General features: G+C 37.4%; 11 protein-coding genes across 26 annotated transcripts; 7 read left to right on the top strand and 4 right to left on the bottom strand.

Annotated features, from left to right (window-relative positions):
• Window positions 1-26,501: 26,501 nt before the first annotated feature.
• Window positions 26,502-37,682, top strand: smarcad1a (SWI/SNF-related, matrix-associated actin-dependent regulator of chromatin, subfamily a, containing DEAD/H box 1 a). Of its 2 annotated transcripts, none has more exons than XM_044111469.1 (24): window positions 26,502-26,981; window positions 27,355-27,493; window positions 27,579-27,705; window positions 28,066-28,135; window positions 28,344-28,438; window positions 28,527-28,625; window positions 28,961-29,039; window positions 29,149-29,268; window positions 29,371-30,020; window positions 30,539-30,735; window positions 31,129-31,219; window positions 31,941-32,040; window positions 32,198-32,257; window positions 32,425-32,500; window positions 32,607-32,742; window positions 32,839-32,970; window positions 33,255-33,350; window positions 34,101-34,218; window positions 34,307-34,422; window positions 34,628-34,816; window positions 34,910-35,028; window positions 36,411-36,593; window positions 36,701-36,810; window positions 37,053-37,682. In XM_044111469.1, the coding sequence occupies exons 1-24, from the start codon at window positions 26,876-26,878 to the stop codon at window positions 37,112-37,114; spliced, it is 3,270 nt and encodes a 1,089-aa protein (XP_043967404.1). In that variant the 5' UTR covers window positions 26,502-26,875; the 3' UTR covers window positions 37,115-37,682. The 2 variants fall into 2 exon arrangements, with proteins under 2 accessions (XP_043967404.1, XP_043967403.1); XM_044111468.1 differs by having other exon boundaries at window positions 27,576-27,705.
• Window positions 37,683-38,864: 1,182 nt separating this feature from the next.
• prf1.5 (perforin 1.5) lies at window positions 38,865-43,520 on the bottom strand. The gene is made up of 5 exons (XM_044111471.1): window positions 43,092-43,520; window positions 42,621-42,896; window positions 42,215-42,486; window positions 40,153-40,294; window positions 38,865-40,027 (listed from the first exon to the last, which is right to left on the bottom strand). The coding sequence occupies exons 2-5, from the start codon at window positions 42,888-42,890 to the stop codon at window positions 39,140-39,142; spliced, it is 1,572 nt and encodes a 523-aa protein (XP_043967406.1). The 5' UTR covers window positions 42,891-42,896; window positions 43,092-43,520; the 3' UTR covers window positions 38,865-39,139.
• A 989-nt stretch (window positions 43,521-44,509) lies between these two features.
• Window positions 44,510-47,853, bottom strand: mpeg1.1 (macrophage expressed 1, tandem duplicate 1). Its single transcript, XM_044111470.1, has 2 exons — window positions 47,375-47,853; window positions 44,510-46,638 (listed from the first exon to the last, which is right to left on the bottom strand). The coding sequence occupies exons 1-2, from the start codon at window positions 47,825-47,827 to the stop codon at window positions 44,980-44,982; spliced, it is 2,112 nt and encodes a 703-aa protein (XP_043967405.1). The 5' UTR covers window positions 47,828-47,853; the 3' UTR covers window positions 44,510-44,979.
• A 2,589-nt stretch (window positions 47,854-50,442) lies between these two features.
• On the bottom strand, window positions 50,443-51,245 carry LOC122828161 (histone H1-like). The gene has a single exon (XM_044111467.1). The coding sequence runs from the start codon at window positions 51,158-51,160 to the stop codon at window positions 50,642-50,644; it is 519 nt and encodes a 172-aa protein (XP_043967402.1). The 5' UTR covers window positions 51,161-51,245; the 3' UTR covers window positions 50,443-50,641.
• A 5,012-nt stretch (window positions 51,246-56,257) lies between these two features.
• tspan36 (tetraspanin 36) lies at window positions 56,258-69,090 on the top strand. Its single transcript, XM_044112695.1, has 7 exons — window positions 56,258-56,572; window positions 65,296-65,487; window positions 65,651-65,725; window positions 65,839-65,943; window positions 66,408-66,542; window positions 67,382-67,465; window positions 68,331-69,090. The coding sequence occupies exons 1-7, from the start codon at window positions 56,513-56,515 to the stop codon at window positions 68,409-68,411; spliced, it is 732 nt and encodes a 243-aa protein (XP_043968630.1). The 5' UTR covers window positions 56,258-56,512; the 3' UTR covers window positions 68,412-69,090.
• Window positions 69,091-71,796: 2,706 nt separating this feature from the next.
• Window positions 71,797-74,478, top strand: LOC122828179 (macrophage-expressed gene 1 protein-like). The gene is made up of 2 exons (XM_044111508.1): window positions 71,797-72,249; window positions 72,798-74,478. Exons 1-2 carry the CDS (start codon window positions 71,797-71,799, stop codon window positions 74,457-74,459), a joined length of 2,115 nt encoding a protein of 704 aa, XP_043967443.1. The 3' UTR covers window positions 74,460-74,478.
• Window positions 74,479-81,729: 7,251 nt separating this feature from the next.
• Window positions 81,730-84,432, top strand: LOC122828149 (macrophage-expressed gene 1 protein-like). Its single transcript, XM_044111455.1, has 2 exons — window positions 81,730-82,182; window positions 82,736-84,432. The coding sequence occupies exons 1-2, from the start codon at window positions 81,730-81,732 to the stop codon at window positions 84,353-84,355; spliced, it is 2,073 nt and encodes a 690-aa protein (XP_043967390.1). The 3' UTR covers window positions 84,356-84,432.
• Window positions 84,433-86,477: 2,045 nt separating this feature from the next.
• On the top strand, window positions 86,478-109,990 carry mapk4 (mitogen-activated protein kinase 4). 11 transcript variants are annotated; one of them, XM_044109961.1, is made up of 12 exons: window positions 86,478-86,793; window positions 86,960-87,070; window positions 90,577-90,704; window positions 92,913-93,032; window positions 93,837-95,206; window positions 96,893-97,068; window positions 102,204-102,348; window positions 103,256-103,338; window positions 104,089-104,167; window positions 104,485-104,701; window positions 105,315-105,480; window positions 105,923-109,990. In XM_044109961.1, exons 5-12 carry the CDS (start codon window positions 94,840-94,842, stop codon window positions 106,865-106,867), a joined length of 2,178 nt encoding a protein of 725 aa, XP_043965896.1. In that variant the 5' UTR covers window positions 86,478-86,793; window positions 86,960-87,070; window positions 90,577-90,704; window positions 92,913-93,032; window positions 93,837-94,839; the 3' UTR covers window positions 106,868-109,990. The 11 variants fall into 11 exon arrangements, with proteins under 11 accessions (XP_043965896.1, XP_043965850.1, XP_043965867.1 ...); XM_044109932.1 differs by lacking the exon at window positions 92,913-93,032 and adding an exon at window positions 88,311-88,382 and having other exon boundaries at window positions 86,532-86,793; XM_044109915.1 differs by lacking the exon at window positions 92,913-93,032 and having other exon boundaries at window positions 86,523-86,793; window positions 86,952-87,070.
• A 648-nt stretch (window positions 109,991-110,638) lies between these two features.
• On the top strand, window positions 110,639-121,929 carry me2 (malic enzyme 2, NAD(+)-dependent, mitochondrial). Of its 2 annotated transcripts, none has more exons than XM_044110003.1 (15): window positions 110,639-110,798; window positions 113,326-113,482; window positions 116,282-116,415; window positions 116,505-116,654; window positions 116,852-116,927; window positions 117,170-117,331; window positions 117,445-117,658; window positions 117,855-117,952; window positions 118,123-118,236; window positions 118,320-118,431; window positions 118,597-118,739; window positions 118,877-118,979; window positions 119,139-119,209; window positions 119,718-119,816; window positions 120,237-121,929. In XM_044110003.1, exons 2-15 carry the CDS (start codon window positions 113,369-113,371, stop codon window positions 120,393-120,395), a joined length of 1,749 nt encoding a protein of 582 aa, XP_043965938.1. In that variant the 5' UTR covers window positions 110,639-110,798; window positions 113,326-113,368; the 3' UTR covers window positions 120,396-121,929. The 2 variants fall into 2 exon arrangements, with proteins under 2 accessions (XP_043965938.1, XP_043965947.1); XM_044110012.1 differs by lacking the exon at window positions 120,237-121,929 and adding an exon at window positions 119,376-119,427 and having other exon boundaries at window positions 110,644-110,798; window positions 119,718-119,798.
• Window positions 121,930-122,355: 426 nt separating this feature from the next.
• elac1 (elaC ribonuclease Z 1) lies at window positions 122,356-128,449 on the top strand. Its single transcript, XM_044109892.1, has 5 exons — window positions 122,356-122,651; window positions 122,794-123,000; window positions 123,088-123,146; window positions 123,454-123,664; window positions 124,363-128,449. The coding sequence occupies exons 1-5, from the start codon at window positions 122,495-122,497 to the stop codon at window positions 124,842-124,844; spliced, it is 1,116 nt and encodes a 371-aa protein (XP_043965827.1). The 5' UTR covers window positions 122,356-122,494; the 3' UTR covers window positions 124,845-128,449.
• mier3b (mesoderm induction early response 1, family member 3 b) lies at window positions 125,768-138,687 on the bottom strand. Of its 4 annotated transcripts, none has more exons than XM_044109870.1 (13): window positions 138,564-138,687; window positions 132,333-132,357; window positions 131,971-132,116; window positions 131,604-131,726; window positions 131,375-131,498; window positions 130,841-130,914; window positions 130,660-130,732; window positions 130,404-130,552; window positions 130,204-130,285; window positions 129,850-129,944; window positions 129,619-129,746; window positions 129,347-129,501; window positions 125,768-129,233 (listed from the first exon to the last, which is right to left on the bottom strand). In XM_044109870.1, exons 3-13 carry the CDS (start codon window positions 132,067-132,069, stop codon window positions 128,761-128,763), a joined length of 1,575 nt encoding a protein of 524 aa, XP_043965805.1. In that variant the 5' UTR covers window positions 132,070-132,116; window positions 132,333-132,357; window positions 138,564-138,687; the 3' UTR covers window positions 125,768-128,760. The 4 variants fall into 4 exon arrangements, with proteins under 4 accessions (XP_043965805.1, XP_043965786.1, XP_043965794.1 ...); XM_044109851.1 differs by lacking the exon at window positions 138,564-138,687 and adding an exon at window positions 133,981-134,090; XM_044109859.1 differs by lacking the exon at window positions 138,564-138,687 and adding an exon at window positions 133,352-133,822.
• Between the last annotated feature and the right edge of the window lie 1,984 nt (window positions 138,688-140,671).

Here is a 140,671-nt window from a genome sequence, read left to right as displayed (position 1 = left end):
TAAGTTAAATATATTATCCCCACATAGTGAAACATGATGGTGGCAACATCATGCCTTTAGAATGCTTTGCTTCAAGAGTAACATTTTGATTAACGTTAAGGAGAACATGCAAACTCTATCAAGGCATTGTTGAAAAATAAATTAAGAACTGTCTAAAAACTATACAAAGGCAATTCAACATGTAGACAATTATCCTTTAATTAATACTGAAAATAACCATTCCTTTGTAATCATTCAAATACAGAGAAAAATATTGCACAGGCACAATCCTTATTCTTTTATTTCTGAAAGACTTCAATAGCCAAGAGCTTTACATCATCGTAAAAGATGTGTTAAACTATTTTGGCAAAACACATCCTGCGATCAAAATGACACCCTTTGCATCTCCACCTACACGTAAACACACCGACAGAGTTGTACAAAGAATATACACTGTAACAAGGAAGAAGATCATTTATCTGCGGAGTCCGCTTCCTGAAAGACATCTATGGGTGAAGCAGGGTCTCCCAGGGCTTTGTTCTGGGCAGGGTTCAGCTCTTTGTGTCCACCACCTTCAAAGCAAATGTACATGAACACGAACATGAGGCTTCTTGGGTAACCATCCTATTGAAGGGCAGCACAATAGTGCTACCAATTATCCACAGTGCTCATTGCTTCTGTGGAATCAGTTACATGGCTTTTTGTGAGTTTCTGTTTGAGTGTGTGTGCGTGAAAAAGAAGTGTGTATAGCAGATTTGCATGTTTTACAATGTAAAGCTTTGATGCGTGTGCAGGTACCTTTTCGCATGTGTGATTCCGCTTTAATTGGTTGTGTTTAATGCATGCGTGTGCATTTATGTGTTTAAAATAATGTATAATAGATATGTTTTAAAACATTTCCTGAGTTATTTTGTAACATTTGACGTACTACTGTCTCACTAACTGTTTTAAACATTTTGTAATTTTATCTTCTCTATTTTCAAATGCTCAACTCGTAGATTGATTTGCCATTTCATGGGTTTATCTTTTTCTTTTAGTTTCATCACATTTACTTACATTGCCCAGAATAGGAAAACACTTCAGAGGTTTGTATTAGGGCAGGAAACAATTCATCTGCAAGGATTTGACACCCTTTAACGTATTATGACTTCCCTTGGGCTCAGATTGCAGAGAACTTGCAGACTAGTCAGTCATTCAGAGCAAAGATATTCATTCAGACAAGCCGTGCACACATAAAAAGAAACCTCTGGAAGCATTGGAAGTGATTTTGCTCTGGGCGATTTGCTATTTTTTTCCATATATATATATATATATATATATATATATATATATATATATATATATATATATATATATATATATATATATATATATATATATATATATAATCTGTACAGGTTAAAGTGTGAGACATTTTGGAGCAGATGAGAGGGGGAAGCTGTAGTATATTTTTTCAGTGGATTTCTGAGCATGCATGTTCTCAGACACGTTTGTTTGTTTGTTTGTTTGTTGCTCTCCACTACTCAAAAATCAACACGTTCATTTGATACCGGTCATTGTCTGCACTTGTAACCTAGACTGCTTCCAGAATCATGTGTACAGTAACAGCAAGTGGTTGTCGGAGAATACGAAGCCATGCATCACTAACTGTTGAGTACACAGTGTCAAGTTACTTCCCCCAACCTGTAAACAAACTGGTTTGAGTAAAATAAGTAAATTACTGGAATAATGAATATTTACTAATAACAAAATATTTTTTGGTTAGCTATTTGTAATGGTGTGGAAAACAAGACACATTCTGGGATAACTCAGTGCATTAATTTAATGTAGCACAGTAAGTACAAATTAACCGAACGAGCACAATGCCTTGTACTTTCAACATTATCATCTCTTACTCTTCCTGCCGTTTCTTGTGTTTTTCTTGTCAGCGGCTCCACCCAATGGCGTGGAGTGGTATAACACAACACAACACTTAATTGGTCACTAAGACACTCCGGTTCTAAAGGTAAAATGAATCAAGATTATGACTATTTTGTCAATAGACATTTAAGTGTTAGATTTTACTTGAAGTAAGTTGATGAGATTTCATGAGTAATAATGCCAAACTATATATTAGCTGCCTATCAACAAATGAAAATTAAAAACAAAAACCTTGTTTAAGATTATTTAATTTATTTATTTGATTATTTAAGATTACTTATTTCTGATTTTAATTCAGATAAGCTAATAAAAAGGACATCTCTGAAAATATAGTATTGTTTACATCTTATTTAAAATGTGGCTTTTAAAAATGATTCATACCTTTCCAAAGAACATTGTAGAAAATTAATTATTTGCTTTGCATCAATCTAACCCCTGTAATAGCAGCTGTTTGCATGCTTCTACCAGTATTTTCATAATTTATCTTTGGGAGATAAGCAATTTAATTTAATCCAATTTAGCTTTTGCAATTAAACTGGGTTATTTGATTATTTGACTCTAACTCTTTGAAGTTGGGAAGCTTCCTGTCCATCACCCTAATCTTTAGCTTGCTCCTCAGATTCTCTCTCAGACCACACCAAAACTTGAAAATTGAGAATAAGACTAACTGTGCAGAGCTAAATGTGACAGAAAATCTGTGGGATCCCCTAAAGCAGGAGTGCCCAAACGTTTTGAGACTGTGACAGCTGATGTCCTTATATGGCTGTCAAACTTCCTCAGCGGGTCGTTCCATTTGTTTGCCAGGGAAAGGGGAAATTTGGTCTCTAGTTTAATTTTACCATTTCTTTGATGTTTCTTCTTTTTGGAAGTTAGTTCAATTCTAATATTTATTTAATTTAAAGAATTAGTAATGTTCTGACTAGTAATTGTTTAAGTACTTGTGTGTTTAATTACCCCTTGTGTGTGTTAGCAGTGGTCTGATCAACCACTATTTAAGTTCCCCTCAGTTGTAAAGTCAGTTTTGTGCTTGAGTTCTTTGTATTACTGCCTGGGTTGTAGTTATGTTGACCTCAGTTTTGGTCCCAATTGATCATTTTTGAATTATTTTTGGACTTTTTTGTAATAAATTAAGAATATAATTAGAAATTTCTTCAACGTCTCTCTGATTGATCTATGTAAAATCTTCACAGAGACCAAGATCTTCTTTTTCTCTTACGAGCCGGCTGAGATCTACCTCATGGCACAAAGACATAAAAAAATGTAAATTAAATTCTATTGACATTTTACACGCGAATATACATCAGTTATAGGAAAATAATAAAGTGATAGAAAACCTAATGCAGTTTCTTCCTCAGTCAGATTCTGAGTGAGGAGGTTACTGATTTCTCAGTCAGAAGCTGGTTGCAAACCTGAGACCAGCAGGTGTCAGTTACGGTAGATCTGAACTTTGGTTTGATCACCTCAATATGAGAAACTACAGACTGATAGGAGAAACCAAAGAGCACTGTAAAGGTAAAGGCAAATCTTCTGAAATTGGGATTTAATTAATTTAATTTCATGTAATTATTGCGGTAGAACCCATTTGTTTGTTAATGCTTAATTAAATATATCGATGTTTGCTGTGAATGACTATCCTCACAAACGAAGGAAGTAGTTAGTCCAAGTTTGTCGTTTATTGAACATTCAGAAATTACAGCGGCTTTAATGCGCCACAGCAAAGGTAAACAAAGGTAAAATAACCTGAACAGGCGATCAACTCAAAACCAACTCCTACCTTTTTACTGTCTTTCTCTTTGTCGTTTAAGCACACCCGTTGCCGTGGCAACTGCCTGCGCCCCGCAAGCCGAGCAGAGATTATGTTAAAAACATAACTTTCAGTCCGTTACAATATCAGATTTCCAGGGTTGATATTTATTTCTCGATTATTAATAAGCCTCTCATGAACACAGTGGTGGTTGAGTAGCTAATTTAAACTCCTGCTCTGCTAGTCAGTCGGTCTTTGAGTCGCCTTTTTTTGTTAATGGAATCAAACCTTGTTGAACAATAATTACTGAGCTTATTAATTTTAACATGTTTTGTTGATTTAATATATATATATATATATATATATATATATATATATATATATATATATATACATATATATATATATATATATATATATATATATATTCCTGAGCAAAATCCGGTAACCATCACTGTGGCAGATGTCCAAGAAAGAGTCTCAGGTATGAAGAACTGGACAGCACCAGGGCCAGACAAGATCCATGCCTACTGGCTAAAGAAACTGACTGCCCTACATGAGCGACTGGCAGACCAAATGAACCAGCTGCTACAGAATGGGAACCACCCTGAATGGTTAACTGAAGGGCGCACAATCCTGATCCAGAAGGATCCAACAAAGGGCCCGGTCCCATCTAACTACCGACCAATAACCTGTCTCTCCACAACCTGGAAGCTCATGTCAGGCATCATAGCGGCTAAGATAAGCAAACACATGGATCAATACATGAGCACGACACAGAAGGGCATCGGGGTAAATAGCAGAGGAGCCAAACACCAACTCCTTGTAGACCACACAGTTGCCAGAGACTGCAAAACCCGACACACCAACCTGTGCACGGGTTGGATTGATTACAGAAAGCCTATGACTCAATGCCACACACTTGGATCATCGAATGCTTAGAGATGTACAACATCAACAGGACCTTGAGAGCCTTCATTGCAAACTCAATGCGGATGTGGAAGACCACCCTTGAAGCCAACTGCAAGCCACTTGCACAAGTATCCATCAAATGTGGCATATACCAAGGAGATGCGCTGTCCCGCTACTGTTCTGCATAGGCCTGAACCCCTCAGCCAAATCATCAACAAGACTGGCTACGGATCCCGCCTCACAAAGGGAGCCAACATCAGCCACCTCCTCTACATGGATGACATCAAGCTGTACGCCAAGAGCGAGCGAGACATCGACTCACTGATCCACACCACCAGGATATACAGCACGGACATTGGGATGTCATTCGGACTAGAGAAGTGTGGTCGGATGGTTACAAAGAGAGGGAAGGTCATCCGCACAGAAGGGATCTCACTCCCAGAAGGAACAATAGCAGACATAGAGGAAGGTTACAAATACCTGGGAATATCACAAGCAAATGGCAACCTTGATGAGATCACAAGAAAAAGAGCCACAACCAAATACCTTCAACGAATAAGACAAGTCCTGAGAAGCCAGCTCAATGGCAAGAACAAGATCCGTGCAATAAACAGCTATGCCCTACCAGTAATCCGATACCCTGCAGGAATAATTAGCTGGCCAAAGGAGGAGATACAGGCCACAGATGTTAAGACCCGGAAACTACTAACAATGCATGGAGGGTTCCACCCCAAATCCAGCACCCTGAGACTCTACACGAACCGCAAAGAAGGAGGCAGAGGACTAGTGAGTGTGAGAACCACTATCCAAGACGAGACATCCAAGATCCATAGATACATCAGGGACAAAGCCTCAACAGACAATGTGCTCAGTGAATGTCTCAAACAATGGGGAACAGAAGTTGAGGTGCCGGAGGAACCATCATGGGAGGACAAGCCCTGCATGGGATGTACCACCGGCAAATAACCAAAGTGGCTGACATCAGAAAATCCTACCAATGGCTGGAAAAAGCTGGACTGAAGGACAGCACAGAGGCCCTCATCATGGCCGCCCAGGAACAGGCCCTAAACACCAGAGCAATTGAGGCCCAGATCTACCACACCAGACAAGACCCAAGGTGTAGGTTGTGCAAGGAGGCCCCTGAGACAGTCCAACACATAACAGCAGGGTGCAAGATACTGGCAGGGAAAGAATACATGGAACGACACAACCAAGTGGCAGGCATAGTGTACAGAAACATCTGTGCAGAATATGGACTGGAACCCCAAGATCAAAGTGGGAAACACCCCAAGGTAGTGGAGAATGACCGAGCTAAGATCCTGTGGGACTTCCAGATCCAGACAGACAAAATGGTGAGGGCGAACCAACCAGACATAGTCGTGGTGGATAAACAACAGAGGAAAGCCGTTGTGGTGGATGTGGCAATACCAAGTGACTGCAACATCAGGAAAAAGGAGCATGAGAAACTAGAGAAATACCAGGGCCTAAGGGAGGAACTGGAGAGGGCCTGGAAGGTGAAGACCACAGTGGTGCCTGTGGTCATCGGGACCCTCGGGGCAGTCACCCCCAAACTGGAACAGTGGCTACAACAGATCCCAGGAACAACATCAGACATCTCAGTCCAGAAATGTGCAGTCCTAGGCACAGCCAAGATACTGCGCAGAACCCTCAAGCTCCCAGGCCTCTGGTAGAGGACCCGAGCTAAGAGGAAGAAGAATCACCACCCGCGGTGGGTGAGAAGGGAATTTTTATATATATATATATATATATAAGAATATATTATTCTTTAATGAAGTTACAAATGTTTTGGATCTTAGTAAATATTTTGATAAGTCTGTCAGAAGAGGAAGTGCTGGTCTCAGCCGCTTGGCGTTTGTCACCTTAATGTCGAGATCGTCTCAAAACCTTCCCGCGATAGACCAGTCGATCTTGATTGGCGTATTGAGCACCCTGACCTAAAGTAACCTGTGATCAACAGGCATCCCCACAATCTGATGTATTCGGAGAACTTTTGCAATTAAACTAAGTTATTTGGCAACATGACGTCAATTTTGGCCATTTTTCTACCAAAGAAAACGGAAAGCCTAACATAAATCCAAAGAAGTTCAAACAATGTTTTTAGGTTTAATTTAACCTGACCTGAGCAATTCCGCTCAATTCCTCCCTACCTGCTCCATCTGGGTCTTATCCCATTGAGTTTGATTTCTAAGGATACATTTCTTTCATTCATTCAGTTAGTGAACAGAAAGACGAATTATGAACAATGATATCGAGTTTTTGTGCTGTTTTAGAATTGCAGTCTACCTATGGTTATAGTTTAGCGATGGCAGCTGAGGACGTGAACAAAGGTGTGTTAGCCACATATATTGAACAATTAAAGTCAGAGCAATAGGAATGTTTAAGACATTTTATTGTTGGAAAAGATGTGGCACTACTCCCCATGGGGATGGTTGCTTACAGTGCATGCAAATCTATTAAGATTTCTGGTAGTCTTAATAGTGTAGCATCATTCATGATCATGATCGTCTTGCAGCACATACAGAGAAATTGACACTTTTCAAAATGGCTCCCAGCCAATTTAAGGAAGTCCATCTACAACACCAAGTTACAAAACTAACCTCAGTTTCACAGAAGTTGTATGAAAGATTAAAAAAAAGAGAGAGAAATGATTACCAGCAACTAATAGATGCAGTCGCTATTATAAATGTGCAGTTAACATGAAGAGGTGGTTATGGTTAACTGCATCTCTGCTTTCCTCTCTGATCCCCTCTCTTGTCCTTCCTGGGCCCATTGTACAGTTGCCCTCACAGCTCTCCTTTCATCTAGTTGCCCTACTCAGGTGAAGGATACAGTATATTGAGGGAGATTTTGCTTGTATTTGATTCCGCTTCTTTTCAGAAAGGCTGAAAGCCTGGCCTTCGTATTGCGCTTCGCCCCCCTCCCTCTACCGCTCCTGTCCAGTTCCCAGGGGACCCCCACTCTCTCCTGGGCTGGCCTGGGTGGAGCGGCCTCCGAGTGGGGCAAGTAGGGAACAGACAAGGGTATCGCTTACAGCTTCCCTCCTGCACTCACTCAGAACAGAGAGCACAGACACCAGTGGGGCACCAACCCATCTCACCTGTCTGGATCTCTTAAGTGACACATACTTCTGGTCATGCTCATGTACACGCCCACATCTGTTTCCTGAGCTTCCTTATCAGACGTTGTCTTTTTATGATCCTCGTCATCCATTTCTTCACTGGTCTGTTCATTTAGCTACAGACCACCTGACAAAAAGGCAAATCACAATGGAGCTGTGGAAAGCCTTTCTGGGCACTGAAAAGCAGGCAATTGAGAGATGGTGACTAAGATTGACACATGAGTTTATAGAAAAAAAGACATAAATGGGAACAAAAACTTGATTTAGTGACGCATGATAGCTGAATAAAATCACATACACCCACCTACCCACACACATACACACAAGTTTGTATTTCTACCCATATTGGGACTTTGTATTAACTTCCATTCATTTTAGTAACTGTATTTCTATCCAAAATAGAGCACTTATTCTTATAGGGCCCATAGCCTGTTCCCCATAAGCTGTACCCACACTGTAAAAAAAGTCTGTAGAATTTAGAGTAACTTGCTGGCAGCAGGGTTGCCAGTTACTGTAATTTGTACGGTAAAGAAATTACAGTAACTTTACAGTAACCTTTCTGTATTTTACTTATTTTTACAGTAGCCTTACTGTAATTCAGTTACAGTTTTACTGTAATTTCTTTATATATATATAGATATATATATTTATATATATATATATATATATATATATATATATATATATATATATATATATATTGATAATCAAGCATATCTAATTTTGTTTCACAGTCTTTTATGTAAGTATTGTATAAATAGAGCCTTGTATTCCCAATTCCCACATGAAAGTGTGGATAAAGATTAATTGCATCCATAACATAATGATGTTTCCTTTAATGTGTTGTTTTCTTCATGGCTCCTTTTTTTTTTCTTCCACATCCTCTTTCTGGGGTAAGAGGTGGGCTCTCCTGTGGAGCTCAGTGACGCCTCACTGGCCACATCAATCAATCATTCTCTCTTGGACTACTCTCCCACTTCCCTTTGTCTCTCTCTGTATGTATCAGTCTCCGTATCTCTGTGTCTCGCCTCCACAACTTTAATATCTGTCCCATTGGTCTTTCCCACACTGACACGAGAGCCACTTATCATAAAAACAAATAGTTGTTTTGTTGTTGTTGAACAACAATTCATCAATGAGGCCCGTCTCGGAAGAGTTCTATAGCCAAAGAGTTGAGACACAAACAATGTCTTCCGAAAGAGCTTATGGCCGTTGAACTTTTTGTGACATTACAGTGGCAAACTTCTCTGTTTATTGAGATTTAATGTGAAAGTATAATACATTTCAGTGCAAAAAAACAACCAAAAAAAACAATTAGGTATTCATGTGGGTGATTATGGCAGAACGTTGTGGACTCAATCCAGCGTTCTTCTGTCAGATGTCATTGTACTCCTGGGCCAGGCACTTAAATCCAAGGTTCCTGTCTGCATATTAGTGTAGAAATGCTCTTGTGTAAAGTGCATTAAGAAGTCAGTATGACAATAAAAATCATTGTATGTTTTCAGTACATTCATCATATGTAATCAGTGGAAGGGTATGTATCTTCCAGCCCTGCGAATTGATAAACTTAAATTTTATCAATTAGCCTTTGCAAAATAGCTGAAGTTAAGTCAGGAAAAACAATCATCTGAAAACAGCTGTTTTAAGAATTTCACAACTAAATTCAGTTTAATGTAGGTCTGGATTTGGACTGGGCTTTTCTAACACATGACCGTGCTAGAAAATCTGTTGTATTTCTGTCTGTATGTTTAGGATTGCTGTCCGGTTGGATGAAGAATCGCCATCACAGTCTCTTGTTGCCTCCCAACAGTTTTTCCTCCAGTATTGCTCTGTGTTTAATGCCATCCATCTTCCGATCAGCTCTGATCAGCTTCTCTGTGCCAGATGAAGAAAGGTGCCTCCGAGCCATCAATGTGTTTTAAAGTGGGCATAGTGTAGTCAGGATAATGTACAATGTTAGTTTTTCATCACATTTTGTTTGGCATTTTGTTGTTCTTTTCTTGTCTTATCTGACCACAGCATCTTCTTCCATGTTTTCTATGCCCCTTACACGGCTTATGGCAAACTGTCAACAGGATTACTTACAGCCACAAAGGTCTTTGCAGAACAGCTGCATTTATACTGAGATTACATTGCATGTAATTTGGGTCTATTCAATAATGAGGGTGACTCCTGAAAGAAATTGGTTGCACTAGAAATTGTTTAGGGGTAATAAAGTAAAGGAGGTTGAATCTAAATGCATGCCAAATTTTTCAGATTTTATTTGTAAAAAAAATAAAATAAAATAAAATAAGTTAAGTCCTTATATTCTTTTCTTTACACTTCATTACTCTTTACTTGGTTTTGGAAAATCACTAAAAAACCCCCCAAAAAACATACAAGTCTTTGGGAAAAATAATACTTTCCTGAGTTAATTTAAACATTGCCTCCCAAGGTTTCTTGGGGGTGTTTCTGAAATATATGCATCTGCATCTAATTTCTTAAATTTTAGTTCAAATTTGTATATATTTTTACATAAAATACTAAACAAATTTCTACAACATGTACCACATATTACCCAAATGTACTGATACTAGTTGCATTAACCTGATCTTCACAATAATGTCAACTTCTATAGAAGTAAGGTGACAAACCAGTTTGGTCGAACTTGGACTCCTTCTACTTCATAGGGTTTTTGTCTGCACATTGCCCTCATGGGAGGTCACACAGTGAGCACAAAGTGCAAGCCACATGTGACACATGGGTTACGGTAAGGATATGTGGCTTTCAGTGCCTGTGCATAATCCAAAGATCACTGAGGATATTCATATTGTCAAATTTCAATTTTTGTTTCAGAGGTTACTGAAGTTGCATTGGGTTTTTTCAATTTTGGGTTTTCTAAATGTATTTTAAAAAAATCTTGGATAAGCCTGATGACTTCTTAAACTGTCCGTTCATTAGCTAAGAGAACTCTAATAATATTTGATTATTTTTTCTTCTTTAGCTAATTCCTAATGAAAGGTGTTTTTGCTCTCAAACTCCAGTCTACAAATGTATCCAAGAAGATACATATAAATGAATGTTTATCACTTAAAAAGAACAATGCGAATTTTTGTTATTGTTTTTGGCTGCATTTGGGTATGAAATATATTCTGTCGTTGAGATTAAAGAAATTTTTTTTTGTCATGCACACAGTTCTACACATTACTTTCATCTCTTCTGCATTTATTTATTTATTTTTTTCTGCAGTCGTCTTATCACTCCTGTCTGTCTACATACCAACCTGTCTGCTTCCGAGTTTGCCTTTCTGTTTGCGTGTCTGCCAACTGAGAAAGGTCAGTTCTAAATGGGCTTAGGTGTAAACAATGCTTTTGGTACCAAAGACAGGAACAGTCAGTACTCCTCCAGCGTCTGTACTTTTTACCTTCACTTTTGTCCTCATTTGCATCTTTGGGCTTTGTTTTTTGCATCCTTTCTCTGCTACTCTCCTTCAGTTCTTTCTGGCCTCTTACCACCTTTTTCGCTGTCTCCCAACTTCCATCGTCATGTCTGTTCTTCCTTTGCCTTGTTTTCCTCTGCGCCCCATCAGTCTCCATCAGGAGGAACCTAATAGGAAATCAAAGATTCTGGTGGAAGAATGGAGCGGGGCTCAGCATTACTGTCCCCTGGGTCCTCTGCTGAAAGAGGAGGGCAGAAAAGACTCTATGCTGGCACTGTGGAGGGGAAGGTTAATGCAGCAGATAGTCTTTCCTTGCTCTTTTTTCATCTCTTTACTCTTTTCCCCTCAGACACGCTCTTTCTCTTTTCTGACTCTTTTCTTGCTGTCGTTCATTTGCTTAAAAACACGACTCCTTCACTAGTTTTTTAGTTGGTAAAAGAGGCAATTGCAAAGCGGGGAGTGAGGCTTCATTTGCAACTCACTGCTGCACCGTCTGTCCTTTGGGATGCGGTGAATGGCTGTGGAGTGGATGGTGCGCGTGTGTGAGCCACCCTCAGCCCAGCACAGAACGCACCCTTGCCCTTGAAAGCACACAGCCTATGGGAAGCAATTGACTGCATTGCCCTGTGAACTACGACTGCCTTTTCAAGCATGTCAAGAATTTGTTAGTAAGGTTGAATCAACGTCTCTCTGAACTTGGCATAATATTTTATAATTACTTATATTTTTACATAATAAAACCTTTTTTCTTTTACTAAAAGCCATTGATGACTCACAATTTTGTCATCATAACAAAACAAATCAGAATATTAACTTTTTTTTTTGTCTGTGAGTTGAGTTTTGTCTATTCCAGTCTCCTTGTGAAACATCACAGCTTCTAAATATTTGTGTGTGCTCACTGTTGTAGTCCTACGTAAAATGCATCCAATGCAAATATTAGTTACTTTAAACATTTTTATTTTCACACCAGGAATTTACTGAGAAATTGCCACATTCTCACCAATTACAATGCATTTTGGGAAATTTCTGAGCTTATGTTTTTGAAACTATACCAGAGTGGAATAAAAGAGAGAAAACAAGAGCAATGTTCTTGTCTTAAATCAAATGATTTTTGGACTTACTGCGATTCCTAATTTTTACATAAACTAAAAGGACATTGTTTTCTGCACGTACTGCTTGAAAATTTCCATTGTAGGAGTTTAAACAGTAAATCTATAAATGACTGTTTCTTGATTTTGCTGCAAAATTATTTTACATTTGGTCGCTGTAGATTACTTGTACCACCCCGACTAAAACTTTTTATTTGGGTTTCAAAATTTCAAAATTTTAAAGTTATGGGATAATTGTTTCTATAGTTGTGAGTTGGTTGCCCTGCGACAGACTGGCGACCTGTCTACCCCGCCTCTCGCCCGGAACGCAGCTGGAGATAGGCACCAGCAACCCTCCCGACCCCATTAGGGAAGAAGGGTGTAAGAAAATGAATGGATGGATGGATGGATAGTTGTGAGGTGCTATTGTTTAAACAAACCAAGAGTTGCACAACTACTGCAGAACAATTTACTGTGGGACTGAAAAGACCCTTTGATCACAACCAAGTTGGAAAAAGAAATTATTAACTGTATAAAATAGGCGTTAAGCTGGAGAAAGGCACATTGGAGCAATGTTTAAATACAAAACTGAATATCCCTGCTCTGATGGCGTTTTGTAGAACTTACAGTGGACCCACCTTTACTCGTGATTCAGTGTTTGCTGATATTTATTTGGAACTTAGTTTCAAATGATTCTAGGAAAACTTGCATATTCATATATATTTATAAGAAAATGCATATTGGTAAGCTAACATAACTAGGCGCGATGCTACTATTGGCTGATGTTTTCACATCAGCCAGTTGAGGAGTAGATCTATTTTTATTAGCACTGATTAGCTGAACCCCCAAGAGCAGAAAGCAGAGATCTGTATTTATTAGTTTCGGAGGTATCAGAGATACTGCTAAGATGATTTGCATTGTGCACATAAATGCATATCAAGGTATGTTTGGTGTTTGAACGTCTAAAATAGGCAATTCTATACATTTCGAGATTGCAGTAGAAGATTGCTGATTTTAGCTGCGTTCCCTAACCTGTGCAAATATTGGGGTCCATTTTAATATAATTTCAGCAAAATACATGTCACAAAGCATATCTGCACTAAAGCAAAGTTTAGTTAAAAAAAAAACACCAATCATTTGACTAAAACTGTGGGGATTTTTTAATAATATGTTTGGATGACTTTTCACTGTGTGGATATTTGTGCATCAGTAATAAGTTATGCCAACAGAATGGCAGAAAAGGCCATATAAAAGTCATAGCAATGTCCATATGTAATCCTATGTTAAGTTTTCAGTGCAAGTCTGCTCAAATGTAAATGATTCATATCCTGATATTGGTTGTAAAAGCTTAAGCAGGTAGCTATGATGAAAAAACTAAAGCAGTCTAAATTTCTTTCTGCACAAGGATGTTCAAGGAAGGGAGATCGATATGTGGAACAAGGTTGCTCACACATGCTGGAAAGACGAGAACAAAAAGGGTCAACAGCAAAGACTGACTTGAGAGGCCAGATATGAAAGAAAATTCATTTACATGTCTAACAATTTCCTTTGCTATATATCTCGTTTTCAACTTGCGACTGTGCACCACCCACCTGCCCTCTGTACTCCCCCACAGTCGAGTTCAGATTCTTGGAAGGTGTTGGATGTCTACAGTGTCACAACTAAACAAAACCATTTGAAAACAAAGTGGGCTCATGAATGTGCCGGCGCAATCCGACCCCTCTCCCTTTGTGGCTGTAGAGAAAAACGGCCTCTCAGAATCAAGGGGATGGAGGGCGAGCGAGGGGAGGCACACCATTTCAATCCACAGGTTACCCCCTATCCACCCACTCAGACCCACTTTTACCACGTCCTCCCCACCCCACATACACCCACACTTTTAAGTGCACCCTTCAAAGGTGAACATGCTTTCTGAAACAGAGCAGCCAGTGTTACAGTACCTCCAAGAACAGGATATTTCTTCCTTTTCCTCTCTTATTCTTTTCTACTTTTTAATCTTACCTTTTTTCCTCCTGCATAAGATTATAAGCTGTTTAAAATTTCTTGTAACTATCTAAATGCAAATTAACAAGGATATAGTTACAATTGGAAAACATACTGTTTAGGCTTAAAAGTCATAACTGCGTATCATTGTTGAAATTAGTTTTGAACTGGAGCGGTTGAGAATGCTGAGCAAATACTTCAACTGAAGTTTAGATACTTAAGAATGTTTTTTCTCTAATTCATTTTGAACAGACATTGTATAAACTGGAACCAGGTGATGCAGCTATTTATCACAACACAAAACAAAGAGATGCTTCCATTTTTAGAGATATGTTTTCTATCTAACTGACAGCAAAAGTTGTCTGACAGTATAAGTTATGCTGCTCTTCAAGCTTAACATTTGTGCGCAAAATGACTTGCAGTGTAGTGATATTATAATTTCAAAATCTTATACAAAAGCATTAGTGTGTGTCAGCTTCATATATGTATTTGACTTTAAGCATTCATTTGACTTTTAATATCTGGATATTAAAAGGCAAGTCTAATCTAAAATAATAAACTACAAATCTTAAAAACAATTGGAACATATTAAAATTGTTAGAAATGCATCCTTGAAATAGATTATTGGATACGACCTTGCATCATTAAGTTTTTAGCTGAACTGTCTACTCTGTCTGACATTTTATTTCTCATTAGCAAAACTTTATCTCATGCTATTTCCTTATTTTCATTTTTGCACAATGCCCAAGTATGCAAGTATGCTTGTCACTTCTGCTGATTATGGGAAAGTAAAACCCTCCGTTTGGGTGCGCATATGTCAGCGTGATGAACTGTCTGTCAATCGCAGTCTGAGTTAATTATTTTGTCGCCCCGCTGGGTGTTAGTGTGTGTCAAGAACTCTGACCTAGAGAGAGCTGGAGATGGGAAACACACACTGAAGCACACATCCACACATTCTTTCCCCAGAGAGTGAAGCGGTCCAATCAGGAGCGTCTATTGGCCACCTGACTTCAACAACTCCTTTAAGCAGTATGGAGCAGTGTCATGTGTTCATTTGTGTTCACGGTCTTTCATTAATAATTAAACAAGATTATAAGGTTACTACAAAATGTTTTGAAGAATTTATTGATGTGGTTTTTTTTATTATTATTATTTACTTTATAACTTGACATGTTCTTACTGAATATGTGCCATCAATTCTACATCATATCAAACGAGTCATAGTTATTTGGCTTTGAGAGAAGCTGATTTATTATTGCCACTAGAAAGCTTGTGTTTGAGTTGAGCGTTTTTGTGGAACAGTATGTAGCAAGATAAGACGTTGGAGATGATTGGTTGAGATAAAAAGAAGGATTAACAAGTGATGGAGTAACAACCCAATGCACAGCTTTTGCTATGGTCCTCTCTATCAGACCAGTGACTACACAAAGTATAAAATAGCATTTTTAAACTCATTGCCACACCTGAAAAACTTGTTAACTCCACTGAAAAGCTTAAATATGTTTAAATATTTGAATCATAATCCTAATTTAAAAGTAGTTTTTGTAATGCCAGAGTTGTTGTTTTTTTTAATTATCTAAAACTTCTTAATTGTAAGCTGACCAGAGAAGCTGAATCCATTTTTAAAGTCATACAGTCAGTACCGCATCAGTGGGCTTCAACAAATCTTCCCACTCTGATCAATACATACTGCAGCTCTGAATATACAATAACAAAAAAAAACCTACAAATTTTTGTTTTCTTTTCATATAATACCAAACCCTAAATCCCATGCTTCATTCTCCTATGGGACTGAAATGAAAGGCTTGTACAATAACCAGCACCTACATGTGTCTGGCCCCATAAGCTCCTCCACACTCAACTGTGAGCTGAATTGATGGAGAGTAACCAAAGAATGAAAATTAAAACACTGTCACCTTGTTTTTGAAGATGAAACACAGAGTAAAAAGAAAAGCAAGGGAGGCCTGATTGGATTAGCAGCCGACACAATCGCATTGTGTGAAGATTTGCCTCTGTGCTGTAAATCTGATTGCGGGCAATAACATGTCGATTAGGGAGCCACGGCTGGACTATTGGAGGCTTTATGTGAGGCTGCAGAGGAGGTGATTAGATTAGCTAGTGCTGGTGTGGGAAGCCCTTTGAGAGAAAGAGAGAATACTGATGAGAAGGTCCAGAAGTAGCCAGTTGAATACTAACACCTCCTTTCCCTTCATGTAGTACGTTAGAGTTTAAAGAAAACAAAGAGAAATGAGTACAACTTTAAATTTTTCAGAAATCTACTTGTTTGGAAGTATGCACTTCTTGTCCTGGATTGGTTTTAAAACCCAAAGAAAGCAAACATTTACAGCTGAATCTGATCCTCCTGAACCACACTTCAGAGGAAGAATTTACTGTCTATGTAATTCTTCTCTCATCCACCTCTTACTCTCCTATTTGGGATGGTAGCGTTTCATCTCAAGCTCTAGTTCTGGGATCTTTAATGTCCTTTAATGTCCTTCACAGTGTTCCTACGAATTGAGATTTACAATGTTTCTCCAGCCAGGTGTTTGTTGGAGCCGCACGAAATTCCTCTGCTGACCCCAGTTTGTGATAATAAAAAAAACAGCAAAAAAACAGGTTTAGAGTGAAAATGTTGTTCTTGTGTATTCCTGTTTCTTTTGTGGAAAAAGTTGTTTGCCCAATCGCTAACCTGACCTATAACCCCAAACACATCATATATAAAAATAACATTGGTAGATTACATGTTCACGATTGTGCAGCAGAGGTTCAACAAAGTTCGCTTTGTAGCTCACCTTTCTTGTTTATTTGTTCTGTTGAGTTTACGTGTTGTGAAAAATTTCAACATATTAGATTGCATCACAAACTTTAAAATTCCTGAAGACTTTAAATCAATTTAGAGGCACAAACCGGAGACCTGAAAATGGCCCATCACTGCATGTTTTGATAATAATTGAAAATTCAAGGTAACTTTGACCAAAAAATGTTTCTCTGTATGATCCAACATTCTGGTGAAAAGTTAGAGGAAGAATAGCTCCTGTTTCATTCTAATCTCAGCCCAGAGTGAAGTTTAAAATGACCTTTCCTCATATGTGTTTATTTTGTAGTTTAGGCTTATCTTAATGTTATTAAGTAACAGGTAGACAGTGATTGAGGGGTTAATCCTTATAATCTTTAATAAAGTGTTTTAATACCGTAGGATTAAATATATACATAAAAAATTACCTTTCAATTATAAGAGTTGTTAAAAACACAGTGGACATTTTTATGTTTATTTTACTGATTAAAATGCCATTGACGATTTTGGTGTGTTTTGCTCATCATACTTCTTCCTGTGTCCTCTCCTGAAGAAAAAAAAAGTCTTCTCGTATTTCAACTTTACAAATTGCCTTATCGGTCATTGAAATGATTGGGGCCAAATGAAAACATGACCTCTAGATGAAGAGAACCCCCAGAAACACAGATCTAACTTGATAACAGCTCAAGGAAGAGGATATGCCACATACTTAAGTCCATGCACACTAATCAGCAGTGATAGTCATATGAGGATAAGTGAGACCAGTGGAGTGGAAAACAAGTTCCCTTAGAGTTATTCTTCTCATAACTGGAGAAGGAGGGAAAGCAGGTGTTGTTAGTATCACCCTGACTTTGTGATTGGTGGTTAGAAAACAGGATGAATGGCTGACTAATGTACTGGGGGAGAATAAATGGGTTTATTTTATATATATATATATATATATATATATATATATATATATATATATATATATATATATATATATATATATATATATATATATATATATATATATATATATATATATATATATATATATATATTTCTTTTTTAAAAAGCATTTATAAAAAAGAATTATATTGCACCAGAACATCAACAACTTAAAGTCCCATAGGAATTGCTTTCCCGTTAAATGTATTTATATATAATAACGTTTATGTCTTTCAATGTGAAGCATTGTCAGAGACAAAAACTTCAAAATAGTGTAGATTTTTGTAAAATGTTATCTTCCTAATATAATAGCCTAAGTATTTTTTGGCAGAAGTGATTTGGCAAGAAAAAACATAAGAAGAATATGAAATGTCAGTTTTAGAATCACCGTTGTGATTTTAATGTTCAGTAAGATTTTGGGATATTTTCTCTAAATTTATGTTACATGTCTTTATAATTTACGATCACAGTCTGATGAACACAAAAAGGTGACATAATGTTTAGCATGTACAAAAACAGCATTCGCCTTCTCTTACTTTTTTACTCCAGGATGGAGGAAGAATAAGAGAGAAAGAGAAGAGATGGGAGAAGAATAGAGGGTCGCACTAGACAGTGGAGGCTTTGTTGGTACTTATCAGGCTGATGGCAAAGCTTTGGACCCAAAGAGGAGAGACAATGAATAGAAAAGGCATGTAGGCGTGTGTGTTCCAGTGTGTGTGTGTTGGACTATGTAGTTGGAAGACAAAGGAGAATATAAGATAAGAGAAAGGATTCAAGCAGAGATCCATGAAATTTATGAAGTGGTAGAATGGAAATTGGACAAGTAGGAGGCATTGCACCTTGCTGCTTACTTTACCAACCAAAGTATATCTTCAGAAGAGATTGCAGAGGATGAAACAAAAAGTTATGTGTTATAAAAGACATGTGATATGGAGCAGGTGGACACCTAAAGCAGAAAAAAGGAAGAACAAATATGGATTGAGTGACAAATCTTGAAAGGTCCACAGTGATGTTCATGTAGATGTTGTAATGAAAACCAGGAAAGAAAGGCAGGATTAGTGAAAGAAAAGTTTTCTTTTGTTGTGTGTTTGTTGCTCACTTTCTAATCGAAACTATAGCCAACTTAAAGAGAATAAGACACAAACACACACAGTCAGCCTACAGCTTACAGCTCCCAGCTCCCCGCGGCGTGCATGCTGAGAAAGGTCATGTCAGACATCAGCTCCCGTCGCGTCAGTTTTTTTTCTCCCACAATTCAACACAGCTAACGATGTCATACCAATAAACTCCCTCCCCCCTAGAAAAGGGAAACGGTCAATGGTCCCTAACTTTCACACAGACATAAACATGGTTACGACGCATAGTGAAAACGCACACACACTCCTTCCCGAGTCTCGTCGAACACACGTATTTAGATGCATCGGGGTCTCTGAGGAGTCCGACCCCCAGCTGGTGCCGACCAGCAGGGGAGCTGATCTTGTGCTGACATTCCCATCGAATCCTTCTAAACTTCCTAACCAATTTAGAAAATGAACTGAATGGTATACACACACATGCCAACTCACACCTTCATAACTGTCATAACTAGTCTAATATTGGAAAGGTTTTTTAGTTTGTTTTTTTTTACCCCCAAACTTACTTCCCTCTGGATGACCTTGTATGCATAAAAATGTTTCTTTGGAATGTTGCCTTCAGAAAGGCTTAAATTCTTTGGGAAAAAGATTAATATAGGTGCCAAAAAACTAAAATTTGTGAAATTGGCTGAAACGTCACACAGTTTCAGCCAATTTGCTGCTAATCTCCAGGTGTCACATCATAGGTGCCCTGTTGAACTGAGATCTGGTGACTCTGGAGGCCATTGGCGTTCACTGCAGGGGATTATTTACGTTTTGTGATTAGGTGCATTATTCTACTGGAGTCATTAGAAAATCTGGTTCTCTGTGGTCATAAAGAGAAAGACATTGTCAGCAAATACACTTCGGTAAGCTGTAGTTTTTAAATCATGCAGAATTAGAACTTAGAGGCCCAAAGTGTACCAAGGAAAGGTCAACCCACCATTACACCGCCATCACCATATCAATAATACTCCACAAAATGTGAGTGTAATGTGTGGTTATTTGAGCATTTGATGCCTTTTTGATACCTATTCCAGTGGTCCTAATCATGTCTGATACTAACAAGGCTTTTTTGTTCACACAATTACTGCTCACTGGATTTATTTTTTTTTTTCTTTTTCAGACTAATCCACATAACCCAGAGAGATGTTTGGGAATGAAAATCTCAACACACCACCTTTTTGGGCACACTCAGACCACCATGTCTGACACCAACAACCACGGCATGTTCAAAGTTATCCAGTCATCAGAATCCAGTTACTTTCTTATTCTAACACTCAAGGGCTTTTGCACTACAGGGCCCAGACTGGCCCCCTTTAGCCAGGCCCTATTGTACTCCAGCCCTGGTTGTTTTCCATTGAATGGAGTACCTCTTCAAAAGTGGGTGGGGACAGTCATGTCAATCAAATTTCAGCTAAAACTGCCATAGCGATCTCCCCAGACAGAGTAACAATTTCTTTCTTGGATGTCCCATATGTATCCTCATGGAAATGGATGCTAATTAGTGCTAGTGAGGAAGCTAAGGAAAATAATTACCTCAAATTTACCTTTAATTTAAAAAAAAGCAATTCTCATTTGCATATTTTCTCTGAACTGGACTTGTGTTTGTCGCTGCACTTGTGGGATTTCTCCTATTGTAGGGAAGTGAGATACAGAAATGCCCTCATTCACAGACCTTTCGACTTCTGATCGCTTCAATTGGAGAAATGTTATTTACATTTACCATTAAAACCTTTGGCTGAAATGGCACTTGTAATCCCAGCCCATCGCAGATTCATCTACCAGTACAACTTCAAAACCTTGAGACATTTTATTAAGTACAACTGATCCAGACCAGAAAATTGTAATTTTTGATCTTACAATCAAAAATTGTAAGATTGTAAGAATTGTAAGATTATATATACATTAATGCTACAGCAGATGAATAGCTCATAATTTAAGGCAATCATTTAATTTTCTTGTATACATGCAGTTACTGAGAACAGTCAGTGTGTGTTTTTTAATTAGACATGCTGGTTGAAAAAGTGCTTGGTCAATAACTGTATGCAAACTAAACTCCAACACTGGTGTTAGAAATTAGCCTGCAAGAGCATTAAAATACTCTTATTCAAAGCAAATGCAACATTTCAGAGATATAAAGGGTTTCCTATCATCTAATCACATCAGGTGAAAAGTAATTATACTACTGGAATTTATTTAAAGGTGAACATGAATAAAATCAAAGTTGACTGATTTAAAATTCAAACATGGAATCTTACACAAGAAAATGCTCAACCTGAAAATATCAAGCATAGTTTAAGTATGATCCGGCCAAACAAACCCTCACCAGTTTACAAAGTAGAATAATAAATCACACAACATATTACATGCCTGACAGATATGTAATTAGCATAATTTCTGGAGAAAGGTGCAAAGACACACACAGTCAACCTTGTTCTTTTTGAATAATGTCTTTTTAGGCAGCTTGGGGATCAGTCATTGTCCTCCTGTCTGTTTGAGTGTCTCTTTCAGCCTAATTACAACACTGAGATTGTGTGAAAAACGCCAAATAATGGCAATAATTTCTACATTCATTGAAAACATTATGAATGATTAAACTATTCAGAAATTCCACTGAGGAAAAAAAAAGCAACTTTTTTTGATTGTGATGCCCCTTAATTAATATGTTCCCATTACAATAAATAGGGAGTCGGGAGGAGGAGCATTTTACTTCATGAACCAAACATGAGGGGGTTCTGAGATATAAAAGTAATTAACTTTTTTTGATTAAGGAGTGAAAACAGGAGGACAGCATAGAGGAATGCAGTGCTAACAAAGCTCAGTTTGACTGATGTTCTGTAAGGCAGCCAGTAGGATCAGTCTTTGTCTCTCTCAGGATTGGTGGGTTGTCTCGGCTGCTCTGTGCCATCACCTCCAGCAACACGGGAATTCTCCCCTGCTGCTCTTGCTCTTTGCATGCAGACAGAAAGAGTAGATACATGAGTGATGACTAAACAAAAGCTTCACAAAAGAAGTCAAATGAGTGGTTGATACGTTTTCCGACAGCAGCTTTCCAAGAGGTGTGTGACTTAATGCAATCATCCAGTAGGTTATAAAGGTAAGGCATTAGGGTGAGAGTATATTGGATACAGTGCCTTCCACACTTCTTAGCAGTGCAGATAGAAATGTGTGAGACATTTTACAATAAATGAGTCTATAGTGTAATCCCATTCTGAACATTTTTCAAGTATTTGAGTGTATTGATTTACAGTAAAAGAAATCTCACATTGACACGCGAACAGTTCCTACAAAACTATCAGATCATTTTTTAAAATTCATACTTGCACTTCTTTTCTTAACTTTGATCACAGTGTCTGGGAACCTTTAATTAGTAATCTATAATAACTGATGTAGAATTTTTTTTTTGAGACAAAGACCCTTGTCTCTTAGCCATTCTTCAAAATGCGAAAGACTGCAGACTATAAGACTTTCAAGATAATGGTTGTGTGTTTAAAGGTTATCTTACCAATCAAGTCAAAACTGATTTTTTTCCTGTATGCTGCCAAATTACCTCAATGTGAAAAGATGTGTAATATTATTTCATTTTGAAGAAGGACTTATTAAATGCATAGACAGCCAATTTGTTAACAGACAGTTTTATCAATACAAGCTGTCAGAAGCAGCCCTTTGAGGATATTTGTGATCTTGATATGACCCAAAATAAAAATGAGTTTGACACCCTCGCTGTAGAACATGCCTCTTAAGTAAAGCAGCTATGTCATAAAATGAAGTACTGGGATTTTTACTTTTTGATTGCTGTGCCATTTTGGTGGGATTTTTCAGTCTAGTATTTTCTTTTTTGTTCTTTTTGCCTATATGTCCTGTATGCACATTTGTATTCTTCAGTGGTTATCTTGTTCAGTGACTTCCCTCTGTGATTCTTTGTAGTGTTTATGTAAACTCTGTCATTTCCAGCCCTTCTACCTCTTTGCCCCAGTTTAAGCTCCCCCTCAGCTGTTCCAAATTCAGATCTGAAACCTTTTCACTGATTCACTAAACTCCTCATTTACTTGCAGTCTCTGTCAGGTTGACGTGTTTCTATACCCATGCCTCACTGATTTGCTCTTTGTCGTTTCTCTTTATCTTCTTCTTTGCGATCTTCTTGATCGTGCCTGCCTCCTGCCTGTACTTGGGGCCTAAATATCTGCAAAGGCAGAGCATCAAAGAGCAACTTTCAATAGTGAACCCTATAACTGTAATTCATCAAAAAGCAGTCAGAAAAATATTAATTGCTTTAATGATAAAAAAAAATAGTTAAACCCCTCTGAACTTATATTTCAATTTGTACAGGTATGAAGATGAAATTAAGCATTGCCCCCCCCTGTAAACTGGTGCTATACATCTTTCCTTTGAAAAGATCAATGAAATGTTGTACAGTGTACTGTATAAGAAAGATCTGAAGGTCTACATTTTCCAAAAAGTAATTGAGACAGGTTAAACAGGGGAAACGTGGTACTAGTTAAAAGAGAAATAAACTTCTTAGTTACCGGTGTGAATGGAAACAAATTTAACTATTCATCATTTTGAGAACATAATTGCTGAAGTGAACCATTGGAATGTGGTCGTGTCTTTGGTATAATTTTGCCTGCTGAGAATCTGAGGTTCAGAGCTGAAGAATGAATTGATTGTGTTTAGCACAAATTCCCAAGGAAAACTAATATAATTCTGACTAAATAATATGGAACACTACCAGACATTATTTCATATCTGAGGTCCCAGAAGGACCAAGAGTAATGGAAGACCTGATTTGACCTCAACATAAAATTCCTTGTTTGTTTTTGGCCACTCAAGAGTTAGTCGTTAGTTTTAACATCAAATACTACTTATCCTTAGGGAAACATTTTCTGAGTTTTTAATGTGTGCATTTCTTAGGATGGGAGGGGCGTTGCATCCCAGACACGTTACCACGGCGACAAGGTGCTCCCTGCCGCCGTCGGGTCTCGGCCAAGTTGGGCGCCATGGTGGCTGAATGGTGACAGACACTGTGACGACACCACTAGGACACCATAGATGGGTCACATTTATAAATTCACACATAAACAGACATCCCTATTGTTATATGTAAAACCAAGTCTAACATGTAATATTACAAACATAATTACATTAAAAAATGTAGGTTTGCACTTGCAAGCTTTTTACATGTTGCGTGGATAAAACCACCCCATGTAGACATAAAGTATAAGAAATAAGCATACATGCTGCATCTACTATTGTCCCCAAATTAGTGCATTTGGGGACAATGCACATATTTGGGTAGATGCAGGATATATACTTATGTCTTGTAAAAGTAGTTTTATGCATTTGTATAGGCACCCAAAGTGCTAAGACTCCATTTTCTAAAGCAGCAAGAAACTTCATGTAAATACCTTGTTGCTTTTATTTTCTTATATGACCTGCAAGAACATCCATGAACATGGTCACTGTACTATTTTATGTGCTTTTAAATAACTGTGGGTTGTCTGTGCATGATAATGACCAGTGACAGCTTTAGGACAACCTTGTGATTTATCTATCTGAGGTTCTGCACACACGATTGCATATCTGTGTGTTTGTCTAAACACACAGGCATACAGTTTAAAACAAACTTGATCTAGCAAAGTTTAAAAAGTTAGCATGAAAAGAAAACAAACAAACAAACAAAAACCGTTATCATAAATTAGAGGTAAGACACAAATACATACACCCACACAGAACTTGATTGGAAGACAGAGGAGAAGCAAGGAGCCACAGTTTGAGCTTCCCGCTGCGAGGGGTCATGACCCCTATCAGACTCTGTGTCAGTCCGCCTATTGTGTCCGGGCCTGAGCTCTAACACACATACATGCTCACATATACACACACACGCTATGCTATAACTTACATGGTCTCCATGACAATGGTTAGGGCGACAGTAAGGCGGCAGGAAGGGGCTGTAGTGGCTGCTGCGACATTCGAATGAAAAGGCCCAACCTAATCATCATCGTTCAGCCACTGTACTGGTGTGGTCACTTCTATGTGAAAAAATGTTGCTATTGCACTTATTGTCAGATAATTTATTGCAATGGATGGTTTAAGCAAGATTCCAAAATTGAGACACCAAAATAGAGACAAGCATTTAATCAAAAGCACCTAGAAATACGAATGACAATTTATAATAAAATTTATGTCAAGTTTTGACGTAATCAATCAGTATGTGATTATGCATTCGCATGCACATTTTTGTTCAATTTTTGAGGGGGTTGGGTTTTGACCTTGACCTCCTGTAACGGTAACTTTGGAAAGTCATATCAGGGAAATTAAATCTATAACTGACATTCAACACAAATGTGTTAAGCCCATATTGACTTAAAGTATTTCTTATGCGACATATTAAATAGGTATATATCACGAATAGCTGCTGCAACCCATCAATAAACATAAAATTGTTTTAGTCCTCATCTCTGCACATCATACCACTTTGTGTTTGTTACGTTTCAATTTAGCTTTAGATATTTTTGCCACTGCAGTGCAGTTTGAACAGTTTAAAATATGTTCTTTATGAGTTGGCAAAGACTCAGTTTCTAGGAATGGGCAGAACAGGAGAAAGTTATTAGGACCTACCACATATACACTGCATAAGTCAATGTGTTTAAAATAATACCTTAAAACTTTATAATTTTCTTTAATAACTGTCATGAGATAGTGCAGCCTAACATGATTTTAAAAAGTTGTGTACATTTTTGGAAATAAACTCTATTATATCCTGTTGAATCTGCTGCCCTCTTTTGTTTGAACAGAGAATAGATAACAGACTATTTTGGTAGTTTACCGCCATCTGGTGGACACATTTCATTCATCAGACTTGTTGCAGCAACAAGTGTTCGCGTGTTCATAAATAAATGAAAAGTCTTCCTGAGTTGTAGAATTTATGTTAAGTGTTTTGTTCTTCCCTGTTTGACTTTGGGTTATAAGCACTAACCTAATGCTATTGAGTTATTGCTTATATTGTGGGGAGTAAGCTACTCACATTGACTTAGTTGCTTTTATTTGAGAAAATTTTGGGAAAGAATTTACTTTAAGCTCTAGTAGTTTCCTTAACTAGAGCAAATCCTACTTCCTTAAAAAATTCTGGACACTATGTATATTGTAAGTGACGTCACTAAATTAAGAAGAAATATTTTTTAACTGAAAATGTATAAAGCACAGACACACCTAGCTTATGGGAAACGAGACATCTTGTTGGAACACAGGCTTGGTGATTCGGGTTTTTTTTAATCTACTTTTGTGCCCGTTTAGAATTCCAGTGAATGTACAGTAAACAATGCCTTTTGTCAATGAAAATACTTTACCAATATTTATTGATTTGGAAAAATGTTCCATATCCATCCACCCATCATCCAACTCGCTTATCCATGCAGGGACGCAAAACGGAAGTACCTTGTAGAGTACTATCTTGACCCGATGGTGTAATTCCCGCCCACTTGTGTTCCTGACCAATCGTCAGTTCCTGCTAGCTGCCTGACTAAGCGGGAAACCGGCTTTTCGCCGTGTGGAGCACAGATTATTCACGTATTGATTTTGTTTTGTCGTGTTTTTTTTATGAAGTGCGCCACTTATAATTTGGTTTTAAAGCGGTGCGGTGAAAAACAGAGCAGTGACAAAGCTCAAAACTCGCCGCCTGCGCTCAATTTTCTTTTGGCCCGTACGCTAACACCTGGCGCTAGTTAGTTGGATCGTGGCGTTTGCTAACGGGGACGTAGATGATGATGAGCTAGACGCAACAGAGAATATACTGGCAGAGTAAAAGTAGACAAAGGGCTACCGCGATCCCATACAGACATATAAGACTACTTAAGATGAGTATGTTCAATCTAGACCGCTTTAGATTCGAGAAGAAGGGACCAAACAAAGATCCAGGTTGCGTATCCAAAAGTCCGGATTCTGAAAAGGAGAACGAGCCAGGTAACTAGCAGCAAACTAGCATGCATTGTTGTTAGCCAACATTGGAAATGCTTGACTTTGTGACGATTAATCTTAGTGACACAGGTGAAAAGATATATTGCAATATTTTCAATGCGAGTATAAGTCCACATGGTTCTCACGTTGCAAAGCAGAGATATGAGCAAAATGCATCTAAGCACATGTTGGATTGTCTGTGCAAAATCATGTTTGTTTTTTTTCCCCAACAAGTATAAAGAGTTACAGTTAAGATTAATATCAGCACTGATGCTACATGAGAGGTTATTTTAAATGTAAACTCCGCCTGTGAGTGCCAATACATTTTAAATAAAAACGTTTCTCATGTACTGACTAGATACCAACGTTTGTTTTTCAGCTCAGATGAAATCATTTAAAGCCACGCCAAAGTCCCACGCAAGAGGTGTGGTTTTTGAAGAAGTAATTTCCACAGATTTGGAGGAAGATGATGTCATGGCCGAGCCAAACACCAAAATACAAATACCCACAAAGAACAAGTATGTGATTCCCTGTAAACTCAGATGAATTTATCATGTTGCATTTTATTACTCTGACACAACTCACTGTTTCTGACTCTAGAAGATCAGTTCAGAAGCTACCAAAAGATGTAACACCACTAAATACAGATGATGAGGATGAAGAGATGGATGAGAAGATAAACAAACTATTGGAATTGTTTCCTCAATTATCAAGAACTGAAGTGATAGAGGTGAGTCTGGGTCCAGCTGTTTCTTTAGTGAAAATGCTTGAGGTTCATTTTTGTTTTAGGTTCAGTCAAAGTCAATAATAAAAACAAAAAAAAAGCATCCGTCATGATGCTCACTCTCTCTCTTTTACACTTATTATTTAAACCGGTGATTGCACATATAACTTATCTGAGTCATTTTATGAAATTACAATAAAAAATAACGTTTTCTTTTGGAAATGGATTTTTATTTCTTTCCAGAGCAACATGAAGACACAGCTATTATAATCAAAAATTGTAATTTAATGCTGCTGTAATTTAGTTTTGCGTAAGAAAATGATTGATTTAGATTTGTTCAGCTCACTGTTTTTCTGATGCTTTCAGATCTCTGGGAGTACCAGCACGTTGGAGGGCGCTGTAGCTGTTTGCCTTTTAAAATTTGGGGACAAAGGAGGTAAATACTTTTCGCTTTTTCTTTAAAATCTAAATTTTAAATAGAAATCACAAATTTTGGAGTGAAAAAATGTTGATGGAGATTCATTAAAAAGCTGTACATCAAGTATTTTAAATGCAGAAAAGATCAAAGTAGAAACCTCTGCCTAAAGGCTTCTGATGTCAGTCCTTTGACCTTTTTTGAGATTTCTTCCCGTTTATCCTCTCAGCTCCAAATGATGGCAAGAAGAGAAAGCAGGATGGATCCAGCTGTTCTCAGGACAGAGGTGATATTCAACCGAGTAAAAAACGGAAACCGTCTTTTGTAAGAACGCGACAACTTTTTGATCACCTTTAACAACCTAATGTAGATTATAAGATTTTGGACTTTTAGGAGTAATTTTATTGTATAGGTTTCTGATGAAGAGGGCGAAGGGGACGAACCAAGCTGGGAAAAGCAGGAGGCCATGGTGAGAAAACTCCAGAAACGGTTTCCGGACCAGGACAAGGAGGTGAAGACGCACAGCAATTCTGATGGAGTTTGGCTTTTTAAACTGAAGCCATTTTATGCCTCTTTTTAGTTCAAATTTATCTTTAGTTGGTCAACATAAGCCATCCTAAATCCACAAACAATGTGCCTTTTTAATATTGATTTGCACCACAACCCAAGATGCCTTAGACAGAGTTAGGCATGTTATTGGTTCAGTATTTTATTTTCAAGGTCAAGTGAACCAAAGCACTGAATGCCTTCAGTAATTGTCCCAAAGTAAAATGGTTTAAAAAAAGAAAAGAGAGAAACTGAAAGATGATTATTATTGTTACACTTCTGGTGATGTTGCTGGTCTAGGAGTTGAGGATGGTGCTTCAGGAGCACAACTGGGATGTGGAAGAAGCTCTTCAGGTTCTTCAGATGTTCTCAGAATCAGGTATGAATCCAACTAATTGTCTGGATCTAACAAAAAAACGTTTTATTATTTTGATATTTAACAGTAACTCCTTGACTGACTGAAACTTTCTCGTTTATTTAATTGATAGATAATAGTAGCAGCAGCTTGGTGATTCCAATAGAGCAGAAATCAAAGGACAAAGCTGAATCAACCAGGAACTACTCAGAGGACAACAGTGAAACAAGTGGGATGAGTACAGATGATACAGGTGCAGAGAATACTTTTTGACTGAAACTAAATATAATTTGTTTTCCTTCAATAATTTCTTGTAATCAGAATGTGTTGGTGAACAATCTATTTCTTTTGACAGAAAACAGTTCTGCTGAATCGGATAATTCAGAAAAAGCCAAACCAAAAAGGAAACAAATGCCCATCAGAGATTACAAAGACTCAAAGGTTCAGAAGTCTACTGAAAGAAAAAGAGAAGCACATCATAGGGATCCTAAAGACCACAGAGACGCTGATAAAGCAGATGGGAACAGTACAGACAATACAAAGGACAGTGAAGACGAGGTGGAGATGGAGGACACAAAACTCTCCAAAATTAATACTATCGTTCATACTTTACCTTCACGGATTCCATTTTTATCATACTCTCGTATGCAAACCTCTACCTCATCCACCTCGAAGCCTTCGCCTTCCTCCTCGGCCTCCCAGGTTTTGTCCAAGTTTTCTAGCGACACGGGACTCGCAAAGAAGCAGGCGGCGGAGAGAAAGAAGAAGGCACGAGCTACTGAAGAACAAGTCAGTTCTGATGAGGAAGAGAACGTAGTAACAAGCGAGTTTGAGGACTCTGACGACGAGCTGGAGAGCATCAATGTCAAGAAGGATGTGAAAGATGAAATACTTGCGTTTTTCCAGGATGCATCGATAGACGAACTGTCGCTGATTTCTGGCTGTTCTGTTAAAAAGGCCCAGAGGATTGTGGAACTGAGACCCTTTGATAGCTGGGAATCCCTGGTGAGATTTATTTTTGGCTGGTTCTTGCAGAAATTGCGTGTAACTTGCACAGAATCATTCAGCATCAATCAAATTAATTTTGAAATACTTTGAACTATTACCTGTGTGTGCTAGTTTGTAGGCTTTACACAATAAAGTGCATCTTTGTTTTTAATTTAGCAAGTTTTAAGTAGATAAAACTTCATAACTACATTAATGGTTCCTTCTTCCTATTAATGTAGTTAAGTCATTAAATTTGCAGTGCAAACCCTCTAACAATATATATTGATGCTGTTGTGTGGAGGAATATTTTAGAAAAACAAAACTCATCCATTTAGTGTTCGACGTTTCCTCTGAGTTTTAAGTGTCAAATACCTTTTTAAAAAACAATTTAAAAAAAGAAACGGTAACTTTTACTTTTGTAACTCTTTGTCCAAGTTTAATATCTTTTAAAGTATGAACTGTTTATAAGTACATTAAACACAGCATGCATACACTCTATAATGTGCAAGCTATTAAGTAATGATCTTCCTCCTCAGTGGGATGTCTTCCACAAGGGAAACGGACTTTCAGACGATTTGATGCATGGCTGCAAGGTCGTCCTCAAAGAGAGGAAGGTTATCCTTGGACTAATGTCTAAATGTCAGACAATTTCTCTAAAAATGGTGCAACGGGTCACAGAGGTGATGGAGAGTGGGACTGGCTCCACAAAACAGCCCAGTTTACTAAACAGCCAGTAAGTAAAATTTACTACTGACCATTAATTTACAACAAATTTTGCACCAGTTTGTGCTTGAGTTTATAGTAAAAGAAGTTTTTTTTGTTTTTCGTTTTACTTCATTTGTCATGTAAAATGCTGGTGCAAAAGAAAACAAGTCAGTTTTCTGTCACAGACTGTTGTAAAAGACCGATATTTTGAGTTAAAATAAAAGAAACCCAAAGATGTGGTAGCGATTTATAAAATGGCATACAGCAGCAAATTAAACTCGACTTTGTTGAGAAGCTTATGAAAATAGTTTGTGGTTTAAGCTGCTTTATGAATTTGGATTGGCTACATGAGTAAAAATCTTTTATACATCCTATAAAAGTGAGTTTTGTTTACGTTTCTTACTTATTGTCTCCCTTTCAGGTTGAAGCTCAAACCGTATCAGCTGATTGGCCTAAAGTGGCTTCTGCTTCTGAATGAACACAAACTGAGTGGCATCCTTGCTGATGAAATGGTATGGAAACATTTGGTGGATTTAATGTAGTGCCACATCAGTATTTGTGTTGAAATGCCCAAAAATGGAGTAAACTTGTATAGATCTTCTGCCATCGAACCTGTTGGACTTTTGGAAAGTAACATTTAAGTAAAGATGACCTCCTGCCCAGCTCCCCTGGTTTCTCCTCACAAGGAGAGGAGAGTCTGGTCAGACTAAACACCCGTCAGTTTGTTTTCATTGTGATCATCAACAACCAAGATTTACAAGTCAAGTTCTAATCACTGATTTTGTTTTCACAGTCAGTGTTCTAAGGCAAAAAAAACAAAACAAAAAACAGTGTTGGACATCTAGTTTTTGCTGTAATTTTCTTATTTTGTGTTACATTTCCCACATAATTTTGTGATAAAACTTTTAATTTAATGTCTCTGAAAAGATCTACAGAATTGATAAAATACTCGATATATTGCATCAAGTCTTACTAAATTTCATCCAGCTGATGCCCGACACTGAGATTGCTCTAAAGCACATATGGGTGTGTTTATTTCACAGATGTAAACTCATCTGAAAAGGGAAATGTTTTTTTATTTACAATTACAAAGATTGATGGTGTTTATGCTTTGTTTTTGTTTTTTTGCAACATTCATGTAATCTAAAAGGAGAACTTTAAATATTGTTACACTTATGTTTTTGTATATTTTTCTCACCACGTCCATTTCCCGTTCACATTTCTTGCTCTCAGGGTTTGGGGAAAACCATCCAGGCTATAGCATTTCTTGCTCAGCTGTATGAGAACGGAATAGAAGGTCCTCATCTCATCACTGTGCCTTCCTCCACACTGGGTATAGAACCTTCACACATAAAATGCAACATTTTCTCATACAGTTTCCTACAATATATAAATATCAGTTTTAAATATCTTGTTTTCTCATGTATTGCCTCGGAAAAAATAATTATTAGCCTGTGATTTATGTTGCTTGTATTGTTTCCGTCTTTTAGATAACTGGGTTAGAGAGCTGAGGCTGTGGTGCCCTGCTCTTGAAGTTCTTATTTATTATGGTAAGCCTTCTGTTTTCACAGAAGAAAAATCATCCTTTTCATTTGTACTGTCTCAATATATGATTTTTTTTATATATATATGCTGCATATAAGAATGCTATGCTAATGTTCTATAGATTTGATGCCCTTTCCCTCTGAAAATCATTGCGGGCTGTTCTTTTCTGCAGGATCTGTGGAAGAGCGACGCTACCTCAAACATGACATCCTCAACGGGGACGTCCATTTTAACGTGATTGTGACGACGTAAGCAAACACCTTGAGGCTGAATGGAAATCGCTGCTGTTGAGTTTGATGAACGTGTAACATAATTCTTCTTCTAACTGTTGCTTGCTGTTTATTTCATTCACAGGTACAACTTAGCCATAGGTAACGACAGCGATCGATCTCTTTTTCGTAAGCTGCCTATCAAATATGCCATCTTTGATGAAGGTCACATGTTAAAGAACATGAACACTCTGCGCTACCGCCACCTAATGGCCATTAATGTAAGTTTATGTTTGCGTTTTTCCTCTGTTTTGTGGAATTTACGTTTCTATCCAAAGAAATCCGATTTAATGGTCTCTGTTTGTGTTTTCCTGCAGGCTGAGCATCGCCTCTTGCTGACAGGAACTCCTTTACAAAACAACCTGTTGGAGCTGATGTCGCTGTTGAATTTCATAATGCCTACCATGTTCTCCAGCTCCACAATGCAGCTCTCCAAGATGTTTTCTATGGTCAGTATCAGTATGCATGCTTGGTATGTTTCCAGTTTAGTTTCTTTAGCCGTCTAGGAAAGAGATTTGCAGACATTTCCCTGTTAAGTAGCAGTATATTAACCAGTGCGATGACGATGATGATGATGATGATGATGATGATGGACACAGGGATGAAGAGCATCTGGTTTTAGTTGTCACATTTTATTGTTCAGCTGTAATGGCTTCTTGTACCAGCTGCCAGAGTAAATGTAGAATTTATAATCAAATCAAAATTTTTTTTTTTTTTTCCTTTTTCTCATTAGAAATCTCACGACGAACAAAGTCGATTTGAGAGGGATCGAATTACTCAAGCCAAACTCATCATGAAACCCTTTATTCTGCGACGAGTCAAAAATGAGGTGAGTTCCTTAGAAGAAGTGATAAATATGGAATATTTATCACATATTAAGCAAACTCCATGTGATCGTATGTAATTATTATAGTGTATGGATGAAGCTGTAGACGGCTTGTAGAAGTGGGATGGTAATTTAAATGAGTTAGTTAATATGGATGCATCATGTGCTCCTATTGGCCGATAGGGTCTGACTACCGGCCAACACTCCTGTTTTTTGATTCTTATTAAATTGTAATTGATGGTGGTTCTACAATAAGGCAGCACAATATATTTCAATATTCATATTGAATATAACTGCAGTGCAATGATTGTTGGCTGGTGTATTATGAGTGTTATAATCTTGCATTTAGTCAATGTTCACATCAGACATTGACAAAACAGTTAAGTCTGAGTGATAGAAGCAGAGAATGAAAATAGTCATATATTGCAATTGATGTCTTCATTGCAATATTGACCGATGTCAGCAGCATTACAAAATCCTGAGAATACATTGCTTTAATTTACATAGTGAATATGGTTGGAGTTCTATAGTTTTGATGTGCTTAATGTACATCAGCTCTATACTTGAGCTGATGAAGCAAAGCTTTAGTAACAAAAGGGAATGAAAATATTTGCTTCTCCTAAAAACATAAAATTACTTGCTTTTATTTACATCGTTATCCTAAACAAATACACTCTCCTTTTGTGTCTTACCTGCAACTGGATTATAAAAAAAAACATTTATTGACACACATTGGTGTGTTCATGCTTCCAGGTTCTCAAGCAGCTCCCGGCCAAAGAAGAAAAGATCGAGTTCTGCTCCATGAGTGACAAACAGCAGGTTCTCTACGAAGCGCTGCTTAAGAAACTAAAGAGTACCACCACTGGAGAGAGTGAGACCCATTTCAACTGCAGGCTCCCTGTTGTGTATGTGGGCTTTATTAATAACGTAGTGAAATGCAAACATCTCTTCTCTTTTAGAGCGTGAGCTGTGCAATGTGATGATGCAGCTGAGGAAGATGGCCAACCATCCTCTTCTTCACAGACAGTACTACACCACAGAAAAGCTTCAAGCTATGAGCAAACTTATGCTAAAGGTCTGTCCTGAGCTCACTTTTGATTTCTTTTTTCTTCTTAAAACTAAAACTATGAACCTTAAATAATTCTGCTGTTGTGACGTTCTTAACTTTACTCTCCTAAAGTTGAGATGCCTGTAAATATCCACCTTCATTTGAGTGATGTTTCATTTTGTAATCTTCATCTTGTTTTCCTCCCACTGTTATTTTCTTTCTTTCTCCTCAGGAGCCAACCCACCACGATGCCAGTGCTGCTCTGATTCAGGAAGACATGGAGGTGATGTCAGATTTTGAACTCCATCGTCTGTGTCAGCAGTATTCCTCTATCGGCTCCTTCCAGCTCGACACAAGTCTCCTTCTCGACTCTGGGAAATTCCTCCACCTAAAAGAGCTGCTGGCCTCTCTAAAAAGCCAGGTCACTGCTGCTGAACTGTTTCTGTGACGCATAACCCAGAACAGTTCATCTATATTTACTCTTGACTATTTGAGCTTTTCTCTCATTCTGCAGGGAGACAGAGTGGTGCTATTCAGTCAGTTTACCATGATGTTGGACATTGTGGAAGTTCTCCTGAAACATCTACAGCATCGTTACGTCAGACTGGATGGATCCACTCCCATCGCTGACAGGTCAGGGATATTTGTTTATGTTTTTTTTGGTTTTTTTTACCCCTCCAGGGGGTCTTTTGTGGGCTCTAGTGTCCCTTATATGACAGTAGGCTGACAGGAGAGGGGGGAAGACATGCGGCAAATGTTGTCTGGTCTGGCAATCAAACCTGCGACGGCCGCGTCGAGGACTCAAGGCCTCCAAATGTGGGTCGTGCTATCCCCTATGTCACTGTAGCACGCCCATTTGTTTATGTTTTAATACTGATAACTCATCGTCTGTGACCAGCATGTTATGAAACTGATGAGTATAAGAAATATGTATAAAAGTTGTATACCAGCCATACAACTTTTATACAAGGAACTTGAAATGATTGGTTGGAAAAACATGGTGACCTAACCTCTCACTGGACCTCTGTTCATATGTCAGCACTTGCTGACATATGAGTCATGCACTATTCTGAGAAATACACAGTGGTAAAGACTCTCTGTGCTGTGTGATAAGTTGTTGTTCTCCCCCATGAATGTTATCAGAAGAACATTCAGTGATCGACCTTGTAGTGCCTCAGTTTCTGTGTATTTTCACACACTGACTCCGTCCTTGCTCTCTTAAATCCAAATCCTATTCACATCGTAGTACAACTGTCCACTAACCTTTCTTTAAAACATCTTTTTTCACCTTAACAAATATATTGTCTTGCAAAAAACAAAAACAAAAAACAGATACAATTCTACACATGGAAGCCTCATTGTCCTCCATTGGTAAACAGGTAATATCTTTGCTGCAGTTGCATCTCAAGATATTAGAACATAATGGGAAAACTTAAATTCAGCAGAGTAAAACTTTTGTTTTTATAAAGTCCTGATCGATTTTGTTTTGATAATTATTAGAAATATACAAGGTACGAAAATCCAAAATACCTGTTTAATATTAAACAGCCTACTGCTTGAGAATCCTTTTGCACAAATTAGTGCATCATAACAGCGTGGCATCGAGGCGATCAGCCGGTGGATTGGCTGAAATGTTGAAGAAGTCATGGACGCTCTAACCTTCTGGGTACTAATAACTGCCTTCTTTTTATACTTTCATTATTTCTCACAGTACTGAAAGTTCAATATTGACCTTATCAGCTGAGTTTATTTTTAAGGTTGGAAAAATATACTGTGGACCAAAGCCTGAAATCTTTTCAAAATCTACATATTTTTTAGAATCAGTGTTAAAATTGAGAATTACCGTCTAAGATAACTTCAAAGTAACTTTCAAGTTTGTTGTTGATGAAAGATTTATCGAATGAAGACAAACATGCAGGATGTTAGTTTAGGATTATGCTGAATAAATCCCTGCATTAAGGTGTTCTTCTAAACATTGCAGTATATTCTAACTGCTCATAATTTCTCTCCTGCAGGATTGTTTTGATTGATGAGTACAACACAGACCCAGACATCTTCGTGTTCCTGTTATCGACACGTGCCGGAGGACTCGGCATCAACCTCACCTCTGCTAACGTTGTCATCCTGCACGATATCGACTACAATCCCTACAACGACAAACAGGCAGAGGATCGATGTCACCGCGTGGGCCAGACCAGGTTAGAATGAAACAGCAGCTTATTGTTTCTATCTGGTTGTACATCAACACAGTTACTGAAGAATAAGAATTTATTTATTGGGTAATTTACATATTTGGCACTGGCAGGACTGTACAGGTGATAAAGCTGATCAGTAAGGGCAGCATAGAGGACTGCATCCTGCAGCTCGGTCAGAAGAAGCTAAAGCTGGAACAGGACATGACTGCTGCTGATCAAGGTGAGGGACTCTGCACATAGATGATGAGTTAAAGAGAATGCACTTAACCCGAAAATGCATTTTAGAATAAGCAAGACTGTAATTTGTGATGGAACCAAAGGCTTTGACAGCATTTTACAGTTTTTCTTGCCATTACTACAATATTTTGGTGTGACAAAAATATTTGATAAAGGAGATGTATATATTTATTAGGTACTCTATTAATTTGTGGTTTGCTGAATTGCTTATGCGTTGTTCTATAGATGATGAAGGAAGCATTCCTGAAGACATGGCCTCTTTACTCAAAGCCTCTCTTGGACTGTGAAGAACATCAGTCTTGTAACTTGGCTGAACCGATGTACTCTTGTGACTCTGGGCTGGCTGCTACCAACAATATTCTGCCTTGAAACAAGCTGTCGCACGGTAAATGTGCCTAAATCACAAATTTTACCTGCTCTGTTTTTCCCCACACATGTGAACTGCCTTTGTGTTTCCAGGCTCTGTACATTTTTTGCTGGGTTAACCAGCTGTCACAAAGGGTTCAGCGTTACATGGGAAGCAAAAACGAATCACTTCATTTCACATGTCATGTTCATAATTGTTCAAACATAAACGTTCATATATTTTGGTTTGAGTTTGTGTTTAAAGTACACTCAACAAAAGTTTTCAAATAGAACCATTTTGAAAGTATGCTGCACTTAAAAAGTACCATCAGGTTGGAGATTCTGATTCTCTCACAAGGCAGCTCTTCGTGTACTGTATTTGGGGCCAATGCATTGTAAATATACAGGTTACTGTAAGAGTTCTTTCCTAAGTCATTTGTATGTTTTAAGGTTCATGTTTGAACTTAGAATAAATATTGGAATAAATATCAGTTTTTGGACTCATTGAAATGTTGTTGAAGAAAAGTTTTCTTTTCCACCTTATTCTTAAAATTGTGATGCTTTGTCTAAATTCAGCTCAAGTTGGCTTTCTACAATGTAACCAGACAATCGCAGAGTAAATACGGAGATAAACATTACACTTCAAAACTGGACAATAAGATCATAGCTAGATCTTTATTTTTCACATATTTGGACCTGATGAACCTGACTTTGACTACATATACAATTTTATTTACCGTTTTCATCCACTCCACAGCTCTGGATTGAGGACAAGGTAAATGTATCGTTTGTTTTTACATGGTGTTTGCTCTGCGTTAAAATCACAAAGAGCACATTGTGTATCCTATAAATGGGGTTTAAAATACCTGTAGACATTTTGTATTTCGTTTTAAATTAACTTAGTGGAGATTTTTTTTTCTCTTTGTAGTTATAAAATACTTTGTTGTTTATAACATGAAATCACAAAAAACATTCTCTACGGTTCATGACGGAATGTGAAAAGGTTGAGCATTGTTAATACTTTTGCAAAGAATTATACAGAAGTTTGAGCATCCATTTAATTCTTAATGCTATTAGACTAAAAATATGTTTTAAAAGAAATCCATGTTTTTAGGTATCGGATAGTTGTGGGTCTGCAAAGTGATTTTAACATTGCTATAAAGAGAGGTCTTGACCAGAGGATTATTTCTCCGTCTGCAATTGGCAGAAGTTAAGAGGAGACAATTAAATGACAACTGGTGACCAGCTGGTGTTCAGTTTATTGAACACCAGCTGTTCAATAACGAGCAAAGGTTTGCTTTCTTTCTGAGGACAGTTGTTGATTTACAAGAATGGCTGCAAATGTGATAAATGACCTCAAATAAGAGGAAGGAAATTTGTCATTTTCTTAGTAATTCCCATTCCTGCCACATGGTGGCCACATTTGTCAATTTATGTTCTGTTGAGTACATGCAGCCCAGGGCCTTCCACATCAGCTGGACAAATCTGTTTTATGCAATTTAATATATAACATAAGCAATAAACATTTGTCTTTGGTATTTTTTGAATACATTTTACATCTGGGCTATATAAGGTAGATAACATATTAGTGATTAATGTCCATGTTTAATAAAAGGGCTCAGATAAAGACGATCAATGAATAAAATATATTGTATTTATACTCCTAAGAAAAAAAACACAATCAGAATGAAGAATGTTATAGCGTCAAACATTTTTATTTTGTACAAATAATGAAAAAGGATTCTGATACTGCATAAATTTCCTGTGTACTACAAAGGGAGTTTACTTAGACTAACTGATAATTATAGCATGTTACAACTTAAAACAGCTACAGTGTTAGTAGATGATGGTATAAGAAAATCCTGAAGTCTCTTACCATCTGTATTAGTGCAAATTACTATGTAGAACATAGGTTAGAAGTACTCTTTGAAAAATGAAGAATTGGATAGAGAGGTTAAATACTTATTTTACTCAGCATGTGGAGAATATCGGCCACAACCAAACCCTGTCAAGTGTGCGTCGCAGCTAATGGCATAGGTAAAATAGAGAACTCCTTTGCGCAGCTGACAGCTTAAAGAGTGAGTTCCTTTCTCAGGATAGATGATACATATTCCTGCCATGTCATTGTAAAGAACGTCCCTATCCCAGACTTCGAACCTCAACTCCTGACCCAACTCCACTGAGCCAAAGTCATATGTGGCGTTCCAAACTGGGTCGTTGTTGTCCATCACGGTCTCAGTCTCCTCATACATGCCGCTGTAGAAGATCTTCACGTATGCATCCGTTTTTGTGAAGGTGTCAGCCCTCAGTCCTGCGGCTCTGTGGATTTCCAGACTCAGAGTTCCTCTGCCGGCCCGTAAAGGACAGCAGTTATGATCCAAGTTGGGAGTCGGGGAGCAGTTCTTCGGGCCAAGCTGCTCCTCTTCCAGCTGGTTCTCATTTATGTACTGCGTGACCATGCTTCTCAGATTTTCACTGATCTGATTGTCCTCCACCAAATGATGCAGAGGAAAGATGGCATAGGAAACCACATCTGGGTTGTTGTGGAGGCTGTTCATCCAGCTGTGGTATGCCTCTGAGGGGTCTTGCTGGTAGAGGATGTCGGGGAAATACTGCTCTCCTCCTATTACCTCAATCTTGTGCGTCATGAAGCCCTGGTAGAAGCCCATGCTCATGTTACCCTTCAGAAGATTGTCACACTTGTTGGAGAAAGTTGCATTAGCAGGAAGAAAACCAAGAGCCATCCGGAGTTCAAGATTCAGGCAGTTTTTGATCTCTGACTCCGAGAAGCCCTTCAGTGTGGCCAGACAAGTCCTGAAGGCAGTGATCCGCCTCACCTTACCCCCAAGCTGCACCTAGAAACAAAAAGTAAATGAAACATAGAATATAGGATGGTAGATTTAGCTTTACTTGAGCACAGAACTGTTTGAGCAATGGGAGGGATGTTTTTCATTCGTACAAGAATAAAGAAGCTGAAAACCTGGTGTATGTAATGTGTTCCATAGGTGTCTATGAGGCGTCTGTAGAGGGCTTTGTTCTGGACTGTGCTTAAGCTCTGTGGGAGTCTCCTCAGATGCTTTGTGAACTCCGAGCTCAAGTGGGGATGATCGGCCAGCCTATAGCTACAAAAACAGAAGGCTGTACAACAATCACCAACATAATGTTCATCTTTCTGCAACAAAGAAAGTTTACAAGCTTGTATTATTTATTTATATGAGAGCCTGTCAGTAAACACTTTGCATTTCTTAGCTTTTCTAAAATATTTTTTGGATATTTTGTAGAGGGCAGTTTAAAATAAAACTTTTATGCCATCCTTGTCATATCTAGCATATTGTTTTCTCAGTATAATTCTCTGTAGTGAATTATGCAATGCAGTTTAAAGTAAATTTTTACTTTCTGGTCGTTGGTAACATTCTTGCAGTAGACAGAACACTGACGTTTTAACCCGTTATTACCAAATCATTTGATAATGTCCTTGTTAGACCATAGATTTGGTCAAAAACAATCTGTTATGCCATGCCGATGGTATCCTGAAAACTTCAAAATGTGAACGTTTTCATAGCCTTGAAGTGGTTTTCTCAACTGGAGAATATTTCATATAAAGCATATTTTAAAATTTCTGCCAATATGTCAAAGTATCTTTGAAATAAATTACCTTATTTTGTAAATGCAGAAATCCAGAAATCTTTTATTATGGTACGTGACTACTTAACCTTAAATATCTACTCAAACCTTTATCACACTGTTTCTTTATTCTATACAGTGACTACATGTTTGACATTTTTTAGTCACAATGTTAAAGCAGTCTGTAAAAATGTTTACGACTGCCCCTCTTTATCACTATTAGTTTTTCCAAGTTTTTTTCTGAATGGTTGATCAGCACATTGTATAATCAGAGCACATTACGATGTTGCATCATGTATGGTAGCCTCAAATCAAAGACCAGGAACACAAAAGCATCCACACATCCTAAACCAGAATTGACAGTTTTCCAATTTGAATAAAGTTTTGGGTGAGATAACAGATGTAATGTTTAGATATTTTGTCAGACATCTGTGTGTGGGAGAATCGCCTCTCTAATCAGTTCCATGACCCACCAAACAGTTTGGTATCATGACCAAATATAGACATGTGTAAAAAGTCAAAGGGGAAGCAAAACAAGGGTACTCTGTTCCTCTCTTGTGGCTTTTCTGGTGTGACACTTCGACAGATAAAAGTTCTGAAACTTTCAGAGTTCCTTTATTTACTTCCTCTCCCCTTCTTGAGTAGAATAGATGTAGGTGCACGAAAACAAATGTGAAGCATCTTCCGTCTAAATTCTGAGAATTCAGTAGCTTTTTTTATAAAAGAGTGTTTAGTGTTTCTTTTTACTTAAAAAATTCCCACACCGTGTTGATAATGTTATAATTTGATGCCAAATGATCTGAGAACTAGAAATTAAACATTTTCCCTCTTCATATTTGTGATCAATCTCATTCAATAGGACAGTAAGGAACACATTTTCAAATTCCTTTTTCATATATTATGCAAATTGTGAAACTGATTTATTTATTATTAAGCCAGATTTTTATCTAAAAATATTCATTAGTGCAACCTTCTGTCCATTCAAGATATGTTCTACTTATTTGGTGGATGTTTAAAAAAAAAAAAAGGGCTAGAAAATGAAATGACATTAATTCACTCTCTTTTACTAATTAAGAAGTATTTGGAGAATGGGTGATGGTAGACAGAGCCAAACCTTGCAGTGCCCCTGTAAAACTGGTCCTGGCAACTGTACTAAAGACATAATGGTAAGTCCTTTTTGTATGGTGGTCCTCACCGGCACAGAAACAATAACTAATTGGTGCGTTAGACCAAATTTATTGTTTAAGCTTCATAATTTTACCTAAACAATGAATTGATAAAATTCACCTGTTATATTGAATGACCTATATGACCTATATTTACAGTTTTATAGAGCAATTAATCTTCTTTGTTGTATGAAACAGTGCACTGCATTCAGCCAAAGTAAACCTAATTTTTTATTTTTTTATTTACCTTACCTGTAATAGGAGCAACTGATTTCATGCATGGCAAACGTAGCTTTGTCCACACTGTGCTGCGAGCGTGCAAACTTGGCCAAATCTGAGCGGCTTCCTCCTAGCACCGCCTGGCCTATTTTCTCCAGGCTCAAACCCAAACCCCAGTTGTTGTTCACCAGCGAGTTGGAGCTACGCAGCAGGGAGTCTACAGAATGGTGGAGTGCACTAGACAGCTGCTTACTGCAGCGGCTGAAGAGACGCCAGTCCAACACTGCAGCTGGGAGCCTCTGAATCTAAGCAAAGTGGAAGGAGGAGAAACCAGTGATTTGGTCACGCTGAGGAAAAAAATTTAATATTTCTATTAAAGTGAAGACATTTTGAGAGGAGTGGAAACAGAAGCTCAAGCTGCAGATTTTACAGTTATCACCTGCCCGCCTTGGAACCTGTTTGGACACAGTGTGCAGGTACGGTTGTCATCCAGATGAGCTTTGACATTGATGACGTACGCCCCTGTGCGGCGCAGTCGCACCACATCAAAACCCTCCCCTGCCAGGTTGTGACCTGGGACAAAAGGAGCCTTCTCACACTCTGGTCCAGTGCCAATCCGACAACCCAGGACCCTGCAGACTTCCAAAGTAACTGACAGTCTCAACACAAACAGGACAAAGTTTCTCTGCTGGTTTCCGCCTGCTTGCATGGTTACCTAAATGTGACAGAAAACAAAGAGGCCAAAGAGAAACATATTTGCTGTTAAAAACACTCTCTGCTAAAAGGAGAGTCTTAAAGAATTTGTTTGATTTTAGTTTTAGATGAGCTTTAAATCCCTGGTATCACAGGAGCCTGTTGTAAACGGCGATAATCCTGCGACAGATGTTACAAAGAAATCATGCACACTCACCTCTTACTGACTTGCTTTTCCTTTTTTGTTCCTACAGATATTTTTCTTCTTAGCAGCGGTGAAGTGGCGACTTTCTCTTTGGAATAAACTACTACTTCGGGTTTTCTTCTTTAAGCTGTCCATTCATGGTACATTTGATTAAATGATGAAATACAGAGATACTTAAATCCTGAAGTTGCAGCTGCAGAAAGCTGTGGCGTCTGGCAAGCTGTAATGAAAGCCTGCCGAGTCCAGTCTTCACTCTGTCCTCTGCATATTGAAAAGGAGGGAGTTTCCAAATGTTTGAACTGTCTATCCAAGGCTCTCTCTTGCCCATCCTTATTTTCCTGTCTCTCTTTCCCTGCAGAATTACACATTTCCTCTGCATGAGTAGGTTTGTTTTCATGCTCAAGACCCAGTTCTGTAAATCCCAGCCAACCGTGTGCAGTACGTGTGTTGGCATTTGGATGTGTGGGGGAGGGAGAGATTTTGTGTTGTCACAGCAGAGGAGACCAACACAGATTTAAGGACTTTCCGGGAAATGTGTGTCTGCGCGTGTAGATGCTGCCATGTGTGTATACCGTAGGCTATGTAGGTTTATGTCTGTTGGAGTAGATATGTGTTTGTTTAAAACCTTTGAGCTGCCCTGGTTGTGCACAGCCACAGGGGTGGGGGGGAGAAAACCCAAACATGTCTATTTGTGGATGTCAGTGGAATGTGTGTGGGTTTTCTTCTTGAAGTCATGAAAGATCTGAACACATTTTACAAAAGGTTTTATACACCAATAGAAACTCAAAAAGAAGACGCATCAGCTAGTTGGTATGTTGATTTTGAGCAGCAGGCCCCGTCAGTCTAATAAACTGCTATGTGCTGCCTCTATGATTGAAGACTTTTTAAAGTGATTTCTTTCATGTGATCAATGTCCGAAGGTTTTGGTGCTTTATTATATATGTTGTTTTAGAGAGATACCAAGATGTTGGTTTTGAGAGAGGAGTGTGTTACTTGAAAGGCTTGAGTTATAGGATCCTGTATACTTTTAATAACATAAAAATAAACAGAAGCCTCAATGCTAAATGCTGTGTTCTATTCAAAGCAGTTTTGGAACACATGCACACGTGAGACTGAAACAAATGTGTTTTGACTTTGAACCAGGGTCAAATTATAGAAACGCTGCACTAGATGCTACTTCACACACCCTTGAAGCTTTGAAAAATGTTCTGTACACAAAAAACAGTGTACTTCCTCTAAAACAGATCGTTAGAGTAACTCATTATATGACTTTGTTTTAAAATAAACTTTAAACAAAGCATGCTTCTGATTAAGCCAGATATTACCTCAATATGATCAGGTTTGATGTGGCCTTTCCACTGATGTTTTATAAAGATTTTATTTGATCTTAACATTCATGACTACAACACGAAACACACATGCACATTTACTAGTTTTTTTGTTTTTATTGCTGTCAAATAAGCAAGCATACATTAAGAGTCGTCTTATTGGCAGCATACAAAAAGTAAGCTTTTAAGTTGGTTTACATATGACACAAATCAAAGTGAACTTTTAATCATTTTTATGGGCTTTTAACAAACAAAAATCTAACTAAACACAGCATCAAAGCATACCAAGTAGAGTAATAATAATAATATACAGTGAATGTTGCCATGTGCACTTGGCCACATGGGGGCAGCAGTGGTGCTTTACAGAGTTTAAAAGTCAGTTTTGCTTCCATCGGTGTGCGCTTTATATTGCAAAACAAATACAGTTCCCTTTTAAGTTTTATAATTCATAATGCAAAGTTTTATGTGCAAAAAAAGAAATATTCTTTCACAAAATAAATCTTTAAACTTGTAAAAAATTGTTTTAAGAATCAAAGAAAAATCACCCGATCTAAACCCATCGGATTGCCGTTTTACGCCTCCTCCTGGGTTGTCTCCGACTCTGGCTCATCGGCTATTTCCTGATATCCACCTGACCTAAATCGAGAGTACCTTCTCTTTCTCCTAAGAATCACTGCCACTATGACCACCAACGCTATCAAACCCATCACTCCAAATGCCACTCCTGCCTTTTCCCCACTTGACATCTGATTCATTTCTGGGTTGAACTTTCGAAGAAGGTCTGGCATTTCCTCAGGTTTGACAAGTTTCCATGATTTAGTGGGCCCCACCCTGACCCAACTCTGTTCTCCTTCTGTCATCACCATAACTGTGTTGGTGGCTTGCATGCTCACAAGAGGAGACTTAGTAAAGGGAGGGAGGAGGATTGGTATCAGGTCACCCCCTGTAAACAGTCCAGACTGAACGCAGTAGAGAATTTCACAGCCATCGCTAACTGTGGCGAGGTGTTGGCTGAATTTGGGAGGGCATCTACGTTGGTTTTTGGCCAGTGGGTTGCCAGACTCACAGCTGAAGAGACCTCCAAATGGGACGGAGTATCTGGCACCAGTCTCATAATCGTCACTCAAGCAGATCATTTGGCCATCTGATAGAAACTTCACTGGAATGAAGTTTGCAGGGCAGTTTTTGGACTTGGTGATGGGGTTCTCGAAAGAGGTGCCGTAGATTCCTCCAAACAGATACCCTGAGTTTTCTGGAGCTTTTCCATTGACAGAGCACCAGTACGTATTTATTCGAGCAGAGCGAACACGGTAGAGATTTTGACAGTTTTTCCGATAACAAGTGGACAACCACAAAAACCCACATCCATAGCTAACATCATAGCAGTAATGTTCTGTGTAGCCCTGCTGTCTTACTTCTGATCGTAGTAAAGTTGGGGAGTAAGGTGAGCGACAGGAGTAATCACCTGTTGCAATATTTTTCTGGGCCAGGGTTTCACAAAGTGGATCTGCATCTGCAGTAAGTTTTGTACACTGTTGGTAGACTCCTCCAAAACTAAGGTTGGTGGCTGGACCCTCGCATGAATCATCATCAACGTTAGCCTGAAAGTTGAAGTTCTTGGAACCAATGTCCACACAACCAGGGCGGGTGTTGACCTTGTAGTAGCGTTCTACTGCCATACTCACTGTACGAGCCACTTTACCAACTGTAGGCTGTGGCAGATCAGGAAAAGTATTTGAGTTTATAAAATAGTGGATGGGGAACCCAGAACGATCAATAGCAACCAGATTATTCCTAGTATTTTCTTGCCACTTCTGCAAAGTGATTCCAGGATAAAAAGGAATGCCCCCATGGCTTTGGATGAGGGAGTACTGAATATTGGACTGGTATGTTTGAAGTGATGAGCTTTGTTGGCTAGACTGACTGCTGATATCAAATTTTAGTTTGTCAAAAAAGTTTAACCCAGCCTGAGCTTTTAGAGTGGAGGTATCTGAAGAACTGTCTGACACATAAGAGGAACGGAGATAGTCTTCCTGCACCAGAGATGCTCCGGCATCTACACTGGTGATAACATGGGTTCCATAGTCCAGCACCATCTTCTCTGAAAGGTAGTCTGCATCCCTCGTCTGATTGTTTGCAATTGTATCAGCAATTTCTTTGACTTGCTGAGCAAAGCGAGAATCCAGTGTGAAGTCTGGGTAAGCTTTGACAGTGTAGATGAAGTTGCGAACCTGTTGATAGAATTAAAATATAGATTGTATTCAGTTTTGTGATATGTAACCTTTCCTTTATATTTCTATAAGTCTGACCATGTGCCAATAATGAAAACAAACATTTTATTGCATAGCTCTTTACTGGCTTAGCCAATCAAAAATTTTACTTTTTACCTGCTAACAAAGAATGCCATGGTATTCTACAACAACACTTAAATCATGTTGTTGCCCTTTGAGGATTAACCTGCAACACCATTGGTTTAGATCCGAACATCCGTGTTAAACACACTCAAAGTCTAGAGACCTACCTAACATAGACCTTGTAGAAAATGATATTTGCTGTTCATAAATGGTCCCAAATCAAATATGAGAAAGTTTGAGCAAAAAAATAAAAAAATAAAAAATGGTTGCCAATATCTAGCTGTGCAAATCTGGTAGAGATCCCAAATAACTTGGTGACATCAGTGTTTCTCCAAAGTAGCACATAAATATGAATTCTAGCTACATTTTCAAAATTTGATTTGAAAAGATTAAATGTTTATAAGACCATTGATCATTCTCTTTTTCACTTCATAATTGGACATAAGCTTGTCTATTGCATACATTTTCAGGAATACAAAAATAAATGTGTAAAAGGTCAAGGGGTCTGAAAACTTTTGCGCAGATGTCTCAATATTTAAAAAAGTTTTTCTTCTCCCAAATAATATGAATGTAATATGAAATAACATTAATGTTTTGTAAATATTCAAAATACCTGTACTCTGGCTGTAGTCGAAGAATCCTTGACCTGATGTGATTTCATCCTTGTGTTCTCAGAAGAAAACTTGCCATTCAGAACTGAGAAAAATGATGCATCAGCATTTATGGAGTGAGATGTGGTGCTTTTCTGCTCCAGCCAGGAGCTGATTATCTCTGAGTTGGTCTCCACGCCTGTCTCCTTCTGAGGGATGACAAACACCTCATCTGGAATGAGGTAAAGCCCGTCCTCGGTGGTTTGGCACTGGAAGTAGCTGAGGTTCATCACTCGGCCCATGTCCAGGTTCCGGAGGTTGTCCCAGCCTCCTCCTGGCAGGACTTCCAAGGCCGTGAGGGAAATGTTGGTGGCGGCCCGGCATTGTCTGAGCCAGTTGGTCGGACGGCTCACGGAACCAGAGGAGCAGATTTGAAAAAAAGTGAGCGCAGCAACAAGTGGCAGGGCAGACTTCATGATGCCTCAGTCTGGAGTGAAAACTGAACAACGCTATAAAAAGTTCATTCAGTCCCGCCTCTACAGTGATGATCACAAGACTAACAGGAAACACTGAGAGTTGGTTTGGTTTCACTTCCATTTTTCTTGCATCTATTGTTTGTTTGATTTTACAGGCTGAAAAGAAAAGCCTGTAAAACGTTTGATCACATTTTAAAACAATAATAATCTTATGATTTAACTGCTTATTTTGCAGACATTTGCAATTTCTCATGTATTTGTCCAGAACTAAAACAACATTTAGGGAATTGCAAAGAGGAAACAAAGCTCAAGGTTAAATGTTATGGTTCTCTAAAAAGAGTGATTTTTGGAGAACCATAACTTTTTTATGGTTCTCTAAAAAGAGCGATTTTTAGAGAACCATAACTCTTTTGTGGTTCTCTAAAAAGAGCAATTAATATAATGGGTTTAACATAAAAACATATTTCCCTCGCAGGACAGGCAGCTTGTTATTCAAACAATCCAACTGACTGTAAAGGGAGAAGAGATTTAGATCTTCTTTATGTGCGGTTTAGAAAATGAAATATAACACTTTATCTATACTGATGCTTTATCTATACCTTGTGATAAGTATTTATAGTCTTCCTCATTTAAAAAGGGAACAGAAAGTAGATGTGCAAAAACAAGATAAGGGGAAATAATGGTCTACATCACATGAGAGTGCATCACTGGGCAGACATGAACACAGGTTCATGTCTGAACCTATGTCGGTACAGACAAAAAGCTCAAAGAAACTTCCAGATGTTTGTGAGGAATAACCTACCAAGTTAGCAAACACATTTGGAAAAGCACTTCCAGTTTTGCAGGTTTAGGTTGTTCTCCTGTCTTTGTTGCAGAAAGATGCTTCACAGCAGCAAAATTCAAACCGAGTTGAGAACCTCTCTCTCGGTTCTCAACTTTTGTATTCCTACTTTGATGTGCTACTTTGCCATCAAAGTAGCACAATAAATGACCTTGCATCGCAAAAGTTTTCCTATGTTTTGAACATTTCTGCGCTCTGTCATGATACAGCAATACATTTTGATGCATTTTACCATGATTTTTGTTGATGGACCAGCACAAGGTGATGTATAATTGTGATGTGGAAAGAACACAGGACCGTACATGGTTTTCAGAATATTTCACACTTAGATGTGAGAAGAGTGTTGCATTAATATGTCTTGTACACTCAACAACCCTGCCCTCCCCGTTCCTGAATCAATACTTTACCTCTGACTTGCTGTTGCAGCTACAGCTGCAAATCTTGAGTTAGTAATTCTAAAGTGTTGGTCGATTCTCTATCCTACTTAGGTATTGACTTTGAGTGGCCCATTTTAAATGGTAAATGCCGTACATTTGGAGCAATGGAGCAATCATTCAAACCAGCAACCCATCAGTTAAAAGTCTAATCCAACCTCCAGCGCTAACACTTTTATTGTATAATTAGATATTTTATCAACAGTAAAGGATTCCTTTGTAAGTCTGGTTGTTGAATTGCTGGAAGGTGAACATCCATCCCAGGTTTTAGACTTTTGTTGCATCTGTACCTCCTCCAGAATTATCATGGGCCACTTTGTAGCTTCCCTGATTAATGCTCTCTTTACTCAGCCAGTCATTTTAGGTGTGGACCCATGCCATAGTGGGTCTGCAATTGTGTCATGTAATATGTTGTTTTATTAGCTAACCCTGTGTTGAGCTTCTTCTCAACTCTGTCCTTTACCTATCTGATGGGTTCAACACCATGTGACATCCCAAAATACCGTTGAGATTTTTCTTTGAAGGCTTCACTTCTGTACCCAATTGTGACCAGCAGATGGCGACAGTAAACTCTGAGACACTACTCACACATAAAGCTTTCCTATTATGAGCCTGGTTTGACAAAAGAATGAAAGCAAAAAAGAAAGAAAGAAACCCCATGCCACGTTTTTATCTTTTGCAGTGAAGCTAAAGCTCATCATAATGCTGTGATAACACGACTCAACCTATTTCTTACGTCTGCAACTTATAAACTGAAGATAATGGTCAAGAACAGTCAAGGCCAGTATGAACAGAATGACAGTGTTGTGACAATGAGGCAGTGTGTTTGGAAAATAAACCTCTTGACACTTGGCCAGAGGAGCGTTTCTTGGAGTCACACCCTCTCTTTTATTCTCCATAAATCTCCTTAGCAGCAGATAATTGAGTTCAGACATTATTTTATCTAGTTTTGTCAGCTTACCAGCTGAATGTAAAACAGGTTGACATTTGTATCAGGTTACAGCAGAAGGTGCATTGATGAGAACTTTACTTTACAAATAAAAGTTAAATATGCTAAAACTTTGGCATTCCTACATTTGATTCATGTGTGCTTTTGATTTTCAGTTCAGAAAAAGTGAGACTCCAGAAAATATTAATTCTGAGAATTAAGCAAACTAATCTCAAACCCAACAAGGAAGCCTCCTAAACTGAAGCAAATAAAAACTATCCTCAGTGAGTCTAACACACTGTTTTGTTTACTTTTTAAGACAAAATGGTAATATTGCATAATTCTACCTGAACAACACACCTTTCTTATATTACTAAGCAAGTATGTATATAAAGTAACTACATCACACTTCTTAAATAAGAATATGTATATTTTTATTTCCAACAATGCAGTTCAGTCTATAACAGACTATGACAGATGAGAAAGAAAGAAAAAAGAAGGAATGTAGGAAAATAGCAAGTTCAGTAAAGCAAACTTAGTTTTGTTGAATGCATCTTAGTCCACACCAAGTGAAAGTTCAGAAGAAGAGCCTTTTGGTTCCATGGGAGCCCTCACTTCTTGGCTGCCACCTTCGTCCTTTTAGCTTTGGCCCTCTTCACCTTCTTGGGGCTCTTTGGCTTCTTTGCCTTTTTGGCCGGAGCAGGTTTTTTGGCTTTCTTTGGGCTCTTGGCCTTCCTCTTCTTCTTTGGTGACTTTTTGGTTGCTTTTTTGGTGGCCTTCTTTGCCTTCTTCTTCTTGGTCTTTGGCTTCTTCTTCTTCTTCACCACCTTCCTCTTTCTGGGCTTAGGAGGTTTTTTGTTAACCTTTAAGGAGCCCTTGGTCCGGATCAAGACTTTCTTGTTCACCAGACGCTTGATGGCAACAGAGATCCTTGCCTTGTTCTTCACCACATCGTATCCTCCGGCTTTAAGAGCCTTCTTCACGGCGGCCAGGGACACGCCACCACGCTGTGCAGAGGCAGACACAGCCTTCAGGATCAGGTCAGACACTGAAGGACCTGACTTCTTCTTGGATTTGGCTTTCTTTTTTGCCGGCAGTGCCCCCGGCAAAGCGATCGCAGGAGAAGACATTGTGAGATTTTATCCACCTGCAGGCTCCGGTCAGTTGAGGTCAAACACAGGATAGATTGGAGAAATCCTTCTGCTTGTCTGCATTTGAAAGCCAGGCTTTATAAAACCATGATGAGAGCCCTATAGAGTCAGTCCCACCACTACGGCGGGCACCTTCCCCACCCTCTCTGACATGATAAGGATTGTGTTTTCTTCTGCTGGATTTTTCTGTAAAAATATAAAGAAAATTTTTGAAAATCTGCATAATTGAATGTTTAAAAAATTGCACATAACATCTACTACATATATTTTAATCCTTACAGTAGAATTGTTTATATTTCTTGCAGTTTTCGTCCCTCTTTAGAGGCTGGCAGTTGTCTGATGTCATTGGAAATGTGGATTTTCTACATTTTATAAAGTTTATAAGCCCTGAATAATAGTTTACAAAAATATATGACTAAAGCATCCAAAAGTGCCGGGTGTTTTTTATGTATTTTCCTAGAAGTTATTTTTTATTTCAGTTTCATTTGCATAATTAATACATTAAAAGATGGCCAAAGAAACACAGTTGCCTCCAGGGTGTATTACAGTGATGATAGAAAAAGTCAAACTTCTTCAGAGAGAAGACATTAAGCAAACATAGACAGAAATGGGTTTCCATGGATAGATCTAAAATGGGCAATGACAAAAGAAAAAAGAAAATACCTTAATAATATTTAACTCAGTATAGAGGATGGAACCCTGATGAGAACTTTATGGAGACAGTCCCATATTCCCCACCTTCTCTGACAAGATAAGGTTTGTGTTTTCTTTAGCTGGATTTTTCATAAAAAATTCAGATAAAGAAGTTGCATATGCACCTAAAAACACATTTTGAAAAATTCACACAATGTTTACTTCATTAATATTTATTTTTGATAAAGACTTACTGTGGTTTATCGCAATTTTTGGGTGTTTTTATAAGGTGGTGGTTTTCACATGTCTATTCAGATGTTCATTTTAGACCATTTCTATGGTTTATTACCTCTAATCGATCAAATAGAAAGACTTCTAATAAAACCATCTTGAAGGGTGTGATGTGTTTGTTATATTGTCCCACAATTTCCGTTTTCTTTCAATGTTTTTTGCTTAATGGATTGATTGAAAGATGATCAAAGAAACACAGTTGAACCCTGTAAGGTGAAGAAATGAAGAGTGTTGTGACACTTTTTCACAGGTGACAACATCTCAAACAATCGGAAATAAACATGTTTTTGTGATTGGATTATGTGAAAAATAAATAAAGAATAGGTGAATAAAATAAGTGATAAATATAAAACATATGCATTATGCAAAAAAAAAAAAAACATGATGAGGACCATATAGAAGCAATCCAACCACAGAGCGAAGTGGCACCTCTCTAACTCGAGAAGTAGTGTGTTTTCTTCAATTGGATTTTTCTGTAAAATCTGAGAAAAAACTTTGCGTATCTTCTTAAAAGTACATAGTAAAAATTTCATACAATCTCTGCTTCAAAAATCTGTAACTTTATTAAAAACCTATTTGAACATAGAAAATGTGTCTTGATTCTATACAAGCTGGCAGCTAACTAATGCCTTTTCAGACATGCATTTTAATCACTTAACAAGGTTTTTGACCACAAAATAATCATGTAGAAAAAAACCAAACCAAATAATCTTTAAGCTTGTGATCTTATTTGTATGTTGTTGTAAAATGTGTGGTTTATTTAATTATTATTTGCTGAATAAATGCTTTGAAAAATGATCAAAGAAACACAATTGTTTCCTCTGTAAGCTTAAATTATGACAAAACTAAGTCACTTCATTGCAGATAAGAAAATTGTACTCATGTCTAAATGAAAATACTTTTGAAGGACAGTATGATGCCTGGTGACAAGAAAAAACCTTGATGCTGTGCAAATATTGTTTTGCGAATAAATCTCAAATGAGAACCATATAGAGACAGCCTCAGCACCACAGGAGGGACATTCTTCATCTTTACTGACAATAAGATTCAGTTTCCTTCTCCCAGATTCAGAAAAAATATTTGAGTACTTGCACACAAGAACATTAAAATTAAAACAGTTTAAAATTTTTCCCTCTACATTTGTTTTTTAAGTTTGTTAAAATATGTCACAGATTTGCCGTATCTTTGCAAGCTGCCGATTCAGATGTGTATTGTGTGCTATTTATAAGGAGTTTGACCTCTAATTAATAAATGATTATTAGGTCATGTTGAACAGTTTAATGTTTTTGACATATTGTTTTAGGTAGTTGTTCAATTCCAGTTTTATCCTAATTAGTTCAATTTAATATATATATATATATATATATATATATATATAGATATATATATATATATATATATATATGTATATATATATATATATATAATACTGTAAACATCATAATAATTAAATGTGTTGTGCAGGAAAAGTATAATATGTGTCTGTCTCCACTTTTGGAGGGAAGTGGATCTGAGCCAGAATAACATTATCAGCCAGCAATGAAGGGTGGGTAGAAAAACGAATTTAAGATTATTTTCCCGGGTTCTCCCTCCCCCACCAATTTAATCAGAGGTGTACACAAATTGATTAAACACAATTCCTTTTCCCGCTTTCTTGACCCAAGTGTCAGTGTGTTTTCTCATGCCCTGATCTTTCAGTTCACTAGACCCTCAACAGTTTAAAGTGACCTTTGCACTTTTGAATTCTTATTTAATTCTGGATGTAAATACAACTATCAATCAAATGCAACAGACTCATCTGAATAATTACTTATCCTTTCCAGATTGTTTTTTAAACCAAAAAATAATAATAGTAACACAACAAGCACAAAGCCTTTTAAAAATGCAGTGGAAATACCCTTCCTATTTATTGTAACTGCCAGTATTTAATTAAATATAAGCAGTGACTGCTTTCTATTGTGGAAAAGAAGTTATTTTTTTCTCACCCTGAAACACTTTTAGTGAAAATTATCAATTGCTTTAATAAGTCAGAGTATTTTCATGCAAACTGTGAAAATGATGTTTTTATCACGACTGTTTCTCAAGAGACAGATTACATTAAAATAGAGATCATTAACAGATAAACGCGCTAGAAGCAACAGATATTAAATGTTTCTCCCATTCAAACCGCTCAAACCAAACAGATATATATTCTCCCGCTCTATCTTATCATTTCTTTTTCTGTACTGCTGAGAGATAACAAGTTTGCGTGTGTGTACATAAGGGAGAAGATTGGCAAATATCCTGCTGCCTCCTGCGGTGCACTGATAGCGCCTCCTGCAGTTGCATTCAAAGGTGCGTGCACAAAAATGTCCAGCGTCAGATTGCAGTTCTGCTTTATTCCTGGCAGTGGCGACTCAGTGCTGGTGTTGGAGCAAATTAGTTACTGACAGTGGCAGATGTTTAGATACAGACTATGTAACTGTGCAAAAATAAGAAAAATTGGTCTTACAAGTTCAAGTTAAAAGCAGACATTTATTTTAAAATCTCATTTTTAGTTCTTGTATAAAACCTAGTATAAATTCAGAAATTGGGAAAAGATTTTTTTTATCTATATTTTTTAACAGAAATTAAAATTTTGCAAATGTATTTACATAGTGTTTTTTTGTGGATATGAGCAACACTAAATTATTTGAAGATTATGATGTGATTGACCCTCAATCTGAGCAAAGCCAAAATGTCAAATGCAATAACGGCAAGATTTATGTGCGCACTCCGCATCTCCTTGGTGCTGCTCGATACAGTCAGTTGTACCAAGCAGACAAGTCCGGCTTAGTTAAAAAATACATTTATGGATGAAAATATTTATTTATTGAACCTCCAGGATTTTATAGACAATTTCTTAGCAATCAATCAAGTGTTCAACATGGCTTATTGAGTTACAAGGTTAACAAGGTTATTCTACATATTAGTTTATGTATAAAATGTTCAATTAATTACAAAAGGTAGATAGAAATCACATCTAGAGTTTGAATGCCCATGACAACATTTGTTCAGAGATAAAATAGGTCAGGCCATTTACTTTGTCCAGTCCAAATGAACTTTGTCCAGCCTGCCTGACTTGATTTGTCTCCCTGAAAAAGCCAACATATTTTACAGTTTCTAACAATTTCAACTTAGAGCGTCATGCCATCATGACTGACATAATAACCCCAGCTGTGTAAAATAATCTTTATGAGGCTTTTGTTTAATGACTAACACCCTCGCAATTTTCTTTTAAAATCTTTACTTCATGTCAGTAGGAGCAATATCACGATAGCACAAGAACTGGTTTAGTGGTGTATCATATTTCAGGTGCCCTGTATTAAACTTTGCTAGTCAATAATACATTTGACCAGTTGGATAGAGTTTGACTGTCTCTTCTGCTCACATGTCATATAGGTCAAGATCCTAAAGCTAAGGGAGCTCAGTGAGGACAAAGTGTTTATAAAAAAAAATAAAAGAATAATGTGGAAAACATGGGTTAATCATAATCAGTGTTGTCATGGTAGATCTTCTACAAGAGAAATGTGTTATTGACTGTCCAACCATGCGATGATTGTTGGATATGTTCAGATAAGTTAGCCCAGGAGCTACAAAAAACCCAGCTAAATTAACCACATGCTGATTTGCCAGGTTTACTGTAGGAGTGAACTGCTTTGTGATCTGTAGAATATACAGATAGGACAACCGCTTAAGTCAAAAATGTTGTAAAACCTGAAAAAAATAATAATCTAGAAAATTTATCCTGGAAAAGAATGGCATTTTGAAGTGGAAAAAACCCCCTGAGTAGCTGTACTAAAACTGACCATGGACTGAAGATGAATGGTGATTTTGGAGTTAAAACCAGATAAAAAGTAATTAAGTCTTAATTACAGTAAATTGTTCTTTTGATGTCATAACTGTACCACACAATACCCATTGTGTGCCACACAATGAGTATTGTGATACTCATCAGAATCATCACTGATGAGTATTATGTGGTACCAGTTTCATTTGCCTAATTAATAAAACTTGCTGTGAAGTATTATCTCAACATTAACAACGACTACTCTAGGACGTTTCTGTTGAAGATTTCTGACTTGTTGCTGGGTTTTATAATGATAAATAAAGTTAATTCACTAACAAAATGTTTCCCCAGGATTGTAACAATGCCAAATCTGTTGCTAAATCTCGATCAGTTCCCTCAGTGACCCCTCCCCTTCTCTTGAATCCCCTTACAGCAGTCATGTGACCATGTGATCACAGTCAGCGCAGTCAGCCAGTGAGAAGGAAACTTGTGACTGCGGTAGAAGCAGCTGGAGCGTGGCCTCTTACTGCGAGATTAAAGAAAAGGGAAAGAATTTACAGGACAGCTCTCCTTCAGTCTCCTCGGTTCTGTCTGGCAACATGGATTGCGGCATTTGTACGTCCAAGACCATCCTCCTCTTCCTCAGCTTGCTGTTCTGGGTAAGTGTGTGTGTGTGTGTGGGTGGGGGGTAAATTTGCACCTGCTGAGATTTGAATGCGGACTATTCGGGGGGGAAACCAGAAGCAAATATGAACCGAGTCTGTTTACTTTACAACTGCCGCGTTTTATTATTATTAATGTGATTATTATTAGGTAGACTTCGCGTTTACAGAAGTTGCTTTGATAAACATCACAGAAGAGTGTCAGCTTTAGTGGACAGTAACTTCCTTGTTTCTATCTTGTCCTTCCTATGTAGCTCATATAGGCCGGATGTGGAGCTTTTCTTTTTTTTTTTTTTTCTGGGGAGATTTAGAGGAACCCATGAAACCCCCCACCCCTTCTAACATTTCCAGTAATTCTGCTTCACCTGGGACACACTTTCCATGTCTAGACAACAAGCCATTTCTACATTTGTTTTAACGTAAACACTTTGGTCCGAGCTGACTAGCTGTTCCCCGCTGGTTTTTTTTGTTTGTTTGTTTGTTTGTTTTTTTTTTGAGCAAACTAAATAGATTTTTGGGACAATTTCCAACGGCGGTCTATGTAATTACATTACTGTCTGATTTGCCCGTCTGTGGGGGAGAAAACACTAATACGCCCTGGTTTTATCTTAATACCCACCTCCATGTTGTGACTTCCTTATTTCACCATAGTCTGTCCCGGTTTGCTCCAGATTACTGCCGTTGTAGGCCTAACTCAGCCTGCATGTTGAAGCATGTAAGGAAAGGTTTAACAGCGTTGTAAACTTGAAAATTTGATTTGTCTTGGTGTATTCTCCATTGACAGACACTGCAACATTGCGCTGATTAAAACCCTTTTCTGTGTGGACACTGTCACTAAGGGAAGGAGACTGAAAGTTAGGTGAAATGTTCATAACTTTAAGGAAATATAGGAAGCTATTTAAAAGGAAGCTGCCTTTTCTATGTCGGGACATATTTGTTTAATTTCAGCTCATGAAGAGTGAGAACGAGCTCAACACTTGGCAAATAAAAGGGAGGCTGAGAAGAGAATCAATATATCAATCAAGTTTATTTGTATAACACAGTTCAGCAGCAAGGCAGTTCAAAGTGTTTTACATCATAAAATCGCACAAAAAATACAGTTAAAAAACCCCACAGTTAACATCATAGAAAAATTGTCCTATTTTTATTCTTTTGAGCTTTCAACCTGTGTCTATCATGGAATATGCTGAATTTAGAAACACTGGCAGCTTCAGAGTTATAATAAAGGGGATACTCAAAAAACTGTTACAAATTACTGTTTCAAACATAAGCTGTAAGTAGAGTCACCAGCTCAGAATTTGGCCACAAAATTCTGTTCAATATCTACATAAGAGGGTCCTGTTTTTCTGTTTTGTTGTTACAAATCAGCAACTGCATATGGAGCAATAATGTCTATAATTCAGCCCTCAAGCAGGATCATCCTTACTTTTAAAAAACTGGAAGTTCTGTGAGTGAATGAGTCAAACTTGTTTTTGTTTTGTAAGCTGTTTCCAAGAATCAGCAACAACGTTTCATTTGAGGTTGTCCAAGAGTTAGAAAAAAGATGCAAAAAAATCAAAAACTTTCACAAAACATTAACTACTGTCCAAGACTTGATTTAAAATGTTAACAGTGTCACTTAAATGGCTTTATGAAATAATCATACAGACACATCTAATTTTAGTGTTTTTATGAGACCAAAGTTAAACATTAAGTCAAAGTTTTGCAAGGACAAGAGCTGAAGTGATCAGTTGTTCTTCTAATTTAAAAAAAATTATGCATGTGGAATGTGGTCCAGTAAGTCCAGATCCAACAAGTTCTGCAAGGAACTCTCCAAAAATCATCACCACAGATTAAGAAACAACCTCAGACAGGCTGTCTCAAATTCCAGCGAGGCGACGCGGCGTGTGAACGCTGTACGTTGTGTAAGCCTCTTTGTGCTGCATCATAGACACAAGATCAGATTTTCTGGGGAAATTAGGGGGTGAGAAGCACAGGAAGAGGTGCAGGGGAACAGGGATCAGGGATCTTGTGACTGGGGAGTGATTAGAGAACTGAGTCATGAGACCTAAGTCCATGTAAATTATTCTTAGACTACAGATAACACACATCTGTACATATAAAAAAAAAATAGCCAAACAATAAAAGAGCTGTAATGTTAAAGAGGAAGTAATACTGAAAACAGCCCTAATTTGGCCAATGCATGAAAAGCAAGTTTTATTTTATTTTTGTTGTAAACGACTTGCCTTTTTCATGACTGTATGATTTTTAACATGCAAAGTCAAAAACAGCCGATCACCCAGTTATTTTTCACATGACCAGAGTTGTTGCTTAAGAAACACCACACTTCACACTTCAGTTTACTTCACTTTACTTTCTTCTACTGCTATTGGGCTTCTTTTATCAGTGACTCAGATTTAAATGAGCTCCATTTCAAGGGGCAAAGGGGAATTGGTACTGTCAATAAAAAAAGATGAATGCTTTACCTTTGCCTCTAGAGCTGACCCACTTTTTTAAATTTAGGTTTGACTCGCATTGAAATTGTATAAACAAAGCTTGTTTTGCATAAAGAGATATGAAATAGTTCCGTATATGCAGAGGACTGACTCATGCATGGCGTCTTATGATTGGTGATGTCAGTGCTAAACAATGATAAGGTTGTGACTTAGTGTACCTTTTAACCCTGGAGTGATCACATGATTTCATATCGCATGATGTACAACAAAAGGAAAAGCTTTACTGCTTTGCTCTTATTTTACAAGCAAATGGATATGTGTGTTATATCTGTAACATTTTTCTCAGTTATGTAGACAGAACAAATCACTTTTAGTAGTTTTTATTAATTTTTTTATTATTTTTATTTTTTTTACTTTTGCTACATTTCTTATTGTGACTTATATCAAATGTGTTTTTGAAGCAGAAATTAATTAAATCAGGACAAACACTTAAAAAAAAGATTAAATCTTTAACATATTGACCTGTCAAATAGAAAGAAGTGAGTGACTCTATTGTTTATCTTCTTAAAATGTATCATATTGTCTTTTTAAGGTCAGAGCTTTTTTCCTTTTGCTGTAGCTGTGTTTACAAGCAATCAATGAAGTGACAAAGTCCAGGTTCCACGTCAGAGGGAGTTTTTCCTCATCCACAGATTGACCCAGTTTTCTCATCAGCCTTCCCCTGCCTCTCTGTCTCTAGTCTAGTGGACAACAGCGGCTTATAATTTTGCCTAGTATCTGTATAATAATTTATCTGACATGCAATGAGGAGAGAAACTGCACTATACTTTGATAGTCCTTTCAAAAACAGCAGATTTTGTCTCAAATATATGGTTTATTGCAGGGGTGGGCACTCCTGGTCCTCGATGGCCGATGTCCTGCAACTTTTAGATGTGTCTCTACTTCAACACACCTGAGTCAAATAATGAGGTCATTAGCAGAACTCTGGAGAACCTGACTGCACTTGGGAGATGATTCAGCTATTGGATTCGGGTGTGTTGGATCAGGGAGACATCTAAGAGTTACAGGACGCCGGCCCTCGAGGACCAGGAGTGCCCACCCCTGGTTTATTGGGTAGGCTAAGTAAATTTTTTTTTTCATTTATTTAACATGAATTGATTAACAATAGATTTCTACCTTGGTTTTCTGTACCTGCTGCCATATAAAATGTCTTCATCTATTATTAATTTGGTTCTGGCAGGAAATTGTTCAGTTTTTATAAACATTTGCAAAACAAAATTTTCCCTTAACACTTGTTAGCTCTCTGTTAAAGATCAAGTTTTATATAGTTTTATACTACCTTGTTCTGAAATTATTAATATCAATAATGATGTAATTTGTTGCACAACTAATATTGGGATTAATTAAACTCAGATCTTAAACAAATAGTAAATTTATAGAAAAGTATATTTATATATACAGAGAAAGAGATATAGATATATCTTTTCATTGATAGATGGATAGATATATCTATTTGTATATAGTAATGGTAATATTAATAATAATAATATTAATAACAATTATTATTATTAACATCCATCCATTATAAAATGCACTAAATCTTTTTGGGCTGTGGGAGGAAGCCGGAGCGCCCGGAGAGAACCCACATATGGACATGGAGAACCAGAAAGCCCCATGCAGACAGAACCAGGCTGGGATTCAAACCCACGACTTTCTTACTGCAAGGCAGCAATGTTACCAACTTACCCACTGTGCAGCCTGATGTTTAATTCACACTAAAGGAGAATTTAGAGTCGAATTAACCAAACAGTGATGACTTTAGGAGAGCCCGGAGAGAAACCTGCTAACAGGATGTTAACTTTTGATAGGTTATTCACAAAATTCAATGTTTCTTGCGCCTCTCCAAAACCAGCCTTGCTGTTTTCGAGAGGAGTGACAGGAGAAACCATTAGGTGAGATTTTCTGTGGAGTGTGGTGTTTCTCTTCATGTGTTTGCTTCTCAATATGAATCTCGCTTTTGTACACATTTTGTTCAGAACAGGTTCAGAATGCTTTAAAAACTGCCAACGATTTCTGAACCTGTTGGGAAACTTTTACAGAGGTTGTCCTCTGCTGTCTTTACGGCAGCCGTAATAGAATAATTTTTTCGCTGATCATAGCAAATTTCACAATCGGGATCAGTTTTTCTTTTGGGAACTCAGTAAAATCTGGTCCAAAAGTCTTTCATCTTCGTTTTTCTGTGGGCTACCCCGTCCGGGGTAGTTTTTCTTTAAGGCAATCTATGCAAATGGTTCCAGAAGTCTTTATTCTTCTTTTGACGGTGGGCTACCCTCAGCGGGGTAGTTTGTTATACGGAAATCTGTAGAAACCTGTCCCAAAGTCTTTCCTCTTCTTTTGAGGGTGCGCTACCCTGTCCGAGGTTGTTTTTCTCTTGGGCAGTCTGTACAAATGATTCCGAAAGTCTGTCCTCTTCGTCTGACGATGAGCTACCCTGTCCAAGGTAGGTTTTCTTTAGGGAAATCTGTACAAACGGTACCGAAAGTCTGTCCTCTTTTTCTGATGGTGAGCTAACCCATCCGGAGTAGTTTTTCTTTTGGGAAATTTGTAAAAATCTATCCCAAAGTTTTTCCTCTTCGTTTGACGCTGGATTACCCTGTCTGTGATAGTTTTTATTTTGGGAAGTCTGTAAAAACTTGTCCCAAAGTCTTTCCTCTTCTTTTGACGATGAGTTATGCCTTTCGGGGTAGTTTTTCTTTGGGGAACAGTGTAAAAACCTGTCCCAAAGTTTTTCCTCTTCTTTTGATGCTGGACTATCCTGTCTGTGGTTGTTTTTATTTTTGGAAATTTGTAAAAACCTGTCCCAAAGTCCTTCCTCTTCTTCTGACGGTGAGTTACCCTGTCCAGGGTAGTTTTTCTTTGGGGAAATTTGTAAAAATCTGTCCCAAAGTCTTTCCTCTTCCTCTGACTGTGAGCTAACTTGTATGTGGTCATTTTTCTTTTGGGAAATCTGTAAAAACTGGTCCCAAAGTCTTTCCTCTTCGTTTGGCTGTGTGCTACCCTGTTCAGTGTAGTTTTTCTTTAGGGAACCTGGTACAAGCGGTTCCGAAAGTCTTTCCTGTACTTTTGGCGGTGGGATACCCTGTTCAGTGTAGTTTTTCTTTAGGGAACTTGGTACAAGCGGTTCCGAAAGTCTTTCCTGTACTTTTGGCGGTGGGATACCCTGTTCAGTGTAGTTTTTCTTTAGGGAACCTGGTACAAGCGGTTCCGAAAGTCTTTCCTGTACTTTTAGCTGTGGGATACCCTGTTCAGTGTAGTTTTTCTTTAGGGAACTTGGTACAAGCGGTTCCGAAAGTCTTTCCTGTACTTTTAGCTGTGGGATACCCTGTTCAGTGTAGTTTTTCTTTAGGGAACTTGGTACAAGCGGTTCCGAAAGTCTTTCCTGTACTTTTGGCGGTGGGCTACCTTGTCCAGGGTAGTTTTTCTTTAGGGAACTCTGTACAAACGGTTCCATAGGTCTTTCCTCTTCTTTTGACTTTGAGCTACCCTGTCTGCCCTCATTCAGGGCAGTTTTGTCTTTGTGAACAGACTTACTGCCTGGGGCTCCATTTCTACTCCTGTGTGTTAAACCTGATGCCCGGTTTGGGGAACATTTGCGTTCCAAAATACTGGAGAATTCGCCATTTATTGATGTCTTCTCTGAAAATGTTAGAGATGGTGAAATCATAGCCCGAGCTTTGAGGTCCGCCCCAGACAAATTTTTCCCAGCCAGGTCAGATTTATCTGTGGAAACAATCGAGCAATCATTCCCTATGACTGAATTGTCACACTCAAGATGGCCTCGTGACATTGTGCTTGTTGAACCGCTAAGAGTTCTTTCACTGTTAACATTCTGACTGACAGAAGAAACTTCCCCAGCCGGGTCAGCTTGATCTCTGGGAACTGATGGAAGCCGTTCCCAAAACAAATCTCTCTCAGCATCCTGGGTGGTTGAAAAACGACTCAGACTTTCGACGGAAGAAACTTCCCCAGCCGGGTCAGCTTGATCTCTGGGAACCGATGGAAGACTGTCCCAAAACAAATCTCTCTCAACATCCTGGGTGGTTGAGAAACGACTCAGAGTTTTAACAGAAGAAACTTCCCCAGCCGGCTCAGCTTGATCTCTGGGAACTGATGGAAGCCGTTCCCAAAACAAATCTCTCTCAGCATCCTGGGTGGTTGAAAAACGACTCAGACTTTCGACAGAAGAAACTTCCCCAGCCGGGTCAGTTAGATCTCTGGGAACCGATGGAAGCCTGTCCCAAAACAAATCTCTCTCAACATCCTGGGAGTCTGAGAAACGACTCAAACATTTGTCTGAGTTGTTTCCAGGAAAGAAATTGTTGAAAACCTTCCTCATCCCTTTCGTTGCCAGATATCCAAGTCCAAAACCGAGTGGCAAAATGAAAGAGTATGGCATCTTGGAAACTCAAAAATCTTCACTAGACACTAAATCTGAATCTCACTGAAGCGTTTGGATTCCAACTGAAGTGTTGAGATTCAAGCAGTCAAAGCCTCAGAACCTCTTTGATCTGTTGTGATGCACATGATGTCATCTGTGACCTCATCAGTGAGGTCACTGTGGTTCTGGGCCAGGGTCCTGCTTCTGATCGTTGCTATGGGAACGATTAGATCAGTTCTGCCTGACTCAAACTGAAATAATGACCAAATACTTAATAGCCTAGTGTGAGTAGCAAACGAGTATTCAATCATAAATGTTTGGACAGACTGGACTTTTGAGTTGGCCTTACAGAACTTAGATGCAGTGTGTTGTATCTGACAGACTGTAATATTGTAGGCTTTTAAATATTAAGCTGTGCTCATGGCTGCAGAATGCTACAGTAATTACTGTATTAGGTTTGTGCTTCTTTTTTTGTAGAAGTTATATTTACTCTTACTTTCAAATAGTTGCTTTTATGCATAAATGTGGCAACAAGGTATTGCTTTTTTTAAGCGAGAGAAGTTGATTATCTCAAACTTAAGCAATACCTGAACTATGACCCCAACAATGTATGGCCTTTAAAGAAACAGAGACGTAAAAAATAAAATAAAAAAGGAGCTACCAAAGCAAACAATGTGGATTAGTGGTGCTATCCAACAACTGACTGTGTCATACAAGATATGTTACTATGAAATATTGTCTCCTCTGACTGTCATGGTATTAGCTGTTAGCATACAGTCCTGAGATTATCATACATCACCAGTCTTTAGACAGACGCTTATTGGGACAATTGGCAGGTCTGACTGCTGCCGGATATCCTTCCTGCCCACAGCCATAGACAATGACTCTTTGAAGAGAGTTACGACATCACTTAATTTCCCAATAGGATAAATAAAGTTGGGGGTTTTTTTATTGAACTGAGCTTAAATTGAATTGAGAGACATCTCTCTTCAGCTGCACAAAATCCTGAACTACAGTTGTCATTGTAACATATTAATGTGTAAAATTCAAATCCAAAATTCTACTCAGACGCAGTATTTTATTACCATATTGAAGGTGACATGCACTTGTAATATTAGGAAAGCACATGACATGTGATGATGTTGGCATAGGCTGCAACTGAGACATAACTTTTAATGCATGGATACTTAGCTAAGGGATGTCAATGTCTCTCTAATTTGGTTCATAGAAGCTATAGACCCCAGATAGTCAATAATCTATACAGCTACTAGAAAAAAAATATTTCCAAATATTTCCAATCAACAGCATGATTTTATTGAAAAAAGTTCCCTCAAGGTACATCTGCTGTTCTGGCAAACAACTTACCTGGTATTTTTCAACTTACCACAGTATTTTAGTCCACATTAATATTTTCTGTTGCATTAGGCAACATATCATAAACAATAAGTGGCATAGAGAGTGAATTCTTTGTGCCCATCTGCAGCTCAAGCAGTTCTTTGCGCAATTTAGGGTTAGGGTTTGATAGTCTTGTGAATGATAAATGTGCAATGTATTGTGCAGCCAAAATTTTATATTCTGCTTTCTAATAATATATTTGGCCAGTTTGATGGACTTTCATTAATGCCTCAGGTATTCATGGTAGTCTTATAAGTTCCAAAAGCTCATAGAGAGTAGTGGGAATATTGTGACGGTGGAAGAACATTCAGATAAATTTTTAATTAATTGCTATTTCAATATTTAACATAATCCCAACAGCATGTTTTCTTGTATAATGCTACTCTGGTTTTTCTAAACTGTGCCACAAACTTGTTCACTTAGACAACAAAATGTTTTTCTATGTCCCTCAGGGTGCCGGAGCAGCATTGGCCTATGTTGGTGCCTACATAATCATGAGCTATAAAACCTTTGACAGTTTTGTGGCGGACAAGCAGTCTCTGATCCCCGCGGGCATCGTCATCATTACCAGCGTGGTGATGGTCGTCATCGGCCTGGTGGGATGCTGCGCCACGCTCAGAGAGTCCAAATTTGGCCTTGGCTGTGTAAGCATTTGTCCTTCTCTGGATCTTCTCAGCATTTGTTCACTTGGCAGGAAGGAATAGATTTTTAAATGCATGTTTTGCTAATGTTTTGCATAATTCATTATTTGCTATTTTTAACAATTTTGACATTCTAATTTCTTTCAACTGTTTCCCCTTTTTGCAGTTCTTTCTGGTTATCGTGATAGTGTTTGCAGCTGAAGTGACTGCTTTGGTGTTTATCTTCATTTACCAAAGCAAAGTGAGTCAAAATAATGCAATCTCACTAATGACCACATTTGTGTGCCTATTTTTCTATTTTATAAATGTTTTTTCCTATTGTTGAGATTACTTTTTCTACTTTGTATCTTGCAGTCAACGGAGATAAGTCAGGAGCTGGAGCGCTCGATGAATGAGACCTTTGTAAAGTATGATGGAACCGATCTTAACTCCAAAGCTGTGGATGATCTGCAGTCTCAGGTTTGTCTTCCTGTCCACATCAATCGACTTGTTTCCTCAGCTCTACTTTCAAACACATCAACATCTTTTTTGCTCTGCGTTCTCTGTCCCACCCGTGTGGTTTCATTTCCTCTCTTTATTCTCTCTGTTTGCATTTCCTTCTTCTGAGAATCCATATTAGTGTTCATGAATAATTATTATTACTGAGCCTACCCAGAATACCTTATCTGGACTTTTCATTCAGATAAGGTATTTAGGCAAACAAGATGTAAGGATGCAATGATCAAAAATAAATATGACTTGACTGATAATGTCTCTATTGCTTCACAATTGTGTTGATATAGGCAGACAAATATTTGTGTCCCATTTGCAATACTTATCTCAGTTGTTTGTCAAAAACAGTAATACAAGACCTATGGAATTTTTGTTTACATAGTAGAAGTAAGTACATACAAATATTTTTGTTGTTGTTGTTGTTGTTGCAGTTGAAGTGCTGTGGAGTCATCAACTACACCAGCTGGTTCAACACCCCCTGGTATGAAAAAAACAAAACTGTACCTCTGTCTTGCTGCATAAACACAACTCAGTGTTCCGGCCAACCCAGCCAGTTGTATCAAGAGGTAAATCAAACACAACCGTTACAATCCACCAGTTAGCATGCAGTCTTTCCTGATTGCTTCTCTCTTAATTATGCATTTTTTTCTCTAATTTTTTTTTTTTTTTTTGACATTGCAGATTAGACCAGACTTTATCTTGTATTTTGAAACAGTATATTTCAGGAGCTGTATACTTTAACATAAAATAACTAAACCTGCTACTAGAGTTGCAACAGTCAGTTTTGAAGGTGATTTCTGACTTTTGTGGGGGGTTTTTTATTGTTTTTTTTTTTGTAAAGCTATGACCCACTGATGATGATTCAGGCTTCTCTTAAAAGCACAGTTGCTAAAAAACTGCTTTACATATTCAACTGTCATTAGCATCTTATGTATGTGATTACTGAAGTTGGCATCAGTAAAACAAACTCTCTACAAAATGTCGAGCCTAATATTTACAGCCAATAGTTCCAGATTGTACTTGTTCAACCTTCCTATTATCTATTGAATGTTTTGCTCTCTCTAAAAGACAGACCTCCACACAATGGCATGCTCTGTCTTAGAAAATACAATTTCCTTTCAAATAGGTTCTTGCATTTCTGTTCTTCCAACTTCATTTTGGAACACCTCATACAGACGACTCCACATCCAAATATGTAGACTACAAGCACTTAGATATGTTTCGTTTTCTCCAAATATGCCCCCACAAAAACTGATTTTGAGTTTTTGTCCAGCCAGTCGACAATCAGGGTTGGTTGAAAAGTATCTGATTTGAGTCTCCAGCTCATTCATCTGTGAAGATTTCTTTTTAGGTATCTATGACTCTATGTAGATTCTAATTTGAACTCATTGTATTTCTTTTTCAGGGTTGTGTGAAAAAACTGGAGAAGTTCCTGCATGATGTGTTGAATTATGCCATGCTGGTCATCCTTGGGTTTGCCATCATCAAGGTAACCCACAGTTCATCTGTGATATAAGCTTTATTATGCATACTGGTATACAGCATGTTTACACACAAACAAGGGCAAATCAATATTGTGCCTTTTAAGTACTTTGATTTGTTACCTTATTAACGACGATTTCAGATGTCAGCTTGTCAGTGTTGAACACCATCCATACTGAAAGTACTCCAGAATGGTAGTTGGCAAATGAAATAGTGCGCATCTCAATAGCCTCATGTACAATACCAGCTGTCTCAACATCTACTCTTAAAACAAAAAGGGGCCATTGTGGCATTCTTCCAGTCATTTATGGCAGTTGCTCACTCCACTGATCAGATTATGCTTTTCAAAGAGATTTTTTTCTAAGGCAAACTCCAATTACCTCAAGCATAAAAGATCTGAAGGAAATGTTCTCCTTATTACACTGCATGTTATCCGTTTTAATGTGGTAAGATAGGATTGCCAAAACCATTTCTATTTGCTAAATGCTTTAATAATGAGCAATAAAACATTTTAGACAATGTTTTATTACGTTCTTCTAATACACAAATAACCCTGCCCAAAAAACAAGCTTTGCCTTAGTTTAATAGGGAATTATGTAAAATACATAAAATTTTATTAGATATTTAAATATGGAAAACAAAATTTATTTATATATATGTGTATATATATATAAAATATTCTTTAAAAAATCTCTTGCTCATTATTTTGGGATTCAACAAGTGGAAATAGCTTTGTCAATCCTATCCATCCTAAAAAAAAGAATTGTTTTGTCTCATCTTGTTTCAGTAAATGTTTTTCACTGTATGTAAATATCTGTATTAAATTGTACTTATAAAGTATATTGAAGATTATGTATCCTGTGTTGTTGCAGTTCTTTGGGATGCTGAGCGTCTGTGTGATAACCTGTAGAAGTGGCAGTCGGAGGAGTGGCTATGAGCCTCTTTATGCCTGAGACGCTTCATGGACGTCCCTGCTCATTTTCCTCAAAGGGGTCTGCAGACTGCTTCTTCTGCATTGTAAACAACAATCGGTTCCTTCTACACATCTAAAGTTTATCTCAATAATCGTACCTGCAAGTCTGAAGAGGATTATATGACAGCATGCCTCTTCAAACTGTAACAAAATTATATGTAGCTCCATCCATGTATTGTTTTGAGTGCATCTACTTTCAGTTCACTTTCCATGAAGTAGAGCTACTTGTGCTGTCTATATGTCTCTTTGCAAACAAATTAAGAAATGGAGTCTGTCTGAAATGCTTGAATTCGTTTGAACTGTTTATTGAAAGCCTTACTTGCCCGATGCAGACTCTCCCATTAGATGTGATGTAAAGAAAACTGTCCGACAGTGAGGCCTCTACTTTCACTTGTTTATCTTTAACCCTTCTTGCTTTTCTGCATCGTGTAGATAATCCTTCAAAGAACATTATTCAGTGAATGTACCTTAGTAAATTACGTCATTATATCTTTGAAGTTGTTTGCGATACTTAACCAAAGGGTTTATTGCCTTATTTAGGGATCTTAAAGCAAACTGAATGGAAAAATAAAACAACTTGTCTTTTTCTGGTCAGTTAACTGTATGGAGAATCTTATGTTTATTATATTTCTAAATTAAAAGGGTAAATATTTCACAGAGTTTTTGATTTCTGTTCTTTTGTTGTCTTGACTAAATGGCTATAGATTTTCCTTAAAAATTGTAACGTTGGAAAAAATATATATATATGCACACTGAGGTTCTTAAGCGTGACCCACCGTGTTTATCTGTAACCTCCTGACTCGACTGATAAGAGGCCCACATGGTGGCGCAGACAGATGATGAATATTCATCTTACATGAACTCTGTCACTGTTTGCAAAGATAAGAAACAACAACCTAGGAGTTGTCATTCTTGGAACTTCCTGAGCAGTCCACAGTCAGACTTTATTGGAAGCACAAGTCAGCCCATTAGAAAGCTGGCAATGCAAAAGTTCAGCAAGCTTTAGTTCAGAGCTCAAACAAAATGTCGATTTTGTGGTCTTAAGCTGATATTCATTTGGATGTGCAGCTCCAAGGTTTGATCATGACTCATGTTTGCTGTAGTACATGCAGTTTCAGTGGGAGTTTATTGGTAAGATTCCCTCCAAATCAAATACTCAAAGGGAAAAATACTCAGGACACTTTATTAGGATTTTACTTTTTAATGTGATGATACTGATTAAGATTACCTAATTCTTCATTTTCTTTTTTCATCATTTTGAATTCTCCACCACTCCATATGAGCATTCTGGCCACCAAAATCTCTATTTGGAGTGGACATCAAGGATTAGAAGTGTCCACACTACTAAAATGTATTTTTCACATGAAAAATACATTTTTGGTATGAAGAGAACCTAGAACACGATGGCCAAATATAGTAACTACTGTAATTTTGATTTTGTACAAACTGCAATGACTTGGTATGTGCTGCTCTGTCTTCTAGTCTGTGTCACAACATATTCAAGATTTCTCTTATTGGAGCTCTTATTCTAACCTGTTGGCAAAATTAATGGAATATTATTGACAGACTGTCACTGTTGTGTATCCCACTCATAGCAATAGAACCATGTGGTAACATCCCTATTCATTACAATACATAAATTATAGATCTATGACTCTTGCAGTGTTTCTTTATTAATATCTCTGGCTTTTCATTTTAATTCCACTTCCATTAATGAATGTTCTTAAATTTGTGCCCCTGTTTACTATACATAGAAGAGGATTTTGTAATTTGATTTTGTTGAACAGAACAGCTTGAGTAAGATGACTGAAAAATATGCTGAATTTTACTGGGCTCTTTTGTGAAACTATTTAACCAATGCTATCTCTTGACGTTGGACTAGTCATAAATTGTAAAGCTAAAAAGACAACATGAAATTGTGGCACTAACCTCTTGAAACGACTTGCAATAACGCATAAAATCCAGTAGGAGGTGCAACAGAGCCAAAATTATCAATTTTCCTTGCACTGTGATAAACTGGCGACCTGTCCAGGGTGTACCCCCGCCTCTTGCCCGTTGACAGTTGGAGATAGGCACCAGCACCCCTTGAGACCCACTTGGGACAAGCGTGTAATATATATTTTCATGAATAATTATTGATATATAATTTTACAATATTTGTTTTGTAACAACTCCTACATGTTTGCAACAAATAAACATTCAAAACATGCTTCATCTACATGTTGATTTAAAAAAAAAAAAAACTGAATCACCTTTATTGGCTAGGAATTTGAGTCCAAGTTCACACCCTCAAAACACAGATACATCAAACACAAATACATTAATTTTCGGGGAATTACATTAATAGACAAATAATATTTCTATACACCTATGTACACCCAATATTTAGCATTTAGCAAACACATGCACCCCCCCCCCCACACACACACACATACGCACATTCGCACACACCTATTGATATATATATATATATATATATATATATATATATATATATATATATATATATATATATATATACACACACATTTATAATTATTATTATAGTCATGTTATCACTGTCTCTGATATATGTATATATGTCTGTGGTCTATTCCATGAATGTGCGTACATGTTTCAGCTACATCAAGTTTTGAGTGAATAAATGAGTTGTTAAAAATTCTAAATAAAATCTTTCATCAAATGGGATTCATAAGTAGAAAGCTTTATGGGTGTGAGTAGTGCCTAAAAGCTTAGTGTTGCCATCAGCTAGTTGCACATAGGTGCAGATGTGAAAACCTCAGAAAAAATTGAACCGTCACATTAGTTATTTGGAAGGTCATTAACTGTTGTTTTTCTGAGCACAATAAGGTCGCTGAGGTTGATTTATTTCCCTATGGGTTAGACTTTACTTATAGCTAACTGAAAAATGAGACAATTACTGGCAACACTGCCAAAGGTTGTGAGATATAGTTTAAATTAGAAAAGAACACTCTAGCAACTGTAAAATAAATACACCATGGCATCCCATGGTGTTAGATTTACCTGCCAGTGAACTGGGGTAAAGATAGCAACTTTTTGTGATAATTTCAGAGCTATAGCTTTTATCTGGATATTTTACACACAAAAAACCAACAATCAGCACAAAAAGATCCAACCACACAATTAAAAAAGTTATTAATAAGAAGGTTATTATTATTATTTTAAATTTGACAATATTTCTTGTATTTTGCAGCCTGTAATACTCAAATGACGTTTGAGAAATGTAAGCGAAAGCATTTCCACTGTCTGTTTCTTGTTAGTCATGTGATTATTTATGTTAGGGGGCAGGACTTGACTAGAACTTTATATATAGTTGTTCAGTTTTCACTTCAGACTGAGGCATCATGAAGTCTGCCCTGCCACTTGTTGCTGCTCTCACTTTTTTTCAAATCTGCTCCTCTGGTTCCGTGAGCCGTCCGACCAACTGGCTCAGACAATGCCGGGCCGCCACCAACATTTCCCTGACGGCCCTGGAAGTCCTGCCAGGGGGAGGCTGGGACAACCTCCGGAACTTGGACGTGGGCCGAGTGATGAACCTCAGCTACTTCCAGTGCCAAACCACCGAGGACGGGCTTTACCTCATTCCAGATGAGGTGTTTGTCATCCCTGAGAAGGAGACAGGCGTGGAGACCAACTCAGAGATAATCAGCTCCTGGCTGGAGCAGAAAAGCACCACATCTCACTCCATAAATGCTGATGCATCATTTTTCTCAGTTCTGAATGGCAAGTTTTCGTCTGAGAACACAAGGATGAAATCACATCAGGTCAAGGATTCTTCGACTACAGCCAGAGTACAGGTAACTGTTTTTGTTTAATGGTGTTATTGAAAAAAACAACATGCTCCAAATAGTAATTGGTATATTCTACAAATGTATTTATACCTGTAAATGTTTCCACATTTATGTCAGGTCATAATCATATACCATATTATTTTTTATACACCAACTCAGTGAGAAGCAAGGAAAATAATGGATTTATTTTCAGTTATTAAGAAATACTTCCTTCAATATCATTGTCAAACGTCTACTGTAGGCAGATGAAATGCATCCTAAGAAATTACGTTCAACTGAACAAATGCCAGACAAAGCACTGAAGAGACAAGAGAATTGAGTGAACCTGCATATAAAGGCAATGACCAGCTAAATATTTTTTTCGTGGCTTTAAAATTACACAGTGCTGTAGATGGATTACTAAATTTGTTAATGTAAAGTGTTTGATGGCCATAATTTTTTAATTAAAAAATTCTGTTGGCAATCTGGAGCATAGATATTTTCTCAGAAATAAAAATGTAAATGTAAAATTTCACAAAACTGTGAACAACAAAAAATTATTTTTCTCTCAACAGGTCCGTGATTTCATCTACACTGTCAAAGCTTACCCAGACTTCACACTGGATTCCCGCTTTGCTCAGCAAGCCAAAGAAATTGCTGATGCAATTGAAAACAATCAGACGAGGGACGCAAACTATCTCTCAGAGAAGATGGTGCTGGACTATGGAACCCATGTTATCACCAGTGTAAATGTTGGGGCATTGCTGGTGCAGGAAGACTATCTCCGTTCCTCTTATGTGTCAGACAGTTCTTCAGATACCTCCACTCTAAAAGCTCAGGCTGGGTTAAACTTTTTTGGCAAACTAAAATTTGACATTAGCAGTCAGTCTAGCCAACAAAGCTCATCACTTCAAACATACCAGTCCAATATTCAGTACTCCCTCATCCAAAGCCATGGGAGCATTCCTTTTTATCCTGGAATCACTTTGGAGAAGTGGCAAGAAAATACCAGGAATAATCTGGTTGCTATCGATCGATCTGGGTTCCCCATCCACTATTTTATAAACTCAAATACTTTTCCTGACCTCCCAGAACCTACAGTTGCCAAAGTGGCTAATAAAGTAAAAGAGGCAATAGGGCTTTACTATGAAGTCAACACCCGTCCTGGGTGTGTTGACGTCAATTCTAAAAACTTCAACTTTCAAGCCAATGTGGATGACAACTCATGTGATGGTCCAGCCACCAACCTTAGTTTTGGAGGAGTTTACCAAGTATGTACCAAACTCACTGCAGATGCTGAACCACTTTGTGATAGACTTGCCCAGAAAAACATAGAGACAGGTGATAACTCCTGTCGCTATCCTTATACCCCAACTTTACTGCAATCAGAAGAGAGACAGGAGGGTTATACATCAATGGAGTGTCACGATGAAACATATTCATGTGGCTTTCTAGGGTGGATTGATTGTCATGAAAATGTTTGCAATGATGTGAACTATGTTCGGTCTGCTCGTATTGATACGTACTGGTGTTCTATGAATGTAAAAGCATCAGAAAACTCTGGATATCTGTTTGGTGGCATATATGGCCCCTCTTTCCTGAACCCCATCACCAAATCCAAAGGCTGTCCTCCAAACTTTATCCCAGTAAAGTTCCTATCGGATGGCCAAAACATCTGTGTGAGTAATGACTATGAGATCGGAACAAGGTACTCTGTACCATTTGGAGGTCTCTTCAGCTGTAAATCTGGTAACCCACTGGCTAAAAATCAACACAGATGCCCTCCCAAGTTCAGTCAACATGTAGCTAGTATCAGTGATGGTTGTGAAATTCTTTACTGTGTCCAGTCTGGATTGTTCACAGGGGGTGAGCTGCAACCAATCCATCTTCCTCCATTCCGAAAAACTCCTCTTCTCAGCTTGCAACCCACCAACAAAGTGATGGTGATAACTGAAAGAGAAAATAGCTGGGTCAGGCTGGGTCAGACTAAAGCATGGACATTTGTGAAGTCAGAGGAAATCCCAGAACTTATTAGGAAGTTCAACTCAGAACTGAATGAGATGTCAAGTACAGAGAAAGGAGGAGTGGCTTTTGGAGTGATGGGTTTTATAGGACTGGTGGTCATAGTGGCAGTGATTGTGGTTAGGAAGAGGAGGAGGTACTCTGGTCTGAGGGCACAAGGATATGTGGAAATAGGTGAAGTAACAGAGAGGGATGCACTCAGAGAAGAAGCTTAAAACAATATTAAATGGATTTAGATTTTGCTTTTAATTGTACATAATTATCTCAGAACCTTTGCTTTCCAAGAAAATGAATACCTTAAAACAAATAAACCATTGATATATTGATTCTTCGTATTATTAATATATGAAGGAAAAATTAGGATGTGTTTAAAATTTCAATTGCATGCAGAATTTTTTTTTAGGAATTAAAGACATTGGTCTTGCTCTATGGATATTTGAATATGTTCAAATACATATAGATTGCAGAACTAATTGTAAAGCGCAATGTCAATCGCGATTGTTCTCATTATGATTTCAAGACTTTGTACCTATTTATTTCCCTGTTTTGCCTGATCTTTTTTGCAAAAAATAAAAATAATAATTTAACAAAGATACATTTGTTTAGTTTTTTTTCCATGCCTAAAAATGTTTGGATTGCTTTGCTTTTGTTGCATGTGTAGTGGAAATCAAAAGAAAGAGGAAACTGTAAGAGGAAGATCAGCCTTTGGCTTTTAATGCTTTATTTGAAGGCAAATAGCATTTAAAGACTCTGTCACTTAACGAGTTAGAGAAGAGCCCCGATATGAGTTGCACACTGTGTTTTACAAAAAATATATAATTTATATTATCATGAAATATAGTTTCTTAAAATCATGAAGGGAATCAAAACCACATTTAGTTTCAAGTTTCAGTAAATACAAGTTATTTTGTCTTTGCTAATCCAATGTCACCAACTACTTTCATCTTTACACTTATACATAATGTGTTGAGTAGTTACAGTATGTATCTAATCAATGGTTACATAATGTTATATAATTTAATAGCTGATGTTACATTATGTAACAAATCAATAATATATGCAATTTTATTCTATATTCTTGATTATCGTTACTATTATCATGAGAATGATTATACAATACTTTAGTTTTATTGAAAGTAGGAGTGGTTCTGCCACTCAGAGGTGTTGACCGCACTTACCTTCCCAGAGGACTGTCTTGTCATCGCAACTGCAAATATTAATTGATATTATATTTTCCGTAAATATATTTATACCTTTAAATATTTCCATGTCTTATCAGGTCATGATCATGTACTTGAATGTTTTGGGACTTTATGCATTACACCAACACAAAGGGAGGCGGAAGGAACATAACGTGTGGATATCTGGATTTCCTCAGTTATCAAGAAACCATTGCTTGCTGGAGGCATGGATTCTCTTGAAGTTTTATGCAATTGTATCTAATTTTACCCAATCACTAAGATTTGGTCATGATGTTTGTAGTACACCACCTCAATCGTGAAGATGCATGACACCAAAAAATGCATTCACTGGGGAAATAGAATTAACTGAGATGGATACACCTGAGAAGAAGCTTAACACTAGAATTACCAGAGAAGGGTCATTTAACATTTCTACCTTTGGAGCCCAGGGACGGGTCGACTGACCTGAAGGATTTTAGCTAGCATCCTTTAAAACAACATCAAATGGATTAAGAGTTTGCTTTTAATTTTCCTTGATTATCTCACTTTTGCTTTCCAAGAAAAAAATTACCTGCAAGCAAATATATATTTGCTCGACATATATGCATGAGACAGTTGAAACAAGAAGTTTACATATATTTTTTCACACTGTCTGATGTGAAATTTAAAAAACAAACTTGGCCCATTTTAGGTCAGATACCAACTTTCTTTCTATTTGCTAAATGCACACAATAATGAGATAGAGAATTTTTAAGACAATTTTCATTACATTATTCAAAGTCAAAAGTTAAAATAGATTTCATTAGTATTTTGTACCATAGCCCTTAAACTGTATGACTCACATTTTGGATATCCTTTCACAAGCTCCTTAAAATAGTTGACAGAAATTTTGACTAATTCCTCCTGACAGAACTGTTGTAACGAGCCATGTTTGTAGGCCAGCTTGCTTGCACATACTTTTTCAGCTTTGCCTATACATTTTCAACAGGGTAGGGATCAGGGTTTTGAGATGGCCACTCAAAAATATTGACTTTGTTTTTCTAGAGTCACTTTGCAACCAGTTTGGCTGTGTTCTTTGGGGTTTTTTGGCTGATGTCTTGAGATGTTGCTTCAGTATTTCCACATAACGTTCTTTCCTCCATGATGCCATGTATTTTGTTAAGTGCACCAATCCCTCCTGCAGCAAAACACCCCCGGAGCATAATGCTGCCAACCACATGTTTGCGTGTTCTGAGGTTTACAAACTTCTCTGTTTCTTCTTAAATGAAGGTCTCTGCACTTGTGTTCATTTGCAAACATTAATCTGACTTTTTTATGTTTCTTTTGAATCAATGGCTTTTTCCTGGCAGAGTGGCCTTTCACTCCATGTCGATACAATACTGATGTCAGCATAGTTTCAGCAGCCAAAACTCAATCACTTGAAAACAAAATCAATCCATTGTTTTCCACAGTTGTTTGATATGATTACAAAAAGAACAAAAAACAATTTACTGTAAACAATCAATTACTGTAAAACTGCTGGCATTTCATAGCTAGGATGCACTGAGATAAGTGGAGTTTCATCAACAAAAGGGATGTTTTTTATCTGAGTAGAATATAATTCAACTTTATTGTCACAAGTACAAAGCAATGAACTGCAGTTTGCCTCCATTCAGAAAGGCTTAGCAAAAAAAAGAATGACTATATTACAAATGTACAGTAAAATTTTTTAAGAGTATGCTAAAACTGTAAACCTGTATATTCAGAAACTATGTACAAGTTATGAATATAAAGACCATAACCAGGAGTGGAATATCTATACTGAATATACAGTAGTGACTGACAGATAAAAGTGTAGGTAAGAGGTGTTTCAGTCCATGTATTGCTATTGTATATAGGAACACTTTGCAATATTGTTATCTTAATAGCACTAATACAAAGTCAAAACTCCAATGGTGTGCTAGAAATTCTTTGTGCATGTCAAGTGATGCTTTTCTTGTGATTCTTTGGACATGTGAAAACACCACCATTTCCTCCACTTTCTGTGCGCTTTAATAAGAGGAATGCTGTGGCATTGGCTTATCTGTGTTTGGTTCATGAAATTAATACAATTCCTTATTTTCCCAATCGTGTGCAGTTTCATGGAACTTCAGGTCTCTTGGATTGGATGTGCCATACCTTTTTCCAGCTGAACATAAACCAAACTGAAGTTTTGTCTTTCAACCTGAAGAGAAATGGTCAAAATTTGGCACTTAGCTTCAGCTATCATAGATACAAAATAGTTGTCCATCGCAAAACCTGCATGTAAAGATGGTTCACAACAGAATCTTGAAAGACATGTGGACAATTACAAAGTCAGTTTTATATCACCTGCTCAAAAGGATTAAAGGACCCGGACAAACTCAACCATGCATTTATTAATCACTCAGGTGTTCTGGGTCTTGCCTGCTTTGCATCCCCAGGAACAAAATGAAACATGAAATTGCAGCATTCAATTTGTTTGCTATACTAATCTGGAATAAACTTCTAAAAAGCTGCAAAAGAGCCCAAACACTGAGTTCCTTTGGATTCTAAAAATATACCTGCTTAGAATTGCCTTTAATCCATAACAATTGGAACACTGATCATTACATTTGCTGGATGATTTTATGACGGCATTTTACAAAATGAAATGTTTACCGTTGTTTCATAATTTGTTACTCTATTGTGTTTTTATGGTGTATAGCACTTGGTACTCCTCCTTTGCAGAAATGTGCAATTTAAATAAACTTGATTTGACTGAAACACATTTTGTTCACTGCTGGACACAAACATGAAAAAACAATTACAAAATAAATCTTTTTTTTTTATAAGCCTTAAAATGATTGAAATACGAAGGAATGTTTTTTTGTTGATTATGATTGATCCATTAAATGGAATAATTCAACACCAAAATAAGCATATTTACAAAATGAGCTCTTTACATGATTCCTGTCTTAATGATAGTATAGGTATATTTGTCTTTCAGTTTTTGCAGTGTACCAAACAACTGAGACCTGAAAGATTTTGTGGTGTGCTAGAAACTCTTTGAGCATGTTGAGTGACGCTTTTTCATGTGATTCTTTAGACATGTGAAAACACCACCATTTCCTCCTATAAATGAGAAATGAGAAAATGTTTGTCCACTTTCTGTGCCCTTTAATAGGAGGAAGGCTATGGCATTAGCTTATCTCCTGACCAATTCTGGTTCATGAAATAAATGCAATTCCTTATTTTATTCAAATCACGTGCATGTCACGGAACTTGTCATCTACTCATTTAAAAGAAACTGGATTTTTTTTTTGGTATGATTAATTAAATACCAGAGGTTGCACTAGACATTTTTTTTGTCCATCATTTTGACTGACCTGGTCAAAAATATCTATCATATTCTATTGTAATCCTAGGGCCAGTCATGATGAGGATGATGATTTTTTTTTGTTGTTGTTGCAGTTCAAGTTAATTGTCAACAGAGCATTACAATTGTTCTTTGGAGACATTAGTATGATTGCCTCTTGAATGGTTAGGAGCCTTTTTTATTGTAATTTTTATGCTTTTATTGTATTAATTGTTTCCTTTTTATGTAATTTGTGCTTTGAGTCTGTAATAAAATCTATCTATCTATCTATCTATCTATCTATCTATCTATCTATCTATCTATCTATCTATCTATCTATCTATCTATCTATCTATCTATCTATCTATCTATCTATCTATCTATCTATCTATCTATCTATCTATCTATCTATCTATCTATCTATCTATCTATCTATCTATCTATCTATCTATCTATCTATCTATCTATCTATCTATCTATCTATCTATCTATCTATCTAACTAACTAACTAACTAACTAACTAACTAACTAACTAACTAACTAACTAACTAACTAACTAACTAACTAACTAACTAACTAACTAACTAACTAACTAACTGACTAACTAACTAACTAAATGTATGCATTTCCTGATTTAGGTAAATTTGGTACAGAAACCCTGTCAAAAAGCCTGAACTTAAAAAGTAAAAGGACAGCTATTCCGTTGACAACATTGAGTCAAAATAAGATTGTTTGTGCACAAATATGGTCAGTTTTGGAAGCAAATGATTTCATGGAGTTGTCTGATGTTTTGACTGAAAAAATCTTGCCAGTTTCTACAGTGAATATTCACATGCAAAAAGATATTGATCAGTGGCTTCACTTAATACCTGTGAAGCTTCACAACGTTAATGCAGATGTGAACCTACTGATAGGAACTGATACCCAAAATGTTTTAGAACCATGGAAAGCTGATAAATAACGTGGCTTGTCCCTCCTATGCTTTAAAACATTTAATGAAATCGCCACTAAAAATGATAACCACAAACATACAAACTGTGGAAGAACCAGTTGTTCTGTTGGAACTCAATGGAACTCAATATGTCATGGGCACATGGTTGACCATGACTTATTTTTAGGCAATATTAAGTAACTTTTCACCCTGCATGTGACCACATGCAGGGTGAGACATAAGTAGTGTCAAGGTGTTAAATTAACCTGACTTTATCAAAATCCAAGATACCTACATTGCTACCCTGGATGCGACAAAAGCCACATGTAAGGTGAAACAAAAGTAGTGTCAAGATGTTACTGTAACCTGAAGTAACCTGATGTTAATGTTTACTTCTGTTTCCTACTTTGTTACTCTATTGTTATTTTATGGTTTAAAATACTTTGCACTCCTCTGTTGTTGAAATGTGCTATAATTCAAGAATACTTGACTTGACAGAAACACATTTTGTTCACTGCTGGACACAAACATGAAAAAACAATTACAGAATAAATCTTTATTTTTTTTTAATAAGCCTTAAAATGATTGAAATACGAAGGAATGTTTTTTGTTGATTATGATTAATGCGTTAAATGGAATAATTCAACACCAAAATAAGCATATTTACAAAATGAGCTCTTTACATGATTCCTGTCTTAATGATAGTATATGGTATATTTGTCTTTCAGTTTTTGCAGTGTACCAAACAACTGAGACCTGAAAGATTTTGTGGTGTGCTAGAAACTCTTTGAGCATGTTGAGTGACGCTTTTTCATGTGATTCTTTAGACATGTGAAAACACCACCATTTCCTCCTATAAATGAGAAATGAGAAAATGTTTGTCCACTTTCTGTGCCCTTTAATAGGAGGAAGGCTATGGCATTAGCTTATCTCCTGACCAATTCTGGTTCATGAAATAAATGCAATTCCTTATTTTATTCAAATCACGTGCATGTCACGGAATTTCAGGTCTCTTTCTGTCATCTACTCATTTAAAAGAAACTGGATTTTTTGTATGATGGATTTACTGTGATACATGTTTTTTTCAAATAATTTAAATGGTATTTATCTTGAAATACAAGATAAATATATGTATCTTGTATTTCAATAAGGTCAAGTTACTTTATTATCTTGACACTATGCTCAAGAAAACCTTTGGTTAATAATAGCCAAAAGTATAATTTTGAGATAGGCCTGTAATTATTCACAATTAAGGGTTTGCCTCGTTTCACGCAGGGTGAAGGAATACTGCAGATTTAAAAAACTTTAGGAACCTTGCTTGTATAGCGAGGCTTATATTAAGAATTAATGCTATTATTTGGATATATTATATATTAGTATAATACATTATAGTATATTATTTAAAACAATTTTTTAATCCTAAGTGTCCTGCATACTGAAATGATCATTAAAATAATTTAATATGGTGGGTTTATCAGCCACACAGCAAATTCTGCAGAGTTAAAACAACACTACTGTATACTGAATCTGTTTGGTCCTTATCAGAAATGGTGTTAATTTAATTCTTCCAGAGTTATTTCAACAAGAAATTGAGTAACTTTAACACTTGAAATAGGTTCTTACTTGAAACTCAAACTATTGTTGAAATAAATATTGTTGAAATTTGTACCTGCCGTGTTGAAACACTTTGCGACCACAAATTAAAATAATCTGTGATAAATGAATATTAATTCTTTAATTATATTTCATGTAATAATATAAATTTAGAATGCATTTTAGAAGAACTAAGTTAAGTGAGAATTAATATAATTCAGTAGAGTTTTGAAAAAGGACATCAAGTCCAATATCTTCTGTTGATTTGCAAGCACATATAAATGCAACATACTTATGAGACAAGGGAATTACTTGACACACAAATGATGGCAAACCACTTCCTTATATTTTACTCTCGTCATGTGATAACTGAGAATAAAAGCGACAAGGCTTGGTGAGAACTTTATTTTTGAGAGGTTCCATGTCTGCTTTCTGACAGAGCCAGCATGAAGACAGTTCTGGCACTCTTAACTGAAATTTCTTTACTTCACATTTATTCTTCAAATCCTGTGAGCCATCCAAGAAACTGGCTCAGACAATGTCGCGATTCCACCAAACTTTCTGTCCCAGCAATGGAGGTTCTGCCAGGGGGAGGATGGGACAACCTCCGGAACATGGACAAGGGCCGTGTGATGAACATCAGCTACTTCCAATGCCAAACCACTGAGGATGGTCTTTACCTCGTCCCAGATGAGGTGTTTGTCATCCCAAAGAAGGAAACAGGCCTTGAGACCAACTCAGAGATAATCAGTTCTTGGCTGGAGCAGAAAAGCACCACATCTCACTCCATAAATGCTGATGTATCATTCTTCTCAAAGCTGAATGGCAAATTTTCTTCAGAAAACAAAAGAATGAAAGACCATCAGGTCAAAGATTCCTCGAAAACAGCCAGAGTACAGGTATGTTTTGACTTTTGCTATGGTCTGTGTGTAAAAACAGCTGGAGCTTTGTGAACAGTTTGTATATAAACGTCAGACATGTGTAATGTGCAGCCTTCCCACACGTTGCTTAACAGCTGAAGAAGTTCACTATCATTAGCAATCACCCTGTGTATACAACTGTTCATCAATATTGTTAATCAATATTGTTAATCAAAATTGATGAACAATATTGATGATATTGTTCATCAATATCTAATGAACAACACAGATTTAAAACTAAAAAATATGTCATTAAATCACTAAGAAAAAATAATTGAAAATTGTAATGTTAAATGTATTATATTATGATTTATGAAATCTCAAACAAAGATGTATATTGTATAATGATGTTTATATCTGTAAAGTGAAACAGCATTGTAAGTGAATTGCTAAATGTGTTGATGTAAAATGTTTGATAGCTCGACGTTTGATGAAGAGTCTGTACATGGCTTTTTTTCTAAGGAATGGAAATGTAAATGAAATATTTCACAAAACTGGGAATAACTTCAATTGAGGTCCTTTCTCTCAACAGGTCCGTGATTTCATCTACACTGTCAAAGCTTACCCAGACTTCACACTGGATTCCCGCTTTGCTCAGCAAGCCAAAGAAATTGCTGATGCAATTGCAAACAATCAGACGAGGGATGCAAACTATCTCTCAGAGAAGATGGTGCTGGACTATGGAACCCATGTTATCACCAGTGTAGATGTTGGGGCATTGCTGGTGCAGGAAGACTATCTCCGTTCCTCTTATGTTTCAGACAGTTCTTCAGATACCTCCACTCTAAAAGCTCAGGCTGGGTTAAACTTTTTTGACAAACTAAAATTTGATATCAGCAGTCAGTCTAGCCAACAAAGCTCATCACTTCAAACATACAAGTCCAATATTCAGTACTCCCTCATCCAAAGCCATGGGAGCATTCCTTTTTATCCTGGAATCACTTTGCAGAAGTGGCAAGAAAATACCAGGAATAATCTGGTTGCTATTGATCGATCAGGATTTGCCCTCCATTATTTTATTAACAGGAATACTATTCCTGACCTCCCAGAACCTACAGTTGCCAAAGTGGCTAATAAAGTAAAAGAGGCAATAGGGCTTTACTATGAAGTCAACACCCGTCCTGGGTGTGTTGACGTCAATTCTAAAAACTTCAACTTTCAAGCCAATGTGGATGACAACTCATGTGATGGTCCAGCCACCAACCTTAGTTTTGGAGGAGTTTACCAAGTATGTACCAAACTCACTGCAGATGCTGATCCACTTTGTGATAGACTTGCCCAGAAAAACATAGAGACAGGTGATAACTCCTGTCGCTATCCTTATACCCCAACTTTACTGCAATCAGAAGAGAGACAGGAGGGTTATTATGAAGATGTTGAATTTTTTAAAGTCTGGCATGTAAAAATGTGGACCATACGCTCTGCTCGTATTGATACGTACTGGTGTTCTATGAATAGAAAAGCATCAGAAAACTCTGGATATCTGTTTGGTGGCATATATGGCCCCTCTTTCCTGAACCCCATCACCAAATCCAAAGGCTGTCCTCCAAACTTTATCCCAGTAAAGTTCCTATCGGATGGCCAAAACATCTGTGTGAGTAATGACTATGAGACCGGAACAAGGTACTCTGTACCATTTGGAGGTCTCTTCAGCTGTAAATCTGGTAACCCACTGGCTAAAAATCAACACAGATGCCCTCCCAAGTTCAGTCAACATGTAGCTAGTATCAGTGATGGTTGTGAAATTCTTTACTGTGTCCAGTCTGGATTGTTCACAGGGGGTGAGCTGCAACCAATCCATCTTCCTCCATTCCGAAAAACTCCTCTTCTCAGCTTGCAACCCACCAACAAAGTGATGGTGATAACTGAAGGAGAAAAGAGCTGGGTCAGGCTGGGTCAGACTAAAGCATGGACATTTGTGAAGTCAGAGGAAATCCCAGAACTTATTAGGAAGTTCAACTCAGAACTGAATGAGATGTCAAGTACAGAGAAAGGAGGAGTGGCTTTTGGAGTGATGGGTTTTATAGGACTGGTGGTCATAGTGGCAGTGATTGTGGTTAGGAAGAGGAGGAGGTACTCTGGTCTGAGGGCACAAGGATATGTGGAAATAGGTGAAGTAACAGAGAGGGATGCACTCAGAGAAGAAGCTTAAAACAATATTAAATGGATTTAGATTTTGCTTTTAATTGTACATAATTATCTCAGAACCTTTGCTTTCCAAGAAAATGAATACCTTAAAACAAATAAACCATTGATATATTGATTCTTCTTATTATTAATATATCAAGGAAAAATTAGGATGTGTTTAAAATTTCAAAGCGCAATGTCAATCGCAATTGTTCTCATTATGATTTCAAGACTTTGTACCTATTTATTTCCCTGTTTTGCCTGATCTTTTTTGCAAAAAATAAAAACAATAATTTAACAATGATACATTTGTTTAGTTTTTTTTCCATGCCTAAAAATGTTTGGATTGCTTTGCTTTTGTTGCATGTGTAGTGGAAATCAAAAGAAAGAGGAAACTGTAAGAGGAAGATCAGCCTTTGGCTTTTAATGCTTTATTTGAAGGCAAATAGCATTTAAAGACTCTGTCACTTAACGAGTTAGAGAAGAGCCCCGATATGAGTTGCACACTGTGTTTTACAAAAAATATATAATTTATATTATCATGAAATATAGTTTCTTAAAATCATGAAGGGAATCAAAAGAAAGGAGGAGTGGCTTTTGGAGTGATGGGTTTTATAGGACTGGTGGTCATAGTTGCAGTGATTTTGGTTAGTAAGAGGAGGAGGTACTCTGGTCTGAGGGCACAAGGATATGTGGATATAGGTGAAATAACAGAGAGGGATGCACTCAGAGAAGAAGTTTTAAACAACATCAAATAGGTTTAGATTTAAGAACACACCCACCCAATTACGCATGCGCACCCATATATATATATGTAGTTTTATATGTATATATAGTTTTATATATATATGTGTATATCTATATGTGTGTATATGTGTGTGTGTGGGGGGGGGGCGTGTAGGCATGCGTGATTTGGGTTGTTGGGTTGGTGTGTTCTTTCATTTCTTTCAATATATGATCCATATATAATCAATCAAACAATATAGGAAAATATATGATTTGAAAAAGTATGATTTGATTTTGATTTGATATGTTTGTTATGCTTAAAAATATATATGCAGTATGTTTAGGAAGAAAGGATATTGGTGCAATCTTTCTTTAAAATTACTAATATCTCTGTTTTAAAAATATCTTTTTAAGATGGTGTTAAGAAAAAAAATTTTGGTGAATCAATATATTAATCTATATATTGTCTTTACATAATCTATATATTGTATGTCTTAAAATCATCTTAGAGAAAACCTGAATGACTTCCCAAATTAAATGTAAATCGGTGCGTGCTGTGGTGGCGTAGGGGATAGTGCGACCCACATTTGGAGGCCTTCAGTCCTCGACGCGGCGGTTTTCGGTTCGATTCCAAGAGCCGGCCGACATCTGCCGCATGTCTTTCCCCCTCTCCTTCCCCCTTCCTGTCAGCCTACTTTCAAATAAGGGACACTAGAGCCCACAAAAGACCCCCTGGAGGGGAAAAAGAAAAAAAAAAAAGTAAATCGACATTGATTTGAAAGGGAATTGCTACCATTGCTACCAGGGAATTGCTAAATAATACTAATATTTCATGCATGAATGATGATCCTGTAAGTCAGAATTTTTTTCAAAAGTTTTTTTTGATTTTCTTAGGGCATAAAAATAAGGTGGAAAATTTTTTTATTATTATTTATTTTTCTTCTTGGGATTTGTCCAAATATTCACTCAGGTGGACAACATGCGCTTAAATTTTTTTTCAACTAATGAAATGCTGTATATTATAATGTGAATATATTTTGATATTAGTTAACATATTGCATAAATATAGAACATTGTATTCATCTCTCATTCTTTCTTAATGTTTAATACTATCTGATCCCTTAATTTAGTCTCTCTCATTCAACTGCTTGATCTCATTTTAGTCTTATTTTGGCTCCTTTGAAAGAGTATATTATTGTGGAGATGTTTAATTTTTTTAAAACTCTCTGTTACTGGAAGATTGGATATAACACTTCAGCCATTCCGTTGCTTTCTGTAATGTGAGAGTACTGTCTCTTCAGTTACAGACTTATAAAAATCAAGGCTGTCTTGTATTAAAATGTGCAAAACACCCAGGTTGCAAACAACACAATGGATGCAGATGGATTTAGTTTTGTCTGCAGTCTGGATCATTGCATGTTGATATTTTTGGCTGCAGTAAAGGTAGGGCCAATGTTCCCCAGACCACAGCCTGATCTCATGAGGCATGTGTTAGTTCTCTCTCTACTTCAACACACCTGCATCAAATGGTGGCTCATTAGAGGACCTCAGGAGAAATTCTGAGGAAGAAGTTACTACCACCAGGCATAGAACCCTCCTTTATTAGCACACAAGCTACAGATTCTTTGAAATGTAAAAGATTCACCTTCTCCAAGAAGTGAAAAAAACACTTATTATGATGTCAAGTTGAAGATCTGGCTCTGATGATCAATACATTCTTGACCACGGGTTTCTGAGGTATGACATGATTCCATATTTATTACTGGAAAGGTCTTCACTTCCTGATCTGTTAAGGCCAGAATTTAAATTCTTTTTTGGAGTGCATACAGGTTTGCATTCTGCATGTTCTGCATCTCTGGTTATTTCATGTCCCTCATCATCTTGATTTACCTCAGTGATTAAGGGTCTTCATCATCCTCATCTTCATTGTTGCTACTCCTACCGTTGGCCAGTAACGTATCAAAACCTTACTTCGTAATGGCAACAATGGACTTCAAGTTAAGAACTAAAATAGGTAAGTTTATTTACAGTAAAACTACTTGCTGGAAATGGTGCATATTGTATATATATAGTCAGAGTATTGATATCAGTACCTGTCAAAATATTGCCACTAATGCAAACGTCAACTTTAGTGGAGAGGCGATTAATTGTAATTTTCTCTAAATACAAAGTTGTTATTTGGAAACTACATGATTAGTATTAGTCTTTATGGGTTTCTTGAAGTCACATTATTTGTTTTTTACCTGCAAATGTTTTCCACAGTAAGAGGGGCCTACCGAATATTCCAGAGTTAGTCTGATACATTTCTGTCTGTCCGCCATATTGGATTTAACAAAAAAATTCCTGCACTTGCAGTGGATGGACAGTAGCTGGCAGTGTATTGCCTGATGCCCTAGTCTCCACTTTAGTGGTCTTTGTGCATTTATAACGTAACAATTCACAGGAAACACAAGAAAATGGCTTTTAGATATCTGTCCACTGTAGTGACCGCTATGCATGAAAGGGTCAATCAAGCTTCAATACATTTGATGTTTGAGTTGGTTTTTCTATATTTACCCTTGGATTTCTTATGTTTCTATTTATTTTTATTTATTTATTTATTTTTTATCACTTCCCATCTTGAAAATATTTTATAGCAAAGCAAGATTTAAAGCTATAAATAAACAACATTGAATTTGCCATTGCAACTCTTTTTATTCCCTTATGATTCAATTCTGCACACCTACAGATGTGGCCCCTTTTCCTTCCCCCTTTGTGGCATCAGCTCACAGGGAAAAATGCTCTTCACAGACATGCACAGACTGAGCCAGATGCCATCACTGACCTCTAATTTATTTATTTCTGTTCCCACTTAAGCTGGGAAGGGAAGTAACCTGAGGAGGCTGCTGCACACTTTGTGCCAAAGGGAGATAAACAAAAGGGCAGGATCACAGTTTTGTGTGTCTTTGCACACATGTGAGCATGTTCATATTCAGAATTCCTTTGCGGCACGCACAGCTGCACTGAACACCTTTCCTGGATTTGTGTCAAACCTGCCAATTTTGTTGAAAATCTCAGAGGTTTTAGATCAAACAAGCATCAAAATCCTCACTCTGGACAAACAGACTGAAGAGCATCACCTTGTGATCTTGTTTTTGACATATTTGGTGTAAAAATATTGCGTCTGTTTTGTTTGTTGTTTAATTCAAAAGAGCATAGCATTGGCATTTTTGATAAGTGTTCAATTTTTTTTCTTCCTCTTTGGTTATTTTAAGGAGATGTACCCAAAGTAATAATCACACACTGCCAAGACCTGGAACAAGTCCCTCCTATTATATGCAGCCAGTGTGAGTCTGTTTCTGGAAATAACCACCCACAGCTGACACTGTGATGTTTCCATTTGTCAGACGCTATCAGTGTTAATTAGAGAGGGCAGCCACAAAAGAGGAACAGAGCTACACCAGAGACACTGAGAACAAAGACTGAAACAGACCTGAGTCATGGCATCATCCACAATTTCTCCAGCAGCACCAACCTTCTAACTTTTAGATAAGACCTCGTGTCTCATTTATGCTTTACCCCCGATTTCTTTTTCAGTTCTCTCCGCTCTATTTTCTTTTTCAGTTCCTAATTTACAGATTTTTTTCTATTTCTTTTGATGATTTATATCCATAATTTTCTTTGTTTGTATTTTGTTAATTGTGTTTTTTTTTATCATGCAAAACATTTTCAATTTAAATTTTGAACTATTCATCATTTCCTCCACTTTGACAGAACCACAATTCCACCTGAACAGAGCGAAAACCCCCAAATAAAAATTCAAGTGAATGCTTAAAAGTTTTAAGACTGTTTAAAGTGTTTCAATGAGTACAAACCAATGCTAAATGGAAATTGTTACCTATTCTCTTTTTTTAACCTTAGCAGATTTTAGTTTAAAAAGATTCATGAGTAGATATTAAAAAATGCTTTGAAATGATTTACTGTGGTTTCATAATCCTTTTTTTTTTTTTTTTATAGAGGCATGCTCACTTTAATCTCCACTGTAAATCAAGTAAAAGAATGCAGCAATCTCTCATTTTGCGTTTATCTTTGGGGAAGAGAGGTTTTAACTCTTGCTGTCATAGAAGATGAGAAGAAACTGATATCGACAGAAGCATTTAATGATTTTAAAACTACATTCCATTTGTAAACCTGTTTTATGTCCTCCTGAGACAAAGATCTAAAAGAAGCTGCACACTGGGAGAATTATGAGCCAACCAGCTTTTCTCTGAGCACATCTGATGAAGAGTAGGGATACTGTGTGAAATAGAAGCAGCCACACCTGCTTGTGAACAATATCTATAATTTCAACCCTCTCCTCTGCAAACAAAACCACAAAATCAGAACAAGTCCACTGACCAATCCCACCTTAGCATTGTTTTAACATTCATCAGATCATTGTGGCACATTATTAAGCTGAAGGGTGAGCAAACATAAACTGAACCGTTTTTGCTCTGCTGACCAGAGTCAGCAGATAATAATAATTTTCTTCGTGTGTGTGTTTCCTGCCAGTCATTTCAAAATAAAAAGCATCACTCACACACTGATACAGCCAAAGATATATATGTATATATATATATGTATATATATATATATATATATATATATATATATATATATATATATATATATATATATATATATATATATATATATATATATATAGATAGATAATATGTTAGTAACTTTATTTTTGTAATATGTCAGCCTTTCTCTTCTTCATCAATCCCTGAGGATGTAACATCTTTTGGGAAACATTTTTATATTCAGCATGACCTCCTTTTTTTTTTTTTGTCTCCTCGATGATGAAGCTCATTTAAATCCCAACCCACCAAACACAGAACTCACCAGATTGGTGTGACAGTGAGACACAACAAACATTGACAAAGCTTTCTGCTGTTCGCCTGTTGCTCTCCCTTCAACCTCAGCAGAGAATTCCAGGCGATGTCTTAAGGAGTGCTTAGACAAAAGTAAGAAAACACAAAGTAATGCACAATCAACATGAGAAATGACAAAGTCATGAGTCTGAAATAATTATTTAAAACCAACAATGTTTAAACTTAGGAGGCTGCAGATCACTGAGTGTAGTTGGTGTCTTTTACTATGACTAAAAACGAAAAATTAAAATGAGCAGGTGTATTCATAAAAATTTTGACTTGTGCAATTTCAATTGCATATTCAGACATTGAGTGGATTCACCACTTTATTACCAGAAAAGTGGTCATCACAGATAAATACGATATTGTCCTGTCACAATACCAATCTTCTGTGTTTTTGTGACAGACCAACACATTATAATGTATAACTGTACAATGTGCATATATAGTCAGTCTCCCTTAGTCGATACTTTGAAGATGCATGTCTTCACTACTTTTGTACATCTTGAATCTGAAATGTTCGCCCATTCCTTTTTGCAAAACAGCATTAAATTCTGTCAGATTGGATGAAGGGTGTGTAGGAGCACATAAGAACTGACATAACAAACAAACTATTCCATTGCAGGTCCGGCTGTAGGCTAAGATTCAGTGTCTTCTAAACCCCAGAGTCGGTTGTGGCAGATGGCTGCTCACACTGAGCCGGGTCCTGCTGGAGGTTCACAACATGCTCATCCAGGAAGCATGAATGCTGCAGTGAGTCAATAACTCGATAATTTAGATAAAATAATATTTTTTACATTTTTTTTAAACCTATTAGAACACTAAACTGAACTTGACAAACTGTTTGATAACTTGGTCATTTGGAATGTATGCATGATTGAATTGAAATGACCTGCTGTGCTCTCTATGTGATTTGTGGCAGTCTTCTTGCCACTCAATAATGTGTCAAGATTTGTGGAATAATGTAGTATGCAATTAGTTAATGACTTCAGATTGCAACTAGTTGCTCTAGATTTTATATAGGTGTATCAGAATTAATGGGTAAAGGTTTGTTACGACTGTTGTGTTTCTCAACCAGTAAGACTCTGTCTTAACTTATTGCAAGATAAGAAGAATAAGATCATTTGGGATTAAGGATTCTCAATCACCTTTGCGAATCCCCAATGGGAACTCTAAAACGCATTTTTCACATAAAAAAAGAAAAATCAGGACTACATTTGATCATCTAAGTCCAAAGTACTTTGGCTAAACATTTTTCTTAAAGCAAAATTGAATATTCAAGAAATCTTTATTCTATAGATAGAGCTACAAAAAAATATATTTTTAAGGTTTCTTTTACATTGGTACCTCCTTAAATTGAGAAAAAAATATGAATAAAATGTTTAGTTGGGTAAGTCATCAAACATTTTTGTAAACTACAAAACTAGCACTGAGCATCTTAATATATCACAGTCTTTGATAGTTTTGACAAATTATTTGACCAGAAGTAGGAAACTGTTTTACAAATTGTAAAGGAGTGGGCATGTGTGGGGATGTGCGTTTCTATTTAGGTTCAATCTGTAGACCTCAACGAGTTTGAACCAGATAAACTCCTGCGGGTTTACCTGGGGTCAGGCGGCCGTCTGGAGTTCTTGGGTGGTTTCAAACTCAGACTTAACGATGGTTAGTTACAATGAAAGGGGCGGGCGGGAGTCATTATTATATTATAATAATTGCTGTTAATATAAAGGAAGCGCTTCCTACTGCAGTGTGAGTGAGTTTGAAGCATCTTAAGTCTGCTGCCTGACTCTGGTGGGGGATCCCTCTAGCACTCAACCCCCCTCCCCTCTCAGATCATCCCTCTGAAGCGCTGACAGAGAGCGGACACTCGCCCACAGTAACCGGCTCTGTAGCAGCCACTGGCTTATCTCATCTCGGAGGATCGGATCGCTTCCTCCGGTGCCAGTCCAGCGTCCGCTGACTGCTCCTCTCATAAATCGTCCATATCTCACTTTTCACTCGAGCGACAAAAAAGAGAGATGGACAAGTGTTTCACTTTCTTCGCTCACAAGGATCCGTCTCTATCACATCTTTTCCTCTGGATCTTTGTTTCTGGACGGGAGGCTGCGGCTGCGTAATGCCTCTGTGAGTACAGATGGTTGCTGTTGATTTATCTTTCGATTCTATTTTTTCCTATTCTTTTAAAAGAACAAAAATGAAATAAAAATAAAGACAGCCACCAAAACACTCACTTGGGTAAGATTTCTAGACGCTTAAAATAGTGTAACGATGCACACGGGCTGTTTCTGCTCTTTCTGGGAAATGAGGCTCTTTGTTTTATTATGCACTTTCAGTGTTTTTGTTTCGTCAGAGGGGCGTTACTATGTGGACACAAACGCAGCTGCACAGAGCCAGTGTTCAGAGGAGATGCGGCGTTTTTATCAACTGAAGTAAATCTGCATTAGCGCAGCATGGAAAGTAAACAGAGTGGGGGCAGAAAGCAAATAAAATGCAGCTGAGAGAGCAACACATGAAGCATTGTTTTGCTCATCCCGCTATAAAATATATTAAGGATATTGGCAAGTGGGGTTTCATTTCCTGCTTTTAAGCAGACTATAAATGTCATTTAAAGCCAGTTTACTTGTTCCGATTTTGTTGTTTCTGGACTAACATGGAGCATTTTTGATCTGCTTTCAGATTCTGCAAAATTAAAATGGGTTTAGCTGCTGAGTAACATGACGAATCATGGAGAGTAAATGCTTAAAGAGAGCAGGAACCGCTGTTGCAAGTGATTATGCATTATTTATAAAGTTACCCCAGTGCTGCACTTCCCACCCAGCTCCACTGCCTCCATCTCTATTCGCTGTTCTCACCTTACAATTTTGCAGCCTCTTGCAGTCTGCCTGAGTGAGCACGATCTGAGAGAAACTGTTGTCAGAAAATAAAAAGACTGATGTGACATGACCCTCTTCTTCCAAACAGGGGGTGAGGCAGTTGCACTCAAGCTAAAGAAATTCGTTAGATCTGTTATAGCAAAGGAATCAGAAGATGGAAGGGAAAAAAGGGACAACACAGATTCCGGAAGAAGGAAGAAACACAAAGGTAGCTGAGAGATTTAAAATGCAGCCAAGTTGAAACTTAAAAAACGAGCTGCGTGATCTGTTCCATCTTGTCAAACTGAACTGTTGCTTTTAAGTGTAGACAGTAGGAAAAAATGGAGATGCACCAAAAAGAAATCCTCTGTTGAATAAAATCAGCTAATTTTCAGCTTGGCCGGCCCTGACTTATGATTGGTAAGCAGGAAACAGAAAAAACAAATAATTTCCCAGTCAGTGAATGCTCTCCAACTAAATGATACCAAAGCGGTTTGGTGTATGTGTCTATACTGCGTAAAAAGGACTTATAATGATTGTATTTTAGGACCAATTAGATGCTATGAAGCAAGAGGAAGAAAAAAGTGTAAGGAACGTCTAGAAACTATGAAGGGATGTTCCCAGATTTTCCCTGAGCTTTTATTGCATCACCCATATTCTTAATGTAAATAATTTAATGACTTTCATTGCAAGAAGACATTTTTCAATGAATTATTGAAAAATGTGAATGCTCTTCATTATGTTTAAAAAAAATCTGCATCTCGGCACAGTTTTACAAAAAAGAACAAACAAAAAAACAGAGATCAGAAATTGGCTGCAAAAGTCTGATTGATGGATCTTCAGCTTGCAGCTGACATGACTGTACTTCCTGACTGAGAACACCAAGTTACTTGCGTGGATTAGGTTACGGTGCTGTTCGATGTTATGTAACAGTTACTCTTTAACAGACCCACTCGCTGTTTAACTTTCATCTATTGTCTGTGAGTCCCGGCTATCCATTCACGCCGTTTTTCCTCTTTCTACCCACCAGCAGAAGAGGAAGAAGTAGCAGATGTGTTGTGCAGGATGTTCTCTGTTTGACCACGGCCTGCTGCTGAAAGCCCTACATTCATGAGAAGGCAACAGAAAGAAGATTACTGGGGGATTAAACACATGCACACGTGTGCACACGCAAACGCAGGGGTGTACTACGGTTCTGGGATTTAACTTCCATCCAACTGATCTGAATGAACTTCCCTGACTGACTGAGAGACTCTAAAAGCATCATGGAAGAAGAGGAGGAGCCAACAGAGGCTCACTGAATGTACTGCCGCTGACCCCACCTTCTTTCCACCTGTCTCACCATCAAAGGCTTGGAAAGCTTTAAATTACCAAGTTGACTGTCCCACAATGTGTTGACACTTAGCAGTAGAATTAGCCTCACCTATTGCTTGCATGTATCTGCCAACCCCTGCCCTGATTTATTTTAAAAAAGACTAGCTGACATTTACATCTGAGAGATCCAGAGAAAGCTTCATTTTTTTTTATCCTGCAGCCATAGCAGAAAAAAAACACCAAGTGTTAAGAGGAAGATGCTGAAGAGAAAGTGATATTTTTAAACCTTTGCTGTGGATGCCTTACCACCACAGGCTTACACATGAGACTGAAGGATGACTGGCAAAACCACATCTTTGATTCCTTTAAGTTTAGAAGTTCTGTTTTTAGCTCAAGCTCTTCTTTTTTTGAATTACATCAACAACAAAGAAATATTCCTATTGCGTTGTTGTTTATGCTGAGATGAGTAACAGATCTGATGTGAGAATTGCCAGAAGGAGATAAAGATATGTTTTATTTTTGCTGCAGCACATCTCTTTTCATGAGGATGTAAACCAGATGTGACTTTTCCAAAATATTTTGGAGTATATGAGGCCTTAACAACAAGAAATACATTTCCACGCCATAGGTTCCTAAAAAAATTGCAGATGACAATTCACCAGCAAAATGTGACATCTTTTGTATAAAACAAGAACAGTCCTATCCCCTCAAACTGACCTGCAATGGCCAGCCAGGCCACCCCTTTGTTTCTCCACGGCTTTGAACTCAGCGGTCACTTTGTTGACCCTCAACCTCTTGGCACCGGTGTCACGGGGCTGGTACTGTCTGCTGTAGACCAGCGCACTGGACAGCGAGTAGCTATTAAAAAGCTGTCAATGCGAGATGCAATCACAGTGAAGCATGCCCTGCGGGAGGTAAAAATCACCCAACGACTGCACCACGAGAACGTAGTAAGTGTCCACGAGGTCTTAGCGCCATATGGATGGCCGCTGCCCCATGACCCATCCCATCTTAGTGCCCTGTACATCATCCAGGAGTGCATGGAGACCGATCTGGCCCGGTTACTGGACCAGGGACCACTACCCACAAGTAAGAGAGAATGATCAATTGTTCATTTAATTAATGGGTCTAATGAAAATAAGTAATCTGAGACAGGTCATAGGCTGGTAAATGACTTTGCCTAATAACCACAAGAAAATAACATGGATTCAAGCAATACTATGATGTAAAAATATTTTTATTTAAAATTAAAAAAAATTTGCAACAGTTAATTCTACTTCTGTTAAAAAGCTGCTGACTATTACAACTAGATCAGTTTTATAATATGTACTATTTTGATTTTGAAACCTTTGCTAAACCTTTGGTTACATTTCAATGGCCAGCAGTGATAACTGTGATTGATGTAATACTTTAATAATAAAGTCTACTGACATAATACTTGCTTATTAAGTTTGTTGTATGCACAAATTAAAACAATAAAATGTGTATGTTTTGTCTATGTTGATAGAATAAAATAAAGATTCATCCAACAGAGGGTTTTCTGTTAAATCTGTCACGATGGTAGTTGCGCATCCCATGCATATTAAACTAGTTGGGATCAGGATTCCATATGTGCTTGCTCTTTGATTTGTGAAAGTCAAATGGTCTCATCTCCTGTTTCCCTTTGTGTGTTCATTCATGCCTTTCCCATTAACAGACCTTCTAAAGCCCATATGGTTAGTCCACCTGGGTTCCGTGGTGTAGGAGCTTCTGTGTTAATTTGAGTGACAAATTTAATATGGATTTTAACCCTTGGTCAACAAGAACCCATGATACTCAGTACAAGCTATGTAAAACCTAAGTGACAAAAATAGAGGAGTTATAGATGGAAGCCAGATAAAATTTCAGGTTGTACCATCAGACATAATAAAAAGATGTGGAACTGACCTTCAAGTAAGTTGTTTAGCCTGCAGGTGTTTTCTCCAGTGACAACTTTACAACTATACAAATTTCTTCACCTATACCTGGGTTGTTTTGAGATGTTTTGGGGGTTTGATTTACTGATTTTAGTTTTATTATAACTATTTGTTCCTTAGTCTCTTTATTTGATTAAATCAGCCTTGTTTCTGTTTTACTTTAGTTCAGTCCTTCCTATGTGATTCTAGCTTTTTTATGTTTATTTCGTGTGTCTAGTTATTCTTTGTTAGTCTTGGGTTTAGATATTTTTAATGTTAGATTCATTTCCCCTACTGTGGATTCTCCCTCAACCCTCTGTGCCATTTTCTCTCTCTCATCAGCCTGTCTTCTGCTCCCTCCCCTCATGCCCAGCTGGGTCTATTGTTCCAGAATTCACACCCCCAGTATTTAAACACCTCTTCTCCTCTCACCCGTCACTGGTTCCTCCCTGTCAGCTCCTTGCTATCTTTTTTCCCCCTGGGTCCCTGTTTTTTGTTTGCTTTTCATCTGTATGACTGTATCATGACAGTCTCATTCACAACCCATCAAATAACGTGTTACCAAATTCAAAACTACTCTCTGTTTTAGCCTCTCTGCATTTGTGTTCTCTTCAATCTACACACCATGACACATTTATTCTATGGGATTTACATTGATGCATATATATATATAATTCCATAATTTAGCTTTGTATGGGTTATATGGATAATGTTCAGATAAATTCAACCACAAAAGGTGATATGTAAGGAAATGAATGTATTGTAATTTAAAAAGTGGAAATTATCTACCTTAGTTTTAGATGCTGTGTTGTGAAATTATATAACTTTTATCATTAAACAGGTCATGCCACCCTGCTGTTTTATCAGCTGCTGAGGGGCCTAAAGTTCATCCACTCAGCCAATGTCCTCCACCGAGACCTGAAGCCTGCCAACATCTTCATCAACACAGACCAAATGCTGCTCAAGATCGGAGACTTTGGTCTTGCCAGAATAGTGGACCCCCATTATTCTCATAAGGTGAGTGTTAAACAAGCAAAGACTCCCACTGCCGCACATTCTGATTCAGGTTTACTTGTAGCTGGGACTTATGCCTCTGAGATGTTTCCAAATACCTTGCAGTAGATCTTCATATTTCTGTGCTTCACTATAAGATGGAAATTTATAATTGTATCTCTAAAACAGGACAGCTGTTGCTCTGGAGGAAAAACATTTACCAGTTTAGAGGTTGTTAGCATAATTCCATCTTTGCCTCCACATATTGAACTGCCCTCTGATAAGACACTTATCTCTTTTGGTGTCCCGGATTTGCATATTATCGTGTCTCTTGTGTGTGGCTGAAGGGTAAAGCACAACTAAATGTAGCCCTTTTACCATTTAGTTTTACCTATAGTTGGATAGCATTTGGTGGATGTTGGTTTGTTCATGTCAAAATATCACATATTTACTTTAATAGGAATGCAAGTGTAGGTCAGATAGAAAATGATATGTTCTGATGCCAGAAAATGCTTGTAATCATCTTGCTTTTAGCTGTTTTTGAATCTTGTGGAATAATTATGTATGTCAACCATCTCTACATGGATGAAACAAGAACATCAAAACATTGGGTCTTTCTACTTTCTCCTTTGAATGTGTAATGTTTTGAAGTGCTATATTTATATCATTCCTGTTGCAGAATAACTTATTACATAAATATGCTAGTCAATAGAGTTAAGGATTGTTTTGTATTCTCATTGCTTTTATGCTCTCTGCAGCTGTTGAATAAATTAAAAGAGATCATTGTAATACTTATGTATGTTATCTCTTCTCCACTTCAATTAGAGTGGGTTGCTATCAAGAAACTGACAATAATTCCTCTGGGGTTGTGCAATTTTTAGACAGAACCATATTAACATTTTTCTCTATGTAGCAGTGCATAAACTGTACTGCTTTCGTGGTTGCACAAACATTCTATCCCCCTCATAACTCTCTGACAACATAAACTTTGCAGTACATTGCAAAGAGTGACAAAAATAAAGTTGTTCATAGAAAATTATTAGATGAAAAATCTATTGTTGGACAAATATCAGTTGAAGCTGTCAAGTATCAGTATGTAAGTCTTCAGGGCTTGTTTGCCAATGAGAACTCCTGAACCAGAATACATTTACTGCAGGGCCAGGAGGACTTTTTATGTTCTGTGATTTTCTGTGGCTGTGGAGTTAAAAACACACCACAGCCACAGGCATGAGAGTGTCTGAAGAAGGACATTTGGCTGTTGCAGAGGAAGTTCTGCTTTACCATTTATTGACTTGGAAAATGATGGATGGATGCTTTTTAACAGAATGAATGAATGGAAACTGCGCACAAACCTGAATACACTGTCCCCATGGTGAAAAAGGGTGGTAGCACCATCCTTGGGAAATGTTTTCTTTAGAGGGGACAGTGGTCATAATTTATGTGGAAATGCATGGATCCAATCCTGTAAGACAACTTAGGACCCTTAAGTCAGAGCAAAGATGGAAAAGTTTACATCAAAGTATATTCATGTGTCAGTTTGGTCCAGTCAAAGTTTGGAAAATTGAGGTTAACAAACACTGTCCTTCTAATCTCACTGAGTCTGAACTTTTGGAAAGCATAAATGACACAAATCTGATTGGAAATAAACAACATAGGGCAACTTAATATTTCTGAAAAGTACTGAATGTAACTCATTGTTCTCTTTAGTCTAGTGGTATCAAGATGTCACTGGATTGATTCTGCCTTTTAGAAGGACAAAGACTTTGATTTCAGTCATCATTTCCAGAATACTTTCGTATCAAATGATGTGCAGGCAAAGCTGTATTATGTACTGGCACCATTATTTCTGCTCTCTCAGATTACTTATCTCTAAGTCCTTCAAATAAGGCTTCCGTTTATGCCCAAACCCCACTCCTACTCCAGAGACGGTGTCAAGTTTTGCACTAATCAAGCTCTGTAATTAGGCTGTCAGCTGTACATAAAAACACCTGAAAGATTAATGGGACAATTCACAACTCCATTGTCCAGCTTTGTTATGTTCAAAGGTCCCACAGCAGTACTGTAACACTAGCAAGTCTGCATGTGTGTTCGTTTGTGTCTCTGCGAGGTTTGATTCGGGCCTGTGCGTGTGAAGCGGTGCTCTCCTGAAAGGAAATCTTTGTCAACTGAGGGCTCGGGACTTCGGGATCAGTTGGGTGCAGACACAGGGGTGCATTGGGAGAGCGAGGAGGGAGAGGATGGAGGGGGCAGCAGAGGAGGAAGGTATGCTGAGTACATGAGAAGCAAGGATGGGAAATGTTAAACCGAAGAGGGTTGCGGAAAAGGGAGGTGAAAAGTGCAGAGGCAGAGGGGGAACAAATCCTTCAACATGAACAAACAGGAAAATGAAAAGGGCCCAAAAACACTCAAACAGAAAATTTGATTGAAATTCAATTTATTTGGTTATGCAAGGTTCCCTCTGTTTTACTGCATGTTTTGTTCGAAAACAGTCTGTTTAGGAAGCTAACATGGAGGACAGATATAAGAAGCAGATGAATTGGGATCCTACTTACATCCTACACTTTAAAGAACTTGGTGCTTCTGTGACTGTGGGTGTGTTAATGTCACACGCTGAGTGAGTGTTGAAAATGCCCAGAAATTGTTCATAACTAGAATGAAAGACAGAAAGAAGAAAGTTGGAAAAAGGTCTAAAAAATTTTAAAAAAGCAGTTTTTCACATGCTGGGTGCAAGACAACCAAAGAAGATACAGGTGAGGAAGGAAGCAAGGCGGTAAAAAACAACAGTGAGATCCTGTTGAATGTGAAGACAAAGAGGAAGAACTGAGAAAACAGTCGCAGCAAATCAAAAGAGAGGAAAGTAGGAGGTGAAGGAGAGAATATGAAAAAAGGTTTGTTACTGAGTAGCTGTGAGGCACTGTTTGAGCGACGTTTTAAACAGCCTGAGCTTAAAAGATGATTACACTTTGTACACAGGAAACAGTGATTTTAGAAAAGCATTTGACTGTTTTTACACAAACTTTTATGTGACATATCAAAACAAAATATTATAAAGGTGTATGGCAGAAAGAAACAGATAAATGTAATTTTTAATAGATGAAAATATGTGGTGTGCATTTATATTTATCCTTCTTTATTCCGATACCCATTCATGAAATCACGCACAAAGAATTGCATAGAGGACACAACACACACATAGAAGTAGATGCTCTGGTCAGCAGGGACCGATATGAAACTTCAGGTCGAACGGCAAATACTTGAAAACTAAAACTCTCTCATAGAATCATGCTTTGGGCAGGGACAAATGTCTAGACAGAGTCGATGAGAAAATTGACAGAACTCAGGAACATTTTGTGAGAAATATTTTTAGACTCTGGTTTATCTTCCAGCAGGACAATGACCATACATATACTGACAAAGCTACAGTGGAACGGTATTCATCTGTTCTAGCTGGAAATATGCAGCAATATCTCTCTGGCAGCTTGTGCTGCGTAAAGAATAGATTTCAGTCTCTAAATTTGCTGCAACTACATTGAAAGTTTGTTCTGTAGATTTGAGAGCTAAGTAAATGTGAACATCACACTTTTTAAATATTTATTCCTGAAATATACAGCAAATTTAGCTGGACTCGGAAATAATGTGACAACAAATATATATTTTTTAAAAACCACGGTGTTTTTTACTTTGGTTTTTGCTTTGTGATCACCTTTATTCATTTTAGTATCTCCTTAAAATTTTCAACATGTAATATATGCCTGACAGAAAGCAGCAGTGAGAGCTCAGACAACGACAGAGATCAACAGAGGGGCTTGAGAGAGACAAGGTCAAAGAGTGCTCAGTTTGATTGTCTGCTACAGCAAAGACAAGAACAGACAGGAGGGAGGGGAAAGACGGGAGAAAAGAGATGTGAAGTAGAGACAGAATAATAACAGGAATAAATGGACTAGTATCCCAGAGGGGAAAAAGGTAGGATTAAAGGTGGCACAAGAGAAAATGGTGCTAAAAGAGAGTCGTAAGACGTGATAGGCAAATAAAAGACTTGTCAAAAAAAACTGTAGTTACTTATTTATAGCTGTTAAGTTGTGCTCCACGACTGGGAAAGGAAGATTTTTAACACCAATGTCTCTGTAAGATTTACTTTCATACAGAGAGACGCTGGCCTGGAAAACCTTGGAGAACAACTTTGAGTCAGGCTGAGTTCTGTAGAGGTTCCCCGCTGAGACAGAGATACAAGTAAAGGTTAGGGAACCATGTGAGTGACCTGCAATGAATGGCTTATAATCAACTGCTCATTTGACAATACATTTTGACAAACAATTTCTTTTTTATTTACAACTCTAAAAACCCAGAATATCCTTAAAAAGTGTGTAGAAACATTTAGAAACGTGTTTAGATTCTGAAATTAAAAAAGACCTCCTTGATGTATTTTTCACAAAAACTGATGTACAGGTAAACTGACATCCATGCTGTCTAGACCAATCACTAAAATACTTCACCATGAAGAATACAACAAACCCTACAAATACAAAAAGAAATGCATAATTCTTCTTAAAATGATAAAATATTTTGCCTTCATAATCAAAATTGATCCATTATAAAATGGCCCATTCAATTAGGAAGAATGCTGTCAGAGTTGATGATGTTGATCAGTAAATATACATAAAAAATGTTTTGAAAATTGGCTCTCTATTGCTGCTTTAAGGTTTTTCACTACAAATTCGTCCCTTACATGACCGTGTTCCTTCATGATGCTGTTTTCTGTAAGGTAATCTAAGAAACCTCTGGAACTTTGAAAGAACAGCTGGATTTATACGGAGTGTAAATCACACACAGATGGACGCTATTTACTAATAAATAATAAGAGGCATTTGATATCCAGTGGGTTTTTTTTGTAGGGTATCAAGATAAAAGGGTCTGGTAACAAAATCACTCCACACTGTTCAGTTTTTCAGATTTTGAAAGCTTTCCTTTTACATCGCATTTATAATTTTGCCCTGTTTTGTGTTGTCACATAAATTCTAATCAGTTATGATGAAGTTTGTAGTTGCAATGTTAGAACATGTGGAGATGTTTAAATTCAGTGTATTCATATTCTACTGTTGTATAACTCAAACTTCTTTATTTCTCTCTCTGTTCCAATGTGGTCCAACTCCTCCCCTCAGGGCTATCTGTCTGAGGGTTTGGTGACTAAGTGGTATCGTTCCCCCCGTCTGCTCCTATCCCCCAACAATTACACGAAGGCCATAGACATGTGGGCTGCTGGTTGCATACTGGCTGAGATGCTCACTGGTCGCATGCTGTTTGCAGGTACTGTGATGAAATCTTTATCAAAGGATTGTTGTGACTTCAATAAAACAGTAATACAGTCAAAATTGTTGGATGTACCCCTAATAATTTAACAGAATCATATTCCAGAATCAACTTCCTTCCAAATGTTTTTTTTTTTTTTTTTAGATTTTATCATAGTTTTGGTGTCTTCCACAGACATGAGCTTTTTTTTTTATTTTTCTGTCCTCCACCAAAGACACATCTTTCACTCCTTGTGGGCTACTTCTTTGCCTGAGCAGAATAACAATGATAATGGAGAAATGCTGTCAGTCTGAAGCAGATGTGTTTCCAGCTGACCAGCTGATTCTGACCTCCACTGGCTCCTCTGCGCCGCAGGGCCGAACCATAGAAACTCAGAAAGGTCATCCTCCTTCCCCCGCTGTTCGTGTTATGTGAGACTTTCACACATCAGGCATCGGAGCTGTTTGCTGTAACTTTCTCCTAAGAAGCAGAAAAGCAGTGGACTCGCTAGGTTTTTGTTTATGGGGGGGAAATGATACACCCACATCCAAATATACCGATTACTTACATCCAACAGTGTTTGTGTAGCACCACCTGCTGTTGTCCTTGAAGCATTTGTATTTCAAGTTCAGACATTTTTGTTGCTACACAAAAAATTGGCTCTTTCTAAGATTCAGTGACTAAGACCACATGACTCTACAAACAAACTCGGAACATTAAAAATCTATAAAAGTTGGAAAATCTCAGAGCTGCTTGCTACAAAGTGCTGCAGCCTGTCTGCTTCATTTAGACCGAATCGTCTTCTGTCTGCTGTCTGCTCACACCTCTGGGATATCCTCGTTTGACTTTATGTTTTTTTATGCTTATGTAACTAAATCTTTTTCTCCTCTCTGCCTGTCCCTGATTGGCTCTCACTCCCTCCCAGGAGCTCATGAGCTGGAACAGATGCAGCTGATTCTCGACACAGTGCCAGTACTGAGAGAGGAGGACAGGCAGGATCTCCAACAGGTGACACCTCAGAGGGCGATGCGACCCACAATACTGCAATCTGACATTTGTGAACGTCTTCAAACAACTTCTCTGAGGGCATTTTGGACCAATTTATAGTCCTTTCTAAAGAAGTAAATATTAAAACCAGTTTAAACTTGTATGTCACAGCTGAACTTTGAGATCTACCTATATCCATATCTGGAGTAATATCACAGTTAATCAATTCCACATCCCGGAGCCACAGAGAGATTTTTAAAAAATCTGCCCATACATTTTTTAGGAGTTTTGCAGTGATGTTGTTTCGTCTGCTGAATATTCAAGAAGCAGAAAAGAAATGGTTTAATTCTAGACTGAGAAGAACTAGAAACTAACTAAAGTAAAAGCCAAACTAACCTATTATCACAAAGTATCTGAAAAATATACAACTAGCATCACATATTGCTTTAATTATTTTTTAATAGCCCTCCATTCGGAAAGCACGTTGCTTATTTAAACTCACTTACTTGGCTTTATTGTATATTTTGATTGATTTAAACTGATTCCATATTAAAACCAAACAAAGAAAAGACAGAATGACAAATGGGTTAATATTAGTTTACCAGATGAACACAATCTAAGAAAGCCAATATAAAACATTGCAAACAGAGCTGCGGCTTCACAGTCTCTTTATAGATTACTGCTGGTTGCTGAATTGATGGAAACAACCAGTGAAACACACATTAGTTTTAAAAAAACAACATTTCTGTATTTTCATGTTGCTTTTCGTAGGTGATGCCTTCATATGTCAGTCATGGATGGAGAATCAAGAAACCCTTCTCGGAGTTGCTGCCTGAAGTGGATCCTTGGGGTGAGTGGAGTTGATTGAGAACTGACTACAAAGAGGCAGAGAAGCAGTAAAATGTTGTTTTCATTTTTTGATACTCCTGAAATTTTTACAAAATGGCTTTTATTACTTTTGCTTAAAAATAAAAAAAATTAAAAAAACTCTACATAGGATTTCCCCCCTTGGAATAAATAGACTTAGATTGAAGGTTTGATTTAAATGCTTTTTACTCAAATGAATATAAACAGTCTTTAAATTAATCTTGAGACAGACAGAGGAATGCAGTTTTCGCATTACCTGTTGTTTCTCCTTCACCAGTTTCTCCCTGTTTTTTCTCTCAGCTGTGGATTTTCTTGAGCGCATCTTGACATTTAACCCCATGGACCGTTTGACAGCAGAAGAAGCTCTGTCCCACACTTTCCTTCAGCAGTACTCCTGTCCTGAGGATGAGCCTGTCTCCTCACAACCTTTCCACATTGAGGACGAGCTGGACAGCCTCATCAGCAAGCAGAGCGTGAGCAGCAGCGACAGTCAGGCCTCCAGTTTTCACTGGGAAAGGTAAAGATTTTTATGTCATGGGGGAGGACATTCATGTTATTGTCAATGAAGAGATCAAGTCTATTGAATTTTTATTTAGTTTTTAAAAACAAACTCAATTAAATTAAACTCACATTTAATTTTTTATTTTTTGCTTAAGCGGAGCAATAAATAAATAAAATTGTCTTCTGAAATTGTTTACAAGACGAAAAAGCATATGCATTATAAACTAGTGTAATGTCTTGTCCTGACATTGACAGTCGGTATAATTGCAGATAAGAGCCTTCTATGATGCACATTCCATAAATCTGAATGGGGAAAAAAAGAAAGTCTTGTTAGTTTGTAGGTGTATTCAACAGTGGGTGTGTACTGTTCCTGTTAATCTTCAGCTGAACATTCTATGTTTTGTTTTTCTTTTTTTTACAATACAACAAAAAAAAAAAAATGACTGTAATTCATTCAGATTTATAAGTGACATAATGAATGTGTGTGCAACTGGCATGCCTTTGGTCTGAACTTGTAAGTGTTATAACAGATAAAACACTAAAACATGTACGAAAACAAGCGATGAGAATATTTCTGTGCAAGTGTCGATTATCGGTAGATTGAATAAAAAAATATCCTTTGCCTACAGGTACGATAACAATTTAGCAACCAACATATGGTCACCATACTCAGGCGAGAGGTGTCGGTGCTTGCCCTCTGGTCCTATTCCAGCTGACCTGGGAGACACCATAGATAATGAAGAGGTGCAGCGGGACCCCAGGGCCAGTTCCAGCTCTCTGACAGAAGAGGCGCAGGTTGGATGTGCTATTTCCCAACTTCTTATTAATACGCTCTTAATATTAATACTCTCCTCACTTAATTAGCTAAGAATTTGCTGGTAATGGTCTTTTGGGCTCATGCATTTGTTCGTGGTTGAGGCTTAAGGATAAACTCTGTTAAACAACAGTGATGATGCTAATGCAATAACCTTCGAAATGTTGTCACACAGTTTTTGAATCTCTTTACATTGGAATTGCAAATGAAAAGCATTCTAGGTAGATTTTATAGGATAGACCAACACATGGTTGTGTGTAAGTGTGTAGAGGAAGGAAACAGATATCTGTTTATAGGTTTCTCTAAAAAAAATAAAAAAAGATTTTTATTGATTAAATGAACTTTCATTCTACTATGCAACTGTCATCTACTAAAGGATTGACCTGATTTTTAGCTCTCTTCTCTTCACCCACCTTATCACAGGTTGACCCCCGCAAATATTCCCATAGCAGTTCAGCTGAGCGTTTCCTGGAGAGCTCCCACTCGTCTCTGGAGCGGGTCTGTGCTTTAGGATACGGGGAGCTTGACTGCGGTCGCTCCTGCGATTACAAAGTGGGCTCTCCTTCATATCTGGATAAAATTGCGTGGCGAGAGGGAAAGCCCCAGCACTACTCGGAGCCTAAGCTGATTCTGGATCTGTCTCACTGGAAGCGTAACACTGGCAGACTCCCTGTGCCTGCTGAGCCCATTGGTGGCAGCATAGAGGACCTAGGAGAGGTGAGGGTGGAGGAAGCAGAGGAAGAAGAGGAGGAAACTGGGGATTTGTTCCAGGAAATCACTCGCTGGGTGGAGAGTGCTCATTCTCGTCTGCACTCACCCAGTACCAGTCCATTAATGGCCTACTGCTCACCCTCCTGCTACACCTCCTCTCCCCCTCTTCCGCTGTCTCCCACGGACCTCCCAGCTCCTGTCTTCCACTACAACGAACACATCTGCCCTCCATCAGTTGACTATGACGAGGACAGACTGAGTCCCCTTCCTTCCAGCACTTCTTCCTCTAATACCCTCCCCTTTCTCTTCCCATCATCGCCCACAGCTATATTTTCACCTCAAACAGCATCGCCACCATCTACTCCACTTGTGCAGCTCCCAGAATCTCAACCGCTGTCCTCTACCTCCTCTATATCGCAGTCTCCTAATGCAGACTCCACAGAGTCTCTGCAAGTCAAGCAAAAAGAGCGCTTGTTTGACCTTGATGTGTTCATATCCCGAGCTCTGAAGCTGGTCCGGCAGAATAAAGAGAAAGTTCAAGTGAAGAAAGGAAAAGATGAAGGCTGGATGGAGGAGAGCAAAACAGCAAGCATTAAAGGAAAGGTGCCCCGGCTTTCAGAGCATAGGACTTCCCCATCACAGACTCCCAACTCCTAATCTCAGTTCCAGGGTTAGCATAAGATAACTATAAAAATAGTCACACTTCAAAATATACTGCAAATGAGGGATGTTCTGCATTCTACAGTAGCAGCTTGTCTTTTTAGCACTCCTTTGGCTTCAAGGCAAACCTTCAGTTTAAAAACAGCAGCTGTGCAGCTTTGGTTCTCAGGCAATAAAAGCTAAGAAAAAACTTGAGTAAAATATAAATCAACACACTTGGCTCTATAAATACTAAACATTTACTCAATGTGAGTAGATCTGCTTTATGCCTGTTTCTATAGGTAGTAAAGCTAACTATCAATCATTCAAGACTTGATGATCACTATGATGCATTGTCTTTGTACTAAAACTTGGATTTAATGAGTTCCCATTAGGAAATACAACATAAATGTCCCCTGAAGTCACATCTCCTGTCAGTAAAGACAGTGGTCTCTTGGTGTGTTTAATTTGTTTTTGGAAGTCCAAGCTCTGATATGAGAACGTCGCACACGAGTCGGGTAAACAAGAATGTACCCTAAAGTTAAAATTATGACAAAAGCAGGTCAGAGGTTTCCTGTTAGTTTTTCTCTCATGTTGACACTGATCACAAAATGACGCTACACCTGAGTTTTGTACATTCCATTGTTGTGTTCGCTTATCGATAAGAAGTTAGATTTTTGGAATTCCAAGTTGAGATGCAACAAGAATGTCAAAATTCTAACTGTGAAACTGTTTGAGAATAAGTAAGCATAGCGTCCAATTCTCCCTGGGTGTTGTTGTATATCCAACTGGGAATTCTGGGAAATCTGACTTTAGAGTACAAAAACAAGTCACAATCTAAGCAGCCTCGAGTTCAGTCTCCATTCTCAAAATTATATAAAATATATTTAAAACAGTGAAGGTTTCAAGAATAAACTATTGACACTATTAGTCCGTTTGTATCTAATGAAACTTGTGACACATTCTAATGCACAACCTCTGATTTTGAAAGTGCTCCTTTGGTAATTAAATGCATTCAAGAGAGAAAATCAAATTATCAGCGTAGTGCCAAGGCTCAAGCTCCAACCTAATCCAATGCATCATATACATGTCACAAAATATTTGTCACTGATAACAGCAATCTTAGACTCTTATGATGTGCTTAAAACCTGCTGTAATTAGCTTTCTAAACTCCATCCTGTTAACTCTTGAAAGAATCTGTCAGTCTTCCAATAACATTTACCAAACGCAGCAAAAGCTTTTTCTAAGCATTTGAATGTATTAACTAAGAAGTAACTAGACAGAGTGTGGTGTGATCGACTGTTAGTTTTATTTATTGCTGTTTTAACACAATAAATGTTAAAATAGCAATAATTGCTGTTTTAACAATTATTGTTAAAACAGTAATTGTTTTAACAATTACTCCCCAATTGACTTACTAAGTTTTAACAATAGAATCTTGTATAAAGTTATGTTCATATTGGAATTTAAAGTACATGTAATAAATTAGTAGACATTTTCTGGCTAAGTATTAGAAAATATTATCTTTTTAATGATTATGGAGTTAGGTAGGATTTTGTTTGAATTTGGAATGAGCTAATCTATGGTAGTGCTCTATGATTCTTCTGCCAGCAGGACTCATTTTTAAACATGCAATTTGTTTCCTTCTCGATGCACCAAATCTGTTCCACAATGAAAACAAAGTTCTCTTCCACGGCTACGGGCCTAAATACCTTCGGCTCACTTCAATGTTAGCAACAGAAAGCTGTAGCATGAGTAACACTGATCTATATTTTGGGAAATGCAGAGTCGGCCAAGTAGCTCTATTTATAATGTACAACTTTTTCAGAACCCTTTTCTATTTATTAGGTTGTAGATGCTTCGGTCTTATTTGTTTGTTTGTTTGTTTTTTAATAGCATTTTTACTCTTTCATTTGGACTGCACACTTATTGGCAACCCCCTAAAAATAAATGCTTTTTTTTTTTTTTTTTTTCAGAATTTAATGTTTCAGCTGTAATTTTACAATAGGAAATTTTAATAAAATTGGGGCCAATAATTGTGGAGGGTGGTGCTGCTGAAATGTGCTGTATGGCTGTTGAAAAATGCAGCTAAGTTCAATAAATTTTTCATACATCCTCTGACAACGGTTGTAACAAGTTGAAATGCAATGCCTTGCTGTGAAGTTATCGTTATCTGTATGCAGAGTGCAGTTGCACCTGTCCTGGAGTAACGCTCTAGAGAGTACCAGAGGTAAAATTCTGAGCTCAAAATACACTGCCAGCAATACAAAACAAGCATGTTTAATCATAATTTTGTCTTTCACTGAATGACCACGTTATAAACCACAGTGATATTGCTATCAAGCATTGAGTGCTGTATCAATCTGCTTCTTTTATGCACACTGTTACCTACAGGTAGTCAAGTATTTCCAAAGGATACTAACACAAGATATACTATCAGTACAACCCAGTGAAACAGCAGTCAAACCACATTTCTGTTGTTAAATTTACAGTAAAGCACACGTAGAATATGAAGCACATTAACAAAGGCAGCATTTGGTCACCATCAACATTACAACTCTGTATTGTCTGCTTTTGTCTGTAATGTACCTCTCACAATAAGAACAAAAACCTTGACATATTTAGAGCACTCAAAGAAAGTAAAAACTGCACCTTTCTGATCCAATAATAGATAAGTTGGTATACAGTCTGACTTTTACCATGTCTTATAGTCTACACTTGTTGCACAGCTTATTTCAGAGGCAACCTTTGCCAGCAATAATGCCATTATTGAGTGACACAAACACACTGTAACACATGTGGTTACTGAGCCAAAAGTAAAAATAGGTAGAACATTGCTTATTCTATCAAGCAATGTTGAACATGTGCCTCAGTACACCTCGATGCTTCCAGCTTGCTGAATGTAAAATATGCCCTCATCTCTGTATGGCTATGCAGGTAGCTTAATCCATGTCTTAATGGCGTATGTCTTTGTGAAACGGTAACAAATTATCTGGTTTCTTATTCCATATTTATCATACTCATGCTTCAGGGGGATCTCAACCTTTCATTTGAGAAAATTTGTGGGAATTTTATTGTATTTGATTGATAGCATCTCTTTTGAGTGTCAGCCTTTGTTGGAAAATTAATAAAAGAATGTTGAAAAAAGATCTGTCTGTCCATCTGTCCTAATATCTACCTAGGCATAGTGTTAATCCCCTGCTGCAAATTGAATTTCCATGTAGGACAGAAAATTACATTTTGTGTCACCATATCAAAATAAGGAGTTAATTTCTCAAAAGTTCCACATTCATGCCAACGAAAGTGTGCTGGTGTCATAGGGGAAGTTCTCTGTGAAAGGGTTCAATTTTGACAACATTTTCAGAAAGGAATAATAAATAAATGCATAACATTGACAGATTTCAACATTGGGGACTTAAAATTTTATCTATAACTATTGCGCATTGATAAGCATAGTTTATTTTGACTGACATGACGAAGTAAATAATGGTATTAGAGAATTGTATGGTAATAAACATTTGCTATTTGTTTGTAAGTAATCACAAACTATTATGATGAACAATGGACTAATCTTGTGGAGGTTGAACCATATCAGGTTTTTTTTTCTTTTATTTTTTTGTAGAAAAATTTACCAAAGTCTGAGAAATATTTTTGCAACCTTACAGTAATAAGGAACGACGCTTTGCTTCTGTCACGCGCGCGACCGTCTCTACGGCAACCAAGAAGGGAATCCCAGCATGTGATTGGATGAGCTGCCAACGTCTTGCTTACAACAGTTCCTCCTCTTGTCAGCCATTCAGCTGGCTCCGTCTGTAGCGGTAGCTCTTGTCCAAGGATACTCCAGCCCACTCCAGGGTGTCAAACCTCGAAAGTTACACCGAAGAAACATGCTGAGTAAACATTAGGCTGTCCAGCAGAAGAAAAGCGGTATTTTCACACCCGTAAGCAGGTAAACCAAGTCGCTGTTAAAGAACTGAAAGCTCCGTGCCACGAACGGAGAACTTCCCGTTTCCGAGACTAAATTAGCGCGCAAGGGGCTTGTTGATGATGGGTAGGATGACGTCAAGTATTAAAATTCTGCTGTGGTTATGATAACTTGTGCTGGAATGAGCAGCGGCAATTTTAGATATTTCAAAAGTTCATTATGTGTGCGTTTCTGTTGGTGACATTTGGTGTGAAATCTGGGGTAATACCCGCGTAAAGATAGGGCTGTTAGACTAGCAAGTTGCTAGTTTGTAGCACCTGTTAGCTTCCTGTTTTATTCACTGACGTATCTTTAAATTATATTGCCATATATTTACTTATCTAGTTGTTTTTTGCTTGTTCATGTTGACAGTACCGTTATATTTCCTCTTCGTCCTCCCACGCTTTCATTTATTACCAGCTACTGATTTCTGAGCGGAGACTTCTTTCTAAGTTTGACTAGTAACTCATTAAAAAGCGGTGGCATCATAAAATTAGGTGTGAACAGAGTTTCCATTGTTCTGCATTGCTCATTGGCATATTTACTCAGTTGGTTTATCCTATATAGCCACACCTCCGTCGATAGAACAATGAAAACATTCTTTAAATAAATTTCTGTTAAGAAAAGGAGGATGAAGAGAAATATATCCTTTCATAAAATGTACACATAGGTTACACATTAAAGCACTAAAGGACCTTTAGCTTGTTCAGCTAAGCAAAGGTGCATCCACTAAAATACACAGATTGCCCTGTCTTTATAACTTTTATTAGTACATAATTATTTGGGGTTCCCTCGTCTCCAAAAACTGATAAATTGGATGCATGAGGTATGTCTTATGTGCATTTAATTTATTTCTACTGTCAAACATCAATTTAGATCAAGATTTTATTTAAGCTGTGCAGTATTGTTGTCAAATTCCAACAAAAATTCTGTCTCGAGTTAGAGATTTCAGCACAACTTAATAATATACGGGAGTGACTAATTGATCATCACTTAAAGCACAACTTGATGAAATCTAAATGCACATCTCCAAGGTGCTGTTTGTTGTTCTTCACGGTTTTGCAAATAAGCCCTTCCAAACTGTATTGACTTTTTTCCAATTCACCAAACATGCAGACAGATTTGAGCAATGTTGCAGAAATACAAGTACATACTACATAACTAAGAATATTGGCAATTTGTCAGCTATTTGTTTCAAGTTTAAACCCATTTATTGCATAGGTTTGTTACACACTATGACATATCTCAGGAATTTATTTCTGTTAATTGTGGGTTATGGTTTACAAATTCAGTTTCTGGTAAAGTTATATAAGATATAAAAAGGATTCAACAAAAAACATAACCTATGTCTCAGATGTGAAAATACCCTAAAAACCCCAAACTTTTGTAGACCAAGATGAAAAGTAGTTGATCAAAAGAATTGGGAAAATGTACGTCTTTTATTAGATTTTCTTAGATCTACTTATCACCATTTTGAACAAAACTAGACTTCTTTGATTACTTCATTAGAATATTGCATGTTTATTCTTAAGCAGAAAAATACAATTAATTTATTTTTAAAACAAAATATTGTGTACTTTAAACATGCACAACCTTTTAGCCACAGGTTCCTAAACACTGTTGCTCTAACTAGACTAATTGACACCTTACCCATGGGACTTGTAGTTTTTAGTAACTATTATTTTTATTTAATGTAATTACTTTAGTCATTATTTCTTGCTATTAAAACAATAATGATTACTATATTGTAGAAAATATAAGACAAGTTTTATAAAGTTGCTTCTGGATCCAACAAAATACATTCTGGCTCTGAACCAGTAACATGCATGACCTTCCTTTGACTGTGATGATACTGTTACAGTAGTAGTAGTTTTTTTTTTTTTTTAAATATAACCTGTTGAAATTGTCATTTTTATTCGGCTAGAGTTTGATGTCTAGCATGTAGACATCAAACATATAGCCTAAAATCATGTAGCCTAAAATCTTCCAATTTTTTTTTCTGTGCTTTGGTTGATTCTTTTTCAAGATTTTTATTGTTGTTGTGTGTCTTCTGTTGTTTTCTTCTCAAAAAGGATTATGATCATCTTAGAAAGCTTTGTATTCACCAGGCTCACGCTAAACTGCTTAAAACCAGAATTCAGATTAAAGACACTGATTATTTGTAATCCCCAGTTGAAGGACTGTCTGCACACACTAAGGGCACAACCTGGCTTTGACGGGGTTTGTAAATTGATGATCTGCATTAGTTAGAGCTCAATGTCATATCAAGAGAATAGTGGGATCCGTTGACATGTAATTAACAATTAACAAACTAAACAAACCTCAGGTTGCTATGGCTGCAAAACAATGATTGTGATGGCATTTGTTTTCTCACAAGTTATGTATGCATTGTCAGCCAAAAATATTTTGTTTACATCAGAACTGCTTTCATTTGCTGACGATTTTTATAATTGTTAAAGAAAACAATGGATCCGTCTGATAAACTCTTTTGTTTTGTTTTTTTTAATCCCAGAAAGTTTCCATCAGTGCCCCTTCAAAATCATTGACAGTCCACCATGTTGTCAAGGTTGAGTACATCCTGGTCCCTCAGGCCCTGCGTCTCCGTTTGCAGATGGGCACACACCAAAGTAAAGGGAAGACCCCTAATGCTTAATCCTCGCACCAACAAGGTAGAATATGTCTGACTTTGCCTTCAAGTGTCAAGATTTATCCATAAATGTCTAGGTTTGCTTTGGGAAACTGTGGTCTGATCTATGTGTGTTGTGAAAACTGCATTTCTCAGCAAGAAACCTGTTCTTTTGTTAGGCCACAGTACACAAAAGAAGAACTTCAGAGCGAAACTGAACACTAGACAAAATAAATGTTGAGTATCTAGAAAATGTTTCTCCTTTTCATGGTTTTTTGTGCATCCATGGTCAGCTAGTGCACCTTTGTTCTAAATTATGAGGCTACAGACAAACTAGTGGAGTTTGAGTTTATTTAATAATAATAGCAGAACCTGAAGTAGTACCCCTATTCTTCTTGGATTAATTTATTTTTTTAGGATTTCTTCTGATCAGATCCCAATTATTGGAATTCTAGGAATCTATGTGGTATATAGATAGGAAAGCTCACATCTACAAAGACAGTAATGGAAAAATGAAACAAAAAAGTCAGAGAAAGAATGGAGAAGCACAATTAAGCTCACCATGGATGGTAACAGTAAAAATAGGCAGTAATGTTAAATTATTCTGGTCTTTGCATCAGTTATGTAGGAGAATATTTATTGACAGGAAGAAGAAATATTTTTTTATGACTTCTATAACAAACAAATGGGTGCAGCCTGCACCTGTTGTACTATTCAGATGAAAGACACTCTGCATCTATTGTGCAATAAATGGTACCAGTCCCTCACATTAGTTGCATCAGTTCTGGGTTTTAGTTTTTGTACAAAATAAAATAAAAATGTGTAGCTAAAGCTTACAGACATTACAGATAAGGTTGAAATGTATTGGTGTGTAACAATTTGAAAATGGTTCCTTTTAGATTAACATTGAGGCTAAAATACATTAAGAATCTCAGTGCTCTAGTTGCAGGCCTAGAAGAAGTGAAACAGCTGAGATATATCCAGCTTGCTGTGAGTCTGCAGCTGTGAACACTCAAGGCTATTGAATGTTCACATCTAAAAAGACAGTATTGGCATTTTTATAGTCTTTTATAGTCTTATAAATCAAACCTGTGTAATTTACTGAGAACACCGGGGGCTGTTACTGAGGGAGAAAGCAGGTGCACCAAGTCTGGTTTCCAGGGCAGGATTCAGTCCTTCCTGTACTGTTTCTGTGTGTATATGTAATGTGCTGTAAACTTTGTTTTTGTGGGGGAAGCAGTATGTCGTCAGGGAGTATTATGTAATGTAATTGATGCTGAATATGTTTATGGAATTGGACACATCATGCAAGTAAAAAGAAAATACTTATATGTTTGTTGTAAACAGAAACGCTATCAGATGTTTACAGCACTGTTACCTTATGCTGAGAGGGGCTCATGTTGGAGCTAAGTGAAGTAAATGCTCACTCAGCATGACTTGGCATTTTTTTGTGAAGCAGCCCCTTTTCCATATGACTGTTACAGCACAATCAGCCCCCTATCCAGCCCCTCACTCTGTGCCTTTTTTTGTTTTCCACCCATTCCTGTAACTACAGTTGCACACATGTTCACATATGAAACAGGAACACAAACAGCAAGAGCCCCATCTTTTATAAGAGGTGTTTCTAAAAACCGTGTCGCTCATTGGCTCCTTTAAAGTGATGTTTTATTTTCCTGTGGGCAAATTGCTTTCTTCTGTCTTCTCTCATGTCTCCCAGATCTGGCATTCTGCCGGCAGGAGTCCACAGGTCAACCCTATAAATCCATATAGGGTGCCCTCTAGTGGTAGAATGTCAGCACAAGATTCTGTATACCATTTTGCATCCAAAAAAACATTCAGAAAAGTTTTATTAATCATTTCAACAAGATCAACATTTTACAGCAAACATAGAAGCCAAATGGTATACAATTTTCATCTGGAAAGATACTAAAATACTAAATCGACTAACCTGCCATAAAAGTAAATCTAAAGTCACTTTCAATAATGCGTTCCAATAAACGCATTATTAGAACACAACAATGTTACTGTAAATATGCAAGAAAGTGCAAATAATTGAAGCCTAGCTAGCGCAAGTGTCAACATATGTTTGTTATTCTGCATGAGTTCTATTTAGCAACCCAGGATGAATTAGGGTTGGAAGGAAGGTTAGGATTAGGGTTGAAGGAAATGATCAGATTAGGGTTGGAATTAAGGATGAAAGGAAAATTGGGGTTAAGGTTGAAAGGATGGTTGGGTCTAGGGTTGGACAAAGTGTTGGAGCTAGGGGTGGAAGGAGGGATGAAAGGGTTAGGTTTGGAACTCATAGAGCTAACGGGTCAGTGTTTTTTTTTTCTGAAAACTGAGCATAATGCAAGCAAACATTTGAAGATGGATTTCTTGAAATCTGTAAAAGATATAAAAAAGCTGAAATAAGTAGAAGCAGTTGAAGCATATGACTACATTTTAAAGTTTCTATCTGAAAGTTTGTGGAAGTAGTTAGCTGTGATAGAGTGCAAAGTTTTTAGCAGAAATTTTCTTTTTTTAATTATAGGGTGTTCCTTGCATTTCAGTAGGGCCCAAGATGATCACACAAAGCTGAATATTTCATAAACCTTATGATACGTTATATCGAAAGACGTAACCCGTTATGTCCTGAATGAACAGAATATGGTAAAAGCTGGATGGTTAAAATTGCACAAAGTATTCAGAAGAAATTAAGTGGTAAAAAGTGTATGGGGAAAAAAAGTGGACAAATTCAAATATTATTTTCCAGCAAAACTAAGTTAACTTTTTTTTGCAGAGATTCTTCAATACTTATTCATTCTGATCATGCTCTTTTTGCACATTGTATGATACTCCACAGGGCATGGCCTTCACCCTGCAGGAGCGACAGATTCTGGGGATTCATGGTATGTTGCCTCCCAAAGTGGAGTCTCAGGACATTCAGGCTATGCGCTTTCAGAGAAATCTCAAGAAGATGACAGATCCCCTGGAAAAGTAATGACATATTTTCCTTAAAACTTGTCAGGGTGGGAGTTTTTGGATTAGTTTTTCCCTTTTTCTTATTTGTTTCCCTTAATGCACAGGTACATCTACCTGATGGGGATCCAAGAAAGGAATGAGAGGCTTTTCTATAGGGTGTTGATGGAAGACATCGAGGAACTAATGCCCATTGTTTACACTCCTACTGTGGGATTGGCTTGCACACAGTATGGACACATATTTAGGAAACCAAAGTAAGCAGGAATAACTAATAAATCTTTGCACATTCAACGTAATGCTGAATTGTAGAAATATTAGCTTCTTTGTTCTCTGATTTCATTGAAGCAGGAAGAAAAATATGTTTTAATATAGAAAATAGATTTATTGTACTGTTTTAGTTGATAATTAGTCCTAAAAAGGCTTAAAAACAATGTGTGTTTTCTCTCCTTAGGGGTTTGTTTATTTCAATTCTGGATAGAGGACATGTCCGCTCCATCCTAGATAACTGGCCAGAAACAAATGTAGCAGTGAGTACCTGACCACACAAATTCATTTCAGATAGTACTAATAAAACACCTTAAAAAATCTCATAACAATGCATTATTCTTTCCTGCATCCACAAACAAGTGTTTTCACAAAGTTTTTGAGGATATTTAAGATTGATACCTGTAACGCTCCTGTTTATATTTGATTCAGGAGCATCTAGATAAATGGCAAAATGATTTAATGTAAAATTTTTTCCCTGCCTTCTCTTGCTGTCTTTCTAAAGGCCGTAGTAGTAACTGATGGAGAACGAATTTTAGGCTTGGGAGACCTGGGTTGTTACGGAATGGGCATACCTGTTGGGAAACTCTGTCTTTACACCGCCTGTGGTGGCATTAGACCTGAGAAATGTCTTCCTGTGGTGATAGACGTTGGCACAAACAATGAGGTAGGAAGGCAGACTATGCATACAGTACTTTGTTTGCTCCATTTATGATCCTTGTTTCAGTTATAGCAGATTTGTAACACTGTTCCTTCTTTGTATCTTTGCGCTTCTGTTAGACTCTTCTCAAAGATCCCTTCTACATGGGCCTGTATCAGCGACGGGATCGGTCACAAGCATATGACGACCTAATTGATGAGTTCATGGAAGCAGTTGTGGAAAAATATGGACAGGACACACTGATTCAGTTTGAGGACTTTGGGAATCACAACGCATTCCGCTTCCTTCGGAAGTACAGGGAAAAATACTGCACCTTCAACGATGATATTCAAGGTACACCAATCCTAGCACTAGCATATTGGTGTTTTGGCTAACTCATCGGAATCAGTTAGTAAAAAAATCAACTTATGGTTATATTTTAGTCTTGTACACTGGTTACTATAACTTAAGAAAAAAATAATAAACAGACAAAAGCATTATTATTGTATTGGTTGTTTTCTGTAAGCTTTGTATGTTTGCGTGTTTCCAGGGACTGCATCTGTAGCACTGGCTGGTCTGTTAGCAGCTCAGAGGGCCATTGGCAAACCCCTCACTGAACACCGTGTTCTCTTCTTGGGAGCCGGCGAGGTAAGTTGACATTTCCCAAGTTTTTAAAACTCAGCTACTTTATGAGAGTCACACTGCCCCACACTGGCAATAGCTGGTTTTACTGAAAAGAAACACAGTATGGATTTGCTAAGTTAATGTGGTAAAAAGGAACAGTTTCAAAGTACAATGTGTGGATACTTTCCTTCCAGGCAGCTCTTGGTATTGCCAATCTGATTGTGATGGCCATGATGGAGTTAGGGCTTACACAAGCAGAGGCCAGAGAAAAGATCTGGATGTATGACGCACATGGTTTACTCGTGAAGGTTAGAGAGCAGAACAAAAACCTTCTGTGTGCACACAGCTTCATTTTGACCAGCATGGCTGCTTCCTCTTTGTGAACCTTCAGGACAGAGCACACAAAACAGATGCCAACCAGGAGGTCTTTGTTCACGACAGTCCGGGGAAAGTGCAAACCTTCCTAGATGCTGTGAACACTATCAAACCCACTGCTATCATTGGTGATTACAGTCTATTTTTTTACTTCTTGGATGTAAAACACATGGCCTTTATTTGAGGTTTAGTCACAAATTTGTTTTTATGGAAAAAAAAAACTAAAACTTTTTTTATTTTCAGTTCAGCATTGGTGTCTGTTTTTTATTTTTATTTTATTTTATTTTTTCCAGGTGTGGCAGGAGCTGGGCGTCTCTTTACCCATGATGTCATCAAATCCATGGGATCCTTAAATGAGCGGCCAATTATATTTGCCTTGAGTAATCCAACGACTAAAGCAGAGTGCACAGCAGAGGAAGCCTACACAATAACTAATGTAAGCATTTTTTTGATTTTTTTTTTTTGCCCTCTATTTATTAACTTGCTTACTTTTTGACCTGTTGTAGTTGAGTTTAAACTACAACAGTCTACTGGCTACCCCAATGCTTAGTCTTCTGTGTTTGTGTCTCACAGGGTAGATGTTTGTTTGCTAGTGGTAGCCCGTTTGGGGCAGTCACACTGAGCGATGGTCGTGTGTTTATACCAGGACAAGGGAACAATGCTTACATCTTCCCAGGTTATAATAAAAATTACTATAGATATTTACTATGTACATAATTGAGCCTAAGAGAATACAAATTATCTGCACATTTCATAAACTTGAGAGATAAAAAAGATAACTTATACTTTGTTTTCACTTAATCAAGATGACTGATGATCCTATTTTTTGCTTCAGGTGTTGCTATGGCTGTGATCCTGAGTGGAGTGAGACATATCTGTGATACTGTTTTCTTGGAGGCTGCCAAGGTAAAAAAAAAAAGAAAAAAAAAGTTCTCAAATCATTTTTTAGACCTGCAGAACCTCACCTTAACTTCACACTCTCTCCAGCTTTCCTTTGGTTGCTGACTGTCTTGTGTGTATGCTTCTCTCAACCTCGTTTAACCCTTTGATGTGTCCTTTTCCTTCTCTCTAGACTCTGGCATAACAGCTATCAGATGAAGAGCTTTTAAAAGGCTGATCCATCTGTGCGCTTCCTTCTTTTGCTGGGATACATTTCGATTAACACTCATCACTGCAAATGATTAACACAATGCTTTCATGTTGAAATAGGTGTTTGTATTGCAATGGTAGAACCGGTTCTACACAATTTTAGTTTAATGTCTATTTTATTACTCAATCACTTTAAATTAATGCCTGCATTAAGACATGATTGGCAAGCAGAATAAATTATTGACAAATGATTATAATACTGTACATATTCTTTTTTGATAGGTTGAAGAAATACAACATTAAAATATTTTCATATCCATTGCAGACACTTGCTGAGCAGCTATCAGATAAAGAGCTTGCAGAGGGAAGGCTCTATCCTCCCCTTTCCAACATCAGAGAAGTTTCTCTTCAGATTGCTTTCAAGGTAAATCCTGGAACGATACTCTTTTCTCACTTGCTAAATCATTATTAGTTGATGTTTCAACTGCTGGTAATTCCGTTTATAAAGTAATTTAATTTAGTCCAATATTTCAGATGTAATCTTTAATAGAGGCTTATTTTGTCTTGATAGAATCTGAATTCTATCAGTTTCTAATTATGCCAAGTAATCATTACCTTAATTAATTACCTTAATTAGGGAATTAATGATTAATTAATGATAATGAATTAATGGCAAAATTCCTGATTATTTGTCTTGTCTGAAGAAACTAGATATAATTTTGTAAATGTATTAAAAATTCTGCTTTGAATGTCAAACTGAACATATCTAAATGTGGTGATATCAAAAGTTTAAAAACGTCTCCAGCACTGCATGTCTCCCTGATGCGTTTCTTCTTCATTGCAGGTGATGGAGTTCGTCTATGCCAAAGGCATGGCGTTCCGTTACCCTGAACCTCTAGACAAGAACGGCTTTGTGCGTGCCACTGCGTGGAACACAGACTACGACTCCTTACTGCCAGATACTTATGACTGGCCAGGTGTTAGCTTCAGTCCTATCAACTAGAAGTAGAAAAACACATCCTCAAAGTGGCCAGTGTCATGGTGGACCCCCTTTCTCTTTTTTTTTTCTTTTCTCAATTTTTCACCCTATTTTTTTTTTTTTCACTGAAAACAGTAAACATTAGTTTGTGTCAAAGCACCAGTGCTTTGACACAAACTAATGTCTGTGAGAACTGGACTAGAGACAGTGTCGGAGGAGCCACGGCTTCTCTTCACAAGTTAATACTGTTTTTTAATGTCAACTGGAGGGCCACCTGGTGGAGGAAAGGTGCAGTGCGTGATACCTAGTAAAATCTAAATACCCTTTGCTTTTTTTTTTCTTCAAAGTAGAAAGAAATGGGATAGTGTTAGTTTTTTTTTATTTACATTTTATGTCCCGCAAAACTTTGATCAAACACTTTAAACACCTATCAATTTCAATTTTGTAAGGGAAAACAAGGAATACTGCAACTATTTTAGTTTAAAATGTGGATCTTTACCAAAACGGTTACACATATAGTAATTGTTTTCAATACGTCCTTTCTTTAAACATAAGAATACACTGGCTACTGAGTAATTGGCCTAATTTTTTAAAAACAGATTTCATCAGGTATCTGACAGAATAAACGCAACCCAATTGTTGTCTACACTCCAAATGAACAACTATTTATTAAGCACAAACTTTGTTCAAACTTTTCAACTGCATGCAGATATTTCAACCAATGTTGTGTTAAAACTCCTTTAGTAATTTTACATTAGATAATCCATCCCCTTAAAACATTTCCTTTGGCTTAAGTGTTGAAGAAAATATATTACCTGTATAACATTATAGAATATACATTATTTTCTTAAGGTACTGTGCACTTTTTGACTCCATATTTATAATGATTTTTTACTTTAATATCTCTCTTTTTTGTTCACATGCAATCGAGCAAGTTGAGAATCTAGGCTTTTTTAACTGCAGTGATCCATCCTGAAAGTTGTGGCCACAGAGATGAAAATTGTGTCTCAAAACAGGAAGTCGCTGAGCCACGGAAGATACAAATATATGGAAATATAGTTTACTGCCAGCTAAATACAGCAGAAAAATATATTTAGTCTTGCTAAAAGTCAAAATAGTAAAGATGATTTACCTCATATGAAATAAAAAACCAAATATCCAGATTTTCACAGAGGGAATCACTGTACAAATACACACACAAATGCATGCAAGTACAAATATAATAAACTTTGTTTATTATAAAACAAAGTGTCAGTTGTGTTGTTAAATTATCTAAAACAATATTACCTATTGTTCTACAATAGGTAAACAATATTACCTATTGTTTTAGATAATATTATTGCCATGCATTTTGCCATATTGCTTACAACATACTGTTGACAGCTGAGAAATGGTCCCACGGAACAAAAAGCGACTGGTTTTAGTACTGAATGGTTTTCAATATTCAATGTGCAGCTTTTTCTCTGAGCAGCTTTAGGATGTGATGTGTTGCTACAGGGAAAGTGTTATTTGTATGTATAAATATATACACGCACAAATTAAATTAATCTGAACTAGACTCTGACGTTTCCTGGCAGTATTTGTCCAGTGTTGTGTTCCTGAACATTTTTTTTTTTGTTCTTTTAATATGTTGGTAATTTTATTGAACTCTTCTACAAAACTACACTGAATTCTGGGAAATGTAGGTAGAGGAAAGGCTTTATTCACTCAGTCTCCTAGCCCGCTAAATTGATGTACTGCTACAGAATAAATTCTATTGTATATTGACTCAATTGTCTTGTAGTTTCCTTTTGGTCTTTGATCGTCTTTTATCCTTATACAAATATGTTACAACAAGCAACCACTACTCTGTTGCTTCACTATTAAACGTATTTTAATCACTATGCTTTTGTTTCATAAACATTACTGGGAAAAAAAATGTCAAAATTAAAGCATTACAAACACAAAGAAAATTTAAACCCTGTGTTTTTAGCGCTTCTTTTCAGTCGATCCAATCTTCCAGCGCCGCTTCGTCTCACATTTTGCGTCATCACTGTGTGACCTGTTCTGACGGGCAATGTGGCTCAGGTAACTGTTTGTGGAAGTTTCGATATTTTTGACTGGTCTCCTGTAACGCTGGGAGAATGTCCATGGATATGACTTTCCTCGGAACCGGGTCGGCTTATCCGTCTCCTCACCGCGGCGCCTCGGCCGTGGTGCTGCGGACGGACGGGGAGTGCTGGCTGTTTGACTGCGGAGAGGGAACCCAGACCCAACTGATGAAGAGCCAGCTCAGAGCAGGTGAGGAACCAGTCGAACCTCTTTAAGTATTTTGAAGTAAAAAAATAATAATAAAAAAGTTATTTAAGTATTTTTGCTGAAAGTTTTGCGATGATAATAAACCAGAACATTGGTTTATTACATTGCCATGGTGTCCACACAGGGCGCATCACTAAGGTTTTCATCTCCCACCTGCATGGCGATCACCTGTTCGGGTTGCCTGGTCTCCTCTGCACCGTGAGCCTCAACACCAACCCCGACATGGAGCAGAGCCTGAAATGTGTGGACATCTACGGGCCCCGGGGCCTCAGGAAGTTTCTCAGAGTGACTCTTGGCCTCACAGGATCACAGCTGCTCTTCCCATATGCAGGCAGGTGCAACGCAAACCTTCTGTTGCTAAAACTCAGGACCGAATTGAAAACATGAAAGCATTCCTTACCACTTGTTGTTGCTGTAGTGCATGAGCTGGAGTCCACGCCAGACCAGAGTCCAGAAGAGGGACAGCTGAGTCTGGAGGTATGTTTTTTTTTTTGTTTTTTCGGGGTTTTTTTTTCATTTTGAAGGAGTTAATAGTGAAAAAATAAGCCAAACAGAAAAAAAAAAACATTTTATTTATTGTTCTATGTTGATCAAGAGGTACAAGCTGTTGAGATGAACTTCATCATATAAATGCATAAAGATTATTTCAGCTTCTCTATATTTGTTTACATTTCTTTAAAAATGGAGGCTTTGAATCATTACATCAATATCTAATGTTTATTATTTTTATTTGAGTGGTGCTTGTAGGTTTCCGATTTTCTCTAACATTTGTCTAACATTACAGATGACTGTGAACTGCAGTCCTCCCCATCCACAGGAGCAGCCTGGCAGGACGATTCCTCTGGACGTTTCCAGCGACTGTTACCTCCTTTTCCAAGACAACAAGTTTGTTGTCAAGGCCTTCAGGCTGTTTCACCGCATCCCTTCCTTTGGCTTCTGCATCCAGGAACATGATCGTCCCGGAAAACTGAAAAAAGAACTACTGAAGGAGCTCGGTAACAAACACCTCCTGATTTACTATCAACCTGAGAGAGGATTGGACTGTCTTTTGAATTTACCGTAGAAAAACCCACTTTTTACCACAAACAAAAAATACATTACAATTTTTTTTATAGTGCATTTAGTACATATACTCCTTGTACTGTTGATGAACATCGCAATCTCTTGAACTTTTAAGACACGAGGGACATTTTTGGACAGTCATTTCTGTATTTTTCAACATTCTTGATTACGTTGAAAGAAAATTTCCATGAGGATGTTTATTTTTAAAACCCCTTCCCCCAAAAAGGTGTATGAGTGTGCCTAAAATATTTTAGGAAAACAAAATGGAAAAAAAAATTAAGTGTATAACCTTTTTAATGCAAATTTTAGTCTGCTTATATTTTGTTCAAACTGAATTTGAAATCATGGGCAGATTTCAGTCTAGTAACAAAGTGTGCAAATATAAACAGGAACTTTGCGAACACATTTGTATTTAAAAGGCTGAAATCCCAAGAAAAAAAAAAATTTGATGTGAAGTTTGCCAATAAGTGTTTCCTGTTTTCTTTTTTCCCCCTCAGCCAAGTCTACATTCAACATATGTTGGCCATTCTGATAAAAAGAAATATTAAACTTTTTAAGATTATGAGGTAGACGATTAAAGACTTAAAATTATATATTCTTTTTAATGATAGATGTATTTTCTCAACTTCAGGTCTTAAACCAGGCCCTCTGTACGGCCGTCTCAAAGCTGGCGAGTCTCTGCTTCTTGACAGCGGACGCTTACTGCATCCCAGTGAGGTTCTGGAAGCAGATATTCCCGGGAGGAAAGTCTGTGTGTTTGGAGACTGCAGCTCGGTGCTCGGTGAAGGAGCTTTCCGTCTGTGTGACAGGGCGGACCTTCTGGTCCACGAGGCCACCCTTGGGAACGAGCACCGGGAGAAAGCTGTGGACCACGGACACAGCACGCCTGAGATGGCAGCGGCCGTGGCTCGGACTTGCTCTGCACGGAGGCTGGTCCTTTATCATTTCAGTCAGCGCTACAAACCCAGTTCCCTACAGAAGGAGGGAGACAAGGACGTCTCAGAGCTCAAGAAGCAAGCTGACCAGGCTTTACAGGACAGTGGGGTAGAGGTGATTCTGGCAGAGGACTTTATGACTATCCCCATTCCTCTCAAAAGACAACCGTCCAGTTAAGGTTTGATGCAAGTGGATATGATTAATCTAACGTGTGTAATTTAGTTCCCAAGATGACGTATAACTGACTTTCATTTCCTTGTTCACTCTAAACCAAAATGTTACCCAGACATACCGATGCACACTAAAGGTTTTCTTACAATTCTTTTTTTTTTTTTTTCTCAATTTTCTTTAAAGGCAACGAAAAGCTACGTAATTCATTCACATCTTCCAGCAGGTTCTGGCATAACTTCTGTTTGATGACAAATGAAGGTTAACTGCCTGTATTGCAATAAATGCTTGCTAATATCTCAAGTATATAATGACAATTGTTTAATGCAGCATGCAAGTTGAAGGCATTAGGAAACTTCCACTGGGTTAGCCTGATTTAAAACCAGCTCCTTGTTCTACAGTGAGTCTGGACCCCCAACTATTGACAAATGACGGCTTGCTGGAGGGTTGGGCTGTTAATAAACCTGAAGTGTTGGAGTATTTTATTAGATGTTCCAATATTTATCTTTAAGATAACAGTTCTCACTTTCTACTACTTGCTGGGCAAATCTCCCTGTAAAAACTTTCACCTCAGGTGTTTAATTTATATTTGAGGAACAGAGAGCTTGCTCTCACTGTTTTCATCTTTAGTAAAAGTTATTGATGCTTAATCATGCTTTGGTAACTTATCTGCATTTATTTATTTTTTTCATGCCTTTTTCAAAATTTTCAGTTTCTGTCAGATGATTCTTACAAACCTAAAAAATTATTTTAAAAAGTATTAATCTACACTAGGGTTAAGTTGTGAACGTTAGTTTGACACCCATTTTTCTGGTGTGTCAACTTTTCTACTACAGCTGTTTTTTTCCCCCTATTTCGTCATCACCTACATCTGCCTTGAATATCCTGGCCTTATTGTAATATTACTAAAAAAAAAAGTATGCAATCATCTCTGAAGTTTTTCCAGAGCTTTATTTCTGGAACTGTACACAAGGTATTAAAGTACAACAGAAAATACAAAATAATGTTTAACAAAAGAAAAAAACAAAACAGCAATGTTTATGTACAATTCTTATAAACAATAAAGATAGCTTCTTGAACATTTCTCATAGTGAAGTTTTTGATTGTCTACATTTCTGGATATACATTTTTAGGTTTTGTAGGGTTTTTTATTTTTTTTATTCACAAAGGTGTTTTTCGGTTTTAAAGGATGTGAATTTTCAGTTTCAAAACACGACTGCTATATTCTGTTTAACTTTTAAACTTCTAAACACAATACAAAATATAAAATAAATTTGTTTAGTGCTTTCCTGCACACACAAATCTCAAGCCAGAGAGATCAATAAAATATCACATTTTCGAGTTCACAGGGAGGCGAGAACCTACTCAAACTACTTAATGGCCTTTACATTCTGACAGTTTTTAGTCTTTGTACAAACCACAGGTGAAATAAATATCACTGCACTGCTAAAGCTAGAAGAGCTTGAAGGACCTACTGCATTATGCACATTGCATTAAAAGAGAAACGAGCTCTTCGCATACTTAGGATCAGCAGCCATCCCTTAACCATCAAGACAAACATCGACGACTAAAAAGATTTAGGAAAGAAAGATGAGTGTCTTTTACACATGGCTGCAAAAACCGCAACATTGACTAATACCAGCACGTCTTCAGGTAAAGCCGTTTTCTGTGGCACACTAGAGAGGCAGGCGCAGCTGGCATGCGTGGTTTCAGCTGCCGCCTGGAGTTTTTGGGTATCGTGACTATCCAAACAGAGAAATGAGATTTGAACAAGTCAAATGTTTAAATACACAAAAAAAATATATAATAACCCATGACTGTACATATCTACAAATTATTGCCTTTCTGACAGAGAACCAAATTCGAAACCTTTGTATCAACACAAACTCACAAGTGTAAGAGGTCAGTTAAAAGGCGTTTTAAAGGCTATTTGCTAATTATTTACATGAAATGCAGATGTAAAGAACCTCTCTCTGATGCTGGGCTTTCAAACTGAATTTACATGATAGAACTTAGTGATGATCTGTGGGCGTGAATTTGCCGTTTACACAAACATTATGGGAGAAATGCAAACATGTACTGGACCAGACTGACGTGATGTTCCCCTGAAACAAACTAAACACTCATAGCACGATGCATAGATAAATTAAGTAAACACTACTACTGCATCCAAGTCACTGACGCCGATCCGCTGAACTTTTGTTTTTGTTTTTACAATTATGGAATTCAGTCAAGTACAAACCGCGCCATTTCTGCTACGTTACTCCCATGAAATTGTCAATTGGGTTTTTAAAGGCATCTTTCGTCAGTACAGGCTAAGCAGAGGTTACGTACGCAACTCAGAGGCTTTAAATAAACATAACACCACCAGCAGGTTTACCGAAGCTTGCTAGTAATGGAAAAAAATAAAATAAAAATGGAGCTACTTGATTGAGGAACAAATTCTACCATATTTAACAATAACAAGGTCATATACAGGTAAACCTGCCAAAGAGCAGCATGAACAAACTTAAAAGTATTAAATTAAGTCTTACAAAGGTCAAAGTATACTCAATAAATACAGAACTTTACTGTGTCAGTGTTTACATGGCTATTAACCCAATCGAAATCTTTGCATTGCTATATTGCTGTTACAGCTCCAAAGATTTCACAACAGGGAGAAAAGGAAAACAATGCGACTCCGATTACGTGAGGCTGCAAACCGTTTTCTTCACCAGCTGTTTAGAAGCACGATGATAAAACAACAAATCAGGGCCAGACATTTTGGTTTGACATGAGGAGAGAAAAACATTAGGATGCTGCAAAGGTTCGCACATGCCAAGTTAAGTCAATTTGAACTTAAAGATGAGATGCACCAAGAGACTGCCTCTTTACGGTTTCACATCAAGACATGTTTTGTGCATCGCACTCCTCAGGGGTTGATGCTGTAACTGGGCGAAAAAGACTGGGAGCTAATTATCTTAGTATCAACAAAGTCTTTGAAAATTAAACTTGTATAATTTTCAAACACTATGTGCAATCTATGTATAAATTAGGCTGCAAAAGAGCAAGAGAGAGCAAGACTTGAATCGGCTAAAGTACTGTTGTTGTTTTTCCCTTTAAGTGCTGTAAGTAAGAGAACATGCCAGATTTGCCTTTTTGAAAACTTAATCTACATTCTTTATCGAATACAAACAAGGGCTAAGTTTTGCCTCTTCAAGACAAAAAAAACTATATTAATAGGTTAAAGTGCTACAAAAAATTGTAACAAAGATTCTGATTGGTGTATCTCTATAAACTAACTCAACTTGAAGAACCTTTGCAGCAAGTCAAAACACTTCCTGGCCTCTGAGCGAATCTGCATGCTAGTGTTACTTCCACTCAGGTTTTTGGAGGTGGTGGGGGGGTCAACAACACCATCTGCACCATTCTGATTAATGAAAAGTACCTGTAAACCAAACACAACTCATAAAAAAATAAAATAATTAAATATAAGTACCACATCAAATAAAGACAGGCAACTACTAACACTAGAGGCAGAAAACAATCTGTTTTGGCAGCTGAGAAGAATGGCAGGATAACAGACTGTAGCGCTGAAGATGCTTGTATATGTCAGGGAAGAAGATTCACAACTCTCCTACTGCAGCTTCTGGGCCCCACGGTACATGGACGTTACACATCTCATAAACGCAAACGAAAATAAAATAAATGGCTATATAAACTCTTGAGAGAAATCAAGATTTTAGTTCTATATGGTAGACATCACTGATGTCATATTACACAAAAATGAAAACAAAAAGTATATTCATATACATATATATAGATATGTATATATTTATATAATAGAATTTAAACAAATCAGATTTTCCAGTGAGGTCAGTCTTATGTACAAGCAAGAAAAAAAAAGGTTTCAAAAGGGAAGAACAGAGGAAGAAGACGAGGAAGATCACTCTGACTGAAGTGCTGCAGTATGCTGTGTGTGGTGCCGTGCGTGCGCTCCCAGAAACCCGTTGGGCTCGCCGCTGCCGGCTAAGCTCCCAAAGTCTGTGACAGACACGGCCATTTTGGCGCCGGTGATTCGGTGGTGGTGCGTCGTTGTCCGTCGGGCTTCAAAGTCCACACCGAGGTTAGCGACGGAAACGTCGTTGATAAACGAGTCAGGCAGTGTCATCTTAAGTCTCTTAGAGGGCCGCTCGCAGTCCTTGTTGACGCACACTCCTCCGAGCTGGCCCAGGTCGGAGTAGAAGCCGGCGTCGAGCATGTTGAGGCAGTCGGGGTCGGCGCCGTTGGAAGGGAACCCGAGGGATTCGTCGTGGTTCAGGGATCCACGGTGTAAACTTTCCAGAGGAGGAAAGCTGTAGGAGTCTAAGCAACTCACCTCTCCAGGGGCGCATACTGTGGCTACAGTGTTGCTTAAAGCTGTGAGGAGGCAGAACTGTGTTAGCATGAAAAATCTAAAGATGACAAAAAATAAATAGGACAAGTCAAAAAATCATCTGCTATGAAGAATTTCACATTATTCCCACACAAACCTGTGAGATCGCTTGCAGTGATGGAGTTGAGCAGACTGAGCTGCTGCTCTGTTGTGGCCTCCATCCTTCCGCCTCCACCTGCGCCTGAACACACAGATGACGAGCTGTCCACCGCCAACCCCTCTGCTTCATCCACCAGCCTGTCCATCAGGTCACTGCGCAATCAAATCATAACCGAGACAATTTCTTTAACATCAGGTATCGTTTTTTTTCCACCCCAGTGTGTGAGACACGGAGCAAAAGGGTCAAACCAACTTGTTCCGGTCACTTACGTTACACCAGGATAGCTGCTGTACTTCTTCTTCCCAAACCGATTCTGCTGCACAAACACGTCGAAGCGCTCAGACTTCTTCCACATGTAATAAAACGCTACACATTCTGCTACTGTCCGTGTTGTTACCTGAGAGGACAAAAACATTAAAATTCAATAAATTGTTTTTATTTTTTTGTTTGTTTTTTACTTTGGCATAAATACTATAGTAAAAACATGAAATAAGTCTCACTTTGTGTTTCTGAATAAGGTGAAAGTTCTTGTCGTACATCTGGAGAGCATGTTCAAAATTCCTGCATTCTTCCTCCGACCATGGAGGAGATTTTTCTAAAGCAAAACACCACAAATTTTAAACAGTGATTCCAGGAATCATCTGAAAAGTAAAGGATGTCTTAACCAGAGAGTCAGTCCAAATAACTGAGCTTAAAGGCTTAAAAATTATGTTTATTAATTGATCTAACATCTGATAAGACAAACTTTAGATATTCCATGATTTACCATTATACCTCATCTGAAAAAACTTACATATTTATAAATGAAGGACCTATTGACATGGAATAATGTGATCATTTCCTTGCTTGCTTACCTTTAGAGGATTTCATATGGTTGCAGTATCTTTCTAGCGCTTCACGGATGTTGTAGTTGCATTTCACAAGCTCATACAAAGCCTAAGTTGGAAAAAATGAAGTATTAGACAAAACGCATCAGATAAAAACTACCCATCGAAATCTTGATTTTTTTTTTCAATGTGTTACATCAAAGGATTGTCAAAGAGATGTGACCTACCTGCTCGTCATCTCGAACATGCATCCCTGGTTTGTCATATCCTGTGCTTTCATCCGTTGTCCTTGACAATACTTCAGAGAGATAACTCCTAACCTTGTTTTCTGACAGAAGGTCTGGGCTCCACAGTAACTCATCATTATCTTCATACACTGTTTAAAAGAGGAGATGATTTAGAGTTGGAGCTGCTGCTTAATTCCTCTTGCTGTTGTTAAGAATTGGCAAGACAGCATGTACAGATGCAAAAAGCAGCACTCACCTTTCTCCTCATCTTTGTAGTGACAGAGGCCAGATGGCACCTCTGCTTGGTACTCTGCCCCCACCATGATTTCCTTGAAAAAAAGAGAATACAGACCATAATGAAAGCAAATACAAAACTTCTGGCTTCATGTGACATGAAGTTTATTATTACGTAATATATAATACAATGTATCACTCACTTTTCCAGAGTCATCGGGGCTTGGCCCAAGATCGTCACACTCTGATTCTTTATCCCCATCGGAGATGGCATTGGCTAAAAAAAACATTTAAAAATTAATTAATAAACACACTCCTTTACTTTCTGGCTCAGAAGCGTGAGGTTTAAACCTTCAAATAATTTTGGGAACCTACAAGGTGATCTCATTTGTCTCTAAAATTTTGCAGAATGCACAAACATTGTCAGAATTTAGTGTAAATTGGGTAACACTTTACATGTAACCTAAAGGATTTGACTATTTTCCCATGACTGACATATTGATGATCTCCTGTACATAGTTTTCTTTTTCAGGGTGAACACTTTAATCATCACCATGTTAAATATTGAAGGACACATCATCAACCATGCCAAAATGTGAAACAAAATATTATAATAAAATAAATGGATGCAAATTATGTTTGTGCAAAGTCACAATCCTAAAGCAAATATGTCATTTTTCTCTCAGTATGCTATACATAAAACTTTAACACTAACAGACACAAATCTGTAAACTTACATCGAAGTGTTCTTGGAAAGAAGTCTGTGGTCTCATGAGAAGTAACTGATGGGGTCAGATCATCAGCTGAAGATTGGGTCTCCTCCTCATAATCACCAGATAACAGATCTTTTGCTATTTCCTCCTGATGAGGCCAGAATAAATAATTAGATAGCCCACAACTAGTTATTTTGTCCTAGATATAAACTTTTAATGTTTAATGTGTGTGTGTATATTTGCAGGTCTTTACCTTATCCAATGTCATGTCAGGAAGCTCATCAGTCAGGTCCCCAGAGGAGCTGTCTATACTGGAGCCTGCTGACGCCTCATAGCGATAAATAGCCAAAAGTTCTTCCAAAGGCATGTTCCGTTCCTGATGAAAAAAAAAAACAATGTCAACATTTTTTCTGTGATCTTATGGCTGTATTAGATGGAAGATCTTTCTACCAATTTCAATAATAAACTTAAATTGGCTAAATTTAATAATTAGGATTAAATTGGGACATGCTGAATGCTTTAATGAATTGACTTCTTTTCATTTGTTGTGAACTGATCTTTTCTAAATTGTATTGAATAAGTACAAAATTTGAAGGCAAATGAAATGAGGACTAGTTTACCCTTTCTAAATCTGCAAGTTCAGAGCTGAAGTTCCTCCCGCCGTCTAAAGACTCCTCCTCTTCCAGGGTTCTCTCGTCATCATATTCATGAACTAACATTTCTGCAGTTGGGTCAAAGTCATGGTCCTCTGAAGATAAAGAGCCAACTGAACAAACAAAACAGAAATATCTTAGTGGCATAGCACACAAATTGTTTTAGGAAAATCACACAAACACAAGAGAGCACCAGTCTAGATTGTTCAGATTTCAATGCAATTAAAATAGTCAGTATCCTTCTAATAATTAAGTAATACAAAACATTTATTTAAAAATGGCTTTGGCAAATTAAACATAAAAACAATAATTCATGGTGAATTAATTACCTGGACTTGAACTTCCTAGAGAAGCCTGAAAGTAAAAAGAGCAAAAAATTTCAACACAGCTTTGTCATTATGAGAAAAAAGAACCCTACCACAAAAACAATTCATGGATAATATGGGAAATTTGTGATGCATATGGATCTATAAGCTAATAAACATTTTGTTCATTAATGTAACTTTAACAGTGTTTGATTCGCCTGAAAACAAGCTGATGTTTTTTGACTATTGGTTGACATTTTCAAATACTGAAAGACCGAAAATCTAATAATTTAATAGGTTACAACCTGCTTTATTAGGTCTCTCCCACACGCAAACACACACACACACGACCACACACCAGGCTGTATTAAAATGCTGACATAATTTTCAACTAAAATGTAGGGCTCAACTATAATGTTTCATTTTAAAAAGTATATAAGATGAATGCATTTTCATTTCAAGACAGCATAATGTCACCATTTTTAAAGATAAACACACATTTTAAATCATAGCGCTAATATATATGAAATTATCACACTTCTCTAGAATAGCAATATTTAAAAGATTTTTAAAACTAAGACTTTTTAAAATATTTTTTCCCCCGCAAAATGTTTTATTGAAAATTCAGAGGCATAAATGACACCAGAAATTCAGCTGCTAAAACACTGCACTTGTCTTAAGCATTAAACTACAAATACAATCTTAACATAAAATGATTTGATGCCCTTTCAGATTAAACTGGTTGTGTTAACAATTCTGCTAACATACCTGAAAGCAAAAAAATGCATGACGTTTTTACAGCTACAGCAATAAAAATGAAGCAAACTCGCAAAATGATAAGCTCCAAAAATTCGTAATTTGATCAAAATAGTATCACTGAAAAAAATCCCAGAAATAACCTAAAATAGTCAGCATGATGGGCCAAATGTAAGTATCCATTTATTTTAAATGTCTCTGCTCCAAACAGCATCATGCATTCATCCAGAATACATGTTAACAATCCACAATGGGGGATACATAGTCAGAAATACCGTTATGGTTACCTGCTATAGGTAGCTAATTTGACATGAGCCGCAAGTCATATTGCAATTTCAGATTTGGAGCAAGGAATTGGGATTCTCCACTACATCCAAATAAATCAGGCCCCTGTGTAAAAGACAACAGCAAGATTTGAACTGAATCTGCTCCCGAAACAGTTTGCTAGCCGCCAAGCTAACCCTAAAAGCTTAATGTTAACGCTCTGCATCGAGAAATGTAAACACTAATTTGGTTTGTATCGCGCCGTCATCGATGGGGAAAGATGTTCTTTTCCACAAAGGTGTTGTAAAATTAGCTCAAGCCGTTCAAATAAAACTTAAACTATAATAAACTCGAAATGCTCTGTTATTTCCCTTAAGGAGCCGACTGGCGTTAAATTTACGTATCAATTTACACAGCCGCTACTGCGAAGCAGCTGAGAGCGAAGGCGCAGAGGCCTCCTAGTGAAGGATCACTTCAGACATTCAAGCATATTTTATAGGAATAAAAATGACATTTATGGCATAAAACACGCTATACATGCAGGAAAAACGTTTTTCTCCTCAATCGATAACATAAAGATTAAAACTAAAATACGTGAATACAAAAAATATCGATTAAAGACTGGGAGCTTCTCCCCTGTTTTCCCTCTTACCTCCGCCATATTGGTACCTTTAGCTAATGAGCTCGTCCTAGCGCAATACCCGGATGAGAGCTCTGAGCCAATCACAAGTCCAGGTGACGGCTGTAGTCGTGACGCCGGTCAAACCAACCACTGATCACAGTAACGGTAATGATCAATAAATGTTAAATTGACACAGGGCATTTAAAGAAAACGTGAAAAAACCCAAATCAGATAATTTTTTTATACAGAACATAATAGATGTCATGTCACCGACCCAAATAATACCTCACGAACCAGCAGCTCCAGCAGTTTGCTAGAACATTCCTGGTACGGTCTCAGAACATACTAGCTTATATTTCCTGCTCTTCCTATTACATATTGTAGCTATCTCATTTCCAAAGCTCTGTTATAGACATGATCATTTATTTTGTTCCGTTGTACTTGCAGCATAAGAAATCTTTTGGAACCCTGCTAGGAAAATGACCATAGGCAAATTATTGAACCTTTTCAGTCTATAATGTAAAGGCATTAGTCGTCCAATATGATTCTTCCCTAATGCATTAAATTTACCAAAGTTTTTCTTCTCATGTGTTTTCAATCACATTTAAGGGTGGCAAAAAAAAACAAACAAAAAAAACAAACAAAAATAACTCAGAATAAACTTTCTTAAAGGGTTTTTCACAGCCGATCATCGAAACAACAAATAGACTAGCATTCTATTAGTTGTGCACTGGGCAAACACTTTCTTTTACACCTAATTTTCATATAAAATTTTTACATTTTATAAACATGGTAAATGTTTTATAAATTCGTAATCAAATATTTTAGTACAGTTTTCAATCCTTAGTTTTTCATCGATAGTCAGCAATTTCAAAACCTAACAAATCTTCATCATAGATGTTGAAATATCAAAAGTAGAGTCACCTTAAAATGTTATTTGACTCTACAACATTGCCTTCAAAGAGATTAAAGCAATTTGTTTCTTGTACAATGGCCAGCAGGAGGCAACATAAGTGCAGGGAATGATGCTTTTCAAACCGATTACATTTCCCTGAATCGGGTTAGATGAGAATCAGGATGGGACCGACATAGATTCTGCTTAAAAGATGAGCAAAAAAACAAAGAAAGAAAAAAAATAGATCATATTTTTTAGTGACCATTATTTTGTTTTTGAAATTTTATCTTGCTCAAGAAAGCTATGACTCTGTCATGTATAAAACTGCTGTGCAATTTACAATTATTTAAACAAATGTTAATTTTACTCTGTAAGCCATAGGAAAATGTTATTGTTTTCTAAATTATCAGTGCTTTGGCATTGCTACATTAAGCACAGTTTCCCTATTATTTTATCCAATGAAATGTAGTATTTATTTAGTCAGTGTTATTATTATTTTGTTTCGCTGCCACAGGAAGTTAATGTCTCCAAATCTGGAAAGTGGAATCCCATTGAAGGACATACAGTGTGGGCTTCATTGGAGGACTTATGAGTCACGGTTTCAGACTATTCAGAGGAACCTCCCTTCACAGGTTATACTTGAACCATATATGAGTGGGTTTTAACAGGTAATGATTCTATACTCCCTTTCATACCACTTCCCATACATTCCAGAGAAACAACTAGGGCACCCTATGAAAGCTTCTCTTTTTTCTAAGGTAACCCAGAGAGTATTTTGTACATGTAAGTACTTTAAGCATGGCAGTTAAGGGGTTAATATCAATTTTAATACTCATAAACATTTTAAGTTATATACGCAAACAATAAGGATGGAAGAAGAAAACAAGTTATAACTGCAACAGACTGGTGACCTATCCAGGGTGTACCCCGCCTCTCGCCCAAAACGTTCACTGGAGATAGGCACCAGTACCCCTCCCGACCTCACTAGGGACAAGGATGTACAGAAAAATGGATGGATGGATGGAACAAGTTATAAGTTTGGTTAAAAATGTAATAAAGAAAAACAATTTTTGATGAGGAATAAATTAAGACAATCCCAAATTCTTCCCACTTAAAATGGCTAAGTTACATATGACATCAGCTAATAAGACTGCGAATGCTTACATTTTAGGACATGTGTGCAACGGGAAATCAAGAGAAAATGCCTTGTAAGATAAGACCTGTCCTGATAGGACAGAATAAAGTTTGCCAGATAGAACATTGACAAGTACCAGCTGTTCTAGAATAATGTTTTATTCTTTTGAAAGATGAGTGTAAAACTGACTTATTTGTACACCAAGAGAACAGAGTATGTGTGTTTGGAGTGAGCCAAATATATTAAGAAAAGAACCTCACAAAATCTAAATAGTTTGGGATGCTTTGCGGCTTGCTGCATGACCTGGTCAGGTACCTGGACTGTTCGGTGTGAAAGCAACATTAGATTTACAAAAATTCTCAAACATCTTACATTTGAAAATATAAAAAAAGTGTGCAAAACTTTCTTCTGAACTATGTCAGAAACTGTTAAATGAGTACAACAATCATCTCACTCTACTTATGTCAATCAGAGAGATTACCATACCATCAGTGTGTCCTAACTGTTCTCACGATGTTGCATGTGCAACTAGTAGTGGTACAAATATTCTGTCCAGAAAATGGTGTCAGCTGATGTTCAGCATATCAGCTGTGATTGGTCCAATCACATAAAGCAAGCAAGTAGTTGTTTATGTCTCTTGGTTGTGTTGAACAAACCTTGCCCTGAAGCAAGGAATATTTTTAAACATCCAATTTAATAGATTTGTAAAACAAAGCAAAATAAAATAAAAATAGAATTAAGCTGAAGCAGATTTAAAAAAAAGCATACAAAATATTTAAATTACAATGCTGATTTTAAGTGAATGTTGTGAAGAGCTTTATTTAAAACATGGCAATCAAGTGTTTATGATTAATATATCATTGTTCTTAATAAAGAAAAAAATAAGAAAGAAAGTAAGAAAGTAAAAAAGAAAGAAAGAAAGATGTAATCTATTATGGCAGTTGGCTAGATTACATGAAACGTAATTTTTGTTGGATTTCTTAGCTGGTGCATCCTTTAAACACAGTAAAATAAAAGCAACATTTTCTACCTGTTTTGTTCCCCTTCATCCCTCCCTCTCTGGCAAATCTATGATTACTCATTTAAAAGCACTTTAAATCCCTACTTTCACAGAACAATGTTGTCAGGAAGATATGTGGGCCCTTACTTAATGAGTGAAATTGCCAGGTCAACAAGTTATCCTCTGACGTAGGTTGTGAAGAGGCGGGTTAGAAAGGGTCATCTATCCATTGTTATACTGCAAACCGGAAGCGCATGATTAACACAGGCCCACACCTACACTGAATCTGCAGTGGTCCGGCAACTGCCCACTCAGCTGATGTACCTCATAATGCATTGTAACACTAATAACTTTATAATTTATAATTATCCCAGAGCCTAAATGTTTTCATTTAGGCTCTGGGATAAATGGAGACATTCACTGCATGTTGATTAAGCTAAATATAATGCATCGTTTAGGAATGGCACACTGACTGAAATGTAAAAACTGCTAGACTATAACAATTAAAGTGTTCATCAACTCAGCTTGTCTATATCGATATAATATAATATAATATTTTATTTTGAATAAAAAAAAAAAATACATTTAATTAAGAACAATAAATAAGAAGTTTTTTTGAAAACATACAATGAGGAAAATTAAATGTCATTAATACCCGACTAAAATATGTTTTTAGATAAAGGAATATCTATTAATCTATTAATTAAATTGATTATTTGCTGAGCTCTCTAGTGGGATAGAAAAGTGACAAAATAGTAACACTGCTGAATATGTTCCCGTTTTAAGCTTTTAAAGTTCACTGTGTACTTTCCATGAACACTTAGGGACTCAGTGTCCATAAAATAACTGACCACCAGGTGGCAGTGTATGGATGCTTTGGGTTCAAGATGACTCAGCTAAAGCATTTTTCCATTTTCTCTATGTTGCTAATACACCATCCTTAGCAGTGTGTGCTGCAGCAAAAAAGAAAAAAAAACAAAACAAAACAAAAAAAAAAACACACATTCAAAGTACATTGTTTGGATGAATCATGGAAACTCCAACATGCGCAATGACACAGGCCTGGTTTATCAAGCCGAACATTTCAGTCCACCAATAACAGTGAGCAGCTGCAGAGCAGTTTCCACAGTGTCAACAAACTCATCTGAAGGACTTTGCCATTTGGAAGTCTATATTATTCATCCTAAGCATAAACATGGCGTTGTACTTTTTGGTAACAAAGTAATTTCCACGAAACTCATGAAAAGTGATCGTATGTCTCACTATTTGCGTTGGCCCGTGAAATGAACTGGAAATAGATGCAAGTAAACAGTTTACAAAGAAGGTAAATACAACCACAAAAGCAGCCTCTGTCGGCAAGCATCAATCAAGATTGAATTAGTTGATGAGAAACACATGCAAGCTGCATTTAGGCATTTTGTGGTAGCTCTAACAGTTCCTAGTGCATATAATATTTTTCATGAATGAAAACAGATAATTGAAGTTACTTGAATATATTTCAAATATTTATTATGCTCACAGCAGAATCATGCACTATCTTAGAAAGTGTAAATAGACCTTTGACACATTGTGGAATGCATTACCAATATTCGTCCTGTTTCTATAGTAAAAGCTCTCCGAGTCCAGCCTGTCAGGTCAACTTGGATGCTGTGTCTTGGTTGGTTTGTGCCACATTCATTCTAGTTTCAGATGGAATTGGACAGTGTAACATAATCTATAGGAGAAAAGAAACACAATTAATTTTTTAAGTGCAAAAGTGTTTTTTTTGCATATGTACGTTCTCTGACTTTTTTCCTCAGCATACAAATATGATAAAATGGTTAAATAGGAAAGGTTTTCCTAATACAGGTCTTGTGTGTTTTGCTAATTATTTGTGAAGTTTTTCCTGAAAAATAAGAAGTGGCTTGGGGACAAAAGTGGTTTGTGGTTAGAAAAAAATTGTTAGTGAGATCAAAAATAAAACATCTCTGATATTTTGGTTCTGAAATGCAGCCATCTAGACTCTCAGGAGGGGTTGTTTCATTTTTACGGGTACATTAGCAACCATGTGTTCATACACTGAAGCTCTTGTGAAGTAAGAGCTACAGTGGAAGAGTCATTATTTTTCCTATGTATGATTCTACTGGATAAAGGTGCTGAAGTACTTCTTAAGAGCTCATCTGAACAGATGTGGGCAAGGGAAACAGACTGAAATAAACACAACTATTTATGCCATGATGAAAGGACACCTCAACTGAAGCAGACAAAACAAACAAAATCATGCATACAGTTTCAGGTTGTCAACATCTACCTTATAAAGATGTTTTTGTACACCCCATTGTTACTTACATGTTCCAGCTTGTATTACATAATTCTTTCATGCTAATTTTGTTCAAATGCATCTATGATCACATTTTAAATCTCTTTTTGGTTGGCCTTGTACATTCAACTTTTTGCCTCTCTTTGCAAAGCTTCTGCATATAACTTGTGCCATCTTAGACCAGATCTAGGTTTAGAATTTTATTGTATTTTTGAAACATTTGTACAGTTTTTCTTTGTTTCTGCTCATGTGTAATCCACATTCAGTGGAAGTTAGGTAACAGTTTATGAAAATGCTGTGTCTCCATTCCACAGCAGTTTTTATTGACGTTCTTACCTTCTGTAGTAATTTTTCTATTGAAGTTGAGCTTCCACATTTATTTGCCTTAAGTTTCTATTCTATTCTATTCTATTCTATTCTGTTCTATTCTATTGCAACACACCAACTTCGTATTTCTCAGACACCACACAAGAAAAAAGTCCATATGCTTGATGCACAAGCTACAAGAACTCCCAATGCAGAGGAACAGAAAAAACATGATGTTTCTTGCAGCTTTCGGAGGGAAGAAAAGTTGTTTCTGTTATTGTCGAGTATGAATTGACATGATCTTACCAAGTTTTTTGGCCCATTCTAAGACAGAGCATACCCCTCACTGAACAAAAAGACACACGCAAAAGCATAGATAAAGGACAGGCCAAAAATAATTCCCTGATGAACAAATTGCCTGGTTAAGGTTTCAGTCTTTGGTGTAACCATAATTAGGCAATATTTTGCTTCTTCCTATATTTTACATCAACTCTATTAAATTGCTGACTAGTTGAGGACCCTTGGTACATTTATATCCTGCTAAGTATACCAATCAGAACAACTGAAAAGTCCAGAACTGTTTCTTTATTAAATCACCTCCTAATGCACCTACCTAACTTCATTTTAATGCAGCCATTGTGAGCTGATACACGATTGTCTGCAGTCTGTGAGGAATCTGTTGTGTCTCCTCAGTTGCTGGTGAGGTTAGGGAGTTGGAAGCATGCATCAACCATGTGTGTGGGAATTAGCAGGGCTGCTTCTGAACTCGGCCCCTCACTGAGCTCTGAAGCGTTGCACAGCAAATTCAATATTTCACCTGCTGCCTTCATGTAATGTGTGGAAGATATATGTGCATGACTGACCAAAGGTTTTGAAATTTAATCTGGGGTAATTAGAAATAGTTATGTAGGGTCAGAACAAAGTTCCATTTCATAACTGTAAATTATTTCAAATGTATTCGTGTTTAACTTTTTTTTTTACAAGTTTCTTTTCTTTAGTAATTGATTGTTCTGTGATGCCTCACTTTGATGAACCAGCTAAAAAATTATAAATATGTAAATTATGCATATTTATAAATATAAATAT

Source organism: Gambusia affinis, linkage group LG03 (assembly GCF_019740435.1).
Source record: "Gambusia affinis linkage group LG03, SWU_Gaff_1.0, whole genome shotgun sequence".
Lineage (NCBI taxonomy): Eukaryota > Metazoa > Chordata > Actinopteri > Cyprinodontiformes > Poeciliidae > Gambusia > Gambusia affinis.
The sequence above is the reverse complement of the archived record's forward strand: the minus strand, read 5'-3'. Positions and strand labels throughout refer to the sequence as shown.

Excerpts from the sequence above, each read along its gene's own strand:
- smarcad1a (XM_044111468.1), top strand. The coding sequence starts at position 26,876 with ATGAGTATGTTCAATCTAGACCGCTTTAGATTCGAGAAGAAGGGACCA. Across the intron at positions 34,219-34,306 it reads GAGTACCACCACTGGAGAGA|AGCGTGAGCTGTGCAATGTG; the intron begins GTGAGACCCATT and ends CTTCTCTTTTAG. Across the intron at positions 34,817-34,909 it reads TGGCCTCTCTAAAAAGCCAG|GGAGACAGAGTGGTGCTATT; the intron begins GTCACTGCTGCT and ends CTCATTCTGCAG.
- prf1.5 (XM_044111471.1), bottom strand. The coding sequence starts at position 42,890 with ATGCAAGCAGGCGGAAACCAGCAGAGAAACTTTGTCCTGTTTGTGTTG. Across the intron at positions 42,487-42,620 it reads ACAGGTTCCAAGGCGGGCAG|ATTCAGAGGCTCCCAGCTGC; the intron begins GTGATAACTGTA and ends CACTTTGCTTAG. Across the intron at positions 40,295-42,214 it reads ATCAGTTGCTCCTATTACAG|CTATAGGCTGGCCGATCATC; the intron begins GTAAGGTAAATA and ends CTGTTTTTGTAG.
- mpeg1.1 (XM_044111470.1), bottom strand. The coding sequence starts at position 47,827 with ATGAAGTCTGCCCTGCCACTTGTTGCTGCGCTCACTTTTTTTCAAATC. Across the intron at positions 46,639-47,374 it reads CGACTACAGCCAGAGTACAG|GTTCGCAACTTCATCTACAC; the intron begins GTATTTTGAATA and ends TTCTATCAACAG.
- LOC122828161 (XM_044111467.1), bottom strand. The coding sequence starts at position 51,160 with ATGTCTTCTCCTGCGATCGCTTTGCCGGGGGCACTGCCGGCAAAAAAG.
- tspan36 (XM_044112695.1), top strand. The coding sequence starts at position 56,513 with ATGGATTGCGGCATTTGTACGTCCAAGACCATCCTCCTCTTCCTCAGC. Across the intron at positions 56,573-65,295 it reads TCCTCAGCTTGCTGTTCTGG|GGTGCCGGAGCAGCATTGGC; the intron begins GTAAGTGTGTGT and ends TATGTCCCTCAG. Across the intron at positions 65,726-65,838 it reads TCTTCATTTACCAAAGCAAA|TCAACGGAGATAAGTCAGGA; the intron begins GTGAGTCAAAAT and ends TGTATCTTGCAG.
- LOC122828179 (XM_044111508.1), top strand. The coding sequence starts at position 71,797 with ATGAAGTCTGCCCTGCCACTTGTTGCTGCTCTCACTTTTTTTCAAATC. Across the intron at positions 72,250-72,797 it reads CGACTACAGCCAGAGTACAG|GTCCGTGATTTCATCTACAC; the intron begins GTAACTGTTTTT and ends TTCTCTCAACAG.
- LOC122828149 (XM_044111455.1), top strand. The coding sequence starts at position 81,730 with ATGAAGACAGTTCTGGCACTCTTAACTGAAATTTCTTTACTTCACATT. Across the intron at positions 82,183-82,735 it reads CGAAAACAGCCAGAGTACAG|GTCCGTGATTTCATCTACAC; the intron begins GTATGTTTTGAC and ends TTCTCTCAACAG.
- mapk4 (XM_044109961.1), top strand. The coding sequence starts at position 94,840 with ATGGCCAGCCAGGCCACCCCTTTGTTTCTCCACGGCTTTGAACTCAGC. Across the intron at positions 95,207-96,892 it reads CCAGGGACCACTACCCACAA|GTCATGCCACCCTGCTGTTT; the intron begins GTAAGAGAGAAT and ends ATCATTAAACAG. Across the intron at positions 105,481-105,922 it reads CTCTGACAGAAGAGGCGCAG|GTTGACCCCCGCAAATATTC; the intron begins GTTGGATGTGCT and ends ACCTTATCACAG.
- me2 (XM_044110003.1), top strand. The coding sequence starts at position 113,369 with ATGTTGTCAAGGTTGAGTACATCCTGGTCCCTCAGGCCCTGCGTCTCC. Across the intron at positions 116,416-116,504 it reads ATGACAGATCCCCTGGAAAA|GTACATCTACCTGATGGGGA; the intron begins GTAATGACATAT and ends CTTAATGCACAG. Across the intron at positions 118,980-119,138 it reads CAATGCTTACATCTTCCCAG|GTGTTGCTATGGCTGTGATC; the intron begins GTTATAATAAAA and ends TTTTTGCTTCAG.
- elac1 (XM_044109892.1), top strand. The coding sequence starts at position 122,495 with ATGTCCATGGATATGACTTTCCTCGGAACCGGGTCGGCTTATCCGTCT. Across the intron at positions 123,001-123,087 it reads GCTGCTCTTCCCATATGCAG|TGCATGAGCTGGAGTCCACG; the intron begins GCAGGTGCAACG and ends TTGTTGCTGTAG. Across the intron at positions 123,147-123,453 it reads AGGGACAGCTGAGTCTGGAG|ATGACTGTGAACTGCAGTCC; the intron begins GTATGTTTTTTT and ends CTAACATTACAG.
- mier3b (XM_044109851.1), bottom strand. Across the intron at positions 132,117-132,332 it reads TCTAGGAAGTTCAAGTCCAG|TTGGCTCTTTATCTTCAGAG; the intron begins GTAATTAATTCA and ends TTGTTTGTTCAG. Across the intron at positions 129,502-129,618 it reads AGCAGCTATCCTGGTGTAAC|TGACCTGATGGACAGGCTGG; the intron begins GTAAGTGACCGG and ends TTGATTGCGCAG.